The sequence below is a fragment of the Schistocerca gregaria genome, chromosome 1 (genome assembly GCF_023897955.1).
Source record: "Schistocerca gregaria isolate iqSchGreg1 chromosome 1, iqSchGreg1.2, whole genome shotgun sequence".
Classification (NCBI taxonomy): Eukaryota; Metazoa; Arthropoda; class Insecta; order Orthoptera; family Acrididae; genus Schistocerca; species Schistocerca gregaria.
The window spans coordinates 901881718-902025896 of NC_064920.1; the positions used below are offsets into that span (position 1 = coordinate 901881718).

The following is a 144179-nucleotide window of genomic DNA, read 5'->3' on the forward strand; positions in this document are numbered from 1 at the left end:
TCTGATTTACAACGCAACCATACTTCGCACAAATTCTCTCTCTCTCTGTCTCCACCGCACGCGAGCGCGCACGCGCAGACACACACACACACACAAACACACACACACACACACACACACACACACACAAGTGATCGTGCATATAACTACCCCCTCCCCCCCCCCCCCCCCCATACACACACACATACACCAGACGCGCGTTCACGCAAAACGACTACGCTTTATTTGTTGTAAGCTTGTAAGCCGTAATCGGCAGCATAAAGTTTTCTTGTATAGTCAGCAAGTTTTTATCTACATGCAGTACGACCGTAGTTGTGACGCTCTCTCCTTTCATAATTACTAACCGCAACCCAGGTCATTTCTAATTCTACACATTAACTTAATCATATTAAAATTACAAAATTACGTTTCGATCCATTAAATGCTTCACGGACAGAGAACATGAAACAGTTTGGTGGTTGAGCTATCGCCCGTATACGCGAATATTCATTGTCAATAGAAGTAAGTCAAATCAGCCTAATATGACACAGGCCCTATCTCGTACTCATTCTCACACAACTCCAGGCTAGTGCCACGGGTTGCTCCGCTGAAGTTGGTCCAGTGTTCTGAGAGTGCCGTTGCGCTACCGGCTGGACCACTAGCCGCCGATGGCCGCCTCCGGTTCACCACCTGTGCCTGCGGTCAGACGCTCCCGTGCTGCTGGATGTGCGCTCCACGTGAAAAGATTTGATCCAGAGAGGAGCCTCTTGCTACCGCTGTCACCTGGCCCTCGTCTACCTGCGTCGGCAGCACGCTGCAATGGAAATAGGACGAAAAATGAAGAACCGTATCGTTACGGGCGTACAGTTATTTCAGACAGAAATTAACATTATAAAATGAAAGGAATTGTACTTATATAAAATTATTATCGTCATCTTGTAACGTTGCTACTCTCACACATATACCGGGGCGACAAAGATATTCGGAAAGCGTTATGCACATTACAGGTGGCGGTAGTGTCGCGTGCAGAAGGTATAAAAGGTAGGCTGACTGGTGGAGTTGTTATTTTTACCCACGCCATTCATATGAAAAGGTTTCCGACACTATGGCTGCACCATTGAAATTAACAGACTTAGAACTCAGAATGATAGTTGGAGCTAGATGCATGGGACATTCCATTTTGGAAATCAATAAATAATTCAATATTCCGAGATCCACAGTGCCAATAGTGTGCCGAGAACATCACATTTCAGGCACTTAACTCTTACCTAGGACAAGGCAGTTTACGTCGGTCTTCACTAGACGACCAAGTGAAGCGGATTTACGAAGAGTTGTCAATGCTAACAGGCAAGCAACACTGCGTGAAATAACCTCAGAATCAATGTGGAGCATACGTCAAACGTATCCGTTAGGACAGTGCAGCGAAATTTGGCGTTAATGGGCTATGGCAGCAGGCGACCGAAATGAGTGGCTTTGCTAGCACTACAACATTGCCTGTAGCGCCTTTCCTGGGCTCGTGCCCTTACTGATTGGACTATAGACGACTCGAATACCGTGGCCTGGTCAGACGAATTCCGATTTAAGTTGGAAAGAGCTGACAGTAGGGTTCGGGTGCGGCGAAAACCCCACGACGTCATGGGCCCAAGTTGTCAACGAGTCACTGTGCGAACTGGTGATGACTCCATAATGCTCTGGGCTGTGTTTACATGGAATGGACTGGGTCATCTGGATATGTTCGGCTGCCTGGAAACTATTTACAGCTACCCATGGACTTCATGTTTCCGAACAACGACGGAATTTTTATGGATGACAATGTACACTGTCACCGGGTCACAGTTGTTTGCAACTGATATGAAAAACATTCTAAGCTGGCCGGTATGGCCGAGCGGTTCTAGGCGCTTCAGTCTGGATCCGCGCTGCGGCTATGGTCGCAGGTTCGAATCCTGCCTCGAGCATGGATGTGTGTGATGTCCTTCGGTTAGGTAGGTTTTTGAGTAGTTCTAAGTTCTAGGGGACTGATGACCTCAGATGTTAAGTCCCATAGTGCTCAGAGCCAATTTGAAAACATTCTGGACAACTCGAGCTAATGATCTGGCCAAGCAGATCAGAACGAGGTAAATCCCACTGAACATTTATGAGACATAATTGAGAGATCCGTTCGTGCACAAAATCTTCCACGGCAACATTTTCGCAATTACGAACGGCTATAGAGGCAGCGTGATTTAATAGTTCTGGAAGGAACTTCCAACGACAAGTTGAATCCATGCCACTTCGAGCTGCTGCACTACGTCGGGCAAATGGAGGTATCCCAGGTATTCAGTATACTGTGTCCGATCAAAAGTATCCGGACACTCGTGCGTAATGTAGAGTTGACCACTACAAGTCATGAGAAGCAAACTCGTCAGTATGAAAGGACCCAGAGAGTATTGTGGCGTCAGTCGAGAAGCAGTGACAGCACAATGGGTGAGCAGGAGATCTCAGTGACTTCGAATGTGGACTAATCGTTGAGTGTCCCTGAGTAACAAATCGGTCAAGGACATTTCAACTCTTCTAAAGCTTCCAAAGTCGACTGTTGCTGTGGGGAGTCAAAAAGGTGATCGAGCAGTTCCTCATCAGCCAAGCACTTCTATAGTCAGTGGTAAACGACGCTTGCGCCGGCCGGGGTGGCCGAGCGGTTCTAGACGCTTCAGTCCGGACCCCCGCTGCTGCTCCTGCCTCGGGAATGGACGTGTGTAATGTCCTTAGGTTATATAGATTTAAGCAGTTCTAGGTTCTAGAGGACTGATGACCTCAGAAGTTAATTCCCCTAGTGCTCAGAGCCACTTGAACCAATTTTTAAACGACGCTTGAGGAGCAGTAAAGAGCGACGCCACTGGGCAATGAATGATTGCAAACGATTGAGTTGGAGTGACAGGTCGCACTATACCCTGTAGTAATCGGATGGTAGGTCTTGGGTTTGGCAAACTCTGGGGAATGTTACCGGCCAGCATGAGTAGTGCTAACAATGGAGCAGGGAGGCTAAGGTTTTAAGGCATGGGGCTGTTTCTAATGGTTAGTATGTGGTTCTCTTTTGCTCTTAAGGAAACGCTACATACAGAAGGACATGAATACATTTTGTAGGGTAGAACTGTGTACTGCATACAGTAGAGGGACGTTTCGGAGACGATGACTGCTTATACCAGCATGACAAATGCACTCTGTCATATAACAGCATTAGTGAGATAATAACATTCCTGAGATGGACTGGCGTACCCAAGGTCCCGACCTGAAACCACTGGAATACTTTGCGATGAGAAAGCACGACTTCGCCCCAAAACGCGGCGTCCAACACGACTCTTTTTTAAGTCCCCCTCAGAAGGAAAATTTGTATAAAGAAGATCAAGGAGATCAGTAGTCATCCCGGAAAAAGCTACACAAAATAACACGGAAAAGGTAATGTACGGCAAAAAGAGAAACTGATACGCGATCAGACGAAGAAAGAAATACTGTGGCATCCCACAGAACACAGACGCGAAGACACTAAAGGACACAGTATACATCTAGAACCATAAAGTTGAACTGGCCAAGAGAAGCTCAAAAGTGTCTTTACAGTACAATTCAGGACAGTGACAATGAGAGGAGGAGTGTTCCATCACGTTACCGAAGTGAGTCCTGAGATTAGACAGTACTCTCGAAAACTCGATCTTGTATTCCGTTCGGTTTCAGTGGTGCGCTCAATGTCAAGACCTTGGTCATTTGGCAAAACATTGTTATAAACAAGTAGTAATTTGTGGACACTGCGGAAAAGAATGTCATATCAGAAAAGACTGCAATAAAATCAAACTAGCGACAATGTGTACGCCAGGTAAATATAGGGCTAAAGAATGTACTGGGAACAGAAATGAATGTCACACGCATCAAACAATCCTAACAAGATAGATTCTAAGAACGGATTATGGATATGTATCTCATATCACTAAAAAACGACAAGGACTCTAATGACACCATCGAGTGACATCTATGTCAACAACATAAATCACCAATGAGGAGGAGGAGGGCGCGGAAAGGGAGAGGAATTTTTGGCAAAGTGTGAGCATTTAGTGCCTTAGAAAACAAGATGCGACACAGACCGAAGGAGAGCAGGATTTGCATACAAACTCGGCAGTTATATGTAGAAAGCGACAGCACACAAACTGAGGAAAATACTGCCCTGCCTACAGAACTGAAAGAAGATTTGACATTGAAGGATGTATCTGCAACAGAAATAGAAACTGCGAGTCACGTCCTACAGGAAACAAACACCTACACCATGGACTTAGGCAACAAAACACAGACCGGAACAGATCCTCCGCAACAAATTTATAAAAGCACAGAGAACGTTATGCAGCTCCCAAGGCTGGACGAGCCGATGACACTTACTACAGCATTAAGATATCTGGTAAGGAATATGTAATCGAAAGGAAAGTATAATACTTTTCCTGTGCCTGGTTTCGTAGAGAGAATTATCTCAAAGTGAACAATCTGCCAACATAAGCGAAAAACTGCACAAACTACTGAAAGAGATGCCGCAATTTCGAATAAATTTCATAAATTTCGAGCAGTTGCAAGATCGTGACAAACTTCTTCAGACAATGTTAAAAGTAACTATTACAATCCTAGACAGGCAAAACGTCGATCGTAGCATTAACGTTGAAAATATTTGTTTGCTTGAAGCCTTGTGGTAGGAATGCAAGTAAACTTGCGAACGATCGAGTCGTAGACGGTGTGACGTATTGAAGTTTGCGTCGGTGCTGGAAGCGTGCTCGGATAGCCAAAGTGGTTAAGGCGACCATTAGCATCAAACGGGAAATCCGGGTTTCAAGACCCAACACGGTAAAAATTGCGAATAAATTTTGTAACTTTAGTACAACTGCAACATCGTCGCCTATTTCTGTTTCTTCAGATATTGTTAAAAATAATAATTAGGTCTTTACTTGCGTGAACTGTACAACGAATTTCTCCTGAAACGAAGTGTCCTTGCTCAGTGGAATAATGCTGAAATGGCGATAATTAATAAAGGGTAAGAGAAGGATCTGATGGTACCCAAATTCAACAGACCAAATTGTCTGTAGAGCATTCTCAGCCAAATATTTGAAAAACTATTATGCAAGCGATTACAATATCATAGACTGCTACACGGGATAGTCCTCATAACGGCTTAGAAGAGCAAGTCAAGTGAAGATGCAATTAATAAGGCGATGTAGCCCATTCTACGTACACTCTTGGGGAGATTACTGATTCTCCTGGCGCTTTCAGTAACCTATGGTGGCCGTCTTTCTTTGGCACTTCAGGGAGCTGGAGTGTCCAGAGGCGATGCACGACTGCCTGAGAGACTATTACTGCGGGAGCGATGCTTCTATAGAATGCCCAGGAACGAAAATAACGAAGACAACAACAAAAGTATATCCACAGTGATCAGTCTGTAATACAGAGTTTTGGCATGTAGCATTACAGCCCATACTATAGAAGTTACACCACACTGCTAACGTAAGCGAACTGGTAGCATTTGTGGACGAAGTGCTGTTCGTTGTAAGTAATGACATCAGAAGATTTATAGAAGACAAGTGAAATGCAGGGCTTCCTGGACATGAGGAATGGTTCTGAAGTGTCAAACTGTCACTAATATCTCACAAAACTATGTATCTCCTGCTGAAAGGGAACATACCAAGTAAGCCTAACATGAAATTAGATGATGTAACAATTGGAAGCAGCGCATTAACGACATATCTGGGAGAAAGGTACAAAGTTGATTAACAAAACTGTATCCACTGCAAGTAGCCAACTTCGTTTTCCCTTGAAAACAGAGCTCATAGACGGCAGCTTGTGGAGCCAAACTCATTAGTGAGGTGAGTTCAACGAGCAGAGCTACTAAGATTAACGTGCGCCTGCTGCACTACGCCGAATGATGTAATGTTAGTAATACCAGGAATATGCCCATTGGGCATGGAAATCGTGAAAAAGGGAGCCCTTTATTGGTCAATGAAAGGTAATCAAGTGGAAGTACCCAAGTTATAGGTGAAACAGAGCCCAATACGAAAACGTTAGCAAAAGATCGCATATTAGAACTGCGCATAATGAATGGAACACCTCAGGCGCAGGCAGGAGAGCATACAAATTTCTTCCTTACATCAGGGAGAGAATAAAAATGAGAGAGATTTTTTAACGCGTCGAGTGAACTGACATATTAGCTGACTACTCATGGCCCTTAAGCTACGTATCCACACAAAATCTAAACACAAATGGAAGACAGTTGCGCATATAGCATGCAGGCACTAAAGAGTACGTACTGTGGGACTACTGAATGCATTGAGAAGTGAGTCAACCTGGTGCATTTTGCACAATACTACAGCTGCAGTAACCAGGAAGGACCAGGAAGACATCACGAGGCATTCAGCTACAAGCCAGCGTGCTACCATTCCCGCTAGACAACAGTCTCTGAAGATGGTGAGAAGCCAACTGAGGTTGGCGGCCACAGAGTCAAATGGTTTGCATTGCATTGGTGCAAGTGATAACGGAAGTGTGGAGTCTGCGACGTAACAGAAAATCATGGAACTGTGTGTTATAGTAGATCCGCTGCTGATGTGCTAGTCTACTCTGAAGGAATCCAGAAGATAACGGCTGTTGACTGGGGTAGTATCATGGCGGATCCAATAGCAGAAACAACCATCTGCATTTTAAATGCACCAAAATAAATGAACAAAACTTGAACAGATTTTGTAGAGCTAACAGTAGTATTAATAATTGGGTAGTTGGTTAAGGGTTCTATTGCAGTTTCGTAGTAGTTGAAGTAGATGTAGTATTAGCATTTTTGTAGTACTAGTTTTTTAATTAAGTTCCAGGAATAAATAATGTAATGCAATATCACATAATATAAAGGTGATTCAGCTGCCCCTACCCATGGGTTTTATGCAACCGGCAGCACCCTCAAATAACATGAAAAAGATTTCAATACTTTCTCGCTCACTATGTGCAAACTAGTAGTCCTGCGTAAAAAAAAATTAACAGGACCTGTTTGTAAAAAATTGAATGTAGTTAAATTTTGTAGTGGGATGCGTTTTCGATATAGGTTGTAATTTTAGAGTTATTCAAGAAAAACGTACAAAAATGACCTTCAGACGCCTATTTTTATAACTCGAATAACGATAACTCCAGCGAAAAAATATCCTAGTACAAAAAAAAAAATCTGACTCCTGAGGAAGAATGTACTGCCATCCCTTCACAGACATTCAGACGCCATACTGAAAGTGTCCCTAGCAGATTTCAAGCCATCATGAAGGTGTATGGCCGACACAGCTCATATTAATGTCCACCAGTAGGTGTCTGGCTACTTTTGATCAGATAGTGTACTGGGTGCCCAATTTATTTTGGCCGCCCGAAATAAATTTTTGTTAAAAACAAATTACCAAGCAAAATGTTGTTTGGCTACCTGTGGGTCATCAACCATCGTGATTGTCATTTTCATAACTTTGATCCTTGTGAAGGTATGATCATCAGTACATCTTCTTACACAGTACTCGAAGACAGAAAAACGGAACGCAAGGAAGGAATTAATGGAATGGGACGGAAATCAGTGGAGGTGATGTACACGTACTGACAAACTAATGATTATAATTTCAAAAAAGTTGCATGACTGTTCAAGGGAAAATTCTTCACAAATTTAGAAAGTCAGTTACGCGGGGGTCTAATGCTGGCCCTTATGCAAGCAGTTATCCGGCTTGGAATTGATTGCTAGATTTGTTGGACATCCTCCTGAAGGATGCTGGGCCAGATTTGGTCCAGTTGGAGCATTAGATCGTCAAAATCCCGAGCTATTTGGAGGTTCCCTCCCATAACGCTCCAAACGTTTTCAGCTCGAAAGAGCTCAGAGACCTTGCTGGCCAAGGCAGGATTTGGCAAGTACCACGCGGGGTAGCCATGCGGTCTCAAGCGCCTTGTAACGGTCCGCGTGGCTCCCCTCGTCGGAGATTCGAGTCCTCCATCGGGCATGGGTGTGTGTTGTCCTTAGCGTAAGTTAGTGTAAGTTAGATTAAGTAGTGTGAAAACTTAGGGATCGATGACCTTAGCAGTTTGGTCCATTAAGATCTTACCACAAATTCCGTGTGAGGCTGGGTATTATGTTATTGAAATGTAAGCCTACGTTGGCTTGCCATGAAGGGAAATAGAATGGGGTGCAGAATATCGTCGACGTAATTCTATGCTGTAAACGTGAGGCAGATGACGAACAAGGGGTCTCGAGACACATCTTCGGTTGTCATCGCGGCTTAGTTCGCATAAGGACTTATCAGTGATGCCAATTCTACTCCAGTCCATGAAATTCCAGACCAAAAATGTGTCTGGAGATGTCCTGGACAGGGGTAGGATACCAACCTGACTGTCGCCGCCGTACGGTTTGACAACCAGGAGACAGTATCAGTGGTCTGGGGTGCCATTGCTTTTTATAGCAGGACACCTTTGGTTGTAATACGCGGCCACCTTACACCACAGCGATACGTCGATGATGTTCTACGAACCGTTTTGACACCCTTCATCGCAAGCCATCCTGGGCTTACATTTCAACCAGATAATGCCCGCCCTCACTCTACGAGAATTTCTACTGCTTGTCTTCGTGCTTGGCAAATCCTACCTTGGCCAGCAAGGTCGCCGAATGTCTACCGAAGTTAAAACGTTTGGAGAATTATGGGCAGGGCCCTCCAACGAGCTCGGGATTTTGATGATATTACTCGCCAATTAGGCAGCATTTTTCACGATATTCCTCTGGAGGACGTCCAATAACTCTATCAGTGATTGCCAAGCCGAGTAACTGCTTGCGTAAAGGAGAGGTGAGGACCAACACGTTACTGACTTGCTCAATTTGCGAAGTTTTCTCACTTGAATAAATCTAATTTTTCAGAAATTGTAATAATTTGACTGTCTATACATGTATAACACATTTATCAATTTCCGTCACATTACGATAATTCCGTCGGCATGTGTCGTTTTTTCCATTGAAGTGTGTAATTTTTATTACGGTAATCCATTTTCTCTCCTCAAGACCCGTTAAAAACCCGTCCACGAAAACATGAGGTTATTAAAAACGTCCTAAGGAGGACGTCGAACAACTCTATCATTCATTGCCAAGCCGTTATTAAAAACGTCATGTTTTCGTGAATGGTACATTTACATATTTTTAACGAGCTGCACTTCGCGAGTGTCGACGCGTTGGAGGAATACGGAGAAGTCCTCTTTCCACATCGGAGTGAAAAAACATGATTTGGAAGTTCAAATTAACTGGCTACTTGAGAATTGTTCTTGGGTGCTGCAGACGGCCAATTGCGCCACAGATTGTTGATGGAAGTTACTGCTGGGTGCACTGTGCGATCTTCTAGTAAGGCGCGAGCTGTGCCGCGACAGCTGAACATTCCATGGATCACCGTTGGAAAGATCGGTGCGAAAAATTGTGAAATGATATCTCTAGTTTGGAAACAGGCTGTCATGGATGCTGATGGTCGTCACACCGAGCATCGGTTGTAAGCTGGCACGTTAACATGGTATGCAACTAACTAATGCTATCCTCTCATGTGGAAATTAACATGTGTTTTTTCAGTGGTGTATTCGTTATTCCTCTTCCGCACTTCCTTACAAATGTTTCCACTAAATTTTATTGTCCTACGACCACTCGTTTTTCACGAGGCCCTCTCAAGAAGTGACAGTTTAATTACAACCACCCTGTATGCTGATGCCAAGAGAAGTTCCTTAGTTGTAAGTTTTATCGCTCAAGAAGAAAAATGGAAATCTGGAGAACAATTTTCATTTTATTTCCGACTGACGCTGACGAAAGGTCCTATGGCGAACATAAGGCCGTGCAGAAAGGATGATAGGCAACTCTATTTAAAATAAAAATGATAAAAAAATAAGAAGAAATGCTGAGTTGGTAGAGCACTTGCTCGCGAAATGCCAAGGTTCTACGTGTGAGTCTCAGTCCGGCATACAGCTGTAATCTGCCACAAAGTTTCAGATCTATCCATTGCTTCAATATTTAACTGTTTTCACTCATATTCACTGAAATTCAGTGACGTTCCTTCGTGCTAGAATTAGAGGAAGTCGAGTCTAACAAGAATTACTGTGTTTTACGGAGAAACTGCTGGTAATCTGCTCCAGATAAGCATCCAGCAGATGCTAGAATTTGCGTACAGAATCCTTACATCTTGCTTTTCACGTGAGGCACTTTTAGCGAGATATAACAGAAAATGCATGGGAGCACGAGGTGGCAGGTACACCGACAACATTAGTTATTATCATGCTGGTCAGGATGCAATTGGAGCGGAAGGAGAAACACAGTGATTCGACTGCACAATAGGGCTAAAAGCGGGACTTAGTGCTTAGGAGGCGGTTACTTGTGGTGGAATTTTGACGTTTGCTATCCAAGGTGGACTTTTATGGGAGGAGGTGGAGCTCTGTACGCAAGCTTTGTAGAAACACCGTTGCGTAACTTCAGCCGTTAGTGCCTGCAGCTTGAGAAAGATCATCCCACTTTATCCAGCGAGAATCCAAAGATGTAAGAGCCACGGATATTGCGTAAAATTAACGCACGTATTTTTTATTCATCTCGATGAGAAGATCTTATCGACACACCACATACTCTGTACAATAGAAGTTGGCTACTTTGTAGCATAAAGACTAGGTACTCCTTATACCTAAAAGCTGACTAAGAATTTTAATGATGAGTGCACAGAGCCGCCACATCCAAAGACACTTCACCGCGGTCTAGTCACTCTAAGGTGACTACCTCCTATGTTCGAGTCAAAGTGCAATAACCACTCTCAGACGGCAGATGGCAGCCCTAGCAATGGAGGGTTAGAGAGCCTGTATAGGTAGAGAGTGGCCAACCGGACGATACAGCGGCAGGAACATTTAATACAGTGGCTGTAAAAATTATTCATTACTTGCATTTATCTCCTTTAAAGTTTGTTTACTAGACATATTGCAATGAAAGTAACGTAAATAAAAAATATAGTGTATAACATTTGCTTTGTAGCGGAAGTGCATAACGCTAAAGATTTAACGTACCTGTATTACGTCAGATGAATGAAAGTCGTAAGCAGTTGTTTACGTGTGACATGCAAAAAATGTGAGACGTATTAGTACTACTTGTCACGTCTTCAAACTTTTTGCATGTCACAAGTAAAGAACTGCTTACGACATTCTTTCATATAAATACTGAATACCTCTCGTAGATAACAAACGAAAAAGATTACAAAAATCAAGTAATGTTGAATGTAGGCTACTGTAATAACGACCAAATATAATAAGAAAACTACCGTATCCCTTCTACCCCACAGTGAGTAGGCCTATTAAAAACTGCCTTCAAGAGTACCTACAATTATTTACTATAATAAAGTTTCAGCAACCACGACAACTGCGGAAAACGTGTTTACAACTTGCCTGCGTCAACAGTCAGGCAATAATACTGAAACCAAAAGAATGCCTAGTGTTCTGTTTCGGATCGAAATAAAGTTTGACGCTGTAAAGTCGAATGAGCATGGCACAACAATTACAGGAACTTTCCGTTTCCAGCAAAGACTGTCAGATATTGGCTTCAGAAAAGCTTGTTATGCTACCAGTATGCACGAACTGTTAAAGAAATAAGAGCTTAAAAAACCATATACAACTAAATAGAACACGCATGCACAACGTATAACAAGTCACTCAATAATTCAAACACCTTTTAATCGTTTCCAAAAGTCCTCTGAACTTCAATTCAACTCAAAAGCACGGCGAACATAGGAAGGGCGAGAGACGTGCACCACGGACCGTAGTTCACAGGGGTCAACGACGGCTGCAGAGATGCGTACGGAAAATACGTGCAATTGTTGAGCTACTGGCCACCCAGATGAACCAAGTAGCTACCAACAGTTTTTTCTCAACGACCGTTCAGAGAACGTTGTTGCGTATGAGCCTCCGCAGGTGACTGGTTTATGCACCCTTGATGACTGACGTTCATTGGCAATGGAGGCTGGAATTTGCCGGCAAGTGGGCATCGAATGAGTGACAACATGTGACCTCTTCAGATGAATCACGTTTCATGCACCATCGGACAGACGGCCGTTAGCGTGTTCGGCGTTAGGCATCTGAAAGTAAACACCCTGCAACATTCGTCGGAAGCGTCAAAGCTGCAGGGAATCACCTGGGCAACCTCATCCTGACAGACAACACAATGTATCAGCACAAGTGTGCAACTATCTTTAGAGACCATGTCCACCCCTACATGCAGTTTCTATTTCCTGGGCACGATGCCATCTACCAGCAGAACAATGCAATGTGTCACCCAGCTTGTAGTGTGCGTGCGTGGCTGGAAAAGCTCTAAGTGAGTTTACCGTACTCCCCTGGATCCCAACGCCCCTTATTTAAATCCAATCGAGAATCTGTAGGACCACGTCGATCTGGCTGTACGCGCGGTGGATCCTCAGCCGAGAAACCTAGAGCAGCTGACCATGGCAACTGAGTTCGCATCGCCGCAGGTACTTGCTGGTTCGTTCCAGAACCTCACTATCTTCTGCACGTCTCGAAGCGGTCAGCGCTGCAAAATATGGTTAATCTGCATTTTGTCAGGTGGTCACATTAATGTAACTCTACTGTGCATAACTAGATAACTGCTGTAACTGCTATTGCATCATAATGTTCAAGACCTCTTCCACTCATGGTGCACTGAAAACCACCCTGAGTGGAGTCCTATACTTCGACTACGTAAAAAGCAGCCCAGACATAAATGTAAGAGGAGAAAGAAGAACATCTGTAACGCCGGAAATGCATTTCCTCCTATTTCCATCTATTTCAATGCAAATTATTTCCTTATTTTGTTACCTGAAGATATAACATTTCTGGGTCTTCGTATATTGTAATTGTTTTAATATTTGTATATATATCCATTTATGTCGATGTATAATTGGTTTGTTTTGTGAATATTATTTGTATTTATACGCTGGATCTGGCGTAGGAAAAACTATGCTATCGAACGAATACATCGCTAGGTCGTGTGGAGAATCAAAGTGTTTAGGATCTTTGGTAGTGTGAACTCAGCCGCGTGGGGTGAGAGGTAGAGTCTGGCTGGAGGAGGGCGGTGGAGCAAATGTGTTGTGTGACGCTCCCGCGAGTTGCCACGCTTTCGGGGTTCGGCAGCATGTGATTGCGCTCGACTTGCTATGATAGTTTCTGACACGGTGTCGCGGACGGGAAGCATTAGCTGGCGCACACCAAGAGCCCGTTTCGGCTGGAGACCGTGTCGAGAAGAAGGCGTGCCAACATCCAGCTTCCGCAACAGCGACGGCCGACAATGAGTGCCTGTCGCCACCTCCTCGACCAACGACAGCAAACCTTCAATCAACCAACAAGGAAGACTGGAAGCATGTAAAGTTTTACAACTGTATGGCAGACCTCAGCTTTTCAAACTGGTCAATTTGTGTCACTAAATTACAGCAACGTAACATGAACATTTGTTGCTCATTGTCCCAATTGCATTACCAAGCAAGGTCCCTTCCTTTTACGTAATGAACCCTAGTGTCGTTGAAATTCAAACGCCAGTATTAAAGTAATATCATTCCATTGCACTGCTTTAATTTCAAAGTTCAGATAAAGTATTCATAGCTGGCTACAATATTTAGATTACACAAGCACAAATTAAGAGTGTGAGTTTAGTTACCATATTTTAGCTTACCTGTGACTGCAGCTCAGCTTGGTACGAACTAAATTTTACTATTGTTAATTGTTCAGAATCATTTAATTCAAGTTCACAGTTAAATCTCTTATTTCTAAATTGTGTAGATTCAAGTAGCTTTTGAAATGATTGTTGAGGTAGCCCAAGACTAACATTACTTTACTGAATTTCGTAGTGCTTCAGAAACAAAGCTCACTATTAATTTCAGTCACTAAATTAACTTTCAATTTAACTGTTTTATTAATTCATTTGCTAAATTAAGTCAGAGTGTAGCGAAATTTATTACTTCTGACGAACATTCACTTTTCACACTACACGTGTCAACCTTCAGTTGCCACGCTTTTAGTGCTAATTATATGTGCAATAACCTTTATTTTTCAGTTACTATAGTAATTGTCCATAGGACTGGCGACTGTAATTTTCCCAAAATCTCAAATATCTAATTACCGCTAGTTAAGTGTTAACGTAAAGGCCGCACATTTACTTTCTTTATTAACTTTACCCCTTTTCAAAATTAATTTCCACCAGTTTCATTTGCATTTTTTCTTTCATATAGATGTAACCCTTTCCTCCCTCTTTACCGACAGATTAACTTCGGTGACGATTGCTTTTCCCAAATTTCCATTAGGTACACGCGGTTTAATTTTTCACTGTCATTAAGGTCGATAAGTGAGGAGGAGGTTACACGTCTATACCTTCAAGCCACTGGTGCATCTCGCACTAAACCTGCAGTAGGTCCGACTTTCACCCGAATTTCAAGCGCAAGGACAATTTAGCACCTGTAGCAACTATCTCCCGCGCTGCATTTAACAAAGGTTAACAAATTCTCACATATAAATAAGCATCTAATAATATACTTCTGTGAGAGACTGCCCATGCAGGTACTGTAAGTTCTTTTCTACAACTTGGCTAACCTGATGCGGTAACAGGAGCTCCACCACGAGTACCATTCGCTGAAATGTCCACTGACGGCGATGCCGAGCCAGATGAAGAAGCAGATGACAATGATAGTGCACATCACCAGGAGTCCAATGGCCGTCAGAGCCTCTGTGGTAGTCTCGTTTGGTCCGATCCCCACGGGACCCTCCGCTAGCTCCAGAATACCGCGTACGCTAAAGTACACGTACGCTCCGATCACCGGCATAACGCATATCACTGTCAACAGGTCGATCACCAATAATCTGGAAAGGAAACCGTCAATAGATGTGTCACAGGAAGTCACATTTAAACAGTCATGGTGCAACAGTATACATTGTAGCACCTGACGCATCATGAACATTAACTTGAAGAAAGTCACATGGCAGTTTAATTGTGGGAATTTGTTTTGAATTTCCAGCCACCTGCAGCTACCATAAAAGTATTTATGATTCGAGAGCTCACATCTCAATTTCAAATACCATACCAGTTGCTCGAAGTCAAAGAATATGGCGTGGCCTTACAGCAACATTTAATTAGAGAGTCCGAACAACGTACTCAGCGACGCTTGTTTGGGATTAAATTATCTACATTATGAGTCATGACAATCATACATAAATTATGCCAAGTAGCCGAATACATTAAGTAGAGTTAGTGTATTTGACTGCACGACTACCACGAATCGTACAGTTAAAGTAAAAAGATGTTTCAGTTTTCATCTGATATATTTTTATATCATCAATAAATTTAGGAAAGAATTTTCATACTCCAGTGGAATATGTGCTGTTTTAAGACTTCCTGGGAGATTAAAACCGCGAAACAGATTGTGAATCGAAACTGGAACCTTTGCCTTTTGCGAACAAGTGATTTATTAACTGAGCTATCGAAGCAGGAGACGTCCTCAATCTTTTACTTCCGTCTGTACCCCATCTCCGATCTTTCAGATTTCACATAAATTCTTCTACATACCTACCGCGAGAGGTGGGGTAGGAATTAACATAATGCATTCGCATTCTGGAGGATGACGGTGCAAAGCCCTGTCCAACTATTTAGATTTAGGTTTTCTGTGATTTACGTCACTCACTCCATGCAAACGCCGGTATGATTCCTTTGAAAACGGCAGGGCCCATTTCCTTCCCCATCGTTTCGTAATCAGAGCTTGCGCTCCATCTTTAGTTTCCTCGTCGATGAGACGTTAAACACTAATCTTTCTTCTTTACGTTCTTGTCCATTACTTTCGGTACCATTCCTCGTGAAAGAAAGGATATTGCGGAAATGTGACAGGGGATACTCTCGTCAGGTATGCACGAGAACTTTTGTAAAGCGTGGAAGGAGGGAGATGAGACGCTGGTACAATCAAAGCTCGGATGAGGGGCGGGTGGAGGGGGTTGCGAGAGACGTGAGTTGTGATTGGTTGGCTTAGTCGGCAGTGCACTTGCCTAGGCAAGGCAAAGGCTCCATGCTCCTGTTCCGGACTGGCATGCAGTTCTAATCTGCAAGTAAGTCTCAGTAAATTTTGGATTTCGCTAAGTGTTTTGTATGGAAAAGTCTCTGACTGCCTCTCCCACCGGAGGTTCGAGTCCTACCTCGGGCATGGGTGTGTGTATTGTTCTTCGCATAAGTTAGTTTAAGTAGTGTGTAAGTCTAGGGACCGATGACCTCAGTAGTTTTGTCCCTTAGGAATTCACACAAATTTGAACATTTGAAAGTCTCTTTGAGGTCGAATAAAAAACTATCCGGTTGTTTCAGCTGTTATATATCAAGCATGATTTGTTTTGCTAGAGAACAATCTGTACTAGAAAATGTACGATGGAAATGGAGACTACCTAGGGTATTTTATTCTATGTCTGTGGGTAAATTAACGTACTCAAGTGGAAAGGGGGGGGGGGGAGAGGTGGGAGATGGAATAATAACGCCGATCAGTGGGAGGAAGGAAGAATTTAAACTAGGAGAAAAGCCTCTACCATAGGGCACTATTATCTGAGAATAATTGTCGAGACTGGCTAAAAAAGGAAATGGCGATTAAGAATATGCACTCAAGTCAGTAACACAATATTTTTAACAAATCGGTTTTAGTAACAAAATCGTTTCAAGTTACAAAGAGACAGACTTAAAATGCAAATTATTTTGAAACCATATACGAGAGCGCAATTTCTAATTGTACCATTACTATTATTTAAGTGTAAGTCAATAAAATGATATGATTTGTATCATATGTCTAATTTTATATTTATTGTACAGCGTTTGGTTAACACTGTAGCAATTGTATCAGTTCTTTTAATTTCTCTAATTTACATCTAAAAGCAGTTCAAACAGTATCTCAGTATAGTAAAAACAAAATCATCTGCAAGAAGAACAATTTATGATGTTCTGGGAACACAACATGTAGCGGCAGCCGTTGAGCAGAGCAGCAGCAGCACTTGTGTTATAAACTGTAAATTAATTTAATTTCTGTTTTTTGTTCACGTGCTTCTACAAAGAAGTGAACTGTAAGTTTGTATTTTACTGTGTAGACTATTAAAATTAATCCTTGTTTTTGTTCTTGCGTAGCTCTTGTAAATATCCTTGTGTAGGGCGGCTTCCTAGCATAAATTTTCCGTAGAGAATTTTATTTCTGTTTAATAGTTTGCGCACTCGGAGTTCAGTGAGAAATCTGCACACCAACTTTTTTTTAGTTTATTCTCCTTTGGTGTATTTTCAAACTCACTAGCGCGATTTGAGACCGTGTATCTATTTTATACACAATACAATATGGCTAGGGACTGCGCTTGTTGTGAGCCGACACAAGGAGAGTTGGCTGCTGTCATTAAACAGCTGGAAACTGCGTTGTCTACCGGCGACAAGCTTCTAGCTAATGCTAGAATTTACGGTGACGTCGGGGCCCCAGTGACGAGACCTGCGAGACCTTTGGTGCCACTGGGATCCCCTGGTGCCCCGGATGTCGCTGCGGCTTCCGATACGTAACATCTGACCGGTCCGTCTGCACTCCAGAATGGGTGGCAGACAGTGGTGGGTTCGCGTGTCACTGGGCGAAAGGCGAAAGTGGAAGCAGGCCGTGCGGCTGGCTCCTTACGTCTTAGCAACAGGTACGAGGTGCTTCCCAGTGTTGATGAAAACTCTGAGCCAGCACGGGATGCCTCTCCTGTTGGGCCAGCGGTCGATTTTCCTGCCCAGTCCGGATAGGTACAGAGGGTGGGTATGCTAGACATTTGGAGCTCCATTGTTAGGAGGGTGTGGCGCCCCTCAGAGAGATAGACAAGGCGGGAAATAATTCCAGTGTGCATTCGGTATGTTTGTCGGAAGGTCTCATCCGCGACGTGGAAGAGGCCCTGCCGGCAGCTTTCGAGTGCACTGGGTGCAACCGGCTGCATGTAGTGGCACATGTCGGCATGAATGACGCCCGCCTGCCACCTGAGTTCTGATGCCATCCTCGGCTCCTTTCGGCTGCTGGCTGATTTGGTGTAGGCAACTAGCAACGCACGTGAAGTGCAGGCTAAGCTGTCTATTTGTAGCATCGTACCCAAGGTTGATCGCGGTCCTGTGGTTTGCAGCATAGTGGAAGGTCTAAACCAGAGGCTCAGATGGCTCTACGACGGTACAGGATACGAATTTCTCGACCTCCGCTATCGGGTGCACTATTGTAGGATTCCCCTTAACAGGTCAGGCGTGCACTACACACAGGAAGCCGCTACAAGGGTAGCGTAGTACGTGTAGCGTGCACATGGAGCTTTATTAAGTTAGAGGACCCCTCCATTGGCAGTAAATAGGATTTGGCTGTTACATCGGGCACAGTGACCTCAGAGCATCTGGTTCCTGGTTATATATAATATAATTTTAGCGAACTGCAGGAGCATCCAAGGAAAAGTCTCAGAATTAGTATCGCTTATTGAAGATTATAATGCACAGACAATATCGGGAACAGAAAGCTAGTTGAAGCCAGACGTCAATGACAACGAAATTCTAAGTTCAGACCGGAATGTTTATCGTAAGGATAGGTTAGTCGCCAATGGTGACGGGGAGTTTAGAGGAGTAAAAAATTCGATAAAATCTAGCGAGTGTATCACGGATTCCGAATGCGAATTAATCTGGGTGAAGTTGAGTATCAAAGAAGGTCAAAAATGGTGATCGGATGCTTTTATAGACCACTTGGGTCAGGATCTGTAGTTGTAGAGCGCTTCAGACAGAGCTTCCCGAATCTCAATAGTAATTTTCCTGATATGCCGTTGTAATAGGGGGTGGCTTCAACTTGCCAGGTATAGATTGGGAGTGTTATGTCATCAAAACTGGTGCCAGGACAGGGAATCGTGCGGCATTGTTCTGGATGTCTTGTCCGAAAATTACTTAGAGCAGATAGAGAACCAACTCGTGAGAGCAACGTCTTAGACCTCCCGGCAACAAACGGACCTTAATTTATCGACACAGTTAACGTAGAGGAAGGTATCAGTGATCATGAGGCTGTGACAGCATATATGACACGGGTCCTAGAAGGAATGTTAAGAACGGAAGGAACATATATTTGCTCAGCAAGGGTGACAACATACAAAATTCAGAATATCTCAGCAGTCAGCATAAAATATTCTGTGATGAGGACGAAGATGTGGAGAACAAATGGAAAAAATTCAAAGGAATCGTTCAATATGCCCTAGACATGTATGATCCAAGTAAGGTTTTAAGAGTTGGGAAAGACCCACCATGGGACGCCGTGGTGGCCAAGCGGTTAAAGGCGTTACAGTCTGGAACTGCGCGACCGCTACGGTCGCAGGTTCGAATCCTGCCTTGGGCATGAACGTGTGTGATGTCCTTAGGTTAGTTAGGTTTAAGTAGTTCTAAGTTCTAGGGGACTGATGACCTTAGAAGTTAAGTCCCATAGTGCTCAGAGCCATTTGAACCATTAGATCCACCATGGTTTAATAGTCGTATTACGAAAGCGCTGCTGGCCGAGTGGTTCTGGGCACTTCAGTCTGGTACCGCGCGACCGCTACGGTCGCAGATTCGAATCCTGCCTCAGGCATGAATGTGTGTGATGTCCTTAGGTTAGTTAGGTTTAAGTAGTTCTAAGTTCTAGGGGACTGATGACCTCAGATGTTAACTCCCATAGTGCTCAGAGCCATTTGAACTATTTGAAAAGCGCTACGCAAACAAAGAGCACTTCATCTCAGATTCAAAAGAAGTAAAAACCTAGCTGACAAACAGAAGCTGAAAGAAGCGAAAATGAGGGTAAGGAGGGGAATGAGAGAAGCGTTCAATGATTTTGAAAGTAAGACATCGTCAACCGACCTGAGTAAAAACCGTAAGAGATTTTGGTCGTGTGTAAAATCAGTAAATGTGTCAAAATCACACCGGCACCGAAACGGAAAACAACAGAGAGAAGACCGAAATACTGAATTTGGTCTTCCGAAGTTGTTTCACCGCGGAAAATCGTAACACTGTCCCTCTTTTCAATCGTGGTGCGAACGTCGAAATGACAGATATTGTGATAACCGATAGCAGTATTGAAAAGCAGCTAAAAAAGTTTAGTAGTGCAAAGGCTTCAGGACCAGGTGAGATGCATATAAGATTCTATAAAGATTATGCGAAAGAACGTGCTCCCCTTCTAGCAGTAACTTATCGTAGAGCTCTTGAGCAACGAAAGGTACCCAATGACTGCAAAAAAGCGCAGGTCATTCCCGTTTTTACTAAAGGGCGTAAGAGATCCACACAATTATAGACCTATATCGTTGATGTCAATCTGTTGTAGAATTATGGAAATGTTTTATGTTCAAGAATTATGACGTTCTTGGAAAATGAACAACTCCTCTATAAAAATCAACATGGATGCCGCAGACACAGATCATGTGAAACTCAGCTCTCCTGTTTCTCCATGAGTTCCACAGCGCAGGGGACAACGGCGCTCAGCTTGATGCCGTGTTCCTCGATTTCAGTAAGGCATTTGACGCCGTCCCTCATTGCCGTTTAATGAAAAGAATATGAGCTTACAGAATATCAGAGCAGACCTGCTATTGAATTTAAGACTATCTTACAGACAGAACTCAACACGTCGCTCTTAACGGAACTAAATCGACAGATATAAAGGTAATACCCCGAGTAGCACAGGGAAGTGTGATAGGACCGTTGCTGTTCACAATATATACACTCCTGGAAATTGAAATAAGAACACCGTGAATTCATTGTCCCAGGAAGGGGAAACTTTATTGACACATACCTGGGGTCAGATACATCACATGATCACACTGACAGAACCACAGGCACTTAGACACAGGCAACAGAGCATGCACAATGTCGGCACTAGTACAGTGTATATCCACCTTTCGCAGCAATGCAGGCAGCTATTATCTCATGGAGACGGTCGTAGAGATGCAGGATGTAGTCCTGTGGAACGGCTTGCCATGCCATTTCCACCTGGCGCCTCAGTTGGACCAGCGTTCGTGCTGGACGTGCAGACCGCGTGAGACGACGCTTCATCCAGTCCCAAACATGCTCAATGGGGGACAGATCCGGAGACCTTGCTGGCCAGGGTAGTTGACTTACACCTTCTAGAGCACGTTGGGTGGCACGGGATACATGCGGACGTGCATTGTCCTGTTGGAACAGCAAGTTCCCTTGCCGGTCTAGGAATGGTAGAACGATGGGTTCGATGACGGTTTGGATGTACCGTGCACTATTCAGTGTCCCCTCGACGATCACCAGAGGTGTACGGCCAGTGTAGGAGATCGCTCTCCACACCATGATGCCGGGTGTTGGTCCTGTGTGGCTCGGTCGTATGCAGTCCTGATTGTGGCGCTCACCTGCACGGCGCCAAACACGCATACGACCATCATTGGCACCAAGGCAGAAGCGACTCTCATCGCTGAAGACGACACGTCTCCATTCGTCCCTCCATTCACGCCTGTCGCGACACCACTTGAGGCGGGCTGCACGATGATGAGGCGTGAGCGGAAGACGGCCTAACGGTGTGCGGGACCGTAGCCCAGCTTCATGGAGACGGTTGCGAATGGTCCTCGCCGATACCCCAGGAGCAACAGTGTTCCTAATTTGCTGGGAAGTGGCGGTGCGGTCCCCTACGGCACTGCGTAGGATCCTACGGTCTTGGCGTGCATCCGTGCGTCGCTGCGGTCCGGTCCCAGGTCGACGGGCACGTGCACCTTCCGCCGACCACTGGCGACAACATCGATGTACTGTGGAGACCTCACGCCCCACGTGTTGAGCAATTCGGTGGTACGTCCACCCGACCTCCCGCATGCCCACTATACGCCCTCGCTCAAAGTCCGTCAACTGCACATACGGTTCACGTCCATGCTGTCGCGGCATGCTACCAGTGTTAAAGACTGCGATGGAGCTCCGTATGCCACGGCAAAGTGGCTGACACTGACTGCGGCGGTGCACAAATGCTGCGCAGCTAGCGCCATTCGACGGCCAACACCGCGGTTCCTGGTGTGTCCGCTGTGCCGTGCGTGTGATCATTGCTTGTCCAGCCCTCTCGCAGTGTCCGGAGCAAGTATGGTGGGTCTGACACACCGGTGTCAATGTGTTCTTTTTTCCATTTCCAGGAGTGTATAAATGGTCCGATAGAAAGCATCGGATGCTCTTTAAGGCTACTCGCAGATGATGCAGTTGTTTATACCGAAGTAGCAGCGCCAGAAGATAGTAAGAATTTGCAGAACGACCTGCAGAGAATTTATGAATAGTGCAGACTCTGGCAGGTGACCATTAACGTAAATAAATGTAACACATTGCGCATACACAGGAAACGAAATCCATTACTGTACAGCTACACTATTAGTGACAAACAGTTGGAGACAGCGCTACCGTTAAATATCTAGGCGTAATTATCCAGAGCGACCTATAATGGAATGACCATATAAAACAGATACTGGGAAAATCAGACTCCAGACTCAGATTCATCGGAAGAATCTTAAGGAAATGTAACTCATCCACGAAAGAAGCGGCTTATAAGGCGTTTGTTCGCCCGATTCTTGAGTATTGTTCATCTATTTGGGATCCCAATCAAGTAGGACTGATAGAGGAGATAGAGAAGATCCAACGAAGATCGGCGCGTTTCGTGACGGGATCGTTTAGCTGGCGAGAGAGCGTTACGGAGATGCTAAACAAACTCCATTGTCGGAGGTTACAAGAGAGGCGTTGTGCATCACGGAGAGATTCATTATAGAAATTTCTGGACAGCACTTTTCAGGAGGAGTCAGACAACATATTACTTCCCGCAACATACATCTCGCGTATTGACCACGAGGAGAAAATTCGAGAAATTAGAACCAATACGGAGGTTTACCGACAATCATCCTTCCCACGCACTATAGGCGACTGGAAGAGGGTTGAAGGGATCAGATAGTGGTATCGAAAGTACCCTCCGCCACACACCATTAGGTGGCTTGAGGAGTATGTTGTAGATGTAGATGAATGTACACACCAGAGGTAGCCTGTCAGCACGAATATTAAAGCTCAGCCCCTATCCTTGTGAACGTATCTCCGAAGGGATCTCAGCACGCAGACCTTGCTGTCGCATATCACAGACTCCCCAGATCAAGGCTCAGAAGTGACATTTAAACATTTACTATTCCACATGCAAAATTTCTCAATCAGAATACAGAAAGTTAATATATAGAAAAAGAGGGTTTGGGTTGTTTTGGGGACGGAGACCAGACAGCAAGGTCATCGGTCTCATCGTGTTAGGGAAGGATGTGGAAGGATGTCGGCCGCGCCCTTTCAGAGGAACCCTTCCGGCATTTGCCTGGAGTGATTTAGGGAAATCACGGAAAACCTAAATCAGGATGGCCGGAATCGGGATTGAACCGTTGCCCTCCCGAATGCGAGTCCAGTATCTAACCACTGCGCCACCTCGCTCAGTAGAAAAAGATGACCTGACATTTACAATCTCTGACATCAATACTGTAATTGACAACCAGTATAAGTCGAGTGTAGAAAGTTGATTGTAATTGTGATAAATCGAATTTACAGAAGAAAAATGAGATGTGTCAGGTCAGGAATGGACTGGTGCCTCCTAACGAGAGCGAGCTACTGAGTGTAAAAACTGAATGGCAAGACAGAAAGTGGGATTCATCCAACAAAATAATTTAAGACGCCGGCTACAAGTGTTGAAGGGATTGTGTGTTGAGGGAATTGTCACTGATAGGTCCAAACACGATAGGTCCTTTCTTCCACTGCTCACGTATCCACTTCGATCCGTCTTAATGCACTGATTTTTTAGAGCCGACAGGCATGTATCTACCAATTAAGTGGTTCAAATGGCTCTGAGCACTATTGGACTCAACTGCTGTGGTCATCAGTCCCCTAGAACTTAAAACTACTTAAACCTAACTAACCTAAGGACATCACACACACCCATGCCCGAGGCAGGGTTCGAACCTGCGACCATAGCAGCAGCGCGGCTCCGGGCTGGAGCGCCTAGAACCGCACGACTACCGCGGCCGGCCTATCTACCAATTACCTGTCATGACGGAGGGTCACATGATCGGCTGACATCAGTTCTACAGGACGGAGTAAAATTCCGAACTTGGAGGCCGGTATACGATTCCTCATCCAGTTTCAAGACAAAAGTTCATCTAGCAAATGCACATAGAGTGTATTTTGAAACCACATGTATAAAAACGAAGAGGTGGAAACCCTGTCACGTCGTGCAGCGCATCGATATGTCAAGAGCAACGTGTAGCAACCCACACTAACGTACAAGCCGTCGTAGCTGATTGCAAAGACTGTTATGTTAATAACCCTACATCAGCCCTGAAGCTATGGCTCGAATGCCCGTCAGATTTTTTTTACTTTTTATTTTTTAGGCATCTGTTCCCTAGTTCTTGTCGATTATAACCATGACATTTTGGCACATGATAACAGCCTATCACATGACAGTGGGATACATTAAACTGCGTGAATATGCATACTAACCGCGCACTGCACAGACATAACTGATCCTGTTAAGTTGATGTAGGGCGGCTTGCTCGTGGAGTACACACACGATGAATAAGTCGATATGCATCTGGTGCGGGTTTCATCTGATAACCAAGCTGCTCCTGCTGATCGTGCATATGCCGCACGGAACGCTCAAAGGCGCCTTCTCGATAAGACTGTCTTCCGTCGCCTGGAGTGACGCCTTCGGAAAACCTCTAAGACAGAAGTCTTCCAAGGACTAGATGTACTCCACAGAGGTTGCGAATCTTGAAACCGTTCACCAGTCACCTCGCAAAAGTGTCCGTGATACTGCAAGGCCGTTCGGGGTATCTCAAAGATTGGTTGTTGAAGTGTTGCACGTTAAAGAACTTAACACCAGCGGCCAGAAGGATGCATTTGACAAGTACAGTTTGTCAATAGTTGTTGCACAAATTGGAAGAAATGGTTCAAATGGCTCTGAGCACTATGGGACTCAACTGCTGTGCTCATCAGTCCCCTAGAACTACTTAAACCTAACTAACCTAAGGACATCACACACATCCATGCCCGATGCAGGATTCGAACCTGCGACCGTAGATGCAGCAAGGTTCCGGACTGAAGTGCCTAGAACCGCTCGGCCACAGCGGCCGACAAAGTGGAAGATAAAGAAATTTTTTTTAAATAACTTGACTTGGACTGACGAATCTGGCTCCACTCGTGAAAATATTTCCAACCTCCACAACAACCATTACTATTCGGAACACAAACCACATGTCTGGCTTTGACATAAAGATATGAGCTTCAATCGTGGGGGGAGTGGTTTTGGCTCCTTAATCCACTAGATTTTTCTGTTTGCGGACACTTAAAGGGAAACGTCTATAGTATTCCACCGATGGATGTACACGACCTAATAGCTAGCGTACCTGCCACTTCATCACTGGTAGATGCAGGTATGTTGTGTAGGGCTCAACAAAGTATGATCAAGCGAAAAGCGAAGTGTATGCAAGTGCAAGGTGGTCGCTTTGAACATTTTCTGTGAAATGAACGTTAGTGGTACATGTTCGTAAATGCTCTGAGAAGGTATGCCGAACATACAGAGTGAAATTATTGTGCGTAGCAGAATACACACTGTAGTGTAGCCTACCTATTGTGTTTTTTATATCTCATTGGATACAGACGCTGTTACTGTATCTATATTTATTTTCTGTAGCTTTATATGTGCCACGCACGAAACAAAGTGGTCGTTTACGTCTCGTCTGCAAGTTCATGTTATTTCTTTATGTTTAAATTACGGTAACAGTAACACAAAGAAATATACAAGATATCACATTGTGAAGGTCTAAACTGGAAACAATTTGATGCTTTAACTGAGAAAGGCATGAACCATGGACCGTGCCGTTGGTGGGGCAAGAGGGGGGGACGGGGGAGATATTGCGTCCCTCAGCGATACAGACAGCCTTACCGTAGGTGCAAACACAAAGGATGGGTATCTGTTGAGAGACCAGAGAAAAGTATGGTTGCCGAAAAGGAGCAGCAGCCTCTTCAGTGGCTGCAGAGCTAACAGTCTGGATCACTGTTTGATCTGACCATGTACTAGCAACCTCAGCTTTGCTGTGCTGGTTGTCCGAAAGGCTGGAAGCAAAGGGATACTACAGCCGTAATTTTTTTCTGAGGACGTCCGGCTGTACTGTACGGCTAAATGATGATGGCCTCGTCCTGGGTAAAGTATTCCTGAGGTAAAATAGTCCCCCATTCGGATCTCTGGGAGAGGACCATTCAGGAGAATGTTGTTATCAGGAGAAACAAAACTGGCGTTCTACGAATCGGAGCGTGGAATGTCTGACCTCTTAATCGGACAGGTAGGTTAGACCACTTAAAAAGGAAAATAGATAGGTTGAAGTTAGATATAGTGGGAATTACTGAAGTTCGGTGGCAGGAGGAAGAGGACTTCTGATCAGGTGAATACAGGGCTACAAATACGAAATAAAATAGGGTAGATGCAGGAGTGTGTGTAATACTGAATAAGAAAATAGCAGTGCGGATCAGCTACTTTAAACAGCATACAAAACGCGTCGTAGACGCTCACGCCTGCCATTGTAGTACAATTTTCCATACCAACTAGCTCTGCAAATCATTAAGAGGTAGAAGAAATGTATGATGACAAAAGAAATTATTCAGATAGATAAAGGAGACGAAACTTTGATCGTGATTGGGGACTGGAATTCGAGAGTAGGAAAAGGAGGAGAAGGAAGAATAGTGGGTGAGTATGGACTGGGGGAAAGGAAGGGAAGAGGAAGCAGCCGGGTAGAATTTTGCACAGAGCGTAATCTAGTCACCGGTGAAGTTGGTTTAAGAGTCATAAAAGAAAGTTATGTACATGGAAGAGACATGGAGACACCGGAAGGACCCAGATTAATTATATAATGGTCATAAACAGATTTAAGTACCGGATTTTAAATTGTAAGACATTTCCAGGAACAGATATGGACTGTGACCACAATTTATTGGTTATGAACTATACACTAAATCTGAAGAAATTGGGAAAAGGTAGGAATTTTAGCATATGGGACCTGGATAAGTTGAAAGAACCAGAGGTCTTTGAAAGTTTCAGAGGGAACATTAGGCAACGGTTGACTAGAATAGGGCAAAGGAGTAAATTAAAAGACGAATGGATAGCTTTGAGAGATGAAGTAGAGAAGGTAGCGGAGGATCAAGTAAGTGAAAGAACAAGACCTAGCAGAATGTCTTGGATAACTCAAGGGATACTGAATTTAACTGATGAAAGCAGAAAATTTAAAAATGCGGTTGATAAAGCAGGCAACAGGAGAAGACGATATTCCGTCAGAATACTGACAGCCTTGGGAGAGCCAGCCATGGCAAAACTCTGTCATCTGGTGTGCAAGATGCATGAGACAGGCGAAATACCCACCGACTTCAACAAGAATGTAGTAATTCCACTTCCCAGAAAAGCGGTTGCTGACAAGTGTACAAATTACCGAACAATCAGTTTAACAAGTCACGCTTGCAAAATACTAACTCAAACTGTTTACAGAAGAATGGAAAAACTGGTAGAACATGACCTCAGGAAAGATCAGTTTGGATTCCGGAGAAATATAGGAACACACGGAGCAATACTGACCCTACGACACTTCATACGACAGGTTAACGAAAGGTAAACCTACATTTACGACATTTGTAGACTTACAGAAGTATTTTAAAAATGTTGACTGGAATACTCTCTTTGAAATTCTGAAGGTATCACGGGCTAAAATACAGGGAGTGTGAGGCGATTTACAACTTGTTCAAATGGCTCTGAGCACTACGGAACTTAACTTCTGAGGTCATCAATCCCCTAGAACTAAGAACTACTTAAACCTAACTAACGTAAGGACATCACACACATCCGTTCCCGAGGCAGGATTCGAACCTACGACCGTAGCGGTAGCGCGGTTCCAGTCTGCAGCGTCTAGAACCGCTCGGTCACTCCGGCCGGCTTTACAACTTGTACAGAAACCAAACAGCAATTACAAGAGTCAAGGGGCATAAACGGGAAGCAGTGGTTCGAAAGGGACTGAAATAGAACAGCAGCCTGTCCTGGATGTTATTCGGTTTATACATTGAGCAGGCAGTAAAGGAGGACAAAGATAAATTAAAAGTAGTAATTAAATTTTCCCTAGGACGTTGTAATTCTGTCAGACACAGCTAAGGACTTGGAAGAGCAGTTTAACGGAATGGGGCGTATCTTGAAAGGAGGACATAAGATGAACATCAACAAAAGCGAAACAAGGGTAATGGAATGTAGTCGATGAAACCAGGTGACGCTAAGGAAATTAGAGTAACAAACGAGATACTTAAAAATGGCTCTGAGTAGTATGGGGCTTAACATCTGAGGTCACTAGTCCCCTAGAACTTAGAACTACTTAAACCTAACTAACCTAAGGACATCACACACATCCATGCCCGAGGTAGGATTCGAACCTGTGACCGTAGCGGTCGTGCGGTTCCAGACTGAAGCGCCTAGAACCGCTCGGCCACTCGAGCCGGCTAGATACTTAAAAGCAGTAGATGACTTTTGCTATTTGGGCAGCAAAATACCTGATGATGGACGAAGTAGAGAGGTTATAAAATGTAGACTGACAGTGACTAGAAAAGCGTTAGTGGAGAAATTTGTTCATATCGAGTTTAGATTTAAGTGGCAGGAAATCTTTTCTGAATGTATTTTTATGGAGTGTAGCCATGTATAGAAGTGAAACGTGGACGATAAACAATTTAGATAAAAGAGACTAGAAGCTTTCTAAATGTGGTGCTACAGAATAATGCTGAAGATAGGTAAGTCGATCACGTAACTAACAAGGAAGTTTTGAATAGAACTGGGAAATAAAGAAATTTGTGGCACAACCTCACTAGAAGAAGAGATCGGTTGGTAGGACACATTCTGAGACATCAAGGGATCACTGGTTCAGTATTGGAGGGTTGTGTGTGATAAATATAATAGAGGGAGACCAAGAGATGAATACAGTAAACAGATTCAGAAAGATGTAGGTTGCAATAGTTATTAGGAGATGGAGTGAACACATGGAGAGCTGCATCAAACAAGTTTTCAGACTGAAGACCACAATAGCAGAAAAAAATTGTTTGGCATGAACGCGAGTCGAACTTCAGCGAGTATCTACATACATTCCCTATGGTATTGCCCCGTCTCACTCTGTAACATCTGTCTTTTTAATTAATTATATTTTATAGTTTAAATTTTTTGTTAGGGGTCACAACCAACTCCAGGTTGAATAGACATGGTGGGCAGTGCAGCAGCAGTGCACTAGGGAGTCGCATATTTAGCGTTCATATTTGTTTTGTAGTTTGATTCTTAATTTCTTTCCGAGTGTTTGTGCGCTTGCATATTTAATCAATAAAGTCCTTGCGTATTCTCGTATTTGAGAGGAGTTATATTGCTTATTGATAGATGTAAAGTATAAATTCGCAGAGTCGTTAGTCGGTTGTTTGTTTTTGACTGCCAGTGCATTCTGTTTATTTCGTAGAGTCAGTCAGCAGCCGACAGAGGCCATGCAGTTTCATCTGTGCTTGTAGAGTGACGTGTGTGAGCAGTAGTGGCAGAACTAGTAGCATATTCAGTTTTTCGTATTATTTCCGCCGGTTTAAATTTTAATAACGGTAGAGTGTACCATCGCGTATGCGGTTGTCATTTGTACTAAGACAGGGGTAGGATCGCATTGTAATATCTGTACAGTGGCGTAGTCGTGGTCATTTGATTGCTTAGTTCGTAAGTAATTGTTCATATATCGCATCTCCATTTGGCGCTGGTGACGCAATTGCGCATTCGCGTACTGCTGTTTTATTTGTCGCAACTCTATACGTTCAGATATTAGCAGTAGGATGGATAGGGTGTGTGCGGTCGCAGGAGGAACTGGCCGCGGTTCGCCAGCAGCTTAGCGTGCTGATGGCCACGATCAGTCGCCTTCAGGCTGCTGCCTCGAGGTGCAGCGACGGCGGAGGGTCTGGCGCGTCGCTTGAGACACCCCAGGTGTCGCTTTCTGCGTCCGCTGACTGAGCCGCCGAGGCACTTTCTAGTGTATCCGGTGCATTGGGGCCGCCCTTACCTCAGGGCGAGTGGCGGACTGCAACGCGTTCGCGTCGCTCGAGGCGAAGGGTCAATGTGGAGGCTGTCCGGCTGGCCTCGCCCGTTGGTCTTGTCGGTGGGCAGGTGGCCGCTCCTTCAGCAGGGCCACGGGGGCAAAGGCTTGCTGGTTATAGGGAGCTCCAACGTTAGGCGGGTGAAGGAGCCCCTTAGGGAAATAGCGTACAGGGCTGGAAATAAATCCAACGTGCACTCGGTTTGTCTGCCCGGGGACCTCATCCAAGATGTGGAAGCGGCCATTCCAGCGGCTGTCGATCGTATGGGGTGCAGTCGTCTGCATGTAGTTGCTCACGTAGGCACCAACGATGCCTGTGGCTTGGGTTCTGAGGCGATCCTCAGTTCGTACAGGCAGCTGGCGGATTTGGTGAAGACCGCTGGCCTCGCACGCGGGGTGCTAGCAGAGTTCTCTATTTGCAGCGTCGTTCCCAGAGTGGATCGGGGTCCTTTGGTTTGGAGCCGAGTCGAGGGTCTCAATCAGAGGCTTCGTCGACTCTGACGGTCTTGGCTGCAGATTTATAGACTTGCGCTATTGGGTGGGGAATTGTAAGACGCCCCTAGTAGGTCAGGGGTGCACTACACAAAGGAAGCGGCTACTCGGGTAGCAGAGTACTTGTGGCGTGCACATGGGGGTTTTTTACGCTAGGCAGTAGTGCGAGGTGTCCTGATGAACTCACCAGTCGACGTGCAGGCAGAGAAATTAGGACGCACTCAGTGTAAAGACAGTTCAGCTATCAGATATTAACAGTAAATTTTCAGAGTGTTCGAATAAAGTTCCTGAATTTACTGCCGCACAGGAAGCGTGTGGGGCGCAAATTATTCTCGGGGCTGAGACCTAGCTGAACCTTGAGGTAGGAAGTTCTGAAATATTTAGTGAGGGTTGGAACGTGTATCGGAAAGACAGATTAGACACCGTAGGAGGTGGTGTATTCATTGCAGCTGACAAAAATATTGTGTCTACTGAGGTCAAAGGGCCGGCCGGAGTGGCCGTACGGTTGAAGGTGCTACAGTCTGGAACCGAGCGACCGCTACGCTCGTAGGTTCGAATCCTGCCTCGGGCATGGATGTGTGTGATGTCCTTAGGTTAGTTACGTTTAATTAGTTGTAAGTTCTAGGTGACTGATGACCTCAGAAGTTAAGTCGCATAGTGCTAAGAGCCATTCGAACTTTTTTTTTTTTTTTTTTTTTTTTTAGGGCGAAGTAGAGTGTGATTGCGAAGTTATCTGGGCACGTTTAACAGGGCTAGGAGAAATTAAGTTAATTGTTGGGTGTTATTAGCAGCCATCAAGCTCCACCGTGACAGTCCTAGAATCATTCAAAACCCAGATCATGCTATATTAGTCGGAGGAGACTTCAACCTACCTAGTATAGGCTGTGATGTCTAAGGATTCATTACAGGTGGTACAGACAAGCCGTCGTGTGCATTACTTTTGAACACATTATCCGAAAACTGTCTTGAGCAGCTAAATCGACAGCCAACGCGTAATGGAAACCTTTTAGATCTGGTAGCCACGAACAGACCAGACATCATCGACGGTGTCAGTGTTGAGACAGGGATTAGTGATCATGATGTTGTCATTACGACAATGGTTACGAAAGTTAAAAAGTCCGTCAAGAAGGCTAGGAGATTACTCTTACTAGATAGAGCAGATAAGCAGTTGTTAGCATCCCACTTAGTAAATGAATCGACTTCATTTACTTCCGGCACAGTGGACGTGGAAGAATTATAGAAAAATTTTAAACACATTGTAAATCACGCATTGGAGAAGTATGTGCCGAAAAAGTGGGTTACGGACGGAAAAGATCCACCGTGGTTTAACAGCGCAATTCGGAGAATGCTCAGGAAGCAAAGACAGTTGCACTCGCGGTACAAGAAAGATCGGGAGAATGAGGACAGACAAAAGCTAGTAGAGATTCGTGCTTCGGTTCATTGGTAGAATTTTGGGAAGATGTGTTCATCTGTTAAGGAGATCGCTTATAAAACACTAATATGACCTATTCTTGAATACTGCTCGAGCGTTTGGGATCCCTATCAGATCGGATTGAGGGAGGACATAGAAGCAATTTAGAGGCGGGCTGCTAGATTTGTTACTGGTAGGTTTGACCATCACGCGAGTGTTACGGAAATGCTTCAGGAACTCGGGTGGGAGTTGCTGGAGGAAAGGAGGCGTTCTTTTCGTGAATCGCTACTGAGGAAACTTAGAAAACCAGCATTTGAGGCTGACTGCAGTACAATTTTACTGCCGCCAACCTATATTTCGCGGAAAGACCACAAAGATAAGATAACAGAGATTAGGGCTCGTACAGAGGCATATAGGCAGTCATTTTCCCTCGTTCTGTTTGGGAGTGGAACAGAGAGAGAAGATGCTAGTTGTGGTACGAGGCACCCTCCGCCACGTACCGTATGGTGGATTGCGGAGTATGTATGTAGATGTAGATATAGATGAAGATTCCGATCCCGAGGCCTGGCCACGATGCCTCTCCCCTACCATTGCTGTGCTACTCTCATGAAGATCATTTTTATTTTATTTCATTTTATTTTATTTATTTATTTATTACACATTTATACAGTGAAAAACCAAATTAAAACTAGTCCATCTGCAATCATGAAAATGCCACAAGAGACAAAGGATGGTCAGCGGGCCGAATCCAAGATGTAGGAGCGGTATGTTTCATTCCGAACATGGGGGGACGGGGGTGGGGGGTTGGGGGGGATGTGGCATCTGTCATACCCGGAACACGCCAACTTAGTGAGGGCGTGGTAAAAATGATTTTAAGACAAGCGGCAAAACACGGTCTATAATGAGAACAGTGCATGACATCCTTATGTGCAGTCAGCGAGTACTTCCAAATATCAAGGCACCAGTGATGAACATCTCCGTATAGACATGCCAAGGTATAGCCCTTTATGCAGACAATCGTCAGAGACTTTGTGACAGGAAAATATTTCACCAGTGGAACTAAGCTAATGCTACAACTTCGTTACCTGTTCTTGGCCACACTGCACGGCGCATCGTTGTCAGAGCCTTGCTTTCTTTTTATTGAATTTCTGTTAAACCTATTGGCGGGACTAGGTTTTGCTAGATCCACTTTTGTCTTGAACTGGGATGATAAACCGCACGCTGACAGCCAAGTGCGTCGGTTTTCCTTTATCCTATGTACCCCACACATCGCATCAGATCATTCGAAGAGCTCTTCTAGGGGGTGATTATTATCTTGTTCAGCCAGCTTATATTAAATCTGTAGGGTGACATAGCCATGAACTGAAACATTACCCCATTAATCATGGCACGTGAGGGTAACATTAATGGGTCCCAACAGTGTAGCTCTTAGGCTCTGGGAAATATTGACACCGAAAACTGACACGTCTGAAAACAATGTCCCAAGCGAAATCAAACAGGTGCATGAAAGGAATATACGAGGGTAGTCCCAAAAGTAAGGGCTCTTATTTTTTATAAGTATATAGAGCTGTTTATTTCTACAATGGTTTACATAAGTTAGCACCTTGAACATTTAGCTATTTTTCGACATAGTCACCATTTCTCTCGATGCACTTTTGTAGACGCTGTGGCAGTTTTTGTATGCCCATGTCATACCAGATCGCCGCAGCTCCGTGGCTTTGGCGAAAAACGATGCCGCCACTGGCGTGATTGTTGACAGGTCTCAGGTGTAAAGTCCAGAAAGTTGTCCTTTTCGGCTGCAAAGCACTGAAGAAATGCGCGTGAAGCATCAACTCATTGCCACATGTGGTCCTCAGTCAGCATGTGTGGCACCCATCTTGCGCACACTTCCCGGTAGTTCAATGTTTCCGTTAAAATACTGTCTCGGTGCTTCGGGAAACCTCAGGAACCAACGTGCAGAGATCATCCAGGGTAGTCCGCTGAAATTCACGCATACTTTACTCAACCTTCAACACTGTCTCCTCAGAAACTGACGGTCTCCTGCTCCTTTGTTCGTCGTGAATTTCGGTCCGACCAGCTGCAAACTCTCTACACCACTTTCGAACATTTTTGATATCCATGCACGACTGACCATACACTTCCGTCAACTGGCGATGGATGTCAATCGGCAAAGTACCCTTTGCGTTCAAAAACCGAATAACTGCGCGCAATTCGCACTTTGCGGTAACATCCAACGGGAGCTCCATTCTCAACGGCTGCCAAGGCAAGACTGAGGGCCTCAGCGCGGCGTGCGTACGTTTACACACAGCGCGTGAAGCACTCTTCGTAACAGTGACACCTGTTGCCACACAAATAGTTCTGTACTTATAACAAAATAGGAGAGCTTATTTTTTAGATTATCCTCGTATAGATAATCTCGTAGGACGGCAAGAGAGAGAGTTACTTTAGTACTAGGTGGTTGTAATGAAGGTGCAGATACTCAACGAGATCCAGTGTGGGCTGTAATTATCGTATGGCAGCGACATTTGGTAGCTATGCTAATGCGTTAATGTGGAATCAATCTGCATTGGAAAAACATAGTTCCAGTATTGGACACCAGGAGGAAATCTTGCACTACAGCATCTCGTAGATGTCTCTGATGCTCATATTAAGCAGATTGTGTAAGTGGTGGTTAATAATAAGATCAACATTTCGCCTTTTTCACTTGTTTGGCCCTTTGTGCCCACGTCGTGTTCCTGATCCTTTATATACGGAAGCATTTCTATACGTCTTTGTTGCAATCACAGTGCACCTGGTAGCAAAAATTGGAACAAATGTTTTTCCATCATAAATCGGTTTCGTTTTAACGTCTTAGAATATCAAACAAGTTTCACTGCCATACGATAACAATAGCTGATGTTGAACCTCTGGGAGTAAATACACTTTAATTATAACCACCCAGTATATATATATTTTCAACAAACAGTTAGCCTCAATGTTAATCACTCGTTCATTCAGGCACTATCGTTTGTTGGCAGTCTTGTTGTGATAATTCAACATTTTTAAATGGCAGCTATTTGCGGACCGCAGAGAAAGTATCTAGTCGGAAGGAGGCGGTGGGGGGTGGGGGGAGAGATAAGGCGGCCGCACAACGTGCTAAACAGTCAGTTGATCAGTGCACCTGATAATGGCAACGTAGTCCCATATAGAAATGTTGGGCGCACTGGACACTGCCGTCCTGCCGTTCACCTGTAAACCACTTGGCCACGTCCTGTAATATGGAAAACTTACAACAAAGCCCAGAGTAAATGAAATGAATGTAGTAACCTCTTAAGAGAGAGTAGTAGCCACTAGTACTTAAAAAAACTGGCGTTGTTGTTGATGACAGACATAGATGTTTAAGCAAGCAAGTAGCTTGTGCGTCTCGCAGTACATCCACGTTGATTCGACTAAGTTTTGTGTGACTGCTATACATGCTGAAACAACAAGTTCCCACGTAGGTCTCTCCGATGCTCTGGCGCTAACTACAGTGGAATTATCTAGGGCAGCGTGAACTACAAGAACAGCAGCGACAGGGTCCTTCCAGTGTCCCAGCACGGCTTCGTTAGCCGCCGCTGGACGAGAGGGCTGTAACGCAATTAGAGCGCAATTCCGCAGCATATTTGGGACCGAGGTCACGTGGGAGAGCCTGCTGCCGCAGACGCGAAGGGCGAAGGGCGACCGCGCTGGGCAGCAGATAGGGCGCCATGAGCGCACATGAGCGAGCTGCTGGGGCAACGCATGGACGCTTCATCACAACATAAAACATGAAACATAATGCTCCTCTAGTACGTTTGCTTTAGACCTTAGCCTTACTGGGAAACATGTTACAACTCAGTCTAATTCGGCGCCTCGGCAAGGGAGGAATAGAATTTTACCACCCAACACTTTTTGTAAGCAATGGTTTAACTTAGTGCATCAGATATAGAATAATATATACGACGTTTCAGAAGAAATTGGTTACAGAGATACACGGACAGAGACAAGTCTTTAATTCAAGTGTCGGTGCTATTAAACACGTTGATACCAATAATAGAAGAACTGATTGGGGACTAGCAGTGTGTTTCCGCAGAAACAGATCCACATTAGATCACTTATCCACAATAAGACAAGTAACTGAGGAGGTGTGGGAATTCAGTGTAGATGTCCACATATTATTTGTAGATTTTAAAAAGGCCTATTACAGCATACACCGACAGACATTCCTAAATATAATGAAAGAATTTAAAATACAATCAAACTTAATCAGATTAGTTAAAATGTGTATAGATGAAACTTTATGTCGCATAAAGACACCGGTAGGAGAAACTCAAGATTTTAAGGTGTACACTAGACTGAGACAAGAGGACGCTATTTCACCTATTTTTTAAACCTTGTCCTAGAGAAGATTGATAGAGAATTTTCTAAAACCAGTCCACAAGGGATCCAGCTACAGGATGTGAACGTTACAAGACTTGCCTATGCCGATGATGTAGCACTAATAAGTAGCTCCAAAAGAATTAATCAGAATGATGCAAAATTACTACAAAATTTATGAGAAAACAGGATCACATGTTAATGAAGAAAAGACAGAATACCTGCCGATAAGTAAGAAAACCAGAAAAGATGCACCTCTGACTGTAGATGGATTCAATTTCAAGACTGTTGAACACTTCAAGTACCTAGGCAGTCTTTAGTAATAACAACAGAACAGATACAGAAATAGATGCCCGTTTATCAACAGCAAACAAGACACTTTTCACTTTCATCAAAATTCTAAGAAAAAGATCAATGAGCAGTAACTTCAAAATCCGCTTATATCAATCGACCATTATACCTGTGATGCTATATGGGTGTGAAACATTAATATTTAGAAAGAAAGATGGAGAAAAACTGTTAATATTCGAAAGAAAAGAACTAAGGAAAATTTTTGGACCTGTATAAGACGAAAATACCATGGAATGGAGAATAAGAAAAAATGAAGAATTAAGAGGGCTGTACAAACACCGTAACATTGTCGAAGTGCTCAAGAGAAGAAGGTTGAATTAGGCAGGCCAAATAGCAAGAATGACAGAGAATAGACTACCTAGAATGGCATTCCGCAGAACAATAGATGGAGAGGAAGAGGGAGCCCCAGAATTAGATAACGGGATAACATTCGGGAGGACACAACTAGGATGAACAGCAACAGCAACTGGACGAACAGTGCATTGGACATGCAGAAGTGGAAGAGGCTCATAGAACAGACGTATGGTCGATAAGGCGCTTGCCACATGTAAAGTAAAGTAAGTAGGTACTCCAGTTGACACGAATATACTGATCGATTGTCATTTTTGTTTTAATGTTCAAGTTGTGGAGTTGGGATTAAGTTTACTTAATTGAACTTTTCAGCTACAGTTGTGTGTTGTTTTGGGCAATGCTACTGCATCACTGAAGCATGTCACGTTTGTTTACCAATGCTGAGTATGCCGATATGGTATTTACGTACAAGATTTTTATGGTAGATGTTTCCCTAACTACGGACCACCACATTCAACTAGCATCTTCACATCTTTACTAACTTCTATGAGCCTAGTACAGTGCTCAGATTCATAACTGATCTGACAGCGCAAGTGAACAGAGCGTGGATGAAGTACAAGAAATTATACAGCTGGTAAAGTGTAGTCTTTCAACAAGCAAATGGAGAAATTTGACACTAGAATGTGGCAGACATTACATATATATCTTTCTCATTTACAGCGGACTGAACAGCTTTTAGAATGAGATAAAACTGTTGGACGAAGATAAGCTGGTGGCGGCTCCATTATGCTCTGGGGAACATTTATGTGCTCATCCATAGGTCCAAAGGAGCTCTTGCAAGACTCCATGACAGCCAAGGAGTATCGTACACTGGTTGCAAACCACGCCTTCATGACAATCATGTTTCCCAACGGCACTGGAATTTTTCGACAAGATAGTGTAGCACGTCGCAAGGCCAGGAGTGTGAGTGGTACGAGGAACGCAAAAGTGAGTTCCAGTTGATGTGATGGCCCCCCAACTCGTCAGATCTGAACCCGATCGAGCACATCTGGGATGTGAGTGAACGTGGCCTCAGAGCTCATTGCCGCCTAATTCCTCTCCCCGGCACTTACGGGAATTAGGTCACAGCTTGGAGGTGGTTCATTGAACCCTCTGCCAGGGACTTTATTGTGAATAGCAGAGTGATCACGTAGATGTAGACGTAGATGTAGACTTGTGTGTGCAGATGTGGTGCCAATTTCTCCAGCGATGTACCAAGGTGTCATTGCGTCTATGCCACGACACGTCTCAGCAGTTATCTGTACCGAAGGTAGACACACCGGCTACTAGGTAGGAGGTCATAATATTCTATCTGATCGGTGTCTACATGATTAGTCTTAACATTAATTAATACATTATCATCTTTAGTGCTACTCATGTAATAAGGTGTTTTTTTTTTTTTTTTTTTTTTTTTTTTTTTTTTTTTTTTTTTTTTTTTACTGGCTTCTTGTTCGTCAGTGGAATTGATGTAGTAGTCCATTACAAGTGATTTTAAATTGGATTTAAAATTTGTTTTGCTATCTCTTAGACATTCTATGTTATTGGGTAAATGATCAAAAATTTTTGTTGCTGCGTACTGAACTCTTTTCTGATCCACTGACGTCTTAAGCAATGGGTAATAAAGGTCATTTTTCCCCTCTATTGTTGTGGGTATGGACATCATTATTCTTCTCAAATTGTGATTGATTATTTATGACGAATTTCATTAACAAATATATGTATTGTGACGGTATAGTTGAAATGCCTAGTTCCTGTACTTACATGTCGTCGGTGGGTGCATGCAGCACACTATTGTTGCTGCTCGCTTTTTGCGAGCAGACTTTCTTTCTAAGTGGTCAGTAAACCCAGATAATTATTCAGTACGACATTATTAAGTGGAAATGGGCTAAATTTGTCTGGAAGTTGATACAATTTCTTCCCGAAGTTAGAAGTTATACGAAGAGCAAACGTAGCTGCACTTAATTGTTTGAGAAGCTCAGTAATATGCTTCCTGCAGTTCAAGTTTTCATCAACATGTACAGCCGAAAAATTTGTAGCATTCTAGCGTTCAAATGTTGAAATGTGTGTGAATTCCTAAGGGATCAAAGTGCTGAGGTCATCGGTCCCTGGACTTACACACTACTTAAACTAACTTATGCTAAGAACAGCACACAAACACATGCCCGAGGGAGGGCTCGAACCTCAGGCGGGAAGGGCCGCGCAGCATTATAGCGTACTTACTGACTCCTGCTCATGTGTTGTATCAATTGTTGGTGTGACTATTTGTTGTACAGAATGTAGTGGTTTTCTTGTTTTCAAAATATAGGGACAATTTTGAGGCAACTGCTAAATAATTCTTTGTAATATATAATTTACCAACTGTTCTATTGTCCACTCTCTAACGCGATTTATTATAACACTACTATCGTCTGCAAAAAGTACCAATTTAGCTTGCTGAATGTTAAGTGCAAGGTCGTTCACATTTGTGTGAGGAATAGAAGTGAACCAACATTACACTCTGTGGGACTCCTTTTACTTTTTTTTCGAGTCACTAAAATTTTCTACCTTTCCGACAATGTCGGAATTATTCACCATAAACTTCTGCAGTCTGTTTGTGTGTGATCAATACCAGCTGTACGTAAAGCCACCAATTCCATAACACTTGAGTATCATAATCTACACAATCAAACGAAATCGAACGAAAGACACAAAAAATAACAACTTTCGATATATTGCTATTAAGACTTGCACTATTTGATGAGTGAATGTATAAATAGCATTCTCGGACGAGCAATCCTGGTAGAATCCAAACTGTGATATGCTAAGTAAGTTGTTCATATTTAAGTGTGCGATTAGTCTTCAGTATATTACTTTTTCGAATTTGGGCTGCTGTGTTACCATACTACCTACCCAGTTCTGTTATCCACATTAATTTGAAAACGAGATTACAGCATTATAGGAGGCGTTTGTTTCGCCTACATGAATGTATATGTTCCAGCATGGCGGGGTCCCTGCCCATTCTATTTGTCAAGTGACACATAATCTACACCAAACACTCCCCGGAAGATGAATCGCCAGAAATCGTCCCCTTTTTGTCGGCAAGGTGCTCGACCTTACCGCTTTACATTGTTGCCAATGGGGATGATTGAAAGACGACATCTACAATGAAACGATAAACACAAGTAAACTCATCGTTCGGATTATGAATACTGCTGCATTCATAAAACAATGCCAAACGAGATCAAAACAGCCACGCAGGGTGTCGTCAAGAGAATTCCAAAGTTAACTGAAATCAGAGGTAGAATTTATAAAAATCAACTTCAGACATACAAATTTGCCGATTATTAATTTTGTTTGTGATTATCTGTTGGCGTCAAATTTTAACAGCTGTGTCAATGAAAACAATAAAAATTTGGTTACGCTACGTCGGATGGTTCATTCGAATTAGTCACTTCTATCACCTCTTAAAATATTTGGTATACTTCCTGAGTACTTTATTAGCAGAGGTTCGTTAACTGTTTTGATTTGTTATTGAACCTCTTCGTAGTGGAATTCCATTTAGTATAGGACGGTAGACTGTATCGGACAAAACCTGTTCATAAACTACTGCGCAAATGACAATACATGTCCCGCTCTATACCGTGATCTCTGGAAGAACAAGGCCATTCAAGTGCTTTTCAGTCAAAGCAACAATACGTTTCGGAGTGACAACAAGTTATCTGTTAATAGTGAGTGTTTCCGCGCATGAACTAAATATTGGAGTGATTTGTTAGCAACTAAGTATATTATATTTTATTGTAAAGCTATATAATGCGTGGCTCTGAGGGATGAAGTAGTGAAGGCAGCAGAGGATTCAGTAGGTAAAAAGACGAGAGCTAGTAGAAATCCTTGGGTAACTGAAGAAATACTGAGTTTAATTGATGAAAGGAGAAAATATAAAAATGCAGTAAATGAAGCAGGCAAAAAGAAACACAAACGTCTCAAAAATGAGATCGACAGGAAGTGCAAAATGGCTAAGCAGGGATGGCTAGAGGACAAATGTAAGGATGTAGAGGCTTATCTCACTAGGGGCACGACAGATACTGCCTACAGGAAAATTAAAGAAACCTTTGGAGAAAAGAGAGCGACTTGTACGATTTTCAAGAGCTCAGATGGAGACCCAGTTCTAAGCAAAGAAAGGAAAGCAGAAAGGTGGAAGGAGTATATAGAGGGTCTATACAAGGGCGATGAACTCGAGGACAATATTATGGAAATGGAAGAGGATGTAGATGAAGATGAAATGGAAGATACGATACTGCGTGAAGAGTTTGACAGAGCACTGAAAGACCTAAGCCGAAACAAGGCCCCAGGAGTAGACAACATTCCATTAGAACTACTGACGGCCTTGGGAGAGCCAGCCCTGACAAAACTCTACCATCTGGTGAGCAAGATGTACGTGAGAGGCGAAATACCCTCAGACTTCAAGAAGAATATAATAATTCCAATCCTAAAGAAAGCAGGTGTTGACAGATGTAAAAATTACCGAACTATCAGTTTAATAAGTCACTGCTCCAAAATACTAACACGAATTCTTTACAGACGAATGGAAAAACTGGTAGAAGTCGACTTCAGCCAAGATCAGTTTGGATTCCGTAGAAATGCTGGAACACGTAAGGCAATACTGACCTTACGACGTATCTTTGAAGAAAGATTAAGGAAAGGCAAACCTACGTTTCTAGCATTTGTAGACTTAAATAAAGCTTTTGACAATGTTGACTGGAATACTTTCTTTCAAATTCTAAAGGTCGCAGGGGTAAAACACAGGGAGCGAAAGGCTATTTACAATTTGTACAGAAACCAGATGGCAGTTGTAAGAGTCGAGAGGCACGAAAGGGAAGCAGTGGTTCGGTAGGGGGTGAGGCAGGTTTGTAGCCTCTCCCCGATGTTATTCAATCTGTATATTGAGCAAGCAGTAAAGGAAGCAAAAGAAAAATTCGGAGTAGGTATTAAAACCCATGGAGAAGAAATAAAAACTTTGAGGTTCACCGATGACATTGTAATTATGTCAGAGACAGCAAAGGACTTGGAAAAGCAGTGGAACGTAATGGACAATGTCTTGAAAGATGAACATCAGCAAAAGCAAACCGTGGATAATGGAATGTAGTCGGTTAAGTCGGGTGATGTTGAGGGAATTAGATTAGGAAACGAGAGGAAGTTTTTGCCATTTGGGTTCAAATGGTTGAAATGGATCTGAGCACTATGGGACGTAACATCTATGGTCATCAGTACCCTATAACTTAGAACTACTTAAACGTAACTAACCTAAGGACAGCACACAACACCCAGTCATCACGAGGCAGAGAAAATCCCTGACCCCGGGAGGATTCGAACCCGGGACCCCTGCCATTTGGGGAGCAAAATAACTGATGATGGTGGAAGTAGAGAGGATATAAAATGTAGACTGGCAATGGAAAGGAAAGCGTCTCTGAAGAAGAGAAATTTGTTGACCATGAGTATAGATTTAAGTGTCAGGAAATCGTTTCTGTAAGTATTTGTATGGAGTGTAGCCATGTATGGAAGTGAAACATGGACGATAATTTGTTTGAACAAGAAGAGAACAGAAGCTTTCGAAATGTGGTGCTACAGAAAATTCTGCAGGTTAGATGGGTAGATAACATAACTAATGGGGACGTATTGAATAGAATTGAGGAGAGGAGGCGTTTGTGGCAAAACTTGGCAAGAAGAAGGGAACGGTTGGTAGGACATGTTCTGAGGCATCAGAGGGTCACAAATTTAGCATTGGAGGGCAGCGTGGAGTGTAAAAATCGTAGTGGGAGACCAAAAGATGAATACACTAAGCAGATTCAGAAGGATATAGGTTGCAGTAAGTACTGGGAGATGAAGAAGCTTGCACACGATAGAGTAGCGTGGAGAGCTGCATCAAACCAGTCTCTGGACTGAAGTCCTCAACAACAACATATAATACACTGTGATAGTCACTAGCGTTAGTACGCCGCTTCCGGTATTCGGGGAAGCGCGCCGGCCACGGACGGAATACGCTCGGCGGGTCAGCGACGAAGCCCGGCGTGCTTTCCAGCCTCCTGGCGTGGGGTTTTTAGGTAATTTCCCATATCCGACTAAGTGAATACCTGTCGGCTCTTCAAGTCACTTTTCAGTTACACTATTCGCAAACATTTAGAAAACTTTCGCACACTTTCATACGGGATTACACTCGACGCATGCAGTTGGAGTTCAGGAATTCCATACCGGGGAAAGGGACGGCGCCAGGATGGCCATTTCGCCACCCTCTATCGTTCAGAATGCCAAATCCTAAAATTAACGTGCCATGAAGATGCGAAATAAGGCCTGGCGAAAAGAAGAAGAGTGTATTTTTAGATACAGATATTTTTCTCCATATCGCAGGCTGTGCAAATTTCTTGCTCATGTAATAACAATGGAAATATTAAACAGTCACAGTCGTGCGGTACTGTTGTGTTGGGGGAAGCAATTGGGGGTTTTGGCGGACAGATCAATAGCACAAAAACTTACACCTGGCGTTGTCCACTTACATCTATATTCCAATCTTCTGCTCCCACACCCTCTCGCTGACCATCACCACCTCTCCCCTCCCCCTCTGTCCACCTGCTGATCCCCCTCTCTCTCTGTGCATCTGCTCTTCCGCCCCCCTTCCCTCCCTCCCTCCCTCCCTCCCTCCATCTCTCTCTCTCTCTCTCTCTCTCTCTCTCTCCATCTACTCCTCCCCCCTCCCTCTATCCCTCTCCTCCTCTTCCCTCTCTCTTTCCATCTGTTCCTCCTCCCTTGCTCTGTCCATTTACTTCTCCTGCTCCCACTGTACATCAACTCCCACCCACTCCCTCTGTTCATCTGTCCCTTCCCTCTCTGGCCATCTCCTCCTCCTCCTATCTGTTTCCATGTCTTCTTTCCTTTGTCTGTCCACCTCCTCCTCCCCGTTTCCCTTCTCTCTCTATGTCATCACATCCATCCAAACAGGATGGGACCAGTCCTTACCTCCACAGTACTTATTTACGGATACTACGTAATGAGCTCTATTGAAATCGATTGAGGGGCATACGAGGAGCTTTTTATCAGTGGTTTTTATTGTGTACGGACATGAAACATATATTTCACATGTATTAAACTTATTTCGCACATATTTGTATACATATGTCACCAGTATCTCTAGTGAATTTCATCCTGCTGTTTCGTTTTAACTCATCTCAGTATTTATGATGTCACATCTCTGGAACTATGTCTCGTACAGTGATAAAATTTTGGCGGTACATTCAGCGGTTTATGTGCAAAAAATGTGTCGAGATTACACTTATAAGCAAGAAAATAATAAATTAGAACGTCATGTTTCATGATACAGTTTTACAGCATGGAGAAAGGAAATGTACTAATCGATGAACTTTTTCCCTACACAATTTTGTAGGATTTTTCAGAGAGAAAATATTTCGAAAAGATTCTAAATAATGTGTAAAGTTTGTTTCAAGTCACTACGTGTTTTCATTCTGAAATACTGGATTAATAAAGTATGGATATTCATGCGTCCTGGGCTACACTACTTCACCTCACGCCCCACAGCTGATAATAGGTAGGTGGTTCTTACTCCTACAACAGAGATTTCCAGACAGTAAGTGATATGTGTACCATGTTTGGTTGAAATAGGTCCAGTGGTTAAGGAGGAAAGGTGAGCCCAGACACTCAAAATATGTGAACCCTGAAGTTGGAGAATTTACTTCAAATACATACAGACCAACAGCCATACTTTCAGCAATAATTTGTGCACTGGCATCGCATTTAAAGAAGACTGACATGTTCGATATATCCGAATCTTAAATCTTAGCACCAGGACTGCTAAGCCGTGTATGATTACTCAGCCAGTTTCGGTTCACCAAGTGATATGCAGTGGTGGTACAGTTCTTCACGGGGCAGTGGAGCACTAGGCTTCATAGCCAAGTCGATCAAGTTACGATGCAGGATACTTTCCTTTATACTACCAGGGGGTTACTCATGTGTTCCCAGAGACATGGCTAGACCATACTGCCTGCCTCCCTATAAAATCTGTGCCAGAGCTGAGTTTTCGCTTAGTCCGAACACTTCTATGTCAATGTTTCACCGGCACGTATGCAAGTGAATACTGTGTTATTGTCATTTTTTCCTAATTAATTTTGCCAATTCCTTTACTTCTAAATATGAGATACTCTGTGGACTTTCGTACGTGAGCATTAGCGATGAAGCTATATAGAAAATAAATTACAGTAATATTATTCAGAGAATGAAGTATATTAACACTGTGTGTCATAGACCGCACCGTGTAAGAAAATCCGAATTTAAAACACACAGGACTCGATACATTACAGAACTATGTTCCACGATGGCCTGCTGAAAAACGTCCTGCAAAAAGGTAATATACCAGCCACAAAAATGTACTACTTTCAGTCCCATGCTGATGCACATTAAGTGTCATATAGAGAAAATAATATATCTTTTTTAATTTTGTATGAGAGTCCTATACTGACTTTCGATATCGTTTCCTCTGCAAAATATTTTGGATCATGCGAATGTATGATTTCTTGCAGTATGTTCACTTTATGTACTACAGTATTCAGTAGGGCAACCTGGGCTGTATTTATCACTATATTTTAGGTAATTTACATGCAGATGTGCTTCGTTTTCCGATTAATTATTTTTGTGTGTTATTTTTCGTAGCGTTCGATCGCTAACAAACAGGCCCACAAGTGTGCAGGAGGCACCATACACAGAGTGTAACGGGTATCAGTGCAGATATTTCTATTGGAGACTGAGGACGGCGAACTGAACAACATTACATCAACACCACGTCAGTTGCAGACTATAATCGTAGCTCTTACAGTTCGTATGTTATAATGTCGGGTAATACCTTCAGGTACATGTGGAAAGAGTAAGCCATTAGTGCTTATTTTCCCCTGACCCGAAGGTCAGATGTTGAAGTGTGGACGCTGGATGCAAAACGGTTCGTCTATAGTGACAGGTGTAGTCCATTCATTGCTGCAATTACGACCATGCAGGAAACATTAGGTAGTAAATTATGTGTCGTGTTTGCGGAAAGACTGTTGGATGCAGAGAAAAAATAACTGACACACTGGTGTGTGCACATATGGAGGTACGATATATACAAAATATCTGGACTTATATGCGTTACACTGTGTGTAAGTAGAGCAGGTGAAAATATTGCTCTTATCAATAGTAACTGGATAATTACCATGTGGACAGCTGTTCTGAAACTCTAGATTATGCACTCTGACTATATTGTCTGATGACCAACATTTCAGCACATTATGCTGTTGCACTTATGCTTGTTCCTGTCTATGGGAAAAATTTTCCATTACCCCTACTTGTCTGCTCTATACGTTTTCTTCATTTCCATTCCCCCTATTCTTGGTTTCCAACGCTCACCGAGTAAGAAAGTATATATGGCAAATAGCTTTGCACATGATGACGAGACCGAAACAATGTATGACAAGGTAAATGTAGTTGTTCAGATACTTGAAGAAGATGAAAAGTTAATTGCGACGGGTGATTGTAATTCAGTACCAAGAAAAGGAAGGGAATGAAGACTAGTAGAAGAACTTGGATTCTGGGATGGATTGGAAAAGGAAGTTGCTTGGTGATTTTTTTTTACTTTGCATAATTTATTCATAGCTACCACCTGGTTTAAGAATCGTGAAAGAAGGTTCTAAGTGTGGAAGACACTGCTACGTTTCAGATCGATTGTATAATGGTAAGACAGAGACTTCGAAAGCAGATTTTAAACTGTAAGTCTTTTCCTGGGACAGATGTGGACCCTGACCATAATTTATTGGTTAAGAGGTATAAAGTAAAAATGAAGAATTTGCAAAAAGATAGGACATTAAGGACTTGGATAAGTTGACAGATCCAGTCCAGACGTTTTTCAGAGTTTCAAACGGAGCGCTAAGCAACGATTGACTGTAACAGGGGGAAGGAATACAACAGAAAACAAGTGCGTAGCTTTGAGATATGCAATAGGGAAGGCAACAGAGGATCAATGAAGTAAAAAGACAAGGATTAATAGAAATCCTTGGAGGTAATACGAGATGTTGAATTTAAGTGACAACAAGAGAAAATATAAAAATAAAACAAATAACGCAGGTGAAAGGGAATACAGCGTCAAATGAATGAGACTGAGAAAGTGCAACATGGCAAAGCAGAAGTGGCTAGAGAACAAATGTAAGTCTATAGAAGTATCCATAAATACGGGAAAGACAGATACCGCCATATACCAGAAAATGGAAAAGACCTTTGCAGAAAAGAGAAGCAGCAGTATGAATATCAGGACCTCAGATGAAAAACCAGTACTAAGCGAATAAGTAAAAATTGACAGATAGAAGAAGTAAATAAAAGGAACATTATAGGAGATGAACTTCAAGACAATATTAAAGGAAGAGAAGGCATATGAGGATAAGATGGGAGATATACTGCCAGAAGAATTTGACAGACCAGTGAAAGAACTAAGTCGAAACCAGGTCCCTGGAGGAGGAGAGATTCTCTCAGAACTACTAACAGCTTTGTCATGGTTGGCTGTCCCAAGGATATTCCACATGGCGTGCAAGACATATGAGACAGGCGAAATTTCCTACGACTTCCAGAAGAATGTAGTTATTCCAATTCCAAAGTTTTGGAAAAAAACAGTTTATATCCCAGAAGAATGTAAGAACACGAGAGGCAATACTGACCCTACGACGTATCTTAGAAGATAAGATGAAAGGCAAACCTGCTTTTATAGCGTTAGTAAACTTAGAGGAAGTTTTGGCAATGTGTACTGTATTCCACTCTTCGACATTTTCAAGTTATCAGTGATAAAATACAAGGAGCGAAGGCTATTTCTAACTTATGCACAAGTCAGACTGCAGTTATAAGGACCGATGGACATGAAAGGGTAGAGAGAGTTGGGAAGAAAGTGAGGCAGTGTTGTAGACTATTCCCGACGATACTGAATCTGTACATTGAGAAAGTTGTGATGGAGAGTCAGTAGGAATAAAAGGAGAGGATTAACATTGAGGGAGAAGAAATAACTTTGAGGTCCGATGACATTTACTTCTCTCAGAGACGGAAAAGGACTTGTAAGAGAAATGGAAAAGAACGGAGAATATTTTGAAAAGGGATTGTAAGAATAATGTCAAGAAAAGCAAGCCAAGGTTAATGGAATGAAGTCGAAGTAAATTAGGCGATGCTGAATGGATTATATTAGGAAATGAGGGAAGATATAAAATGCAGACTGGAAATAGCAAGAAAAGCTTTTCTGAATAAAAGGGGTTTGTAGACGTCTAACAAAAATTCAAATGTTAAGAAAAAAAGGCTAAAATGGCTCTGAACACTATGGGACTCAACTTCTGAGGTCATCAGTCCCCTAGAACTTAGAACTACTAAAACCTAACTAAGCTAAGGACATCACACACGTCCATGCCCGAGGCAGGATTCGAACATGCGACTGTAGCGGTCGCGCGGTTCCAGACTGTAGCGCCTAGAACAGCTCGGCCACCCCGACCGACTCAAATGTTAAGAAATCTTTTCTAAAAGTATTTGTATGGAGTTAACATTGTTTGACAGTGAAATGCGGACAATAGGCAATTCAAACGAACAGAAGATACATCCTTTTCAAATATGATGCTACAGCAAACTGCTGGAGATTAGATTGAATAACGAAAGAAGAGGTGTAAGTAGGCTGTTTACGTTTTCTTATTGGTAACGCCACGTAGCGCTCTGTATGAAAAATCACTGGCTGTGCTGTGCGCAGTCTGTGGCTAGTTTGCATTGTTGTCTGCCATTGTAGTGTTGGGCAGCGACAGCTGGATGCTAACAGCGTGTAGCGTTGCGCAGTTGGAGGTGAGCCGCCAGCAGTGGTGGACGTGGGGAGAGAGATGGCGGAGTTTTGAAACTTGTAAGAATTGGTGTCACGAACTGATATATATATATTATGACTATTAAGGTAAATACATTGTTTGTTCTGTATTAATCTTTCATTTGCTAACTATGCCTATCAGTAGTTAGTGCCTTCAGTAGTTTGAATCTTTTATTTAGCTGGCAGTAGTGGTGGTCGCTGTATTGCAGTAGCTTGAGTAACGAAGATTTTTGTGAGGTAAGTGATTTGTGAAACGTATAGGTTAATGTTAGTCAGGGCCATTCTTTCGTAGGGATTTTTGAAAGTCAGATTGCGTTGCGCTAAAAAATATTGTGTGTCAGTTTAAGCACATTCGTGTATAATTGTTCAAAGAGGACGTTTCACATAGACCAGTCTTGTATAAATTTTTCTAAGGGGACGTTTCAGAGGTACTGAATCGATTGAGGAAAAAAAGAGATTTATGGCACAACTCGAGTAAAAGATGGGATCCATTAATCCATCACATCCTGAGGCATCAAGGAATAGTCAATGTGGTAACAGAAAGAAGCGTCTAGGGTAAAAATTATAGAGTAAGGCCAAGAACTGAATGCAGTAAGCTGGTACAAATGGATTCGTATTAAGGCAGCTACTGAGAGGTTTGTTCAGGATATACTACCGTAGGGAGTCTTCGGACTGAGGACCTCAACAACAACATACTTCTTTGGATCAAAAATTTCTCCTATGTACTATAGTCATGCAATAACGATCTGAGATGGCTTGCCGCTATAAAAGGCACGTGACGACACTGCACCCTTCACTTAGTTTTTCTTTTTAACGCAGAGAACAGAACACTGGACTCGGAAGGAAATTAGCGGATAACTCATCTCGCTTTTCAAAACACTATTTTGGAACATTGGCAAACTTTACCACCGAGAATAGAGGGACGTTAGTGGCAAGAATAAGTTAGGGCGATAAGCGGGCGCGTGGAAACGGAAGAGTGCAGATAGCATCCAAGCAGTTCGCGGAGCGCCGCTAATTCAGACCCACGCTGACGCCGCCGCACGCTACACTCGCCCCGTGCCGGAGTACCAATAGTTCAGACATTTCCACAGATAGTACAAGTGCAGCCCAGAAAGGATAGTTTATCTTTCCTTACATTCGATGTCACTGTAAATCGCGGTACCTCAAATCCATAGGTGGAAATAGATCAACGAAAAAAATTAGTTTTATACATCAGTTAGGTTTATCATAAAGTATATTTGTCACGACCCGTTTTGGCAGCACACTGACGTCTTCAAAAGGCCGTATATTGTAAGCACAATGAGCTGCGCGGTAAAAGCTCGTACGAAACCCGGTAATTTGTTCTAATGTAGCTGTGTGGCGAAATACATCCACCTCTGTTTCTAAGACAGGTAGAAAAAAGTATATTTCTGGAAAGACGATTTCCAACTTCACATGACTTCCTTATTGTGATGTTATCAGTGAAGCGGATGGATCTAGTTAAATATCATTAAACTACAAAATGATAATCCATGGGCAAATATTTATGTATATAGAAGTATTAATATTACGTCAGACATTATTACAAATTATTTGGTAATAATGTCTGAAACAAAAAGTATGTATTTGAAGAATTTTTGACATATTCTCAGCTATTCTGCTATTGGTTACAATTTTTAACTATTCATGTACAATCGCTTGATAACATTACTTCAATTTGTTTAAAATTCATTTATGGTTGTACGTGAATCACAGCATAATCCACTAAGTCACAATGTATGAGTACATGGAGAAAAAATCTAAAATGTTCTCTTTGTTAAATTATTTGATTTATTAATCGCAGTATTCATTATTAATGTCTTACATAACAAACATATCTGTACAGCTATATTTGTGCTCATAAGATAACGTCTTATAAAGTTAGTTGTGTCTGACTGGTTCGAGCCATTTCAGTTTGAACACCAACATTAAGAAGAAGTGTGAGGTGTTAGTAGTAGAGTGCGTCCAGCTCAGGTTTCTGCCACTGGGCGTAAAGCCATTTCAGTGCTGCAGTCTTCGGTGGTGACAGAAAATTAAAGAATCTAAGATGGCCACTGGCTGCATCCCCCTTATCTATCATGGGACAAGCCGTGTCCTGCTTATTTATAATGTCACCACCACCACCATCATCATGTGACATGCCAAAACCTCACTTGCCCCTTCCCCCAGCCCTCTCACTACTTCACTTACAACATCAGTCCACTATTAAAACTTAACAACCAAACACTGTGTAGTATTTTAGCGGATAGTAAAATGAAACAATTCACAATGTAACACCAGAGAAAACGTCATCGTTGTACTCAAAGGTATCCGAACAATCTTATTTTTGTGCCAAGTTCACATGTATTTATGCAAAAAATTACATAATTGGTTTAACTGCAGAATTACCACATCTAAATTCGTCAGAAACAGACACACACACACACACACACACACACACACACACACACACACATTGTTTATGCAATGCACTTACAAGTTCTGCACCACTGGTTGACGTGCTAAGTTTCATCTTGTACCATACATGGTGCAAGGCACAATGGATTCTCAGATTAAATATTTTCCATTCCTAAATGGTTACATGATCCTTGGCAAGTGTTTCAATGTTAATTCAACATCTAAAATATTTGCAAAGCCACGTCAGCAATTTAGACAATGCAATATTTAAAGTAAGTGTTGGTATGTTGTTTTCTACACACACACACACACACACACACACACACAATAGGGCTATCTGTCAAACTGTTACCTAACAATGATTGTTAATACACATTTTGAGAACCCCAATGCTATTTTCATGCCTTAATAGTTACATAGCCTCATTTAGGTCTAACATGAAATGTGAACTGGCTGTTCTGATATTTGTAACTATTTAGGCATGAAAGTACGACAATAATGTTTTAGGCATCAAGTTGACAGGTGTGCATGTGTTTGTGTGTGTGTGTGTGTGTGTGTGTGTGTGTGTGTGTGTGTAAATTAAAATTTGACACTTAATATAAATATTTCGTTTTCTGTATTGCTGTTATAGGTTTTGCAGACATTTAGATATTGAATTCGATCTTTTCTAGTTCACTAGTGCTGCTTAATCTGTAATTTCATTGCAGAAATATTGTATTTGTGTTCGTGTGTGTGTGTGTGTGTGTGTGTGTGTGTGTGTGTGAGCGAGCGAGAGACAGAGAGAGAGAGAGAGAGAGAGAGAGAGAGAGAGAGAGAGAGAGAGAGAGAGAGAGAGTTTTGCTGATATATTTTAGATGTGGAAATACTTAAGTTCACACCCTTTACATTCCTGATGCCTTACTTCTGAACACTGCAGAAAATTCAACCTGTTTGGATACATTTGAGTACAGCAAATATGGCTGTTTCGGACTTATACTGTCATAGGCTGTATCATTTTAATGACAACTAAAATAGTACTTTGTATGTGGGGCAAAGGGCAATGTGGTGAGACGCGGGGGGGGGGGGGGGGGGGGGGTATCACAAGATGATAATGATGCATTCATAGCTAAAGATTAGATGGCTTGTCATACGACAGATAAAGGGGTGTGACCTGTCCCAACCTTGATTTTTGAGCTTTTCATCACTGCCAGAGACTGCTGCGCCACGAGAGCAGCGTCGACTAGCGGTGGAAATCTGAACTTTGTGCCAAAATCGGTGTAGATATGCTTCTGGAGTTGATTTTATGTTCATTTTCAGTGTGACAGTTACGGTATTTATGCTCTCGTTGAATGTAAAATAGAACAATAATACCTCTTAATAAAGGGGCAATCAAAATGTATGAGCAACCCAGCGCGACTTTCGTACGGGTAAGTAAGCATCCACATTTAGTCAAGGAGTCAGAATGGCCTTCGAACGGAAGCTTTCTCATCGTCCCTTATACAAACAACATTCAGACCGCTATGTATTATGATATAATATCATATTTTAAGAATAGGTAAAGCAATGGTTCACTGCCTACTAAATGGTCTAGTTATCAAAAAATTGTCATTCAGTATATACCACGCAGCATAACGTACCAACAGATGGGAACCTGTAAACTGCACCGTGCTGCCTAAACACAGCGTACTGTTTCAAATTAATGTAAGAAACTTCAGCTGAACACGTGAACTGTTCTGTGACTCATTCATATATCCGAGAACTTGTTGAAAAAGACAGATACCTAATGGTTTCCTTTTGTGCAGTTTTCTGGAATACAGAGTTTGACAAAAAGTAATCGTTGTAGTGACATAATTCGAGTCGAACACTAGCTCTGAATAAAAAATGTGAGATGAATAATAAAAAATAATTCGTTCTGTATTGCACGCAAATAGAACGATTTTAGGTCATATCTGATGTTGTACCAAATTTTCCTCGATTTTATATCTTCAGGTCATACAGCGCAAAAGGATACAAAATTGTACATGTATCAGAGCAGCCGAATGGGTTAGTTAGTTAATGTTATATCTCGTAGGTGTTGGTTAGGAAACTTGGAACGATTTGCGTAAGTAACTGAAGGCTTCGCCGTGGATTCTACGTTATCAACAATTATTCTTATACTTATATACGTTAGACACCAGCTAGGGCGCCACAAAACTCTTGGGGATCGACGCTGTAGATATTGTTGTTATTAGACTTCGCTAAGAAATATTGTAATTAAATCAATTTACGTTTTACCTTGGGCATAGCTGTCCCAGAGTATAGCTTTTACTAATGCAATATGCAATATAACGCGCTCCATAATTTTCACTCAACAATACTACAATAATTCTCAGTATATAAGTTATCATATACTGTACCTTACTTTTCAACTCAACAGCCCTTTTTCTCAACACATTTTAAATGTACAGGGATGAGTGAGGTATCGTTATCAATATTTTTAACCGGCTTTTGACACTGCATTTTGATTTTACTCTAAAACTTACTGTTTGTGGAAAATTTTAACATAAAAGAGACTTTTAACTGTCATGGGCAAACGGGCATCATGCATACCTAGCTTAATACCTATATTTTCCGAAGGTAACTTATTATTCAGCCTTACTTTTCATATTTGCTTATTACAAATACTATTTTATTTGTTTTAAAGTATTTATTAACTGGATAATTTGTATACAGCATTGTCATAGATAGTAACAGTGACCACTGAGGTAGATCATTTTCTCTGTCCGTAGTAGAAGCTGATTTTTTTCAATGAATATAGTTTCCGAAACGACAAACGTATTTGTCATTGTAGCCTTTAACTGTGATTTACCCATTGCTACTACGGACTAAGGTACATACTGTAAGTGAAAATGTTTGATGAGTTGAAGTTATAGATTATGTGTCGTTACTAACAGTCTCTGGTCTCTGCCCATGGTACAAGCCGGAACATAGATTTCGAATGCAAAATATATTTCTGGGCACAAAGAAATATATATACAAGGATGTTTCTCATGGTTATTGTTTCACGTCGTTCGGTTCATTTTTTCTCTTCATTCCCACATTCCAACGACTATACGTAGACCAAATATTGTCATTATTTAAAACTATAAAAGTGCGAAAGTTTCTCATGGATTCCCCGATACGAAGAATAAGGACACAGAGATGAACGAAGAACAGAAAATATTTGCCAATAACAAGAACTATCTTGATCTTCACTTTAGTCGTCTGTGCTTTGGAGATCAAAGACAAATTACAACATTGCCAGACAGGAAGTCGAATCTACGTGCCTACATTTTTGCGAACAAAACTCTTAGCTACACGAGCACATCTTGTATGTTCCTGCTCTCCCGGTAACAGTACACAAACACATTTCATCGTGTTACTATACTCCAACTCTGAAAGGAACCTTATACTCACGTTAAAGGCTGGGCACCAGTCATAAGTAAGCTAACAAATTTGTGATATTTTCGTCACGTAATACGTAATAGTACACTTGCACTTTAACAGATTACTCAAATGTTTAAAACAAAATACATCATGTACTACCACAGTGACTAACTATTAATACTGTAGCAGTTTAGCAGTAACTATGTGCGAAATGTGCGTACACGTGCACATACGTCTTGCCAATGTGGAATTTCTATTATCTGCGCAGTTCATACAGTGTTACATGCATCCAGTACAGCACTGAACATTATAGCGTATCAAATACAGCTTGAATGGAAGTGTACTTTGTAGAATGACCTAAATAACTAGATGACATTAATAAGATAACTTTTAACTGTGTCATTAAAACGTTAAGGGACTTATGCCTCGCAGACTGGCACCACACGTACCTGTGGATGTTCGTGTAACTACCTGTTCCCACTAGGTTGTTCTATTCTTGCTAGATGTGAAGGGAAGATGAGCACAATGAAGCTTTAAGTGTTGCAGTCTTGTGTCTGGATGGCCTATTTGGAACAACCGTGCATTCAAAGGCAGAGGTCTCTTTTCCAAGTCCAATCTCGTAAACCAGTATTAATTTGTCACTGAAGTAGTTGGTGTTAGAACTAAAGCTTTTTTAGATTGGAATCAGCTGATAGGTATTCCTGCTAAAAGAAATTCTCTCAAACAAAGGAATCGTTTTCAAAAAGGTCAGATATTCAAGTAATGAAGGAATTATCATATATCATCAGAATATAAGAGGCACTGGAAATAAAGTTAATGAACTGCTTATAGATGTTGACTCTGACATCATTGGTATATCAGACCAGCACTGAAATAACGCGAAAATTCAGAGGCTTCTTTTACCAGAATACAGATTATCTGGCTGTTCTTGAAGGAGTTCTTTGAGGAATGGGGGTTTGTCCATGTACGCAAAAAACAATATTCCATTTATGTCGTAGATGTGTCAAAGCACTGCACTGAAGAGGTATTTGAATGTTTTGTGGAATTTATTTAGACTAAACTTCTAATTGTTGTTATTTATAGGTCTTCTTTCTTTGATTTTAAAGCATTTGTACTCAAGCTAGAGAGGGTTCTTGGTTCACTTTATTGGAAGTAACAAAAACTAGTTGTGTGTGGTGACTTCAATAATGATTTTGTATGTGATTGTGGAAGAAAAAGGACGTCGGAAGATTTCATAAATTCATATGATCTGATGCAGACCGTATTTTTCCCATCAGAGTGCAGGGGAACAGTAACACAACCGTAGACATTACCTTTATTCATTCTGCAGTACTAGATGGGGATTCTGTTAGTAAAATGTGAATGGCCTTTCAGTCTATGATGCACAGGTTTCAACACTAAAATGTTATTTTACTCAAGCAAATGTTATAAACAGTTACAAACAATGTAAAAAAATTAATCCGTCGGCAATAAAAAGTTTTTTAAACCTCTTTAAGGAACAAGAGTGGCAGGATTTCTATAGTGCTGATAAGATAGATCACAAATATAATGCTTTCCTTAGTAATGTCTCGTGTTGTTTGAAAGTTGTTTTCCATTAGAACGTTCAAGACAGCGTTCTAGCAGTAGAATGCAGCCTGGGTGGCTGGCTAGTGGGATAAGGATATCATGTAGAACAAAGTGGGATTTACCTGTATATCTAAATTTTAGAAGTAGTCTCAATCGAGCTACAGTAGCCCATTACAGACAGTACTGTAAGGTGCTTCAAAATGTTATTAGAAAGGCAAGGAGTATGTGGTATGCAAATTGAATATATAATTCACAAGATAATATTAAAGTCATATGGTCAGTCGTAAAGGAAGTGTTTGTTCGACAGCACAAAGTCGATGATATTAAGTCAGTACGTGGTGAAAATGTTTCTTCTGTTATTGATAAGTCAGATATATGTACAGTTTTTAACACTTACTTTCTGAACATAGCTGGTTAAACAAATAAAAATTTAATTTCTACAGGAAACCATATAATTATCTTGAAAAATGGCTTTCCGAGACAGATATCTGAAATACTCCTCCGTGACACTGAAAAGGGGGAGATTGAGTCAATAATAAAGTCATTGATGACTAAGGACTACCATGGATTTGATGCAGTGTACAGTAGAAAACTGAAATATTGTGCTACACATGTTAACCCTGTACTTAGCCATTTTTGTAACTTTTCCTTTATGAATGATCAGTTTTCTGAACGATTGAAGCACTCAGTAGTAAATCCGGTTTACAAAAAGGGAGAAAGGGATAACATAGATAATTTTAGACGTATTTCTATGCCATCAGTATTTGCTACAGTTATTGAAAAGGTTGTGCACGTAAGAATAATTGATCATTTCATTTACATAATATGCTGTCGAATGTACAGTTTGGTTTAACAACTGAAAATGCTGTATTCTCTTTTTTTTTGTTAGATACTGCATGGATTAAATAAAAGGTTTCAAAAGCTAGACATCATTTTTTTTTTTTTTTACCTAAGGCGTTTGATTGTGTTGATCATAAAATATTGCTCCAGAAGTTGGACCATTATGGAATACGGGGAATAGATCACAATTGATTCATCTCTTACTTTAAGAAAAGGTAGCAAAAGGTCATTCTCCACAGGACTGAGAATGGCTATGACGTGGGGGTCCAAGTGGGGCGCCGTTAAATAACGTGTGCCTTAAGGATAAGTGCCTCTAGTATTACAGATAATTCTAGAATATTTCTGTTTGCTAATCAAACTACCTTAGTAGTAAACGATGTTGCATGCAACGATGACACTGTTTTGAACAGAGTAAATCAAGAGAGAAGTTCATGGCTTGTAGGAAATAAACTAACTCACAGTGTGACTCAGTTTTCACAATTTGTAACACACAATTCAACAAAACCCGACGTTCTAATTACAGAGAATGGCTTATGATTAGCGACAGTGAACAGTACAAATTTCTAGGTGTTCACATAGTAAACTGTCGTGGAAATCCCATGTTCAGGAGCTCGTTCAACGACTTAATACTGCCACTTTTACTGTTAGAAGGGTATCTGAAGTAAGTGGTCATTAGACACGAAAAGTAGTCTACTTGACTTATTTATATTCACTTCCCATCCCGAAAGGGTATTTTTGGCTCAGAAACTGTCAGTTCGAGCAATAAGTGGTGCAAGTCTGAAAACCTGTTGTCGATCCCTGTTCTTCAGTCTCAGTATTCCGACATTGGCCTCTCAATATGTGTATTCATTAATGTCGTTTCTTGTTAACAATATCAGATTTTTCCCAAGAATTAGCACCTTCACTGAGTTAATATTGGGTAGAAATCCTGTCTGCATTTGGATCACACCTTCTTGACTCCTGTAGGCATCGGCCTTGCCGCAGTGAGTACACCGGCTTTCGTCAGACCACCGAAGTTAAGCGCTGTCGGGTGTGGCTGGCACTTGGATGGGTGACCATCCGGGCCACCATGCGCTGTTGCCGTTTTTCGGGGTGTACTCAGCCTCGTGATGCCAATTGAGGAGCTACTCGACCGAATAGTAGCGTCTTCGGCCACAGAAAACGATTGTAACGACCAGGAGAGAGGTGTGCTGACCACACGCCCCTCTTACCCGCATCCTCATCTGAGGATGACACAGCGGTTCGATGGTTCCGATGGGCCCCTTGCGGCCTGAAGACGGAGTGCTTTTCTTGACTCCTGTGCAGAAAGGCGTGCAGCATTCTGCCGCATACATTTTTAAAAAGCTCCCACAGGGATTCAAAAAACTTAACAGTAAACGACGCCCTTTCAAACTCAAACTGAAGAGTTTCCTCATGGGTCATCCATTCTATTCTATTGACGAGTTCCTTGAAAAATTAAGATGATTCCTGTGTTATATTGTTGAATGCGTTTATATATACTTATAGCTTGTCATTTTAGGATTCATAAACACTTTATTTTATGTGTTATCATTTTTCTGTTCTAATTTCATGTACTGACACGTTTCATGATCATAGTGATTTGCTCATCAATTTGGTCCTAAGGAACTAGATGTATAAAATAAAAAAAGTTAGTAAGCATTCCTAATCTCAGTCTAAAGGCGTATAATGTGAGAGAACTATACATCGGACGCTGACAGTTAACACGTGAAGTGCATATGCTGGCGCAGAGACAATTGTAGACACGGAAAGGCTATAGCAGAATTGAGGGCTACAGAATATAACGCTTCCCCATTCTCAGTACAGGACTGCACGATCAACGATCTGGAAATAAATGGACTGCAGGATGCTGCTCTTTTTTCTTTTTTTAGCATGCCTGCAAATTATGTCTATGCTGCACAGCGAACTGATAAGCGGTGTTCACGTCTATTTTTGCGAAGTGGGTAAAAAATGTGCAAAGGTCGCCAACCTCATTCTCATAGTTCCATTCTCTCTTCCTTTCTCTCTCCCTACCCCCGCATGTGCATGAAAATATGGTGGCAGCCTTATAAAATGCAAATGCGAGTCACTGAACTTCGCAGCGTTTGGTAGCCCCGCTACACGTGTGGCCTGCTATCTGGCACCGTGTTGCGCTTTTGTTCCAGAGATAATGCAACACTGGAAGGGCAGTTTGGAATAAACGCTAGTCCTAGCTCCGCACGTGGCTAGAAAATAGAAGAGGGGCGCCAAAATTTCAAATATATGTGTCGCATTTAATTAGTCGACTGTACTCCTCTATTGCAGCACTGAAAAAGCTGCAGAACCTGGTTTTATTCTCTGTTCTCTCTTTATTTACTTACAGTATTTTCGCTTAACAACAACATTCGTTACTGAGATAGCCGAATGCAACATTTAGATCATCAGTGATAGAATAGTATGAAATATTATACAAGGTGGTCAGAACAGCTTGTTGTAGGGTAGGTTGTACTCGGAAATAATTGTTGAGAAAAAGAACTCGGTACGTTGCGCCGTTTCTTCCTTAATTACCATTGAAGTTAGCCAATCACCCCTTCGCGTGCGCTTATTCAGACACAATTAAAGTGTCAGTTTTTTTCATAGTGTAGATGATAGCGAGCGAGACTGCTCACCCTATGGCTCAGGTTATGCGCAGTGGTCTCATTGGCTAACATCAGTTTTAATTAACTCGGAAAGGATGCAACGTACTGTTATGTTTTCTTAACAAATACGTTTGAGCACAACCTAGCCTGCTACAACCTTACAAGTTTCACAGATTGTTTCAGATTTTTTTTCATATCTGCATCTCCATTACTTTTCAAAAGAATGATCCAGAAATAGGAGAATATTTCTTGAACAGTGTTACTCAAGAATTACAGAAGAAGATAAAATTTCACCACCATACTTTTCGAATGAAAGTGTCCAGAACACGTAAACAAAAATGTTATGAAACATAAGATGCACATCTCCAAAAACATTGTAAAAAATCTCTGTAGGTCAGTGCCTATAATACAGACAACAAAATTAATACTCGATATAGTCACTTTGTGAGGGTACTGGTGTGTAGTATCTGTAAGTGGTTGTTCTTTGGAGGGCGACAATGCCCAGTGGCGCAGAGAGTCGCAAGGAGAGGCACTTGTTGAGAGGCTGTGGCAGGTGTATGCTGCGTGAGCCAAAGGCGGTTGCGTAGCTAAGGATTTATCTCTATGTTTAATAGTAGTGGCACACAGTTTCAACAATAGTGTGTTTATGTTCGTGCAGAGTGATAAAGGAAATAAATTAAATTTTGCCAGATCTTAACGCGTCTCCATCAGTTAGTACCACACCATTGCATTTAACAATGAACGAAGGCTTGATATAGACGGTCAACTACAAAAAGAGGATTGTAAGATAACAATCATTAATTATCCCATATAATCTCCAAGGACCGGGGAGCTTATAATTTGCTGCTTTGCAGCGATAATGATTGTTGGGTGTAAGGTCCGCCGGTTAAGGAAAACGCCGTTTTTTTTCCAAGTTCCAAGTTCCCAAACTGTTTCAGAACCCCTGTGCCATTATCAGAAGGTTTCTGCTGTATTTAATCTGTAATGTAATCATCTTTTACTAAATGTTTACAAAATTACAGGAATATTTAGTTCAAACAACAATTTGTTTCTTTTAATTAATACTTTTACGCTAGGTTTGCATGGTTTTTCAGGACCACTTGTGTATTATCTATTACAGGTAGCTTGTCATCTGCAACCAAACGATGTTGATGAAAAATGTAGTTGGGAGTTAACATACCATTTTATGCTTTAAATGCAGTTTAGTTTGTAGTCATATTTCGTGCCTGTATTCGTTTTTACTTACGTTTTTGTGTGGCAAGTCCTCTTTTCTCAGCATCCTGATGAGGTATTTTGAAGTACAAGTAAATGTAACACATATTTTCACAAATGTGTTCGTAAAAGCACTTTGCACTTCACCAAAACATACTGTAATCGTGGTTGTTGTGTGTCCTAGCCCAGTCGTGTTATCTTTGTGTGTGTGTGTGTGAGAGAGAGAGAGAGAGAGAAATATATATATATATATATATATATATATATATATATATATATATAGAGAGAGAGAGAGAGAGAGAGAGAGAGAGAGAGAGAGATAGACAAAACGTAAACAAAATTCACAATTGGCGCCAAACTCACTGGTGAACTAATGAACACTGACTGAGCTGGGACACACAACAACCAATATGAAGTGCAAAGAGCTTTTAAGACCGTATTTGTGAAAATATGTGTTATATTTACGTGTGCTTCACATCACCTCATCAGGATGCATAGAAAAAAGGGCCTGCCACACAAAAACATAAGTAAAAACGAATATAGGCGAGAAATATCGCTACAAACTAAATTACATTTAAAGCATAAAATTGTATGTTAACCGTCAACGAAATTTCTCGTCAACATTGTTTGGATGCAGATGACAAGCTACCTGTAATAAATAATACACAAGTGGTCTTTAGAAACCACGCAAACCGAGTGTAAAGTTATTAACTAGAAAATAAATTGTTGTTTGAATTAAATATTCCCGAAATTTTGTATTCATTTAGTACGAATGTTCACATTATAGATTAAATAAAACAGAAACCCACCGATGATGGCACAGAGGTGCCGAAACATGTTTGGGAACTTGTAAAAAATGATGATTTGCATAACTGGCGGACCTTACATCCAACAACTTTTAACTGCAAACGCGGTAAAAACAAGGAGCTACGAATCCATATGATGAATAGCGATAATGATGCTCGACGTCTCTGGTGTTACGTAAGTTGTGCTTCGGTGTGGAAAAGTCCTTGGTGACTTTTGATGGACTGCAGTTCGCCTTGACTCTATTCTTGACACATAGTTCATAGGATTCAGGACAGGATACGGTGATGGTCAGGTCAAACTATAAATATTTTTATCTTGACAGATTAGATGACAACTTGGTGTCTTCCACAGTGCAACATAGAATACGTCATTCTGCATAGCAGAGGCGCAGATCTCTATTCTGAATACTACAAATGTGTTGTTCCAGCAATTTCCAGTTACGAAAAATCGCTGCATTCCAGACTGGTGCGTGAAGCTCTGCTATACAGTGCAGACATGCACACGCGGAAGGAATTACAAGCAAATATCAAAGCAAAAGGTTAATAAGGCAAGACGGTTGCAGGAAGCTGGAATGGCTACCACTACAAGTAAGCTACACACTCGTAGCTCACAACCCACACAGACAACGACAATGTGGCCCTAGTCAAGCAGGATCACAAGTGAAATGTGCACCTTCTGGAGAATGTCAGGCGTCAAACCGAGATGGTCGTGGAGATCCGCCGGAGGGTATTTCCTAGAAGTATGTAAGTGATGCGTATGTACATGGAGGACATGGTTCGTTGGGGCGAAATGGTACTGAAGCGGAGACCTGTAAGGCGAAGAGGTGTGGATGAAGACGCCTGGTTCTGTGCCAGATGTGCTCATCACATTCTGACCGCCTCACTGTTCATTGAAATGGTAAAAGAGTGCGCACTGGTAAAATGTGGTTCAGACGGTTTCCGTGTCACGCGGGTAGGATCTGAAATGGAATGCTAAATGTTGAAACATCTGTATACTTCTCCACGCCATCGGGTACAGATTGGGTAGTCCCATAAACACTGTAATTTGATATGATGATATTAGCTAATAACTGTCACACGTTCGTAACAGTCATAAATATAGACAACGCAACATAGACCATTTAATTATAGTAATGTAGGTTACAGCTTATCTCGTAATTCTAACTTAAATATGACATTCAAACAAACTATCATTTTATCGTACGGCACTTGGTTGTAGGGTATTATCATATAAACGTAACACTGTTATCTTCAACTTGCTGTGCGCAGTGCAAACGTACAAACAGTTTAAAAAGATGTAATAACAGATGTAACGTGACCTATAATTCATGAGTAACAAGTTAGAAGTAAATACCACCTAATAAACGAAAACAAAAATCTATCTTCGAGAAATTCGCTCATCAGATTAGTTGAATATAGACAGGAGTAAAGGTTTTAAAAGAATGAGTCAGCGCCAATTGCACCTGTGAAAATTTGCAGTATCTCATTTCAGAGTCTGTTGGTGGTTACGGCATTAATCCGATGACCAACAAAAGTGTGCAGATCGGTATGAATTTCATCAGCAGCAAGGTTATCGCTTCCACTGATATTCCCTTCGTTTTCATTGACTGCGACTTTCCCTCTAGGAGAATTTTCGACGACAAGCACTCTGAAAACTGTAACGTGATTTATTTGTATGCAGTTGTGAAGATCTGTACTCTGCCTGAAATATGTAGGACATCCTACTCGCGTCGTACTTTGCGTTTAAATACATTTATTCAGTCACTTGTGGATGTCCTTATCACTTTGAATGTTACTGCTATTGACACGTGGCACTCCAAATAAAAATCTTTTTTCCATAATTTGTGCTGACAATAATGTCAAGTTACTGATGAACCTGATGTAAAAGAGAAAATTAAACCAAACTTGTAACTGAAAATACTCTATCATTTTTTGTGTAGTCCAAATTTAATGAAGTAACATTTAACTTGTCAGTTTAATTTTATTCTCTAAATTCAGAAAAGAAGCAGTTTTAGGGAACTTTCTCGCAAGCCATTCTCAGTCGATCAACGTTGTACCAAAAAGATGGTTACAAGGCAGTTACCATCACCGGCAGAGTAATTTTGTTACCGCAAGCTGAGAGCAATATAATATCTATTTAGTGTGGCATGATGGCGGTGTGAAAAGCAGTAGGCGGCATAGAGCAATTCATGAGAACGGTAGTGTAAAATTTTCGCAGCTACGCTGGAGCCACAACATTCTATAAACAAAGTACTTAAATACTTAGAGTGTCAACTTTGCATCCTTATAAATCTCACACTAATCACTCTCTTTTAGACTTGAAAAAGGTCGACTGAGGAAAATCCCTGACTTCTGAACTAACATAGATATATCATTTCTTATTCGATGTGTATATTAGAACATTTGCTTGTATTGCCGTCTTAGTGGACTCAGGAACACATGCCATTGAGTTCATGAGTGCTGGAATACTGAAATGTTGTTACAATTAAATTTCCTGTCTAACGAACGATTTTTAATGACTGACAATAGGACCTATTGCCTTAAGACTGAGTATTCAATCCTCCGTACCCATATCTAGGAAGCCATCATCCCGGATTTGGCTGAGCAACTAATGCAAATCAAGTAGATTTCGTGTGTGTTTTGAATACAGTCAGAGAGAGTCCCTTTTGTCAGCCATAATGCCAGTAGTGTCAGCGTCGCCCTAACCGCCGTCTGCTTCACATCTGCTGTGCAGCGAGCTACCTTAATTTAAGTATTAACTGTATTTTTCTTACTTGTCACTTCTTCTTCCGTGTGTTTTCGCTTTTAGGAAGCTTTAATTGTCGAGTGCTACTAATAGTGTTCCATGGGTTTCGTGTTTGTTTTGAATACAGTCAGAGAGAGTCCCTTTAGTCAACCATAGTGCCAGTAGTGCTAGTGTTTTTCAACACAGGTCAGAGACAGGTAGTGCTATTTTCATTGTTTTCTTCAAGAAGTGGCTAGCAATCACAGTTTAGTCAATAATCAGCCGCCTTTAGTGAATTAGCAGTCTAGTTAAAAGTTGATTAAGTCTCTTCAGTAAATTGATTCCTTAGGATGGATAGGATGTGTGGCTGCTGTGTACGGACGCAGGAGGAGCTGGCCACTCTTCGCGAACAGCTGAGAATGTTGATGGCCGCGGTCAGCCGTCTTCAGGCTGCTGCCTCGGAGTGTAGCGGCAGTGGGGAGTCTGGTGCGTCGCAAGGTACACCCCAAGTGTTACATGCTTCACCCACTGTCCCTGCTGTCGAGACATCTTCGCGGGTACCGGGCGCGGTTGGGCCATCCTCTCCCCAAGGGGTGTGGCGGGTTTAGCGGCGTTCGCGGCGCAAGAGGCCGAGGGTCAATGTGGAGGCTGGCCGTGTGGCATCGCCCGCTCTGCCTGTGAGTTGACATGTGGCTGCTCCTTTAGCAAGATCCGAGCAGGCACACGGGGGAGGGGTTTATTAGTTATTGGGAGCTCTAACGTTAGGCGGGTTATGGAGCCCCTTAGGGAAATAGCGGAAAGGCCGGAGAAGAAGGCCAGTGTTCACTCTGTCTGCTTGCCGGGGGGTCTCATCCGAGATGTGGAGGACGCCCTCCCGCCGCGATAGAGAGCACTGGGTGCACCCGACTGCAAATTGTTGCTCATGTCGGCACCAGTGACTCCTGCATGTCTGGGTTCAGAGGTCATCCTCAGTTTGTACAAGCGGTTGGCGGAATTGGTGAAGGCGGAAAGCCTCGCTCGCGGGGTGGAATCAGAGCTTACTATTTGTAGTATCGTTCCCAAAACCGATCGTGGTCCTCTGGTTTAGAGCCGAGTTTAAGGCTTAAATCAAAGGCTCAGACGATTCAGCGGAGAGCTAGGGTGCAAATTTCTCGACCTCCGCTATCGGGTGGGGAGATGTAGGGTCCCTCTGAATAGGTCAGGCGTGCACTACACGCCGGAAGCGGCTACAAGGGTAGCGGAGTACGTGTGGAGTGCACATGGAGGTTTTTTAGGTTAGAGAATTCCCTCCCTAGGCCCGACAAGACGTCTCCTAAGACGCGGCAAGGTAGGAGTAGGCAAAATGCAACAGGGAATAACAATATTAATGTGCTAATAATAAACTGCAGAGGCGTCTATAGAAAGGTCCCAGAAATGCTCTCATTAATAAACGGTCACAACGCCCATATAGTACAAGGGACATAAAGTTGGCTGAAACCAGACGTAAACAGTAATGAAATCCTAAACTCAGATTGGAATGTATACCGCTGAGACAGGTTGGACAGGGAAGGGGGAGGCGTGTTTATAGCGATAAGAAGTGCAATAGTATAGAAGGAAATTGACGGAGATCTGAAATGTGAAATGATTTGGGTGAAGGTCACGGTTAAAACAGGCTCAGACATGGTAATTGGATGTCTCTATAGGCCCCCGGGCTCAGCAGCTGTTGTGGCTGAGCACCTGAAGAATAACTTGGAAAATATTTCGAGTAGATTTCCCCACCATTTTAATATGCCGGATATATACTGGGAGACTCAAACGTTCATAATGGGTGGCAGGGACAAAGAATCCAGTGAAGTGCTTTATCTGAAAACTACCTTGAGCAGTTAAACAGAGAACCGACTCATGGCGATAACATATTAGACCTTCTGGTGACAAACAGACCCGAACTATTTGAAACAGTTAATGCAGAACAGGGAATCAGCGATCATAAAGCGGTTACTGCATGGATGATTTCAGCCGTAAATAGAAATATTAAAAAAGGTAGGAAGATTTTTCTGTTTAGCAAAAGTGACAAAAAGAAGATTTCAGAGTACCTGACCGATCAACACAAAAGCTTTGTCTCAAGTACAGATAGTGTTGAGGATCAGCGGACAAAGTTCAAAACCATCGTACAATATGCGTTAGATGAGTATGTGCCAAGCAAGATCGTAAGAGATGGAAAAGAGCCACCGTGGTACAACAACCGAGTTAGAAAACTGCTGCGGAAGCAAGGGGAACTTCACAGCAAACATAAACACAGCCAAAACCTTGCAGACAAACAAAAATTACGCGAAGCGAAATGTAGTGTGAGCAGGGCTATGCGAGAGGCTTTCAATGAATTCAAAAGTAAAGTTCTATGTACTGACTTGGCAGAAAATCCTAAGAAATTTTGTTCTTATGTCAAAGCAGTTGGTGGATCAAAGCAAAATGTCCAGACACTCTGTGACCAATATGGTACTGAAACAGAGGATGACAGACTAAAGGCCGAAATACTAAATGTCTTCTTCCAAAGCTGTTTCACAGAGGAAGACTGCACTGTAGTTCCTTCTCTAGATTGTCGCACAGATGACAAAATGGTAGATATCGAAATAGACGACAGAGGGATAAATAAACAATTAAAATCGCTCAAAAGAGGAAAGGCCGTTGAACCTGATGGGATACCAGTTCGATTTTACACAGAGTACGCGAAGGAACTTGCCCCCCTTCTTGCAGCGGTGTACCGTAGGCCTAAGGATTGGAAAAGGGCACAGGTCATCCCCGTTTTCAAGAAGGGACGTCGAACAGATGTGCAGAACTATAGACCTATATCTCTAACGTCGATCAGTTGTAGAATTTTGGAACACGTATTATGTTCGAGTATAATGACTTTTCTGGAAACTAGAAATCTAGTCTGTAGGAATCAGCATGGATTTCGAAAAAGACGGTCGTGTGAAACCCAGCTCGCGCTATTCGTCCACGAGACTCAGAGGGCAATAGACACCGGTTCACAGGTAGATGCCGTGTTTCTTGACTTCCGCAAGGCGTTCGATACAGTTCCCCACAGTCGTTTAATGAACAAAGTAAGAGCATATGGACTGCCAGACCAATTGTGTGATTGGATTGAGGAGTTCCTAGATAACAGAACGCAGCATGTCATTCTCAATGGAGAGAAGTCGTCCGAAGTAAGAGTGATTCCAGGTGTGCCGCAGGGGGGTGTCATAGGACCGTTGCTATTCACAATATACATAAATGACCTGGTGGACGACATCGAAAGTTCACTGAGGCTTTTTGCAGATAATGCTGTGGTATACCTATAGGTTGCAACAATGGAAAATTGTACTGAAATGCAGGAGGATCTGCAGCGAGTTGACGCATGGTGCAGGGAATGGCAAGTGAATCTCAATGTAGAAAAGTGTAATGTGCTGCGAATACATAGAAAGATAGATCCCTTACCATTTAGCTACAAAATAGCAGGTCAGCAACTGGAAGCAGTTAATTCCATAAATTATCTGGGAGTACGCATTAGGAGTGACTTAAAATGGAATGATCATATAAAGTTGATCGTCGGTAAAGCAGATGCCAGACTGAGATTCATTGGAAGAATCCTAAGGAAATGCAATCCGAAAACAAAGGAAGTAGGTTACAGTACGCTTGTTCGCCCACTGCTCGATTACTGCTCAGCAGTGTGGGATCCGTACCAGATACGGTTGATAGAAGAGATAGAGAAGATCCAACGGAGAGCAGCGCGCTTCGTTACCGGTCATTTAGTAATCGCGAAAGCGTGACGGAGATGATAGATGATCTCCAGTGGAAGACTGCAGGAGAGACGCTCAGTTGCTCGGTACGGGCTTTTGTTAAAGTTTCGAGAACATACCTTCACCGAAGAGTCAAGCAGTATATTGCTCCCTCCTACGTATATCTCGCGAAGAGACCATGAGGACAAAACCAGAGAGATTAGAGCCCACACAGAAGCATACCGACAATCCTTCTTTCCACGAACAACACGAGACTGGAATAGAAGGGAGAACCGATAGAGTTACTCAGGGTACCCTCCGCCACACACCGTCAGGTGGCTTGCGGAGTATGGATATGGATGTAGATGTAGATGTAGTATGGTACAAGTGCTTAAAAACTAACTCCTCTGATACGCACGCCGTACAAACGACAACGCTGGATGGTACTGTGTGAACCTACAGCCACGATTTAGATGATGAGTTCGTCTTTTCTCTATATATACAGTATAATGCAGAGTTCTTGGAGGTATGTTCCGTCTTTGTAATTAAGTGGAGGCATTTTGTTTATTGCCATACGTGTTTCGCTTCTTTTATTTGGTAAGCATCTTCAGTGGCCCATAATACATGTTTCTTATTATACATACAATAAACGTATTATGTGGTAGGTATAACTCGTGCTCTGTTACAGTTTGTTGTATTTTGCTCTTCTTTTTAGGTTAGAATCCACTTTTGTAGCACAATGTCGTAATGTGAACTTATCGTTCGGTGTTACTTACGATTTCCGGCTCTGTTAACTAATGCATGTGGTCCTGGAGATGTATTCGTTAATTTCATGCGGCCGAATTCTGCCGTTCTTTCGCCCAGATTTGACACATCGCATACATCACTTGCGCTTTCCGAAATGGTTCAAATGGCTCTGAGCACTATGGGACTTAACTTCTGAGGTCATCAGTCCCCTATAACTTAGAACCACTTAAATCTTGAAAGGTAGGTGCTGAGATTCGATCAGGATAGAGCCAGTGAAAAATGTCGATAGTTCCCAACCGCAAGGCTGGGCGAGTAGTACATCTTCGAGTAGTAAGATCTTTGACAGCTAACAGAGCTAAGTGCACGCGGTAAAAGTTTGAGCAGTGGTGAGAAGATGCGCAGAGACAGGAGACGTGTTTTGAGTCGGAGCTAGATGTCTGCAGGAGGCAGCCGGGTCGTGACAGCATCAAAGTAAGAATTGGCGCTACGCACATAATAAACAATATATTGAGCGATACTCTGCACATACCTGGGAAAACCAGAAAGAATAATTAATAAAATAGGTTTTCTTTGGTTAAATAATGACTAAAAGCTAGATAGAAATCCCATTGTTGCGTTTTGTGAAACTTTCTCGTAAATCCATGCTATAGAAGTTTTTCACATGTTCCTTAAAAGTTTGAACAATAAATATTTTTTAGATAAAATTAGAGTTTCATCTCACACTTTACGTCGTTCTCCGCATCCTGTGCTTGCATTGAACCAAAAGGTACATTAAAGTAAAATTCCCATGAGTAAAGCTAATAATTTCATGTATCAGAGTAAAATAATCTATATGCCATTGCACAGTTGGCAAATTATTCAGATCAGGGCAGAATTTTTATTAAGTAACAAACAGGGTCAAAATGAGTAAAGTTACCTAGAATGACAATTTTATGCCATTGCACTACGGCTGAGTTGAATATATGTTTTATTATCGGCTAAACGGGAAGGAGTGCACGAGCTAAGTCCACAGACGCAGTCAGATGCAGGATGGTGACTTTCATTTATTTTTACCACTAAACGTTCATGCAGTCAGATGTGTATATTGAGTATTAATTTTCCAACAATATTTTCATGCAGTCAGATAAAATTCAGTTCAGTTAAATACGCAGTCAGATGCAAGTTATATTAAAGACTAAAGCAGTCACATGCAGTTCAGTCTAGTTTAAATAGAGAATTTTTTATTAACAACACCTTCAACCTAACTAACCTCAGGACATCACACACACCCATGCCTGGGGCAGGATTCGAACCTGCGACCGTAGTGGTCACGCAGTTCCAGACTGTACCGCACAGAACCGCTCGGCCACCCCAGCCGGCTGCACTTCCCGTTTTGTCCTCAACATATGTGTGTTTTCGGTGTGCAGTGTTGCCAACTGTTGTGTGTTTGTCTGCGTGTGTGTACTACGCTGTTAAGCTAAGTGTAAAAACAAAAAGAATGATACATTCACTAACAGTGAAATACAGACACACACACACACACACACACAAGACGACAGACAAACTCAGAAAACTAACGAATACATCTCCAGGACCACATGCATGAGTTAACAGACCAGGAAATCGTACGTAAGTTGATTCTAATCTAAAAAACAACAAGAGCACAATACGAAAAAATGTAATACAGCAGTACATTGTATCTATCACTTAATACGTTTATTGTTTGCATAAAAAGAAACATTTATTACAGGTTTCTGAAGATGCTTCCCAAATAAAAAAAGCGAAACGCGTATAGCAATAAACAAACTGCTTGCATTGATTCTTCAGCTTCTCCCGGCGTATTTCTGGTATATGCCGGCCTTCCAGATTCCGTGTCAATGTGGAAAGACTTACACTGGACAGACAGTGTGCACCGTCGAAGATGGTTGCCGAGAACATCAGAGTCACACTCGACTTGGGTAACCCAGCAAGTCGGGGGTCGCAGAGCACTGCTTGTCCGAAAATCACGAATTGGACTACCAACATACCAGGATCTTGGCACAGACTTCTAAATACTGGCACACCGTCGTTAGAGAGGCTGTCGAAATTCGTACCACAGACGGACTCATCAACCGAGATTGCGGCTACAACCTCAGCAGGGTTATCGGAACCAGCATTGAGTCCAATTAAAAAGACACTCAGCAAAGGAAATGAACCGGCGACTATTAAAGACGAGGCAATTACACTGACGCCACTACAGACGCCGACGCCAGCGTCTCAGCGACCGCTGACATGCGGGCGCGGACCACGTAGAAAACGTGCGGCGAGGGGAGGGGATTTTAAAACGGCCACCCGCCCTCAGGAACTCAGTTCGTCAGTGCACCTGCCGATGGCGACATGTCTGATCGCTGAAATATTGTGCTGTTAGACACTATTGACCGGCAGTACACCCGTGGACTGTTCGAGCAAACTGCCTCCAATTAGTTGCATAGACGGAACATACCTCCACAAATTTGAAGCAACTAAAAGATTGGAGACAAAAAAAATGACAAAGCAGAAAGTATGTGTGTATAAGTGGGATCTCCACTCAGACTGCTGGATCGATTCATATAGGCTTTGCAAGTATTATCAGTGTGGGGTTTATAATCTCCTATCTCCAATAGGAGCGGATATGCAGACAAAAAGGTGTTTTCGCCAGCCTCTGGCGGATGGACTGTCCTACACAGCAGACAGATATTGTATTAGACGGTCTTACAATATTGTTTTGCGTTTAAGCCTGACAGAGAGAAGGGAAGGAATTGAGGGAGGGGGAAGAGAAGATTGACCAGGAGAAGGGGAAGAAGGAGATGGACTGTGATGGGGAGAAGAGGGGATAGGCAGAGAGAGGGGAACTAAGGAGTTTATCAGAGAGAGCGAAGGTAGTGTTGGACATTTAGGGTGTGGAGAGAAGGAGATGGACAGTGAGAGGGAGGAGGAGGAGGATCGTTTCTGCAGGCGCTATATGTGCAGGTGGGTATGTGGGCGTTGCTGGGAGGTGATTTAATTAGATGGAGAAGGAGATGGATAGAAAGAGAGGTAGCAGGATAGTATGAAGAGAGACAGGAGGACAGCAGGAGATGAATAGGGTGTGGGGAGAAGGAGAGGGTAGACACAGGGAAGGGGAGAAAATGGATAGGGAGTGGGAAGAGGACAGAGTGATACAGGAGGCAGGTTGAAAATATCGTGGCATAGCAGACAGGTGGAAAAAGAAGAAGGGGGGAGGAGACGAACAGGGAGAGGGAGGGAATATAGGCCCAAGGGGGGGGGGGGGCATTAATGTATGCGGATAGAGACGATGGGAGAGACGAACAAGTGGAAAGGGTGGAGGACATGAAGAGAGAGATACGGGGGGGGGGGGGGGGGGAGAAAGTGATGGACAGATATAGCAGGGAAAAATGAGACGTCTCTCCAGAAGGAATGAATCAAGCAAACAAAATGGGCTGCCGCATTGCTGACATGAAACGCACCGAGCATCTTTGAGATCAGATGACATACGCAGTGTTCCGTGGAGGCAGTCCTCTTCCCACACTGGATGACCCGAGTAGCGCCGCCGTCACTGAGTGGCAAGGATTGAGCATCATCGTCTCTAATACAAATGACACACCAGACGTAACGATGCTACAATGCAGATGGCGGGGCAACATGGCACTGAATGTTACCCAGCAACACATTTTGATTTCTTAAATATGTGAAGATGAACTCTTTTGAACAGATTGTCTTCATTTTTGTTAGTGTGTTCTCATCTTACAATAACAATTATTAGTTTGTACAGGCTTATTGTGTCATTCCCTAATCCCTCTGAATTTGAGCCCACACACATCTGCAAATATGCATGTGCTGAAAAAACTTTTTATGAGCAGTTCATTTCACTTGTTGTGCGTTATCCCGCCTCGACATGTGGCAGTTCACTCAGTATTATGATTATATAACTATGTCTCTCGATTTAATTAGATTTCAGTTTATTTTATTCAATTAAGTTTATGAAGTAAGCAATGCAAACCATGTCGGACGAATGAGATTACTAAAACAGGTGACAAAATACAAGTAATTAGAACTAAGAATCAAAATCGTTCATAATATCTTAACAGCTCTCTCCGAAATTCTATGAGAGCTTATTTATGAATGGTCCGAATATTGATAATTCCCTTACCATCCTAAAAGCGTTCAAAGTAATCATAAGGACATTTTCTGGTTCCACGTTATGTTTGCGAATATTTGTGCCAACGCTGCATAGCCGTTTCTCACTACATTAAAGTTTTCTTCGTTTCTCCCTTATAGCACGACAAGAATGTCCACGGCTACTACGTTCGCCTCACGGTATCATAATCTAATTCAGATTAGTTACGCGAGGGGTTTTCTTTAAAATTGGGACTACACTCCCTCTGCTTTGGTGAGATTTGGTGCGACCCCCACCCCTCAAGTAATGTTTACCCCGTAATCGAATAAAAACACGTAAAATGAGTTTGTTTGTTTTCAACACTGATTAAATCCAGTTAATTAAACCATATTTAAATTATAGAATGTGTTAAAAAGTGCCCTAAGACTTTAAGTATGCCAATCCTGGGTAGTATTAGGACGGGCAGAGACAGACAGACGAACGAAAAGGCTCCAAGAAACTAGTATTAACCGTTTTTAAGTATCCCTAAAAAACCTTTATTGGTATATAATATATACATTAAATATCATTGAACCTTCCCTTACTTCGCACCAATATTGTTTATACCTCCCTCTGAACTGTACGATTATGCAGCATTACGATTTCTTTGTTTATATGATCGCTAAGAGAATTGTTGTCGTGAACTGCGGCTAAGATTCCATCAACAAATTATTAATTTCTTGTTCGCTTATGACTTTTGACTTGTCAGCATACAAATTCATGCTGAACACATCAACATCGGCTTTATGTACATCCCAGAATTTCCTGACTGACTCACTGACTGAGATGCAGTGATGTCGACCAGCACGGCAGAGAACTTCCCTAATGAAACCTGACATGTTGTAAGGTGCCAGGCAAATCCAACACCTTCCATGAAAACACTGACATGATAAGCACATCCGGCAGTATGCCACATAGCAACGAATAAATCCTGACATTAAATTAACCAATGTAATACTATCAACAAGTGAGCAAATGGAATACCACAGACTACACAAGAATGCCTAAATACATGTCATACCTTCCCACCGTGGAACAGATGCAGTTCCGAGGGAAATGAGAACAGAAGCCGAGAGCAGAACCATGTTAAGCTAGAAGGCCCTACGATAAGGGACTGACACCCACGTCGCCAGCCAACCAGCAGGACCACTCCCAGCCCATGTTAAAAGATAGAGCCCTCCAGAATAACAGTATAGATCTTACAATAACAATAAAAGGGCCACACCAGCTACAAGTTTTAGCGTGAGACTTTTTCGCGTCTCTGTTACGTTGCAAACTTTAAAAGCATTGCCCCACCACGAAAAGTATAACGTTTCTCATTGGATAGACAGAATTTTTGTAGGCGGAGCTTAAGGTTAACAATGAGACCCTGATTGGTCAAATGAAAATACAGCCAGATAGCTTTTTTTAAACCAACTTCGGTAAATTGTAGTAATACTAGTGTCAATCGTCAATTGAAGCTCATGGTATTCACATTTGCTATGTAAGTTAAAATGTGAAGTGTGATGATTTTTCTATTACATGATTATTGAGAAGCCACATCAGCCACTGAAATTTACGACAAGTTAGATAAGTAATTAAAGATAATTGAGGGTCACTGTAGACCATTTTGATAGTTTTCTCTTTTGTGAAACTTAATTTAAACCTAGATTATAGATGTGATATGGCATAGGTCATCATTTGATCCATTGTAGAACTTGGAAACCCACTCAGTGAATATTCGTTCCCTTTTTTGTTGAACGAAGTTGGTTTTTATCATCCTGTATTAAAATATTTCCTTTTATCAATAGTGCAATTTTTAAACTATGTTGTGAGTAGAATAAAAACTCCAATCGTAAACTTAACTGCTTTCTCGACGTTATTTTACGAGCTAACTAAAAATAGGAAAGCCTTGAAGTGGAGTGCAGTGGAGCTGACGCTGAAATCATTAAGTATTTGGTTATATCATCGCTAGTCTCACTGAACTCTTCTCCACTCTACCTGTGATGTGTGGTCTTGGCGTCTCCTTCCCAGCAACAGGTCCCAGGTTCAAACTAGTCAATTCCCTAAAAAACACGCTCAGAGTGTCGTTGCGCAAAAGTAGTAGGGAGACATGACTTAGAACGAACAGTCACCACACAGAAGGTTAGAGAATGGCGACCATGCCAGGATGGTAAAATACCATGATTGAAGGTCGACCACATGCCTAACTAGGTCAGAAAAATATCTTGTTGAAAAATTTTTGTAATAATTTTTTTCCTAAAGTTATAAATAGTCGAAAACAGTAGCTGCAGCTATAGATAGTAAGAAAGTATTCAATAGAACGTGAGACATTCTAGCAGAGACAATAGCATAGTTAAGTTATGAATTTTAATATTGATAGAATTAAGTTTTCTCTCCAATGCAAGCGCACAGGTGGCGGATACATCGTTGACAAGTTGGTTCTGACCCAACAAGTAAGTGAATGGATTGTCAAGTCGTGTGTGCAAAAAGTGTGAGATCGTATGAGTGCATGTTGACGCGAAGTAGGGCGCGTGAATTGCTTTTAAAACAGAAAATAAGGGATTCGGAAAGATTAACAATGGCAGATCGAGACCTTGACCGAATTGAGGTAGAGACCCAGCATGAAGATGGACAGAGAATAGAGGACAGTACAACAGACGATGCAGTATCAGGAGAAATAGGACAGATAACGCACCATAACGAGGATAATGTACGTCAAGGCACAGAAAACGTAAGTCAGCATACGACAGAGGAGCAGGAAAGTAGAGACACAGTCGATGAGGATTCTAACTTCCGTCTTGAATATGTAGAACCCATAGTACAAGTAATCAAAGCTCCCTCACCACAGAGTACAAGGAATGCGAGCAGAAACGTGTCACCGCACAGTTGAATGCAATCGGTTGCGAACCAACACTTGGGCGAAAACACAGAGCTTAGGACGTCGGAAGAAAACGCAATAGGTCCCACCAATCTGGCAGAAATATTACGACAAATTACGGAAACCATGACAAGGCAAAATAAAGAAATAGCGAACCAAATTCAAATTCAGAATGCAGAAACCACGAGACAAATGCGTGAGATTAAAGAACAAAACAAAAAAATCTGTTACACCTAAGTTATATTGAAGACGAGGCCAAATAATCTCTAGAAGGGATAGGAAAATTAATAAGAGGTCACAATCAATTGAGAACAGACATTGACAAGGTACAAGCGGACGTACAAACATTGCCTAATGACACTCAGGACGAGATCAAAACATTACGTAACAACACCCACGGAGAAGTCAGGAAAATAGAGAAACAGATAAACGTATTACTAGAGAAGCAGCAGGTACAGCGCGTGAAATTGTTGAAAACAGTGTGTTACACAAAAGTATCACAAAAGCAGCGCTGAAAAGATATGATAACCGCACAGTCAAAATAGAAGAGCAAATGAAGCAACAATTTCATAAATTGCGAACAGTGTTGTTGCAAACCATTGAAGAGCACTGAGTCTGCAACCACATCCGTATCTGTAACAGCACAGGAAAAACAAGCAATTAACGAAGACATCATGCATTTTCGATTCCAATCACAGGCGGAAAATAACATACGTAAATCAGACAGCCTGCACCGCAAAAAGCTCGTTTCGAAATTCTTGATGAACAAACGGCACCACAAACAAATACAGAACCACAAATGTATGTTTCAAGACAGTTTGGATCGTGCAAAGGAAGCGGCAAGGCTAGGCAGACACGATACCGAACCAATACGTGACAATGGAGAGCCAGGTCGCGAAGAGTACAGTGCAATGCATTCAGCTACACGTTCACAACCGATGGAAGAAAATTATTGCGTACCACTCCAAAGATACTATGCAAGGGTAGGAGAAAGTTACAGTGGACAATATCCAATGGATCTACCACAACTGGAAAGAACGACGGGAGAAATGATCAGAAACAAGAGTGGCGAAGAATCGCGAATTTCATATGGAACTATAACGAAGTACGACAACAATCATTTCCTCACAGTCAGAAAATTTCTACACTTTCGAGAAGGAAACTCATTACATCCACGAACTTTTATTGATCAATTCCGAGTAGGATTACCAGAACACTGGACGCTAGCACACAAATTAGACTTTATATGTGCACACATGTCAGGAACAGTCGCAGAAACCATGCAGAATGTTGCAGCGACATGCCGATCGTACGAACATTTCAGAGAGAAGTTTCTCTCACGATACTGGTCCAGCGAAGCACAGAACAGAGTGAAGTAAGAATTATGACAGAACCCATATTTTGAAAATTCAGGAGAGAAGAGTCCCTTCACAACAGCAACACACACTTGCAAAGCCAACAAGGAATGACGAACAAAGCTGTACATCAAATACTTGCCCACATCCATCTCGCTCAATTCCATCATCTTCATGCAAAAACATTCGCCAACCTCATGACTAAACATTCATAGGATTGTGTGAATGTGTGAAATCAAATTATGTGATGTAGGAATTGTGCAAAAGAAACATGTGAGAAACTAAATAACTTAAGCACACCAGACAGCTAATAAACTACAAAATAACAGTAATTGACTATGGACCTAAGTAAAAAATAGACTATCGATAAAAATAAGTCATTAGTTCTGAAATGGACAGTATATAAAGAACAAAAGTAAGGCATAATAAACGATAAAACTATATGCAACTTATTTTCTTGGCATAAAAATAAGAGAATAACTATATTTTACTTATTTCCTCCTTATAAAAACAAAGAATAAAAAATTATCTTGTTGGATGTTTTCCCTTTTTTTATCATTTGTACCATTTGTTAGGATAATATCTCAATACTTATGTATGTATATTTCTTTGTCAAAGCAATTTTTGGAAATAATTGTTATTTGTTAGTGTAACAATGTTGACATGAGTGTATAGGAACAAAAACATTTTAATTGTACATGATATTTAGAAAATGTGTTAGGAATAGATTTTACTTAATTACTACATTTATAAAAAAAATATTTCTAAGAAAATCGATGTGAAAGACTCCTCACTTTCGATAGCAAAATTCTTAAAAAACGAACTTCACGCTCAAATAAAGAAAGAAAATAATTAAAAATAATAATTATAATAGCATTAAAATATTCTTCTCTTGTCAATATAAACAAATTTTTGAGAATAATGTGGAAGAATATAAAAATATAAATTAGTAATACAAACTAGCATAGAACCAGGATAACGTGGCTGAACAGTTGGCAAAAAAATTAGATAAAGGAATAATTTTTGACTGACTTAGACAATGATACAATCATTGCCTAACTTCATTGCAAAAATTAAGTACGAAGGTTGGTGATATGTTAGGTGTCAGGCAAATCCAGCTCCTTCCTTGAAAACCCTGACATGTTAAGCAAATCCAGTAGCATGTCACATAGCTACGAATAAATCGTGACATTAAATTAACAAAGTAATACGATCAATGAGTCAGCAAATGGAATACCATTGACTAACACAAGAACGCCTAAATGCATGTCATACCTTCCCACCATGAAACAGACGCAGTTCCGAGGGAAGAAACGAGAACAGAAGCCGTGAGCGGAACTGTCTTAAGCTAGAAGGACCTATGATAAGGAACGGACACCCACGTTGCCAGCCAACCACCAGGACCACCCCCCAGTCCACGTTTAACAGATAGAGCCCTCGGGAAGAACAGTATAGATCTTACGATAACACTAAAAGGGCCACACCAGCTACAAGTTTTAGCGTGAGGCTTTTTCGCGCCTCTGTTACGTTGCAAACGTTAAAAACATTGCCCCACCACGAAAAGTATAACGTTTCTCATTGGATAGACAGAATTTTTGTAGGCGGAGCTTAAGGTTAACATTGAGACCCTGATTGGTCAGATGAAAACACAGCCAGATAGCTTTTTTTAAACCAACTTCGGTAAATTGTAATAAGGAGAAGTTAGGAGGGAGTTGCTTCCGAGGCGTCGAGGTGCATGGAACTGTGCCGCCCGGCGCCCCCTGACGATGACCGACAAGGTAATGGACGCACGCGATGTCGCATTTTTGAGTACATAAGGCTTCTCTCAGAACTGCAGAAGTCTCATCTGTTACATCCCCTTTTTACGTAATACTAGTGTCGATCGTCAATTGAAGCTCATGGTATTCACATTAGCTATATAAGTTAAAATCTGAAATGCGATGATTTTCCTGTTACATGATTATTGAGAAGCCACATCAGCCACTGTAATTTACGACAAGTTAGATAAGTGATTAAAGATAATTGAGGGTCACTGTAGACCATTTTAATAGTTTTCTCTTTTGTGAAACTTAATTTAAACCTAGATTATAGATGTGATATGGCATAGGTCATCATTTGATCCATTGTAGAACTTGGAAACCCACTCAGGGAATATTCGTTCACATTTTTGTTGAACGCAGTTGGTTTTTGTCATCCTGTATTAAAATATTTCCTTTTATCAATAGTGCAATTTATAAACTATGTTGTGAGTAGAATAAAAATTCCAATCGTAAACTTAACTGCTTTTCGACGTTATTTTACCAGCTAACTAAAAATAGGAAAGCCTTGAACCCCTTCCACTAAATTTAGTTAGTATTACGATTATTTTACAGGGAGTGCAGTGGAGCTGACGCTGAAATCATTAAGTATTTTGTTATATCATCGCTAGTCTCACTGAACACTTCTGAACTCTACATGGCATGTGTGGTCTGACGTCTCCTTACCATCAAAAGGTCCCAGGTTCAAACTAGTCAATTCTCTAAAAAAACACGCGCAGAGCGTCGTTGCGCGAAAGTGGTAGGGAGAAACGTCTTAGAACAAACAGACACCACGCAGAATGTTAGAACTTAAGCCGGATTTCTTTCAAATAGGGGCATCCCAGACATGCACACATGAAAAGCATTCAGTTCAGTTCAGATTGGCAATAAAGATGTTAAGTCCCATAGTGCTCAGAGCCATTTGATTTAGCCGGATTTCTCCCTCCCCCTCCATTTTGAGCTCAGTGTACCATAAGCTAAGTGACACTTGTCAATATGTCTCTCTATGCTCAAAATTATACACACAGGTTGCTACTTACGAAGCTTTCAGGCTTCGCCTTCTACAGAATCTAAAAAAATTACAACGAATGTTACTTAGGTGTACGGGAAAAAGCAAATGTGGGGCATAATTCTGCTGTGGAAACTTCAGTAACTGAGGGAATAAAGCTCAGACAAATCCTTATCAACTCGGAACTCACTCCTTCCGGAGCTGTAAGGCGTGGCTAACGACGCGAAAATCTGCTGCCAGACAGCAGAGGAAACCTCGTCCTTATTCCCTGGTGGCGCCCCAGACGGCGCTCTTGAAAGCGGCGGGAAATCGTCCGCTCACTGTCCCCGCAGCGGCGCGGAGAGCTGCGGAGGTGGCTGGGAGGCAGTTTAGACGGCACGTGGGCGGCAATATCGCGGGGGCGGTCGTTAAGCCCCTCTGGCAGTTAAGGTGGCGGCTGCAACGGCGGCAGCGGTGGCTGCGGCTCAGGAGGCGGCAGTGTGAGGGGGCGTTGTTGGGGACGGCCGTCCGCTACGCTGCGCCGTCGCTCTGCTTCTACGCGTATAAACACTGCCGCTAGTTCCAGACTGTACGAGCTCCGGGAGACCGTCGGCGTAATGGATCATGCCGGCCTTGACTCTCAAAACTAGCGGACGCAGCAGTCGCCTTAATCACGACATTGTCATACAGCTGTGCACGCGTTGCCCTAAGACTCGTGAAGGGAAACAGCGTGACAGTTCCTAAATTACTAGCAGACCACTGAAGGGTGCTGGTAAGAAGCTCTGTCAGTCCCTACCCATTGTTTGTCACCAAGCGAGGTGGCGCGGTATTAAGACAGCGAGTACAAAGGGCAAGGAAGATCCACCAGATAAGGAGGCAGTGGTCACCTCCGTATTTATTAGTTACTAATCGAGGACTTTATCGAATGTGGGACCGTGATGTTATCCGTGCACCTGGGTACGATTACCCACTAATACGGTCGCATCGGGGAGACATATAATGTACGAAAAGCGAACGAAGGATCGCGGTTTCATGAGCAGAGGGGGAAAAAGTGCCAAGGGAAAAAAAACTCTGCGATAATCTCGTCGCGTGATAAGTGCAGTAACGGATTTCTCGCTATTTGCGACAGAGAGTCCAAAGGTGAGGTGGTTGTTACTTTCGGGTATCGTGTGAAATTCGGTATCGTTATCATAGCTTAGTTCGTCGTAAAGAGTGTGAGTCCTATCGTGGAGGGGTAGTGCTGGGCCAGCAACAGTATCTGTACCTGTAACAACAACGTTATTGATTGGTCGATTGGTCATAAATCGATTGCACCTGTAATGGTTTGTATGAGTTTAGTTTCCAGCACTGCTTCCCTGCGTTGCCGATTAGTCACCGAGTTTACAACCGGCGATGCCAGTTAGCTTTGTTGTGCTGCAGGGGTTCACCAGTATTTGCCATGCCCGTGTGTTGGTGCTACTCGTACGTGGTTAATTTTCCCCAACTGGAAGTCTTCTTGGATGGTTGTGTTTCCACCTATGGTGGTGATAAAAAGAAGTCTATAGACCTGACCTAGTAAAACAGATCGTCGTGTATCCGGAAGGCAAGCGAAAGGTCGACTTCGTTTTACTGAGAGAATGCTGGGAATGTGTATCTCGTCTGTAAAGGAGACATTTGTGCGACCCCATCTTGAGTACCACTCGAGTATTTGGGGTCCCCACTAGGTCGGTTAAAAGGAAGCTATCGAAGCAGCTGAAACGCTTGTTACTGGTAGGTTGATGAACACGTAAGTGTTGAAGAAATGCTCCTCGAATTCAAATGGGAATCCGAGGAGGGGATGAAACGTCCTTCTCGGGAAACACAATTGAGAGAGTTGGGAAAATTGTAATTTGCGATGGGCCGTAGAACGAAGTTACTGGCACGAACATCAACCTCGCAAAATCACCACGAAGACAAGGTAAGAGAAATCACGGCTCCTACGGAAGCATATACGCAGTCGTTTTTCCCTCGTTTCGTTTGCGAGTGAAGCAAGGTAAGGAATGATTTGCAATGGTACGAGGTATCCTCTACCACGCACCACATGATGGCTTGCGGTGTATGTTTGTAAATGTAGATGGTACACAACCTCACTATAGGAGCTTCTAAGGAAACAGTGATTACTACACAACGGGTTGATGGAAAAGCATAGGGGTAAAGACAAATTGGTGCAAAATGAAACGCGTATGGCTGCCAAAATGACAATACGTATGTCTCCAACGACTACTGTAGCGCAATCCTATAAAGACTTTTCTCACAAAACAGATAAACATTCTTGTCATATACAGAGTTCTGAATGGTTCAAAAGTTAGTTCCAGACGCTTACGAATGACGCAGAAACTGGACTTCATGGTAGGAAAGCAAAAGCAGAAATCCTGAAACTCTCAATCAAATATTTCTACACAAAGGAAGATACAGAAGAACTGCCCCAATTTAACTCTAGCGTTACTGAAAAAACTGGTGATACAGAAATTTTTGTCAGTGACGCTTATAAAAATCTCAAATCGTCAAAATTAAACAAAGGTACGGACCAATGGAATTTATTCAGAATATTCGCGTGTTTATCGCGTCTTTTAACCATAATATTCAACAGATCCCTTGAACGTTAATCTCATATCCAATAACAATCTGCATTTAGATAGATACTCAGCATGCCACTGTACAGTAAATGGTGAATGGTACATCGTACCAATATTATCAGTTTTCTTTCCTATTCGATTCGAGTACTGAACGAGGAAAACATTACAAACTGCATCAGTACACGCCCTAACCTCACGTATTTTTTTCTCTTCGTCCCTACGCGACATTTACACCACAGAAAAAAAAATCAGTACACACTTTTAGATGTTTTCAATTCATACAAGATTTAGTGTTGCAACAGTTCATATGAGTACATGAAATGATTACATTTACAGATCAATAACACAAGCTGTTGTGAGCCACCACATATCGGACCATGCTGAAACTTACATATTACTACGTGGTGTAGCCTTCACGGGCAGCAATATAAAAGCTCACTGCCATCCAGAGTCGATCGTACAGATGGTGAATACTGTCCTGGTATACGTTATGTCACGCCTGCTCGACCTGCAGTTCTATAAGAGTTGTTGGTTGGTGAGTCGCACGAATCACTTTTCGTCCTATCATACCCCACACGTGCTCGACTGGTGACAAGTCAGGTGACCGTGCTGCCGAGGGCAGCTGTTGCACGACTTGCAGAGCGCGTTGAATTTCAAGGCACTGTGTGGGCGAGCGTTATCCTGTTGGAACAGCACGTCACCTTGTTGCAAGAACGGCAGAATAACTGATCAAACAACATTTTGTGCCGGCCGTTGTGGCCGAGCAGTTCAAGGCGCTTCAGTCTGGAACCGCGTGAACGCTACTGTCGCAGGTTCGAATCCTGCCTCGGGCATGGATGTGTGTGATGTCCTTAGGTTAGTTAGGTTTAAGTATTTCTACGTTCTAGAAGACTGATGACCTCAGATGTTAAGTCCCATAGTGCTCAGAGCCATTTGAATCATTTGAAACAACACTCTGTACTTTCCGAGCACTGGTTAGCGTCCCCTATAGAAACATCTAAGATGAACGAGAATTGTAGCTCATCGCATCCTAGACCATACGGCCATGGTTGGGACCAGTGTTTCTTGGACGAACACACCCTACGAGACAGCAATCACCAGGTGTACGTCGCGCGTGCCAACGACTTCCACTCGCGTGCAGGAAGAATCTGCTTTCATCGCTAAATCGCACGGAGCGCTATTTCATATTCCAAGTAATCCTCTGACGGCACCAGGCGCGACGTGAAAATCGACGCTGTGGCGTGATTAGAAGACGGGCTGGAGGTGTGCATGACAGTGGTTCCACTAGTAATAACCGGTTTGCAACAGTTCGTGTTGAAACATCTGGGCTCACAAGCCCTCTTATCTGTGCTATGGTAGCTCTGCGACCTACCACTATTGCCATTACAATACGCCGATTCTGGCGGGCGTCTTTGGTGCGTGGACGTCTGAAACCTCGTCTACAGGTATGAGAATGTTCACTTGACCACTGATGCCAGCATCGTTGCACAACTGACGCAGCTCGTTCATATTCTGTGGCAATTTTCCGAAAGGACCATCCCGCTACTCGGAAGGCCGCAATTTGACACCTTTCAAACATTCTCAGCTGGCTGCAGAAAGCGTCTTCGTAACGTGGTTGCCTGCTTGCCTTACACGTTTGCACCACACTGAGCCTTCTGGCTTTGAGCGCTCTCTGTTAAACGGTAGACACAGATGGCGCTTTAGTAGCTTTGCCTCCGCTCTGCCTGTTGGCAGACGACAATGAAACCAATTTTTTATTTATTTATTCATTTTTTTTAATTACCGGCAGTGCACTTGGTGATAGCATAATGGTCGCACAGCTGTCGTCGAATACAGATTCTCTCAGTTTACCCAACAGGGTTCCTCGAGATCGAAGCTGTCTTTCTTCCACAGATCCCCTTTATCTCTTCCGAGCATCAGTGTTACCGCAAGGCTATATCGATCTATTATGATCCTAGAAATGCATCTCTCAATACGTTCGACGTCTCTTGTATTGGCTATGTGTTAAAGGCTCCAAACACTGGAAAAATAAAAAATAAAAATAAAAAAAATAAAAATAAAAAACTTGGCACATTAGAGTTTCGATTGTGATTTCCTTTGCAGTTGCTCCGCGCTTTCCCATAACGTGCCCAACGTATCCAAATCTTCCTCTCGGCGTCCCTAAAAGTGATTGTGTGTGATCGTCCCATCTCATACCGCTTCTTCGTACTAAGCCTAAACATTTATACAACGTTACGTTCTCAAGATGTTTATCACTCATCCCGTCGTCAGCTGCTATACGGCTCTTTTTCTGTGCTGTAGGCATTATCTTATATTTCCTCACATACGAGAGCTGCCATTCATTAGACCAAATATAAATTTTGTCCAATTCATTCCACAGTTCCTTAATAACGTCAAACGGCGGTACTTTCCTGTACACAATACACCGTAAGTGAACAACATTATGTTACACGTTCCTAGCTGTGTGTGTGTGTGGTGTGTGTGTGTGTGTGTGTGTGTGTGTGTGTGTGTGTGTGTGTGTGTCTGAATTCTTTCGATGTCAGTTGAGAAGTAGTCTGATAAATCGTTTAATGGTCAGTCCACGGATTTTTATCTCCAATTGATCACTTCTTCCACATCTGGCATTGTTTGTTGATGCGAAAAACGCACAGTTGGACCATGTTTCAAAGTCGAAGTTACACTGTAGATACTTCTACACTTGACTGGGTAATTACGAGGCGTGTTCAGTGTAAAATCTAACTGGAATTCCGTCGGAGACTGGTGCCCTAATCGCTTTAAGCAATTTTAATTGTTTTTCAGTACGAGGGGTGCTAATATCGATATCAGTCATTTGTGAGTCAATGCGGCAGTCAGACATTTTTGCGGCTGTATTCTCTATCACGAAAACATTTCTAAATGCGGAATGTATAATTCCTGTTTTCTGTATGCTGCCTTTAAGCCCCCCAGGTTAGCCGAGAGCGCTAATGCGCTGGCTGCCTGTTGAACTCGGATAGGTGCGCCGGCCCCGGATCGAATCCGCACGGGGGATTAACGACGAGGGGCTGTGCGCCGGCCAGCCTGGATGTGGTTTTTAGGCAGTTTTCCAGATCCCGCTAGGTGAATACATGGCTGGACCCCATGTCCCGCCTCAGTTACACGACACTCAGACATTTGAACACGTTCGCACTCTTCCATGGCTTACACTGGACGCAGACAGCTGGGGTAAACTACATCCTTCCCAGCGGGTACAGGGTGGCGACAGGAAGGGCATCCGGTTACCCACTGACACTAACATTGCCAAATCCGTAGTAACAGGACTGACCCCGAGTTGAAGTGGGACAAAGGCCCAGAAAATGATGTGTATTCTGGCTTTAGTTTCGACACCAGACGGATCTATGACGGTTAATGGAAGGTTTAGATCTATTCACTGACTTTATGTGTGACCAGAACTTTCTAGGATTTTCTGATAAACGTTTTGCCAAGGTTTGACAGTACAAATTATTGTTGGCTTCATGTGTGTCCCTTCTTATAGAAGCACATGTTGCTGTTGATTCTTCCATATCAGTGTCACCGCAATCTCTCTTGTAGCGACAGTGCACATACACCCAGCAGCAAAAATCAGACCATGTCGTAAAGAATAAAACACAGATCCTATACCAGTAGTTATAATCTAATACTGCTATCACCGTTTGGCGTTAGGAGCCATCAAATGAAAATGTAATGGATAATAATTTAGTTTAATGTAAACTACAAACAATGTGAAATACTCTAATAACGAAACGATGTAAGCCTAAATCCACGTAGTGCTTCGTCCTGATAAATAAATCTGTGGCGTTGATTATTACACAATAAATCTCTAAATAAATAAAAGGTGGAACTACTGACATAGATAAAAATTACATGTAATTTGCCATGCAACAGAAAAATAAATCGACAAGAAAAGATAACGTATTTCACGAATTAGTTATTTAAATAAAGTACATCTACGTGATTACTCTGCTATTCACAATAAAATGCCTGGCAGAGGGTTCAATGAACCACCTTCAAGCTGTCTCTCTACCGTTCCACTCTCGACTGGCGTGGGGAAAAACGAGCACTTAAATTTATCTGTGCTAGCCCTGATTTCTCTTATTTTATCGTGATGATCATTTCTTCATATGTAGATAGGTGCCAACAGAATGTTTGCGCAATCGGAGGAGAAGACTGGTGATTGAAATTTCATGAGAAGATCCCGTCGCAACGAAAAACGCCTTTGTTTTAATGATTGGTACTACAATTCACTTATTATGTCTGTGGCACTACCTCCCCTATTTCCTGATAATACAAGAAGATATTGTGAATAGATTTCTTAATAACGAAGAACATATAAAATTCCAAAACCATCTACTAAAGAGGGGTCGCAAAAGCTTTTCAGTTTAAATGAGGAAGTAAGTTTACCCTATATACCTCCTTTGGTAAAGCTTAAAAAGATATGGAGTAAAATTAGGTCTTTCAAGAAACATCCGTGAAATGAGCAAATATGACGGCTCACAGACAGATACAAAAAGAAGGCCCTCCATAATGCTTGCGAAGTATATGAACAGTGCAACGGGCAAAATACGCAGACAACATTCTCAAATGGCTTGTAAACTACCACGAAGCACGGTAGGAGCACACAGTTCGTAGCTAAGTTCATAAACTAGGACACAATGTCGTCTCTACAGGTTATCATTGGTATCACCAAGAAATAATTTCACGGAAAGTCTTCGGAGAAGTTATAGTATAATGCCAGTCACGTAATTTGTGGAAATACTGAGATCCGGTAAAGTAGAAGTAATGGCACAATATCTCAGAGCATCAACAGTAAGAGGACAGTTACTTTCCAATCAGCATACAAGGACAAATTCCCATCTCTAATTAGGTTAACAGAAAAAGATGTACAAGTAACTTATACTTACCGGTGATAACACTAAGTAAAGTAGATTAAGAACCTCGGCCGCAGTTCAAAATGCACGACTCACGGCCTTACCCGAACTTCCACATGTCGTCCACGCCTATGGTCGTGAATCGTGCATGGATAGTCAAATGGTAAGACGACTGCTCGCGATACGAAAGACATCCGGGTTCGAGTCCCGGTCTGGCACAAATTTTCATTGTCATTCCATTCTACAGCTGATGGTTGTCCTCATTCGCAATTGCGAATACATTTAATCTGTTTCATTACAGCAGTAGTCGCCGCAATGGCTCTGAGCACTATGGTACTTAACATCTATGGTCATCAGTCCCCTGGAACTTAGAACTACTTAAACCTAACTAACCTAAGGACATCACACAACACCCAGCCATCACGAGGCAGAGGAAATCCCTGACGCAGCCGGGAATCGAACCCGGGAACCCGGGCGTGGGTAGCGAGAACGCTACCGCACGGCCACGAGATGCGGGCTAGTCGCCGCAATGCCCGCTCCTTTGGACACGTATGCATTTCCAAAGGAACTCCAGAATAGCACAGCCGCAGAAATCGAATGTTACTCAATAGTCTGTCTAAGCTCGAATCTCTTAGTCACGCAGAGTAGCAAGCCATTTCATCCGACGGTGCTTCATTCATATCCCAAGCGTTACCTTTCACTGTGCTAGGACAACTACTTGGATTAAAAAAGCCAAATCAGCGTAATTTAAGGAACTTCGTTACTTTCCAGATGCGCCAAGAACCATCTGCAACTTCCAAGCGGACTGCACTTTAAATACAACAAATGAGGCCAGTACTATAGACACAATGATATTTGCTGGCCAAAGGATATTGTAAACTAAGAAATGTAATTAATTATTAAAATCGTCCCCAACTGTACGCACTAAGTTATGTTGCAGTTAAGCATTAATCTGTTCTCTGGAACCCATATGCTTATGATACGAACTGCCTTATTACCTAGATCATTTACATTATATTGCACGTTTTTCGTAACAACGCTAGTGTATAAAGGGCGATCAAAAAGTTTCTGTTTGAGGGCGGATATGCAACGCATCGTGACGCAGATGCTGGTATGAAAGCACTGTCGTGTACACTGAGGTGACGCAAGACATGGGATAGCGATATGCACATGAACATATTTCGGTAGTAGCGCCTAAACAAGGAACGGGGGGGCAGTGCATTGGCCGAACCTTCATTTTACTGAGGTGATTCATGTGAAAATGTTTCCGACGTGATTACGGCCGCACGACGGGGATTAACAGACTTTGAACGCTGAATGGTGGTTGGAACTTGAAGCTTGGACATTCCACTTAGGGAATCGTTAGGGAATTCAATATTCCATGGTCCACAGTGTCAGGAGTCAACTGAGAATACCAAATTTCAGGTATCAATCAACTCACACCACGGACAGCACAACGGCCGACGGCCTCCATTTAACGACAGGGAGCAGAGTTGTCAATACTAACAGACAAGCAACACTGTATGAAATAACTGCAGACACAATACTGGATTTAAGACGAACGAATGTGAAGAAATATTGCGACGGAATTTGGCGTTAATGGGCTGTATCAGCAGACGACCGACGCGAGTGCCTCTGCAAACAGTGCCTGAAACGCCTCTCTTGGGCTTGTTTTAATAACGGCTGGACCATAGACGACTGGGAAACCGTGGCCTGGTCAGATGAGTCCGATTTCAGTTGGTAAGGTTCTAGTGTGGCCAAGACCTTACGAAGTCATTGACCCAGTTGTCAATAAGATACTGTTCAAGTTGGTGGTGGCCCCATAATGATGTGGACTCAGTCCTCGGGTCAGATGGAACAGTTCATTGACTGGAAATACACTCCTGGAAATTGAAATAAGAACACCGTGAATTCATTGTCCCAGGAAAGGGAAACTTTATTGACACATTCCTGGGGTCAGATACATCACATGATCACACTGACAGAACCACAGGCACATAGACACAGGCAACAGAGCATGCACAATGTCGGCACTAGTACAGTGTATATCCACCTTTCGCAGCAATGCAGGCTGCTATTTTCCCATGGAGTGGAACGGCTTGCCATGCCATTTCCACCTGGCGCCTCAGTTGGACGAGCGTTCGTGCTGGACGCGCAGACCGCGTGAGACGACGCTTCATCCAGTCCCAAACATGCTCAATGGGGGACAGATCCGGAGATCTTGCTGGCCAGGGTAGTTGACTTACACCTTCTAGAGCACGTTGGGTGGCACGGGATACATGCGGACGTGCATTGTCCTGTTGGAGCAGCAAGTTCCCTTGCCGGTCTAGGAATGGTAGAACGATGGGTTCGATGACGGTTTGGATGTACCGTGCACTATTCAGTGTCCCCTCGACGATCACCAGAGGTGTACGGCCAGTGTAGGAGATCGCTCCCCACACCATGATGCCGGGTGTTGGCCCTGTGTGCCTCGGTCGTATGCAGTCCTGATCGTGGCGCTCACCTACACGGCGCCAAACACGCATACGACCATCATTGGCACCAAGGCAGAAGCGACTCTCATCGCTGAAGACGACACGTCTCCATTCGTCCCTCCACTGGAGGCGGCCTGCACGATGTTGGGGCGTGAGCGTAAGACGGCCTAACGGTGTGCGTGACCGTAGCCCAGCTTCATGGAGACGGTTGCGAATGGTCCTCGCCGATACCCCAGGAGCAACAGTGTCCCTAATTTGCTGGGAAGTGGCGGTGCGGTCCCCTACGGCACTGCGTAGGATCCTACGGTCTTGGCGAGCATCCGTGCGTCGCTGCGGTCCGGTCCCAGGTCGACGGGCACGTGCACCTTCCGCCGACCACTGGCGACAACATCGATGTACTGTGGAGACCTCACGCCTCACGTGTTGAGCAATTCGGCGATACGTCCACCCGGCCTCCCGCATGCCCACTATACGCCCTCGCTCAAAGTCCGTCAACTGCACATACGGTTCACGTCCACGCTGTCGCGGCATGCTACCAGTGTTAAAGACTGCGATGGAGCTCCGTATGCCACGGCAAACTGGCTGACACTGACGGCGGCGGTGCACAAATGCTGCGCAGCTAGCGCCATTCGACGGCCAACACCGCGGTTCCTGGTGTGTCCGCTGTGCCGTGCGTGTGATCATTGCTTGTACAGCCCTCTCGCAGTGTCCGGAGCAAGTATGGTGGGTCTGACACACCGGTGTCAATGTGTTCTTTTTTCCATTTCCAGGAGTGTAGTTATGTTAGGCTACTTGGAGACTATTTGTTGCCATTCGTGGACTTCATGGTCCCAAAAAACTATGACACTTCTATGAATAGAGAAGCGCTATGTCACTGGGTCACAATTGTTCGCGATTTGTTTGAAGAACATTCTGGACAGTTCGAGCAAATAATTTGGTCACACGTATGACCCGTTATGAATCCCATAGAAGATTTATTGGACATAATCGAGAGGCTAGTTTGTGCACAAATGCACAATACTGCACCAGCAGCACTCTCCAATTATGGACGGCTGTAGAGACCGCATGGCTGTTTCTGCTAGGGACTACCAGTTCAGCCGATGCCACGTCGAGCTGCTGGACTAAGCCGGGCAAAAGGAGGTCCGACACGATATTAGGAGGTATCCCATGGCCTTGTCATCTCAGTGTAAGCGAGGGATTAGTGTGGCATTCACGTCCTTCCGACGTGCTTGCGATAAATGTGGAAACGTGAACCATTACGACGTTATTAACAAAAGCGCGTAAACAGGAGCAATTTGTTGTTATTCTTTTCTTGTTTGCCGAAGGATAAACACTGCTAGACATTCATCAGAGAAGGAAGAATGCGTACGAGGCAGCAGGTCTGCCGAAAACCACTGTTGTAAAATGGAGTGTGGCATGGCGTGGTGCCCTTCATAACGCACGACCCCATAACGCAGAAGACACTCGAGCACCCACCTTATGATTTTGATCTTTCACCATGCGATTCTCACGCCTTAATCCCATAAAAAGTACTTGAACGGTCCATGATTCCTGTTGGACGAACATTTTCAGCAGGCAGATCAAAATGTCTGAGCACTATGGGACTCAACTTCTGAGGTCATTAGTCCCCTAGAACTTAGAACTAGTTAAACCTAACTAACCTAAGGACATCACACACATCCACGTCCGAGGCAGGATTAGAACCTGCGACTGTAGCGGACTCGCGGTTCCAAGCAGGCAGGTACGGACTTCTTCACGCAGCAGGACATGCTATTTTACCAGACGGCTAACTTCAACCTGGTGCGTCGGTGGGATGATTGCCTCAATAGTCACGGGGATTTTGCTTGATTGGAAAACCCATTCCGGACTTTACGGCCGTGGAACGGAAACTTTTTGACAGCCCCTTATGCGAAAAGAAAAACAAATTGAATCGTCTACTCTGGGTGGTGCCAGATCACTGATCTACAGGGCGTCTCACGAGGAATGTTTAATTTTCAGGGTTATGATCGGAACGCTCATTCTAAACAAAAGGTCAACTAAATATAGGCTCTAAAATGTACATCTTAAGTGTTATGAACACTTCTTCATCTTCGATACCATGAAACACTTCTCTTTTACAGTAACCCCTTTGCTTCCCAAAACAAGAAAAAAAAGTCTAGCTAACATAAGCTATAAGATACTTACCTTTAGAACTATGAGCCCTTGTTCAATAGATGAAATGTGTTTCACAGTGACGAATATGAAGAAGTGCTAAATTCAGAGCTCATATTTGCCAGACTTTTTTGCTGCAAATGATTCTTCCTGCCACATGACTAGATACTAACCATTCCTCCTGGGATACCCTGTGTACAAAGAAAAGCAATGAAAGCAAAGGATCCAGAACAGGGCCCTGACGTACAATCCACATTACATGACACCATTCGGATTAAAATCTTTCCCCTGTTTGTTGACACTGGAGGACCATATTCTGCTTCCTGCTTTCGTGATAAGAAATGCACCACGGCTAAAATTCCTCCCTAATCCTATAATGTTTCAACTTACGCAAAGGTTCACACAATTAAATGCTTACAAAATTGAATTACTTACTACTTCGACCTATCACTTAGCCCTGCTACTGCCTCACAATAAATTGCAGTTTCTGTGGCTACTCCTTTCGTGAAGCCAGAATCTTGTTGTTGCTGTTGTTGTTGTTGTTGTCTTCACTCCTGAGACTTGTTTGATGCAGCTCACCATGCTACTCTATCCTGTGCAAGCTTATTCATCTCCCAGTACCTACTGCAACCTACATCCTTCTGAATCTGCTTAGTGTACTCATCTCTCGGTCTCCCTCTACGATTTTTACCCTCCACGCTGCCCTCCAACGCTAAATTTGTGATCCCTTGATGCCTCAAAACATGTCCTACCAACCTATCCCTTCCACTAGTCAAGTTGTGCAACAAACTCCTCTTCTTCCCAATTCTGTTCAATACCTCCTCATTAGTTATGTGATCTACCCATCTAATCTTCAGCATTCTTCTGTAGCAACACATTTCGAAAATTAATATTCTCTTCTTGTCCAAACTAGCTATCGTCCATGTTTCACTACCAAACATGGCTACACTCCATACAAATATTTTCAGAAACGACTTTCTGACACTTCAATCTATACTCGATGTTAACAAATTTCTCTTCTTCAGAAACGCTTTCCTTGCCTTTGCCAGTCTACATTTTATACCCTCTCTACTTCGACCACCATCAGTTATTTTGCTCCCCAAATAGCAAAACTATTTTACTACTTTAAGTGCCTCATTTCCTAATCTAATTCCCTCAGCATCACCCGACTTCATTCGACTACATTCCATTATCCTCTTTTTGCTTTTGTTGATGTTCATCTTATATCCTTCTCTCAAGACCCTGTCCGCTCCATTCAACTGCTCTTCCAAGTCCTTTGCTGTCTCTGACAGAATTACAATGTCATCGGCGAACCTCAAAGTTTTTATTTCTTCTCCATGGATTGTAATGCCTACTCCGAATTTTACTTTTGTTTCCCCTACTGCTTGTTCAATACACAGATTGAATAACATCTGGGAGAAGCTACAACCCTGTCTCACTCCCTTCCCAACCACTGCTTCCGTTCCATGTCCCTCGACTCTTATAACTGCCATCTGGTTTCTGTACAAATTGTAAATAGCCTTTCGCTCCCTGTATTTTACCCCTGCCACCTTCAGAATTTAAAAAAATGGTTCAAATGGCTCTGAGCACTATGGGACTTAACATCTGTGGTCATCAGTCCCCTAGAACTTAGAACTACTTAAACCTAACTAACCTAAGGACATCACACACGCCCGAGGCAGGATTCGAACCTGCGACTGTAGCAGTCGCGCGATTCCGGACTGAGCGCCTAGAACCGCTAGACCACCGCGGCCGGCCTTTCAGAATTTGAAAGAGAGTATTCCAGTCAACATTGTCAAAAGCTTTCTCCATGTCTACAAATCCTAGAAGCGTAGGTTTGCCTTTCCTTAATATTTCTTCTAAGATAAGTCGTAAGGTCAGTATTGCCTCACGTGTTCCAACATTTCTACGGAATCCAAACTGATCTTCCCCGAGGCCGGCTTCTACCAATTTTTGCCATTCGTCTGTATAGAATTCTTGTTAGTGTTTTGCACCCGTGACTTATTAAACTGATAGTTCTGTAATTTTCACATCTGTCAACACCTGCTTTCTTTGGGATTGGAATTATTATACTATTCTTGAAGCTCTTAGACAACAAATAACGTGTACTGACATGAGCCACTTAGGCTATGAGTCCGGCAGTGCATACCAACCACGTGGGAAGCAAGGCTTACCTCTTGTCAGCTTGCTCACGGATCCAGACACTGACAGACGGCAGCACGGAGTAGCGCCTGGTGAGCTGCACTCGGTAGCTGAAGCCGCAGAGCTCGCAGCGCGTCTTCTGCGCCGCGTCGAGCCACCTCTCGAGGCAGCGCAGGTGCGTGCAGCCCATGGAGCCCTTGCAGTGGCACAGAGACAGCAGTTTGCCCGCCTTCTCGCCCTCGTAGCAGATGCGGCACAGCGGCAGCTCCAGGCCGTCGTCTTCGTCGTCGCCGTCCGGTCCGCCCTGTCCTGGTGCAGACAAACGACCCCTCGTCTTTTCGCCGCCAGTTGAGTCTCTCGCTACTGGACAGCAACAGATGGCGTGCATTACGTGTGCGTACCTACAACAAATGCTCTTATCTCGCTCGCCAAGAGCTGCCATTGTTATTACTGCTTGTAACAGACAATATCGTCTGTTCTTAACCACTGCTGAGAACTAATACACGTATCTCGAAGAAAATTACTTTGCTATTGACAGACGTTAGTGTGTTCACGGAGTAGCTGATTAGACGTGCCATTCTGTCGATATAAACCACACTGTGTTTGGTACTTCCTTTCCCTTCCACCTCTTATAAATACCGTCCCCTGGCTAGACTCTGCATGTAGCGGGTGGTTATAATTAAAATGCAGCTATTTAGAGAGGCAACGGCCTTGCTGCAGTGGATACACCGGTTCCCGTGAGATCACCGAAGTTAAGGGCTGTCGGGCGTGGTCGGCACTTGGATGGGTGACCATCCAGGCCGCCATGCGCTGTTGCCATTTTTCGGGGTGCACTCAGCCTCGTGATGCCAATTGTGGAGCTACTCGACCGAATAGTAGTGGCTTCGGTCCAGAATACCATCATAACGACTGGGAGAGCGGTGTGCTGAACCCACGCCCCTCCTATCCGCATCATCCACTGAGGATGACACGGCGGCCGGACGGCCCCGGTAGACCACTCGTGGCCTGAAGACGGAGTGCTATTTACTGAGGCCCAGTGTGGGCTATAATTATCGTATGGCAGCGAAACTTAGTAGATATGCTAATGCATTAATAAAGAACCAGTCTGCTTTGGAAAACCATAGTTCTAGTTTTGGCCACCAGGTGGACATCTGGCATTGTACAGCGTGTATTGGGTGTCCCTAGTGCTCATATTGAACAAATTGTGTACGTGGTGGTCAATAATAAAATCAACATTATGCCTTTGTCACTTGTTTGGCCTGTTCTGCTCAAGTCCTGTTCCCAATCCATTACATATAGAAACATTTCTGTATGTGTATGTTGCATTCACAGTGCCATATATGCATCTCATAGCAAAAATTAAAACTAATTATTTTCCACCATAAATTGCTTTCGCTTTAACACCTTAAAATATCCAACAAGTTTCACTACCATACAATAGTTACTGCTCACACTGGGTCTCTGCCATTAATTACATTGTAATTATAACCACCCATATATATATTAGTCATAACACATACGAAAATTAGCCTCCTAATCAATCGTTCATTCAGGCACTGTCGTTTGTTGGTAGTCTCGTTGTGATTCCAATTTTGGCTCCCAGGTGCAAACCTGACGCTGTAATAGTAAGAAAACGTGCTGAAATGTTTCCATATGTAACAGATTAGAACAGAATATTGGCAGTTAAGGTCAAAGAAGGGAAAGAGGCGTAATGTTGATGTTATTCCTAACAGCCTCTTACACAATTTTTTTCAATACCAGCGTCGGAGACGTTGAAGAGATCCTGTACAGTGCCAGATTTGCACCTGGTGGTCAAAATGGGAACGCATTAGAATATACTGTATTTGTATTTATGCTTCCACATGATAATTTAAGCCTACACTGGTACTCTGTGGGTAGTTGCACTTCAGCTATAACCATAATACTGCAATACACATGCACATCCAAAGGAATAGGCACTGCGGCGGTTACAGCTGTTATGACACACATTAAATGTATTGGCAGTTACAAATACGAACAACCCTCAACTGTATGTGGGACCGACGACAGTGAAAATTTCCCGCTATAAGAGGGCGCTCGCCTTAACGGTTTGGCCATCCATGCACGACACACAAGTCTGTTCCCTGGTCTACCGTTAACATACAATGACAAGCAAAAAAGTGAAACACTTAGAAGTGAAGAAGGAAACGAAATAAACCTTCACTGATTTTGAGGGCGTTTGTGATTTTATTTCAGTGGTAAAAAAAATCGAAACAGCCTTACAAGAAACTTGGCAGCTACCTCTCCCCTAGATGAAAACCCCGATTCGATTGGGAAGAGTGTCATAAAGTCGTTGTATCCTGTGATGAGACAAGTTGGTCTACAGCTGTTGTAACTGGGTGCTGATATCCTGGATACTGTCACTGAGATGGAGCTGACGCACTAGCTAGTCCCACACAGGTTCTACAGGGGACAGATCTCTTGATGTTGCTGGACTCGGGAGTACCACAACATCACGCAGAGACATGTGCTAAGTGTGGACTGACCTACTGAAAAATGGCAACATGATACTGTAGCCTGATATGTATCGCATAAGGGCGCAGGCTGTCTGTGACGTACCAATTTCCCATCAGACTTCCCTCAATCACTACCAGCTGTGCCCCAACACTTATGTCTACTATCTATTTATGCTGTCGGCTTGTAATTACCACTATGTGCTTTAAAAACAATTAACAGAATTTGTACAGGTTGTGACATACCCGCAGAAAGCCTCCACCGACGGGGAAAGGCTTCATCTCCTCAATGTGACCGTGGCAATGAACGTAATACCACCAAACAGAACGTAACAAGCTGCATAATACTAGCCTAACCTAAAAATCTAGAAGATTTCTTTGAAGTGGCAGAGACAACTCTTGAATAGATTGGAAAGTTACACATTAATTTGTAGCTTTAGTCTAAAGAAAGCGTCTTTGACTAGTAATCAAAACGTACTCTGTCCCTGGCTCGAATCCCACCACTGCTTACATTTTAAACTAAAGTCATCAGCATTCGTGGCTGAAGACTTCCGGCATGAGGTGTTACCCTCATTCTGCCAAAGGCATTGAAAAAGGGGATGGAGAAGCGGACAGAGGTTCAGAGCACTCTTTTGTCCTAGGCTGGGAAACTGCCCGAGAGGCGGAAGAATCAGCAATGATCAAAGACATGAGGATGCAAATGAAAATGGAAACCACTGCATTACAGACACATAATGTGTATCCATAGGACATGCAGCCTGTATTTGAAAAAGTGTCATGATGATCTCTCCATTGGCAAAAGATTCCGCTCTAGTCCTCATTGGGACACTGGGAGTGGAGTGCCTAGGGGGAGGTGACCATGATAAAAGATCGAATAACGAACGAGAGGATAATATTCTACGCGACAGGGCGAGGGATGTCGGAATTTTGAATGTGCTAGGGAAGCTAGAAAATCTGAGAAGGGAAATGATAGTGCTCAGTCTAGATATAATGGGGGTAACTAAATTGAAATATAAAGAAGAAAAGAATTTTTGGTCTGAGTAGTGTAGGGAAATATCAATGTTGTTGTTGTTGTTGTTGTTGTTGTGGTCTTCAGTCCTGAGACTGGTTTGATGCAGCTCTCCATGCTAATCTATCATGTGCAAGCTTCTTCATCTCCCAGTACCTACTGCAGCCTACATCCTTCTGAATCTGCTTGGTGTATTCATCTCTTGGTCTCCCTCTACGATTTTTACCCTCCACGCTGCCCTCCAATACTAAATTGGTGATCCCCTGATGCCTCAGAACATGTCCTACCAACCGATCCCTTCTTCTAGTCAAGTTGTGCCACAAACTCCTCTTCTCCCCGATTCTATTCAATACCTCCTCATTAGCTATGTGATCTACCCATCTAATCTTCAGCATTCTTCTGTAGCACCACATTTCGAAAGCTTCTATTCTCTTCTTGTCTAAACTATTTATCGTCCATGTTTCACTTCCATACATGGCTACACTCCATACAAATACTTTCAGAAATGACTCTCGGAAATATCAAAAACAGCAGAAATTGGTGTAACTGGAATAGGATTCATTATGAATAGGAAAGTAGGATAGAGAAAGTGTTATTGTGAACAGTTTAGTGATAAGTGTTGTTCTCATGAGAGTCAACAACAAACCAATGCCGCCAACGATGCTGCAGGTACAAAAGCTAAGTTGCAAACAGAAAATGAAGAGTTTTGTAAAAAGTATATGAGGGTAATGGAAGAGTAATTCAGTACGTAAAGAGAGCTGAAGATCTAATAGTTATGAGGATTTGCAGTGCGGTTATAGGGAAGGAGTAGAAGAAAGGGTCACGGGAGAATGTGGGCTTGGTAGTAGAAATGAGAAATAAGAAAGACAAACTGGATTATCCAACAAGTTTCATCTAGTAATAGCAATCTTTTCAAGAGTCACACGAGGAGGAGATATGCTTGGAAAAAGCCGGAAGATAAGGGAAGATTCCAGTTAGATTTCGTCATGTCCAGAAAGAGATTTCGAATCAGATATTGGATTGTAAGACACATCCAGGATCAGATATAGACCTAGGTCTCAATTCAATAATGATGAAGAGTGGATGAATCTGAAAAAGTTAGCCAGGAGGAATCAATGGGCAAAGAAGCGAGATACGGAAACAAACTTGAACAAAAAAAGCGCAGCACCACGAAGGAGTGTTTGGAACCTCACGGAAATCGATAGATGTGATGTAAATATACAAACAAATGATTACAGTTCCAGAAAATCGTAAGATTTTCTCAGGAGAAAGAGTTTAACAAACTGAGCAAGTCAATAACGCGTAGGTCCACCTCTAGCCATTATGCAAGCAGTAACTCGGCTTGGCACTGATTGACAGACTTGTTGGATGTCCTCGTGAAGGATATCGTGCCATGTCTGTCGAATTGGAGCATTAAATAATCAAAACCCCGTTATGATTGGGGGTCCCAGCCAATAATGATCCAAACGCTCTCAATTGGGGCGATCTGGTGACCTTGCTGACTAATGTATGGTTTGGTAAGTATGAAGACAAGTGCGGGCGGACATTAGCTTGCTGAAATGTAAGACCTGGATAGTTCTTCGTGAAGGGAAAAGAACGGGCCATAGAATGTCGTCGGCGTACCGCTGTGTTGCAAAGATGCCACGGATGACAACCAAAGGAGTCCTGCTACGAAAATAAATGGTGCCCCAGACCATCAGTCTTGATTGTCGGACACTATGGCGAGCGACTATCAAATTTGTATCCTGCCACTGTCCAACTCGTCTTCAGAAAGTCCTTCGCTGATTAGCGACACTCATAGATGAAGACAACATCACCCCATTCAATGACAGTGCAGGACGAAGGCGTGTCTGGAGACATAGCAGACAGTGTTGGGATGCCAGGGTGGTGGACTTCCTCTATACGGCCTAACAACCAAGAATGAAGGAATGGAGACATAGCAGACAGTGTTGGGATACCAGCGTGGTGGACTTCCTCTATACGGCCTAACAACCAAGAATGAAGGAATGAAATCATTTGGTTGAAACTTGTTGGCAGGTTAAAACTGTACGCCGGACGAGACTCGAATTCGAAGCCATGCCTTTCTCTGGAAAGTGCTCTACTCGAGTTCGCGTCCCGGTCCGACATACAGTTTTAATCTACCAGGAAGTTTCTTATCAGCGCACACAACGTTATAGAGTGAAAATTTCATTCTGGAATCCTTTGGCTGTCATCCGCAGCGTCTTGCAGCACAACGATACGTCGATGATATTCTACGCCCCGTTTTGTTGCCCCTCTTGGTGAGTCATGATGGGCTTACATTTCAGAAAGATAAGCCACATTGCACGCTTGTCTTCGTGCATTTCAAAACGTACTTTGACCACCAAGGTCGCCGGATCTCTCCTCAATTGAGAACGTTTGGAGCATTATGAACTGGGCCTTCAGCCACCTCGGGATTTTGACGATCTAAAGCGCCAATTGGACACAGTTTGGTACGATAACCGTCAGGAGGATATCCAGCAAATCTGTCAAGCAAAGTCAAGCTGATTTACTTCTTACACAAAAGGCAGAGGTAGACCGACGTGTTATTTACATGCTTAATTAGTGAAGCTCTTTCTCTAAAATGTTCATTGAAATTTTCTGTAATTGTAATCATTTGTTTGTCTACACATGTACAACACATCTACCGATTTCCGCCCCTTGTTTTTTTTTAGAATTTGTCTCGAAATTCTCTAAGGATATAGATACTGCGGTAATGAGTAGCTCAGTAGCCAGTTCAGTTGAAGAGGCAGTGGACATAGGTCTGTTCAAAAATTTCAGAACAGTCGTAATTTCGCACCAGTGGTGTGTTGGAGTGAAATTCAGTTGGTGTCCCTGCACAGTCCTGTGTTTAATGCGTAACTGCTCGAAGTTTCATTGGTGTATGTCTTTTAGTTATTGTCCATTGATATATTGTGTAGACCGTTGTGTCACACAGTTGTCTGCAGCTCGTGGTCGTGTGGTAGCGTTCTCGCTTCCCGCGCCTGGGTTTCCGGGTTCGATTCCCGGCGAGGTCAGGGATTTTCTCTGCCTCATGATGACTGGGTGTTGTGTGACGTCCTTAGGTTAGTTAGGTTTACGTAGTTCTACGTTCTAGGGGACTGATGACCTTAGACGTTAAGTCCCATACTACTCAGAGCCATTTGAACCATTTTTTGTCGCACAGTTAGCGAATTTCCAGATGCCAGAGAAGAGGAGCAATGTGTCTGCATTAAATCTTGCATGAAACTCGAGGAAACCTTCACAGAGACCCACCAAATGAGACAAGAGCTGCACGGTGACGAGTGCTTAAGCCGCACTCTATGTTACGAATGGCTCACACGGTTTAAAAATGACCTCACGGAAGTTAAGGATGATCCTCGTTCGGGACGCCCATCGGCGTCTACCGACGACGCTCATGTCGGGAACGTCGACGAAATTGTACGTGGCAGTCGAAGACTGACTGTTCCATAAATTGCAGAAGAATGTAACATGTCAGTTGGATCATGTCAAGAAATCCTTACACAGCATTCTGTAATGGATAGTGTTAACATCAAATTGATCCCACGGCTCGTGAGTCAAGACCAGAATGTCATTCGCCTTTGGATCGCGCAAATGAGGACGTAATGTTCCTTAAGAAAATCATAATCGGTGATGAGACGTGAGTCTATGTTTATGATGTTGAGACCAGGGTTCAGTCTTCACAATGGCTCGGGAAAGTTTCTCCAAGATCAAAAATAACAAGCCAGGTCAAATGTCAAAGCCACGCTAATAGTTTTCTTTGACTTCGAAGGATTAGTTCATCTTGAATTCATGCCACAGGAACAAACTGTTAATCGATGGTATTATCGGGACATGTTTCGACGCCTGCGAGAAAATGTGAGAAGAAAACGGCTTGAAATGTGGTGAGACAATTTATGGCTCTTACATCACAGTAACTCACCCGCACATTCATCCCTGTTGGTGCGCGACTACTGTACAAAAAACGAAATCGCAGTTCTGTCTCGTCTTCCGTACCCTTCAGACCTGGCCCCTGGGGGCTTTTTTTATTTCCATAGTTGAAAACCCCGTTAAAAGGACGAGTATTTACAACGATAGACGAGATAAAAGAAAAAAGAAAATTGGCAGGCGGCGCTCCGCGCGATGCAGCAAGACTGCTTCCGGCATAAGAAACGGCGTTGGGAGTGGTGATCAAATGCAGAGGAGAATATTTCGAAGGAGATCCCGCACAGTAAATAAAAGGTCAACGTAGAAAAATATTGTGCACAAAGTTCTGGAATTTTTTGAACAGACCTGGTATCTAAAAGAACAATCACAGAGAGAAAATAGGTAACTACGAAGAAACCATTGGTAACAAAAGACATACTTCAGTTGGTTGACGAAGGAAAGAAATAAAAAGAAAAGGTTCAGGTCGATTCAGGAACTCCGAAACGCAAATCACATACGAATGAAATTAATAGGAAATTCAGGGAAACTAATGGGAAATGATTGTATGAAACATGTTAAGGAATCGAAAAATAAAAATTGTCGAAATGACTCTGACAACACTTAGAAAAGGCAAAACAAACTACGGGGAAATTAAAAGCAAGGGCTTTAACATTTAGTGAGCAATAGTAATTCCACTGTTAAATGCAGAGGAGAGAGCAGATGGGTGGAAAGAGTACACTGAAGGCCTCTGTGAGGAGGAGGATTTATCTAACGACGTGACAGAAGAAAACACAGGAATCGATAGAGAACAGATAGCGGATCCAATGTTACTCGTATAATCGAAGTTAAAAGAGAAGACAGAAGGGATGGATCACATTCAATGGGAATTTCTAAAATCATTACGGGAAGTGGCAACAAAATGATATTCTCGTTGGTCTGTAGAGACTAGCGATGTGTCATCAGACTTTTGGAAAAACATCTTCTATCTATAAAACTCCTAAAATAGCAAGAGCCGACAAATGCGAGTGTTATCACACCATCAGCTTAAGGTTAATGCATCCAAGATGCTGACAAGAATAATATATTGAAGAAGATAAAAGAAAGTTATGATCTATAAGGTAACGATCAGCTTGGCCTTAAGAAAGGTAAGGGCACAAGAGAGGTTGTTTTGACATTGGGCTTGATAATGGGAGCAAGATTGAAGAAAAATCAGGATATGTTAGTAGGATTTGTCAACTGGGGAAAAGTGTACGACCGTGCTAAATAGCATAAGATGTTCGAAATGATAAGAAAAGTAGGATAAGCTACAGAGAAAGACGTGTAATATACAATATGTACAAGAACAAAGAGGAAACGGTAAGAGGGGGAGACAAAAAACGAAGGGCTCGGATTAAAAAGGGTGTCTGACAGGGATGTCGTCTTTCGCCTCTACTGTTTAATCTGTACATCGCAGAAGCAATGACGGAAGTAAAAGAAACGTTCAAGAGTTGGATTAAAATTCAAAATGAAAGGATGTCAACGATAAGATCCGCTGATGACATGACTATCCTCAGTGTGAGAGAAGAAGTAATTCAGAATATACTGAATGGGATGAAAAGTCTATTGAGTACAGAATATATAGTAATCGAATAAAGACGAAAATCATTGGAATTACCAGAAATGAGAACATCGAGAAACTTACCATCACGAAGTACATGCATTTAATGAATTCTGTTACCTAGGCCACCTGGTTAAGAGAAGTCTAATATCATCGAAAGTAGGCCTTAATTTGAGGAGGAAATTTCTGGGGATTTGCGTTTGAGTACAGCATTGTATGGTAGGGAAACATGCACTTCTTGAAAACCGGAAAAGAAGAGAATCGAAATATTTTAGGTGTGGTGCTACAATAGATGTTGAAAATTAAGATGATTGGTAAGGTAAGGAGCAAGAAGGTTCTCCGCGGAATCGGCGTGGAAGGGAGTTTATGGAAATCACTGACAAGAAGGAGGGGCTGGATGACAGCACACCTGTTAACGCATCATGGTGTAACATTCATAGAGGGAGCTACAGTGGCTCAAAACTGTAGAGGAAGACAGAGATTGGAATACATCCAACAATTAACTGAAGACGGAGCTTTCAACTGCTACTCTGAGATGGAAAGTTTGGTACAGGGAAGGAATTGCAGCAGATCACATCAAACAAGTTAGAAGACTGATGCCACAAATAAATTTTTAGTCGTTTAGTTCAGTTTGCTCTGTAAAATTATGCAGTTGATGTATGTAAGCTGTTGTTCAGTTTGCATTGCCACACGCCAAATAAGTAATGTGATTTGAAGTAACTTAACAAAGATCTGTCCTTTTACGTTGTGCATGTACTACATTGCAACATTAGTAAGTGGTTCACGCTTAGGGACCGTAGTATTGAAATGAGTGGAAAAGGTGGAGCGAAGAGTGTGCAATTTACCTCTGAAGAGTATATGTCTAGAGTGCTCAATGACGCAAAGGGTTTCTGGAAAAGTGAATTAAGTATGACTCGGGTGTGAATTGTTATTAGCCATTGTAGTATGGAAGTTATTGAACTTCTCTGGGATTTACATTTCTGACGCCAAAAACTGTATTCAGAGCACATTACTTCACGAGCTACGACTGCTTCATGCGGCATTGTTCAGAAGATCATTTCCGCATCTATCATCTGGCAAAGTAATGTTTAGTTTTGTATGTACTTGCACAGACCAGTGTTGGCCGAAATTTTCGCATTATAAGTGCTTAATCTTAAGTGTGTGTCTCGAACCATGGTCTATCCTAAGTCTCTCGCCTTAATAGAATCCTACTCCTGTTACAAGAATACTGCGATTTTTAAAACAACAAATAAGTGTCTAGCTAAGCATTTGCGATAACTGGAAGAAGTGTTAAGTTGCGTGGAACTATAGTATCTGATTTCGCAATTAGTCTTCTCTGTGTTCCAAGTGGTACTGAAACTCATAAGTTCAAAGTATAGTAAAAGAAGATTCAATAGAAATTTCTATATGAAGTGATAACTGTCAAAGTATTATTATTCAAACTATTTCAAAGAGTGTAAAATTTCTAGTGAAAATAGTGATTACAGAATAGGTCCAAGGTCATAAAAGATTAAAGTCTACATCATTTCTACTTGTATAACAGGTTCGTAAGAGTTCATTGGTGTATTTATCTTTATAAGTCTTTGCTGTTATAATTTAATATTTGGAATGTTAGTCAGATTGCTTGCAGTAAGACTGAACAATTTTAGGGTTCCCACATGCTGCAGTTTATGAGTAAAATAACAGTTAAGGGATGGGTACAGCTTAATTAGTTATTCTCGGTATATTTGTGCTCTTTAAATCATGAATTGCTGCAACTGATTTAAGCTATAACAGATTCAGGAGCCCCTTACACAATTCATGATCTGTTCAATGCAGAGGCTCATAAACAGTCAGTCGGCCGGACATTAGAGAACAGTATAGGAACAGGTGCAGACCAGCACTCGCAGATTAGTTATTAGTGACGTGTGTCAAACTTGCAGGAACATTGCATACAGCCAAGGACTCTGAATTATATTACATGTCGTCCATCGTTTGCGACAACATTTTGTACATTCAAGTTAAGTATTGTTAAATCTGCTTTACAGAAATAGAACTACTAAAATTATTTGCTTGAATTGTTCTATAGCATTCCGAGAATGCAGCAACCCTTAGGCACACTATACGAGTGGGAAAGACCCAACAAAACATTGTTGAAATTCTCGATTACTGGGACGGGTGAACTACCAACAAACATAATTAAGTTTGTACGGAAACCTCACAGTGCGACTCCTACACGAACTCGTTTTCTTTTCTTTTTCTTTTTTCTGCCCATTTGGCTTAAAATGCTTTGCGCTATATTTTGCACAAATACATACTTGCACTCCGTGATAACAGATCGTTGGTTTGATACCTGTCCAAATAGTTTTTCGTCCTTCCAACACCTCAGGCAGCAAATAAGATGAAGGTCAGTTACCTTTCCCATTAGTACATGATTATAGGCATCTAATGTCCTGGTAAAAGGTTAGCATTACTATTAGTATTCCCCTGTTGTGTTACACATGGTAAGCATGATAGTACTAGTGTCATACATGGTTTCTGCATGACTGGAGCTTCTTAAGCTTCTACTTTAATTACATACGTGTCGTCGCATGACTTGTCACCGTTGGATAAACACTTACAGAAGTAAAACACTGGCAGAAGTAAAGCTGTGAGTACCGGCCGTGAGTCGTGCTTCGGTAGCTAAGATGGTAGAGCACTTGCCCGCGAAAGGCAAAGGTCCCGATTTCGAGTCTCGGTCGGGCACACAGTTTTAATCTGCCAGGAAGTTTCACTTACTAGTACTGATTGTCCACTGTCATGAACGTACAATAATTTTGGAAAGAAGATCATAAGTAAAAATCAAGGGAGTTTTGGTAAGTTAATTTCGGTCCATCTTTTATAAGGTAGTGGATGCTAGAGCATTAGCAGATCGTAACGAGCAGAATGTGGAAGTACGTGGTCTGAAAATGAATGTAATGCAGGCTGCTTGTCGTTACCGAGATGAATACACAGATGACGCCACCATTTGTGAACGAACGTATTCAAATGGTGAGCACACCACAACTAAAACAAGATTCAACACAAGAAGTAAATGGTGATCCTTACGAGGAATGCAATAAGTACACAAATGATTGTATTGAAATGATGACCTCATCACAAATCAAACGAGAACGGAAGAAGAAACTGGTGCAAAATCACATCATGAGGAAGCGTTAGAACACTTCAACGAGAAATCGTTGTATATTAATGAAGTATTAAAATTTTTGAAAATACAAAGTAATCAATTTACTGGAATTATTAGAAGCCTTTAAAACCAGATTAAGGGATAAGCTAGTAATGTTGATAGCCAACTTAAATCCCAAACAAATCTCACTATTAATCGCTTTGATACTCAACTTAAGGCACAAGATGGTGTCATTAAAGCACAGGGTGCTAAAATTAGCCAAATTATTGACACTACAGATAAAAAAGTAGGTGCTTTGAATACTAAGATAGAGGATACGAAGGTAGAAATAGACAACACGACCACCAATATTGCAATGTGCAAGAAAAATTTAATGATATTAATGAAAGATTTGCCGGCCGATGTGGCCGAGCGGTTCTAGGCGCTTCGGTCTGGAAACGCACGACCGCTACGGTCGCAGGTTCGAATCCTGCATCGGACATGGATGTTTGTGATGTCCTCAGGTTAGTTAGGTTTAAGTAGTTCTAAGTTCTAGGGGGCTGATGACCTCAGATGTTAAGTCCCATAGTGCTCAGAGGCATTTGAACCATTTAACGAAAGATTTGATTCTAAAATCTTAAAAATCCAGGAACAGGTAACATCTATAAATTAAAGTAGGTATTCAAAAAGGAACTTCGGAAGTGACCTTAAAAGTTTTCCATCATTCTTGGAAAGAGTAGAAGATGAAGACCACTGAAAAGGAAGACAGGATTACTGTCAGGCAAATAGCAACAGGAACAATACCAACGATAATGCACAGAATAATAATGGAAGATATCGCGTCAATTTGATGCGAAGAGGAAGAGGTAGGGGATAATTTAGTTTCATCACACATGATGTGGACAAAATGACATGTACTATATTAAAATGTCTATTCTTATAAATATTGTCCTTTTGACTGAGTTCTGTGTTTTTATGATTAATTACTGTTATAACTATGCTAATAAGTAACTATAAGTATCAGATTACCAAAAAATTACCTCTGAATGTTAACAAAAGGACGTTCTATAAAATTGAATGGAACAGTGACAAAGGAAACAGATTACTATAAGCATTGCAATGAATAATGATCTGCAGTCTAATGATGGAAACAGAGACTGAATAATGGACTTCCAAAGTTAACAATAGGTATGAAGTTGTTCTAGCAAGTAAGTGAATATGGCTTGCAAAAGAAAGTGCTTGTTATGGACTGCTTGTACTGGATGGGGCAGCAAAGATTTTTGTACTTTTAACTGTAAATAGTGTGTATCATAATGTTTGATTTTCCTTAGACTAAAAACTTGTCAGCTGTAAAGTAACAATTTTACTGAGGTGTCTCAAACAGGAAATAATACCTTTTATTAGCATTTCTAAAATTCAGATAAACATAAAAATTAAATTCTTCCTATAAGGCAAAGTAAATGAACTGATTAAATTTGCAAGTGACATTTCTATATAATGAAAGCATTCTGTAGATAATATCTTATGAAATATTCTGTTAAAGGTGTGTATCTTGGATAAATTTTACATTATTTTCATCTGTGTAAAAATTTTCTATATATTTCTTACCACTCGTTAGCAGAAAACCTACGTGCTTCAAAAACATTGCTCTATGGTAATATGTTTATGCTACTCGTAAGTGTCAGTAATGGTATGGATACATACCTTGTGACAAATTTAACTGTTTCGTGTTTAGTGGACGTACCACTGCATGGAATAAAAAGATATATGAAGTCCCTCCATAAAAAGAAGGCTTATGCACGAATATAAAACTTGGATAGGCGTGAGTTAGCATGCAAAGTCTTTGTATATACCTCTCAGATGGAAGCCTGCAGCTGACTGCCTCTTACTGCCCTGCTCCTTCACAACTCCCCATTTAAAAAAAATTCTATCTTAAGGGGACGACACTATGCTGTTGCCAATCTGGCAGATGAGAATTGCTGCTAAATTAATGAAAAATCAGGAGAAAGCACATGTGACTTCCCCATTTAGGGTACAAGATGTACATTTATAAAAATGATGTTGGTACTCGTCCGAAGCAAAGTCTTTGTGGTGTCACCGCCAGACACCACACTTGCTAGGTGGTAGCCTTTAAATCGGCCGCGGTCCGGTAGTATACGTCGGACCCGCGTGTCGTCACTATCAGTGATTGCAGACCGAGCGCCGCCACACGGCATGTCTAGAGAGACTTCCTAGCACTCGCCCCAGTTGTACTGCCGACTTTGCTAGCGATCGTTCACTGACTTCTAAGCTCTCATTTGCCGAGACGATAGTTTGCATAGCCTTCAGCTACGTTATTTGCTACGACCTAGCAAGGCGCCAGTATCGGTACTATTGATATTGTGAATCATGTACCATAAAAAGCGACGTTCTCCATTAATGGATTAAAGTTAAGTATTCCAACAGCTACGTCCGTTTTCCCAATTCTAATTCCCTTGTCATGTTCCAGACCTCGCGCCAGCCTGCGTGAGCTGAGACGCGTGCATTTCGGCCTCCTTTAGAAAAACACGGTTGGCTCTCCTGCCAACCACAACAGTCTTCACGATTGGTCAGCCTTACACGCCTACAGCATTGTCCGGAGCGACGCCATTCTGTTGCCTAAAACAAATTTTTAGACCGGAAGTCTGTGAGTCTCCGATGCAGGTCGAATGGTGCCACGATGTCTTGATCTTTGATGTTCACGCGGTGAGGTAAAAATGTCGTAATCAGTTATTCTCTGGGAACTGCAGGGCGGCTGCGCAGTCCACGACCACAGGGGCTGTTGGTGCCAGACAGGCTATCAGAAGCCACTGAGGGGATCGCTACGCGACTTCCATGAAAATTCCCTGTACCCACAAGGGAGATGCCCTTCAGCTAAGGAAACTGGCATGCTGCCTTTTGCCGACCGAAGAGATCACAGAGACATTTCCGGCGACAATCCAAGCGTGGAAGGTGTAAAGCTATCTCTCCGTGTACACAGTTCCTTATTATCACTAAAATTACCACAAATTAACTGTAGAAAATGAATTAACATTGCACAGCGATTTGTGACAGTAACGTCACGCCGTTATATGAAAGATCTTTACGTAGATATTCTGAAATTCAGGTACATTATTTACCCAAGTGAATGGTTGTTACTCGTCAGTAGAATGACGACCTTCACAATTTTCAGTTTTTTTTAGATTTATAGGAATTTAACTACTGTCAATTTCTCATTTTTTTCACGTTAATCACAATATTTATAATGATGCAAGATGCTTTATAAACTCATAAATTAAGAAAGTGCAGTTGTACGGACGAGAAATTCAGCATTCAGGAAATTCTTCGCATTTAAAGCGAGTGGTATACAGAAGATGGTACGTGAAAGATCGTCTCTATAATGACCTGGAGGCAGAGTACAAGACCTGGAATGATGTTTGACCTATATTTATTGCTGTGGCATATCTCTCTTAGACTGAGTCCCAAAAGCGAGCGAGAAAATATCGCGTCTGAAGTTTTATATTTTTCTCAAACACTTGTCACAGTTATATGATTAGTCATCAGTGTCTCTCACACATTAGATTTATCCAGAATTGCTGAAGTGATGTGATTAAGGTCTTCTTCTTCGATTCCAATTTATAACGGTAGATATTTGTACACACGGTGTTTCAAGCAGTTACGTAAACTTTATCAAATGGACCTTGACGTGACAGGATGCATAATTCCAGTTTCTATATGGACATCATTCCTAAAGAAGCGATATCATTTCTTTATTATTGCCATTTCCACTGAGTGTTTCGCGTATAAAGGTCAGTATTAATGAGGAAATAAATCCTGGAATCCAAATGAAGACAAGTTATTCAGTGTGTTATAGAGGATTCCAGTTCAATCAGGATTTATTGTATCAACGGTGCATGTTAAGTACTTGAAATGACTACATTCACTGACCAATAGTACAAGCGCTTCTGATAACCAGGTATCGACCCATGACGAAACACCCATATCAGTATGTGCTGTAGCCTCAACAGGTTGCAATGCAGGGGCTGAATCTGGCATCCATTCGATCGTACAAAAGTGCTGGGGTACATTAGTCCACACCTGCTCGACCCACTCAAGTAGTTCTGTAAAAGTTATTGGTTAACGAGTAACACGAGTCACTTCTCATCCCTCAATGCCCCACGTGTGATAGATTGGAGACTGATCTGGAGATCGTGCTGGCCAGCAGAGTTGCTGCACGTCTGGCAAAGCACATTGAGTTCCATGGCTAGTGTGTCGGCGAGAGAACACATCACCTGCCTGTTGCAGGAACAGCAAAAGAACTGGTCCAACATTCTGAATGTACCGAGGGTTGGGGCTTATCGCATCCCAGACACAAGGCCTATAGTGGACGAACACATTCTACGAGACAGTTCTTGCCGGCTCTACACTGTACGCGCAAACGACCGTCACCTGAGTGCATGCAGAACCTGCTTTTATCGCTGAAGACCATGGAGCGCCATTGCAACTTCAAAGTGGTCCTCTGATGGCACCAGTCGAGCCGTAGACATCGATGCTGTGCCGTTAGTGGAAGGGGGGTATGCTTGCTCGTAGCCCACTGCTAATAACCGCTTCACAACAGTTCGTGTTGACGCATCTGGGCTCACAAGCCCTTTTACCTGTGTTCTAAGATCTGCCACTGCTGCCCTTCCAATACGATGATTCTGGCGTGCGTCTCTGCTGCTTGGACGTCTAGGACCTCGTCTACAACTCTGAGAATATTCACGTGACCACTGACACCAGCTTCGTTTCATGACTGACGCAGCACGTCTAGCTTGTCTGGTAATTCCCTGGAAGTTCCAACGCGCCACTTAGAAGGCAAAAATTTGACCCCTTTCAAACTCGCTCAATTCGCTTTAGTAACCACGAATGTGGCATGGTTGCCCGCAAGCTTCATACGTTTGCACCACACTGAGCGTTCTGAACATGAGTTTTCTCTGCTAAAGGGTAGACACGGATGGCTCTCTGGTAGCTATGCCTCTCCGCTATCTGTTGGTGGACGATGATGAAAGCATTGTCAGTACGTCTACTATCCCCCAGAGGGCATATGTCATATCAGATCGAAATCGACGTTGACTTTCAGGCAGTTTATTATTGTAATACCACGTACAAGTTCGGAACGGGCAGCCACTTACACCTATATCAAAATAAAGTATATCTGCTGCCACACACTTAACAGTCACCTGCATGCTACAGGTTTACGAGTGTTTTCTAATAATTCCTTTGTCTAAGTGCTCACCAGTAAACGGCTTAAAGTAGTCTAGGACAGAGATGGCTTCTTCAGCAATGCTTTCACAGATCATTAGCCACTGTTTTCATAATGAGCACTGTGTTCTTCCACATATCACAATTCCTATGCTGCACGAGCAGCAGAGAGGGCGAAAAGCTATTTACACGATCTGCCTCCAAATGTTGAATGCATACCGTATTCCTTAACTATCGACTGCGGAATATCGACGTGCGCCCTGTGATTTACAATTGTAGTAACAGTAGCGATGACTAGACACAGTCGCCAGCTGCGTTGGAATTTGGCCGCCTCCGTGGATCGATAGCGCGACCTTTCTTTCGGCCGTAACTGCCAGCGGAGCCGCAAAATCGGGTTACGGCTTTGGGGGGGAGGGGGGGAGGGGGAGGTGGAGGAGGGAGAGGGGACAGGCCCTCCCGAGTTCCTGCCTAGTGGGTGAACAGGCGGTGGAGTCGTTAAAATTGGAACAACGCCGGCACCACTTGTGCTGCACGTGTCAGAGGTGACAAGTCTGCCATTACGCGGACCGCGTCGTCCACTTCTAGTGTCATGAGGCACAGACAGCTTTGTCTGCAAAGCAGCAGGCGGTCACTCCAGAAACAGGCAGTATTTAAAGATGGTACAGTACCAACTTGTCGCAGGACAACCAGGAAAGCCCTCAGCGTGGCACAGAGGAGCTGTCTTTATTAATTACATTTTCTTTTTATTATAATCATACAAATCGTGCATGTACAATACAACGTGGCACCTTTCCAAGAATAGAGGAGTCCGTGTAAGTCGAATGATTTCCTACAATGCAGAATTTTTTCGCTAGTTCCCTATCTTTAAATTGTAATCAATAAAGCGCACCATAGCAAATAACACCGCAGCAGGCATAGTGGATGCAATGTCGATACCAGCTTGCTGGTTGCCCTGCCGTAAGGAAGCGGGAATTTTTCCTCCCACACCCGTCCTCCCACCCTCAGCAATCGGTGTCCGATGCGCCGATCGCGTAATTTCGTCGCCACCATCCCTCGCACAAACTGCGTAGCTATACTGCGCACATACTAGTAAAGCAGGTGATCTACATGATGTTTGGAAATTCTTTTACAAACTCCTAGGATTTGTAGAGGGGATTGAGTATGTAATATTTTGAGTAGGAACCGATGTCCGTAAACATTCCATTTCTGTTCTACGATGGTTTCAGTTTAGATGTGTAACATGTCCATTCTACTGAGGGAAAGAGAAAAGTACAATGTCTTGTTCGGGTACACAATAGGCTAGAAAGAATGGCGTGTACTACGTCGTACTCAAAGTTCAGTTTACGAGACTCCTATAGTTGCTGAGGAAGATCTTCTGGCACAGTTTCTGGCCGCTGCACTAGAAAATGAAGAGACACCGGGTGGAATGTAGAGTGTGTGTGTGCCAGAACGTGCAACGTACGTACAATGTCTGTAACAACGTTGGTAGTCGCCACATTGAGTCGCTGTTGTAAAGCGTCGGTATTGTTTTGTACGTACAGTATGCTGTGTTCTTTTCTGTTTCGTTTGCAACGTACGTACAATGTCTGTAACAACGTTGGTAGTCGCCACATTGAGTCGCTGTTGTAAAGCGTCGGTATTGTTTTGTACGTACAGTATGCTGTGTTCTTTTCTGTGTCGTTACGTTTCCTTTCGAACTGTTACCTAATAATTGTACTGCATCATGCCTAATTCAGTTCCTCAAACAGAAATGGAGGCCTGTGGGATCCTATTCAAAACAATATGTACTTACTCCCCTCTACAAGTCCTAGAAGTTTGTATCGGGAATTTCCGAACACCATGTACAAAACAGTTTTGTTTGCATGACGTTTTAATTCAATCGTATATGAGCATCATTCATCTAAATGGACATTCTGGAAGACCGTTCCATCATCATACTCTCAATTAGGTCGACCTGTTGCCAACGAAATTACTCAAAAGTTCGTGACGGTTCATGAGTTGTCTGCTCCTACACTGAGAGCAGTTGAAAGGTATGTCGGTAGCTTGATGAATAAATCCAGACCACAAATTCAAAGATCTTCGGTTGATCCCCAGTCGCTCATTTATTGCTTGATTACCTTTGCGGGATTATATGGTAATGAGAGGAACGGCGACTGGTGACGTCGTATTGAGTCCAAGTTAAAATGTAGGTTTGCCTATAATTGGCAGGGTTAGTCGCGCAAATACCACGACCAACAGGAATATTCCTCGTACAGCACTGCTGCATTCAAATCAATCTTCGAGGCTGCGTAGAGCCGCACGTAAGCAAATTAACAGCTGAAAACCTTAAGCATATCAGAAGAAACTCTGCAGGAACAATTTACGTGAATAATGAACCATGACAGAACTTAACGAGAAACGGGTGCTAGATTTGTTGGGTACTGACAATGACCAAACATTCTTGGTCAATTTTGATCTCAACAGCTGATTCTTGTTACTATCGATAACAAACCACCACAGCTGTAGTGATAGACATTTATTATGCCACTACTGCTTTCGTTGGACAGAACATCATCGGCTCACTGCCAACAGTCTTCATAACCCAGCGCTACAAGTTTTGTCAACATCTACAATAATGATTAATTAAATTTTGTGACATAGCCAGGCCTTGAACCCAGGTCTTCTTGTTTACTAGGCAGGAGTGCTAGCCTTTACACCCACAACAGCATTATGCGCGGACTACCCTAGTCCAATGCCCTCCCCAACACAAACTTCAATTCACATCTTCAGCTTATTTTCCCTTCCTAGATCGTCACTAATGCCGAGGCTCTCCGGTACTGGAATAGTACTGAGCGTAGAATGTAATGGGTAAATCCTGTCTGTACCACATGCATAGGTGATCTATAGATGTGATATAATTAAATTTACCTCGAAACATTTGAGTCCCATCATACTGTGTCAGTATCAGGACTTAAGTGGAGACTAGACCTCAAAAATGTAGCTGTTGTTCTACTTTTCCGATTTCAGCGGAATTTTGAAGTCATATCTATGTAGCAATATCGAAGCTTTGAAGATGAGACCTTGATTAGCTTCTAAGTTTCGAAATTGTGATATGATTTCAATGACACTTTGTTGTTGTTGTGGTCTTCAGTCTTGAGACTGGATTTATGCAGCTCTCCATGCTAATCTATCCTGTGCTAGCTCCTTCATCACCTACATACGGCAACCTACATCCTTCTGAATCTGCTTAGTGTATTCATCTCTTGGTCTCCCTCTACGATTTTTACCCTCCACGCTGCCCTCCAATGCTAAATTTGTGATCCCTTGATGCCTCTGGACATGTCCTACCAACCGATCCCTTCTTCTAGTCAACTTGTGCCACAAACTTCTCTTCTCCCCAATCCTATTCAATACCTCCTCATTAGTTACGTGACATTACCCACCTAATCTTCAACATCTTTCTGTAGCACCATATTTCGAAAGCTTCTATTCTCTTCTTGTTTAAACTATTTATAGTCCATGTTTCATTTCCATACATGGCCACACTCCATACAAATACTTTCAGAAACGACTTCCTGAGACTTAAATCTATACTCGAAGTTAACAAATTTCTCTTCTTCGGAAACACTTTCATTGCCATTGCCAGTCTACATTTTATATCCTCTCTACTTCGACCATCATCAGTTATTTTGCTCCCCAAATAGCAAAACTCCTTTACTACTTTAAGTGTCTCATTTCCTAATCTAATTCCCTCAGCATCACCCGACTTAATTGGACTACATTCTTTTATCTTCGATTTGCTTTTGATGATGTTCATCTTATATCCTTCCTTCAAGACACTGTCCATTCCGTTCAACTGCTCTTCCAAGCCCTTTGCTGTCTCTGACAATTGCAGTGTCTTCGGCGAACCTTAAACTTGTTATTTCTTCTCCCTGGATTTTAATACCAACTCCAAATTTTTCTTTTGTTTCTTTTACTGCTTGCTCAATATACAGATTGAATAACATCGAGGAGATGCTACAAACCTGTCTCACTCCATTCCCAACCGCTGCTTCCCTTTCGTGCCCCTCAACAATTATAACTGCCATCTGGTTTCTGTACAATTTGTAAATAGTCTTTCGCTCCCTGTATTTTATTCCTGCCACCTTTAGAATTTGAAAGAGAGTATTCCAGTCAACATTTTCAAAAGCTTTCTCTAAGTCTACAAATGCTAGACACGTAGGTTTCCCTTTCCTTAATCTTTCTTCTCAGTTAAGTCCTAAGGTCAGTATTGCCTCACGTATTCCAACATTTCTACGGTATCCAAACTGATCTTCCCAGAGATGGGCTTCTACCAGTTTTTCCATTCGTCTGTAAATAATTCGCGTTAGTATATTGCAGCTGTGACTTATTAAACTGATGGTTCGGTCATTTTCGCATTTGTCAACACCTGTTTTCTTTGGGATTGGAATTATTATATTCTTCTTGAAGTCTGAGGGTATTTCGCCTGTTTCATACATCTTGCTCACCAGATGGTAGGGTTTCATCAGGACTGGCTCTCCCAAGGTCGTCAGTAGTTCCAATTGAATGTTGTCTACTCCGGGGCCCTTGTTTCGACTCAGGTCTTTCAGTGCTCGGTCAAATTCTTCACACAGTATTATATCTCCCAATTTATCTTCATCTACATCCTCTTCCATTTCCATAACATGGTCCTCAAGTACATCACCCTTGTATAGACCCTCTATATACTCCTTCCACCTTTCTGGTATCCCCTCTTTGCTTAGAACTGGGTTTCCATCTGAGCTCTTGATCTTCATACAAGTGGCTCTCTTTTCTCCAGAGGTCCCTTAGGTTTCCTGTAGGCTGTATCTCTCTTACCCCTAGTGAGATAAGCCTCTACATCCTTAGCCATTTTGCACTTCCTGTCGATCTCATTTTTGAGACGTTTGTATTCCTTTTTGCCTGCTTCATTTACTGCATTTTTATATTTTCTCCTTTCATCAATTAAACTCAATATTTCTTCTGTTACCCAAGGATTTCTACTAGCTCTCGTCTTTTTACCTACTGAAAGCTACCCATTCTTCTTCTACGGTATTTCTGTCCCTAATTCCTGTCAATTGTTCCCTTATGCTCTCCCTGAAACTCTGTACAACCTCTGGTTTAGTCAGTTTATCCAGGTCCCATCTCCTTAAATTCCCACCTTTTTGCAATTTCTTCAGTTTTAATCTACAGTTCATCTACAGTAGATTGTAGTCAGAGCCCACATCTGCCCCTGGAAGTGTCCTACAATTTAAAACCTGCTTCCTAAATCTCTGTCTTACCATTATATAATCTATCTGATACCGTTTAGTATTTCCAGGATTCTTCCTTGTATACAACCTTCTTTTATGATTCTTGAACCAAGTGTTAGCTACGATTAAATTACGCTCTTTGCAAAATTCTGCAAGCCGGCTTCCTCTTTCATTTCTTAGCCCCAATCAATATTCACCTACTATGTTTCCCTCTCTCCTATTCCCTACTGTCGAATTCCAGTCACCCATGACTATTACATTTTCGTCTCCCTTCACTACCTGAATAATTTCTTTTATCTCATCATACATTTCTTCAATTTCTTCATCATCTGCATAGGTAGTTGGCATATAAACTTGTACTACTGTAGTAAGCATGGGCTTTCTGTCTATCTTGGCCACTATAATACGTTCACTATGCGGTTTGTAGTAGCTTTAGAAAACTAAATTATGGTACTAAGACAATTTACATATTCCATATTTATAGATACATTCTCAAGACACTGTTTAACAGTTTTATGCATTTATTTCAAGAAAAATGGAATTAATTTACTTTCAGTATTTTTTTCATGCTTCAAGTTTATTTTTTCTTTAACTACCGGTACACAAATGTCATAATAAAAGAAACTACATTTTCAGTAATGTTAATGCAGAGAAGTACGCATCTACCACAAGATTACTTTCTGCAAAAGTTTCATGGAGATTGGTTTGTATTTCGACAAAAAAAGTTGTCATTGAAATTCGAAAAAGAAACTTATGGGAAAATAGACTTCAGAATTTTATTACAAAATGAATGCTAGTACGATACATACGACCATTAAAATTCCCCAGCGCTACATATTTTCCCTTCCTACTTCTCTGCTGCTTCTTCTCGTTGTTAATTTTAAGACAAGGGTAGCCTTTTTCTTAAATTTTTCCTTCTCCAGGCAGCATCTTGTCGACTGCTTGATCCATCGTTAATTTCTTGTTAAAGACCAAATGACACAATACAAAGTTTCATTTCCATTTTTTGTCTTGCTTTCAATATATTTCGCCAGTAGTGAACCAGATGAAAGTCTCTGATGGGCAGAAAATATCTTTACTACAATCGCCTCCGTCAGCGTGCCACACTTTCTCGCATAGTCCATATTTCACATATATCTTACAAGTACTTGTAATTTGAATACAGCGAGATTGTTTCCTAGTCCAAGAATAAACGCACCGAAGATGTGAAATAGCCATTGTATGTTTTTTTATTTTTTTTTATTTTTTTAATGATGCATTAGGCTGGGTTTCCCTCTAGAAGTTTAGTTATCTTACGTAACCTCAAAGGCAAATTCTGGAACATCAAAATGATCGAACACCTGACACAATCAAGGCGAAAAGTAAGTGCTAGCAGCTTGTCATACTTAGTACACTAGACTGTTTATATAATCGTCATTGTCCAGGATTTACCCTTAATGTTGCGTAGGGCAATTACACTTCTTAAGTTATGACACTGGCACAACTGTGGGGATTTGTTATGGAGACTTTTGGCAGTAACCTGATAATTCTCTGTCGGACGGAACCAGCCATGACGTAATAAATCTATCTCAGTACAGCGGTGGTGGTTTCTTATTAATACTGCTGACTCAAAGCACTTGAGAAAAAGTATTTCTAATTACATTTTGGTCGTAAGAAGAAATCCAACTGCTTTTATCTCACATTTGTTACTGTGGAAGAGACGTGGAAACAAGCATCAGAAACGAAATTACAACAAAACAGTGAGTACAAGACAGTGGCTATGAGCCAAAAGAGGTGATGTCTATTTCATAGTCAAAGTTTCCAGGGTTTAAAAAATGGTTCTTGTCGTTTGTGAGCATTTAAAGGGTAAAATAGTGACTACCGAGTTTTACCGAAGCTTTATGGACAAATAGGCCATTCCTGGAAAGCAAAACGAAATCATCTTTGAACACGACAATGAAATTACCTGCAATCGTGCTTTGACAGTGGGAAAACATGGGATATTGAATACGAGCTGTAGGAACAGCCATACTGTCAACATAAAGACGTTTTGAATCCAATGACGAAGTTATTTTAATCATAGTTTCGTATTTTGTAGACAGCGTATTTGAGCACTTCCTTGATGGGATCTACGAGCCACAAAAATATTGGACTAAGTGCACCGGTCCACAGCCGTTGTGAATGTGTGTGAAAAATCTGGTAGCTTGATTTTTTAGGAGGTATAAAGATGAAATAAGACGTGGGTTGTGACAGCAAAGGCGACAGGAGTACAACAAATATCTGTTTTAGGTGTTTCCAAACTTCAAAGTTCCCAAAATAAAATATTTCCTTTATTAAAGTGGAGTAGAAATGTATAGCTTAAGCTCTGAATAATTTTGATTCAAAAGGAACACAGAAGCGATCGAGGTGAAAATCATAAATTTTCATGTTGGTTTACTTAACTTCATCGTAATTTTTGTAGTTTTTTTCCTTCCATTTGTGTCTGTTTGTTTTCCTGTTACGTAATCTACATCTCCATCTACATCTATACTCTGCAAACCATGAGAAGAGTATGGCACAGGGTAAGTCGCAATGTATGGAGCACGGAAATAATGATTGTTTATATCTCCGTACATGCTATAATTAATCCAATCTTATCCTCACAATCCCTACGGCTGCGGTACGTAAGGGGTTGTAGTATATTCCTAGAGTTGCAATTTAAAGCCGGTTCTTAAAACTCTGTAAGAAGGCTTTTTCAGGATAGTTTATGTCTGTCTTCAACAGTCTGTCATTTCAGTTTCTTTACCAGATCAGTGACACTCTCCCACGGATTAAACAAACTTATGACCATTCGTGGTGCCATTGTTGGTCCTGCTTGTTGTGGATACCACACAAGTGAGCAATGTTCGAGGATGGATCGCACGAGTGATTCGTAAGTAGTCTTTTCGTAGACTAATTGTATTTCCCTAGTATTCAACCAACAAACTGAAGTCTACCACGTACTTTACTTGCGAATAAGCTTATGTCGTTGTTCCATTTCTTATCCCTACAGAATGTTACACCGAAGTATTTGTATGAGCTAATGGGTTCCAACTTTGACTCACTGATATTATTGTGACAGGATATTACTTTTTCTCGTTTTGTGTAGCACACAATTTTACATTTATGAACATTAAGCAAGCTGCCAATCTTTGCTCCACTTTGAAATCTTAGCAAGATCCGACTGAATATTTCTGCAGCTTCTTTCATACAGTACAAAAAAATGGTTCAAAAGGCTCTGAGCGCCATGGGACTTAACAGCTGAGGTCATCAGTCCCCTAGAACTTAGAACTACTTAAACCTAATTGACCTAAGGACATCACACACATCCATGCCCGAGGCAGGATTCGAACCTGCGACCGTAGCGATCGCGATGTTCCAGGCTGAAGCGCCTTGAACGCTCGGCCACACCAGCCGGTTCATACATTACAGATAACTGCTTCATCTGTAAAATGTGTGAGGTTACTATTAATATTACCCGCATGGTCATTAATACACAAACCTCAAAATCGCAGGATTTCTCGAGCAATTAATTCAAGAGCGGATCAACGGAATCCTCTGGAAATAACACTCAGTGGGCTGTGTTATTAATACTGTACTCTTAGGGAACACTAATGCGTATATGAGAGAGGCGTCCCTAAGACAACGTTGAAGGCATACAAGATTTCAGCTTGGGTGAGAACTGGAATCCTACAACTAGCATAGTAACCATTTACTCCCACGTCTTGCAACAAATGCGCTCATCAAACAACAGTATTGTTTCTGTGTTTTTTCGTTGTTTTAAGCCTCGTTTTGTGAGTAAAATTGCTGAAAACTCATTTTTGATTTCTATCTTCGGCTACTCTCGTATCTCGCGATACCATTTATTGAGAATGGTCATACACAGGATTTATTACAAATAATTTCTATCTAGCATCACGGTTGCTTCTGGTTCTGGTACAGAATACACTGAAGTTTAATGTTTTAATTCTGTTCACCTAGAGATTCTAAGTTCTTTCGAAATACTGTACTAAAGATTTTGAAGCTACATCTGCATACAACTGAATGAGTTCAAATTATTTTTTGCTATATATGATGGTAAAGTGAGTACGGATTTTGAGTTCTGTGCTGAATTGTGTCTATTGTGGTGGACATGTAACAACTTCAGCAGAAGAAGAGAGAGCACACATGCGTACTAACGTGAGCACCCAGTAAGTTGTGAAATAATATGAAGAAACAACGTCGCAGAATTGTGTATAACATAGAAATAAAGTACTGTAATTTTAGAAATTCAGGTCTAAAGACTACAAAATCAATAATGACTGAAGAACCAATACCGTGTAACAGAGAATTATGTCCGTCATATTCAGAGGAGTCATGAATGTGGCATTGTTTGACAAGTAGCTCAACTTCAAACAATATATATTACCTTACGCAGAGTCGTATTTCCTAAAATAGATACTGTTCTGTTCCTCATACGCCATCGAATTTCGAATATGTAATTTTAATAAAGTGATTAAAACACAGCGAAATTGAAACGTATGCATACTGAACAATACGTGGACGTGTAACAATTTCTGTCTATCCACAGTACAGTAAGACAATGTCGCAAGTCACAATGATCACATTATCCAGACTATTGCCACGAGTTGTTCCAATCTTCTGCCAATCATAGGCGATCACTTCGAATAATCCACCGACCTGTTTTGACCTGTTTTCCTTAAATAAAGAGGGCTTCTTCTAGCAATGAAACAGGTCATTGTCAACCAGCAACAAGGATGAATTAATTTCTCTTCCTGCCTTAGTAGGATTTCTTATTGTACTTTCGCTGTCCATCGTAACTTGACAAGATGTTCTGTTCTGTAACCGTCGTTTTTTTTTCAACTATAGTTAAGATATCTGAGAATGATGTAAGGGAAATTCCAGTTGGCCGAATGTTCCGTACATTCATTTAATTCTTCAGTTTAAAATTTTTGGCTTTGAAAATTTCCAGCTTCTGTTGTGAACAGTCTTTTTCCTCAAGAGTATACGCTTAACTTTCCCAGAGTTGGCCCATCGTGAAAGCTGGAAGTAAGACATTCGACATGAGAGGATTTTGAGGGAGTTATCCAATCTGTCACTTCCGCAATCGACGGACACAGCTTAGCGTCATTATGGAGCCATTCTTGAGGACATCCGTTACCAGCATGCCTGTCCTCATACGAGGTGCAACAGTAAAGTAATGAGACTGATTTTCTTTGCAAGATGTGGCAATCCTGCAGGATTGCGTAGGCACAATATGTTTGACCTTGGTCTATCAGCTGCTTCCAGTCCAAGTGGCACATCGATGCAACTGCTCAATCGGGAGTTGTGCTGTAATGAAATAACACGTGATTGTGTCTCTTGTCATGGAAATGGAACCGCATAATATTGAGCAACGATATGCCATTTCTTTCTGCGTTAAATTGGGTGAAAATGCGACAGCAACTTACGGTAAGCTTCAGAAGGCTTTTGGAGATGAGGTTATGTCAAGAGCTCAAGTTTTTCATTGGCAAAAATGGCAGAACGAATGCTGAAGATGAAGACCACAGTGAACGGTCATCAACCTCACGGACGGATGTCAACTTGGCCAGGGTGCGTGAACTCGTACGATCTGATCCGTGAAAATGATTGCAAAAGAGCTGAACATCAATTAAGAAACAGTTCGTCTAATAATAACTGAAGATTTTGGTATGAGAAAGATTTGTGCAAACCTGGTCCCCAGAAATCTCACACCACAACAGCGAGAAAGACGGAAAAATGTAGCAGCCGATCTATTAGAGCGAACGGAAATCAATCCAAAACTGTGGAGCCGTATTGTCACTGGTGATAAAAGTTGGTTTTTCCAGTACGATCCAGAGAAAAAAATGCCAAAGTTCGCAATGGTGTTCAAAGGGATCACCCAGACCAAACAAAAGTTCGCATGTCAAAATCAAAAGTGAAATACATGCTTGTGTGCTTCTTTGATTCCAAGGGAATTCTTCGAAAAGATTGGGTGCCTCCTGAATAAACAGTTAACCAATATTGCTACAAAGAAATCTTAGAAAGATTTCGTAAAAGAGTTCTCCGTGTCCGCGCCAACATTGCTGATAATTGGATTCTGCATCACGATAATGTGCCGTCCCATACTGCTCTGTCAGTGCAGCAGTTTTTAACCTCAAAACAAATTTCAGTACTACCACAGCCACCTTATTCACCAGATATCGCTTTATGCGACTTTCTTCTATTTATAAGAGTCAAAATGGTGGTCTAGGGACACCATTTTCAAACACCGCAAGATGTCCAAAAATCTGTGACGAGAGTGTTGGAGGATATTACAGAAGATGAGTTCCAGAAATGTTACTATCAACGGCTGAACCGCTGGAAAAAGTGTGTGCATCAGAAGGGAACTACTTTGAAGGAGACAACACAAAACTTGACTAAAACGGTAAGCAACATTTTTTTCACACCAGTCTCATTACTTTATTGTCGCACCTCGTATTTCAGGAGTTGCGACTCTCTCCGAGTAGTTGCACTAGTTCCTTTAAAATGTTTAACGGGATATAGCTTTTTCTGCGATCACATCGCAGTCTCTGAAATCATGTGATACTAGCTGCCCCAAAATAACAGCAAGACTATATGAATTATATGAATGCATAGTGTCCCCCCTCCTCCTCCTTCAATTTACATAATATGTATCATAGCTGCGGATTCCAAGTAAGACATCACGCATTCATATATATTGATACGCGTCGATTGGCAATGAATCCGCCACATTCAGTGCGGAGGCACGGTTACGTCCGACCTGCTGCAGGAATCTCTGAGTAGTGAGTGTGGAGGACATGGACAGGACTGCAGACAGGTGGTGCTAGATGGGAATGTGGGTAGGTCGAGAGGCGTACCAGATAGTCCGCGCAGTTACGATAAACACTGTGTCCGGCTGGTACAGTGGTTAAGCAGGCCATCCCGGGTTCGAATTCCGGTCCGACATGCATTTTCACTCATCGCCTTTGATCTCGCACAATGTCGTGAAGTAGCTGATATCAATTATCACCTTTCCTTTCCTTTCTCCCCCTTCATCTTTCAATTTACATAATATATAACTATAATACTACAACTAAAACGAGAAACATAAAGATGTGTCATGCAGCTGTGTATTCCCGTCACGCTACTATCGCCAAGGTCAATGTCTGAGTAGTGACATCTCCAAACGATGCTAACAAGATCTTTCATTCACTTCCGGTAAGCAACGCTAAGATACTTAAAGATATTCATCCTCGGAAGACACTTCTAAGTTCAGAGAAAAATGTTAGATTGTCTACTCAGTATACTGTTACACAATATTTTAAGACTAGGAAAAGTAATAAAATTAACATCTTGCACCTAAAATTTGGTTTAGAAATATCAATGCCTACGTTAAATCAAGTAACATACCTCTGTTTATGTTAATCGATAAATACTGAACAGGATCGCTTAGCTGTTCGTGTATCTGTGTCTCAGGACCCCACTTTCTCAAGAACTGGTAATGTATCAAGTTAAAATTTAAGTCATATGCTGTCTACGTTCCCTTGGAGTCGTGTGAAAGTTATTTTGATGGTAATCAGTTTCGACCAACTTTTACCATCCCCAGACCCTCATACCATGATGGTAGGTGGTGGTGGCTGATGTTCGTGAATTTACTACTTCAGCCAGTGTTGAGGCATTGTTCAATGGTCAGCACAGAAACCTGACGTGTAGAAGGTCTTGGATTAGAATCTCCTCAAACGTAAACAACTTTCTTTATTTCTAAATCTAATCAATAGAAGTTGATTATTACTTTTAGTCTGTATCATCTATGTATGTGGTCCTGCATCATTTACTAAGGAGGGACGTCAGACGACTGAAATATTAGTTATGTACTGATGTAAAGCAGAATGCTTACCTTCCACCAGTGGGCGAGTATCGACTTTATACATAATTCCTTTATTTCTGATACTTTACCACGTGATTTTCATCATCGTACTGACTTCTTTATTTGCTATTATTCTTTTTTCGTCTGGAATTTGTCTGTGTCGCTTTATAATCTGTAGACAAGTTCCAACGAGGACTGCTCATCCGTTGGTAACGTGGGAGCTCGTGTAGCCAGTAAGAAGATCAGGTTAGTTCTAACGACAGTTAGAAATTACAGTTCGCTTTTAACGCTGAAAATGAATTATTTCTGTCTCTAGCATGCCCGTAGAGGTTAGCCTTATGCGCATTGAACAGTGAGACCGAGATTTCAGTCATGCCACAGCCTGGTGACCGCCGTGTTCTCGGATATAGTACACACGCGGGTTTGTTGTTAGCTTAGGACGTGAGTTAAATTCTTGGCTACAAAAGTCTTCGTCGGCAGCAGCTTAGCCATTGGCGATTTAAAATCAGATGTCTACAGAGCACTCGCATTTTCGACATATCTCGCTGTGGTCACTTCCAACATTGCACCATGTTACACATTAACAGCATTTGTGAAGTGACCCGCCGTAATTGTGTGTCACCTATAACCGAGGGGTAGCAAATGGCCTTGCCGTAATGGTAAGACCGGTTCTCGTCAGATCACCGAAGTTAAACACTGTCGGGCCTGGCTAACACTCGAATAGGTGAATGTCCATATTTGGTGACCACTGTTGGAAAGCTCTGGTGAGGACAGTCATTGAGGAGCTACTTGACTGGGAAATAGCAGCCCCGATCACGAAAGCTGTCCTCGCATACCTGCATACAGTGACCCCTATTGGCTGGGATAATACAGCGGTCGGTTTGTACCGTTGGCCCTATTCTGACGGAGGATTATAGCGAAGTGAAAACCGGCAGGCAATGTGGCAACATTGTAGCGGCTAGTGACAGACGTCAGCTAACAAGTTATTTTAATCTGACTAGCGACTGAGCGGCGCCCAGCATTCTTCCGTCTTTATGCCGTAAACACATTTCTTCCACCTTCCAGTAGCTCAACTGAACTTGTAGACAGCTCAGTGAATTGTACCCGGAGCTTGGCTCTCAAGGTTACACTCCCTACGTTTCCTTCCCATTTTCGTCCCCTTATCCCTTCCTGCCGCCTCAGTTGCGTTGGCAGCATTATTGGCGACGCGTGACAGCGGCAGCTAATGGTTCCGGAGCTGCAGTGAACGTCGCTATGCAATGCCATCCTTTCTGGTGGCTCGTGGTGGCACTTGCGTATATCCACCCATTCAAACTCATGCATTTGCTTCAACCGCTCATTGAAGAGAGGATAGACATTTTGCTCGAAGTTGAAATCTAGTAGTACAAATAAAAATGTTGAATCATTCAACGCTGTCTTGTACCCAAAGAAAAGTTCACCTAGTTCCACTTTTTTTTTTCATCCGCATTTCGAAGCCAGAGGTTGCGAACCATTTTAATGAATGTTCGTGGAGCATTAATTCTGATAGGTTTCTTCTTCCCCACTGCTTGCTTGTGTTCTCGTATCAAATGTTGAGGATGACTGCTATAGGTGCTTACGCATTGCAATATTGTGCTTCTGTTCGTATGGGTGAATATGAAATAGTAATGGAAGGAAGAGGGTGCCATCGCTTTTAAAGACCCCCGTAGATGGGTGAATCAATGTGTCTTAACGATCCCTTTCATGACGGATATCTCAAATATACACCATAAAAAAAAAAAAGATGAAAGGCTTGTCGGAAAGATGAAACATTATTCTAATCTTATGTGGCACATTTTTGTGAGTTTCTTATTGAACAATTCGAATTCCGAAACTTGAGGAGACATTCAGGAAAAGTTTGTACATGCCTCAGGACACTATAGCGTATCCTGCGGAGTAGAGGTTGAACACTAACGACTTTTCTCGACCCAGTCGCATGGCTGGTAAAAGATCCATTTAGGAATGACTGACCATTCGATTCGTGTTTATTTTGTATCCACACAGCATGAACGAAATATGTTTGTTAAATGTTTCTATAAATGCATTCCTTCGCTTCATGCATGAATACTATTAGCCGAGCGATCTAAGGCACTGCAGTCATGGACTGTGCGGCTGGTCCCGGCGGAGGTTCGAGTCCTCCCTCGGGCATGGGTGTGTGTGTTTGTCCTTGGTATAATTTAGGTTAAGTAGTGTGTAAGCTTAGGTATTGATGACCTTAGCAGTTTAGTCCCATAAGATTTCACACACATTTGAACATTTTTTTATGGATACTATATATTGGCACTGAAGGAGATGACACGCAGAAATATTTACAAGGAACAGTCCGTTTTCAGATATGTTTGGAAAGTCTGAAAATCGACAAATCACTACCGACACCTGCTCGTATTTTTGCCCACAGTGTGTGTATCAATAGTGTTTGAATTTGTGCCCTTGTCCATTTACCCGCTGATTTCCTTGTTTTTCGGCAAATCATTTATTATAATAATGCCAAATGCAAGATCGTCTTTGCTGTCGGAACTGTGAAGCACAATCTAATCTAAAATTTGAACATTTAGCGAAAGCAAAAGATATACTGGTTGATTACAAACAGCCGCATTTATGAGTAATGAATTTTGAAACGGTTTCCTTGCTGTGAGCAATGTACGCGTTGCTTCCGTCGATAGTAGCTATCATAGCGCTGCATCTGTTGTAGGTCGAAAAATGCAAGTATTCCACCAGCGAAGCATGGCAACTGTGTTACAGCGGTTCATGCAGTCACGCGGAGTTCTACAGCAGTCACACTACATTTTTATGTAATATTTAAACCACAATTTACATTTGAAATGTAATTTATGTAAAAGATTATTGTTCGTGTAATTTGTTTACACGTTTACATAACACATTTGATAACTAACATTTCTACTGGTTGTAGTTTCCAGTATTATCGAAACTAAAAGGCTTTTTAGAACCAGATCCACACACTTCATGAGCTTTAGTATTGTCTATGAAAACTCACAAATGAGTTTATTCTTATGTATCTATCGATACCCACAGACACCAGCTCGGTGGCATGTGAATTCGAGCAAGTAGTATAGGGTACATCAATTAGTCCCAAACGACGTTTATTGCATATCTAAATTTCGGTCATTCATAATGTGGACATCTTCAGTGGTAAAAGCATTTGAAGAACCATTTTCAGTAAGATAACGTGTACGAAATACAGTAGCGTAAGCTTTAAATGTAAGTCTGCCATAAAATACGTAACAGTAAATTTAAGCTAAACGATTAAAAACACTTACACATATGCATAGTGCCAACTGGACTGTTCATGTCAGAGGATGAGTGCACACTGTGGCTGCTGTTTACAATTACAAGATAGCTGGTTGGCTTCAGTGGACGTTATATCAATCTACAGCGCCATCCTTACAAGTATGACGCACTGATGAAATGTATTAAATTAATTTTACAGTTCGTATGTTCTATCATTTTGTTTATTATTTTATATTTTTTGAAAACTTACGTACTTAAAATAATAAACAAAATGAGGTGGCTGTAATTAAAACCAGTGACTAATGGTTTACAGTTGTACACGTTGGTAAATGTGTGATCTAGCCAGTGACGTGCGTTACTGTTGCAAATTTTATAATAAACTAATATACTATCAACTAAATCGTGAAATAATGTGGGAAATATATTACATTTGTCTTCAGAAACTTTGTACTCATAGGAGATCTAGGAGGAGTGTAATAATAATTAGGTATTATTGTCAGATCAGTGTGTGTGTTGTGATCGGCGCACACTAGCTGAATCCCAATGATTTTTAAACACTTCCGAAATCTGGGTGCCTTTTGTAGCCAGCTGCTCATTAATCAGTGTCACTCGAGACGATGCCTGATGACAGAGGATTTCAAACTCCTCCAAGAGGACCATTTTTAAGAACAAAATGTTGATTAAAGAAATCTTTTCCATAGGTCAAGTGTCTATAGACTCGAATGTCGCGACTGCAGTGCTTGCTATGTTGGACAAACTGGTAGACGGCTGGAAGCATTGTCCACCGAAGTTGTCGCATTAGATCGTAAAAACGAAGCAGGATTTAAAATCTTGTGTCATGAGGCGTCACGTAGTGTGACACTGTTTAATGAGTATCTGGACACAAAAAGTGCCTATAGCTGGGAACTGTTTAAAAACCACTGGGCTTCGACTAATATATGCTGAACCCAACATACGCACTGATCTCGCAATAATGGCCTGCTTATGATTACACTCTTCCCAGATTTCATATGAGTACAAAGTTTATAGAGACAAATATATTGCATTTCCCATATTATTATATGATGTTGTTGACAAATTATTAATTTTGACTGTGTAAATGATAATGGCTTTGTGTACTAAACTTACAAGAGAGAACCTGCCGTTGTGACCCTTTGGTTCTAGGCGCTTCAGTCCGGAACCGCGCTGCTACTAAGGTCGCAGGTTCGAATCCCGCCTCGGGCATGGATGTGGGTGATGTCCTTAGGTTAGTTAGGTTTACGTAGTTCTAAGTTCTAGGGGACTGATGACCTCAACATCCCATAGTGCTCAGAGCCATTTGAACCATTGAACATTGCAAAATACACCTCTAGCTATTGAGATAATTCTGTTTAGATTCCGTGAGCCAAAGTTGAAGTGATGCTAGTGTACCAGGGAACGATAGGCTGTATAAGGATGGTGCCAACAGTGAAGTTACATTTGACAGACACATTTTAGAGGATCATCAAGGCTTTGGATGCTTGCTAAGAAAACAGTTGCCTACTGTGTACTGCCACGATCAAATTCCTAAGAGTATGTGCCAGTTTAGATACTGATAACGGCACTGTCCTGAACGCATTTGATTCAAAAGAAACCAATGGCAATCGGCACCTGTATAATGCTACGATAGAAGCATGATAAGTTTGTACTTCAATATCTGCATGAGCACTTGGTACCATGACCAAATGCCATTTTGTTTAACGGTTTTTGGAAGTTGAAGTACTGGAGTACTCAAATGTTAAAGCGAACAGACACTTAGGGAAACAGCTTTGGCTCAGGGCTTCTCTATACTGAAAGTAAGGTTGAATCTAAATCCGTCTCTTAGAGAATCCTTGTTTCCTAATAGAGAGTTCTAAGAGTAACCAGAAAATTATGGCCCAAAATTCTCCCGTGAAAGTTTGGAACTCAACCAATAAGGAGCCTTTGACGTAATGGGGCGATAACTGCTGTACAATTTAATCAGACGACGATCGTGTTCAGTATCTAACTTTACAGATTTTGTTCCAGAATTATATTACACGGTATCATAAACAGGATAAACCCTATCGACACACTCAAACCGGATCATTTGCAGCCACAGCATCGAAAGGATCTGCTGCTGGTGTTGGTCATCAGCTACCAGAGAAGCTGCAGCTGGTTGCCTGCTGTCTCTACAACGTTTCCGAGCAAAGTGCTACAAACTTGCCAACCGGACTAATAACAGCCAATCTAGAAAATGATGGCGATTCCTTTGCAAGGATCACTTACCAATTAAGTTTTCTTTCTTAAAAATCTTCTCTCCGGTTGGAAAGTAGGATTTTCGTTGTTGGTAGTAAAGCCACGCAAGTTTGATAAATAGAAAAATATTGTACTTTTGAAATGAATAAGGGTAAGGTTTAGCGTGTTAACAACAAGAGCTTAGAAATTGAGCACAGGCTCTAAATGGGAAAAGATTAAAGCAGTCGTGTAGCTTTCAAAGGAACTATTCCAGCTTTCGCCTTATCTGATTTAGGGAAACCACGTGAAACTTAAATCTTCGTTTTTGCCTATCCGTTTGAATGACCGCACAAAAGATAAAAAATTCCTTTTTGTCGTACTTATTACGTAACTTCAGATACAGAGTTTAACTACAGCTTAATATTAGATAGGGGCATAAGACTACAAATCAATGTCGATATATCATTTCGCACCTTGACATGGTTCAGTTTTGAAAGTTTCTTTTTCTTGCCTTAAATGGCATAAGGTGAACGCAACAAAATTAAGAATATTAGTAAAAGACAAAAAACTTTCTTGGTTCGAATTATTTCAGATTTTTCAGTACTTTTACAATATCTTTGTCTATATTCCGTCTCGCCACGTTGCTAAGTTGGTTAAAAAACATGTACTCAGCCTATAGGACTCGTATAGCCTAAACGTTGTTTAGTAATTATTGCCATTTAAATGTGTCAATACTGAGTTACTGCGGCAGACATTACAACCAGACGGAACTTAAGTAAAAGAGTGCGAAAAACTGTTTAAACACGTAATTACTAGTGTCTCATGCTCCAGAGACAAAGCGTACAGAAATACCACTTTCAATAATTATTTCCGCAAGAAGCAGATCACTCATTCTTATAGCGCTATAGGATGTTTGCAAACATTCACATTTTAGTGGTAACCTTAAAATGATCTTACTCGTCCCATTTTCTGGAAACAAATACTCTGAAGAAACGTAAGCTACATGCAAAACGTGAATTGGATTTTACATGAAATTGTTGACATTACGTGTTTATTTCCAGACCGTCAACACTGTGTTGCAGGTCTTTAGCACGACTCATTGTCAGGTTCTGCCAATACAGTTGTTAGTGTAATGTTTAATTAATGACTTTAATATGTATACATATTCTTTTTCAATACCGGCATACCACTGGGAAGTTTCCATCCATGGAATTAAAAAACTATAGCAAATAAAAATACTAAAACCATACATTACTGCATACAAACACTAATTTTCATTAAACTCTAAACAGTTTATGTCGATAGGACCAGAGAAGAGCAATGTGATTCACCAGAAATTGAATTGGATCGCTATCTAGGAGATTATTTTTCTGAAGCATAATGCTATCACCCTGTTTCATGTTTTATGTATTTTTCGTAAACCATATCAAGGAGAAACAATTGTGGTACTGTCAATGAAGCTGGAGACATCCATTCAAAATACACACCTCGTATGACCCTGCTACTACTTCTGATGTAATAATCATTCAACCTTGACTTACACATGCTGGAGTCCACAACACTGTCATCTTTCTTATCTCTTCCACAAACACCGAAATTACACATGACAGTGGAGTAATGCATTCATTGACTAATGAGATTTTTCTTAACTGCAGGTTTCATTAATGGCTAGCACACATCAACGTGCAGAAGTGAAGGTACCTGAGCAACGATTAGCAAACAAATATACGGGGGGACATACTGTCGCAGTGGCCTCCACATGGTAAAATGTGTGTGGTATGTAGACTGGAATCACTGAAGCCAATGAAAAATATGGACACATACAAAATTGTTTTACATTTATAGTGCATAAAATACTGTGCAATAGCTTATAAATGTTGTTGTGGACTACCAACCACAAAATCACGATTTTTCTGAGTAGCAGAACCATTCCTTTGTCTCTTACTGAATAGTGTGAAAGACGTAGTAAAAAAGGGTATTTAAAATTCGACATAGATCGCCAAAATTAATACTGTCTGTTTAGTTATAAACGCTTATCACTGACCGTACCAAGTCAGTATTGTGCTCTTTAAACGTCAAAGCAGTCCACTACAAACTAAACCATTATCAACAACAGCATTCACAACACAAAATAAAAAACGCACCTATGTTGACGTGAAACTGTGAGGGCGGTGAAGTTCCCTTCTGCGTCTCCTCCGTTTGCGGTGCCTGAGCCACACACTCCGGCGACGTATTCATCGCGCGTACGGTGTACTTCAGGCACGAGGCACCCCCACAAACCACGGCGAGCACCCGCCATCGCACAGAGTAACTGCACCATGCATGTTAATACTCCCTCCGTCGAACAATTTTAATCTTTGGTCAAAGAATATACTAACTACGAGTTACGCCACAGTCTGTTACGCTTCTTCGATCCTCTGTGCAATCACAGATATTCGTCTTGTCATACATACCGTGCATAAAGATATGCATAAATAACTTAATCCTTCCTATCGTAACGTTTAATACGAGTGCATTTAGGGCTAATGGATCTATTGTAGAGATATACACCACCAGAACGTCAAAATAGGAAACGTGCAACTGCATAGTTCTAATTTTAATATTAAAGTAGAATATTGTAATGGATTTCCACTGTTTCATGTATCAGGTTGCACTTAAGTCTTCGTCTGATCTATGTTTAACTATGGAAGAACGTCTGTTAACGACGTAGAATGGCAAAATGCGCCCTCGTCTACTCATAAATCGTGAGATAATTGAAGACAAGCACAGCATTTAGAGCTGCGTGGACTCATCTCCAGACGCTTTATTTCACTTTAGTATCACTACTTTCTTGTTACATCTCTTGTTTACATAATATGTAGGGTGATCAAAGTTAAGTTGGCCCGGAAAACGATTGTATGTCTGGCACTGATTAAGCTAACTGAGTTAATAAATGAAAGAACTAGCCTTCAAATACGATTCTGAAAATAAAACCTTTTCTTGTCGGTGCTAAATGTGTTTGCAGTTTAACTTACGTTTCCCCGAAGTTCTTCTTTTCGACCCAGTTTCCTTTTGGGTACGCTGTAAAAGTACGTTAAGTACGCAGCGATAGGATTTGCACAAAACTCATATGTGTTGTGCAAGTCTGATACTGGTTGTTGCAGTGGTTACCCTTACTAGAAAACAAAATAACGCTTGAAGAAACTTCTTTCAGCTAATTATACCTTCTTGTCACGGGTGTTATACATCTACTGATAACTCCGTCCTAGCATTGTCTCGAGCACTTTACAATGACCTCACAGTCCTCTAAAAGTATTAAATACGTCCAGTAAATTCACAATTTATAACTTACAGTGGAGATTTATTCCATGTTTGATCCACGTTACACACTCACTTTCAGATTGAGAGCTAAAACTAATTAAACTAAAAATTTTCGTCTTTTATGGTAGATAGCCAGACACCAATACTCTTCCTTCCTTTGAACCCATATGTACTACAACGGATGTTCCTGCTTCAGTCATCCAATCTTTAGGTGTTCTAATACCTATTGCTTGGATCACTGCATACTTTTGAAAACTGCATTTTTTAAAATCTTGTCTCCACGTTCTTCTACTTTTCAGACTTTTATGTCCAGAGGATACAACAAACCAGCGAGCCCGTAAGTAACTTTATTGCTCACTTTTTTCACTCGTACAGTTATTATACCCTTCGGAAAATAATCATAATAATGTTTTGTCAATGTGCAGAGTTTGTGATAATTATCAGTTTCAACAAACGCATCGTTAATGCCTGAAAATGTACTGTTGTCCTAAGCATATTGCAACAAACGGTGTATTTCTATCGCTGCTCGTTTAGTTTGTATTGCCGTTTCAAATATACCGGTCATTTTTGAAACACCCTGTATAATGGTCATATAATATTCAAAATATACGACGTTCGTATTGGACGTAGTAGGGATAAATTCAGTAGTTTACTGTTAACAGATTCAGTGACGTAACGGTGAGAGAACCCTGAAATCTGTAGTGTTATGAGATTATTGAAATAGAGCGCAGAGCTCTTCATCGTACTGGACAACTCAGTCTAAAAACGGCAACTCTAGTATTAACTAGAGCGACAGTCTTAATTACGTCAAGTGCAAATTATGTGAACCAAGCACAGTAGTTTTCAATTATCAATCTAGGCATCAGGCCGTGCAGCTATCAGTACCCAAAAGGGAACAATCGTGAGGTTTACGAGGAACAAATGTGAATCAATGGGTTGCTTCCAAAACGTACTGCGATCAGCAGGGTGAGTCAGAGTCCGAAACCCTCTCGACCAAATATATGACATTATGTCTCCCTGAGCATTAAATGACGATATTGACCAGAGAACTTGTCATGATAATCCCACCACCTGAGATTCAGAATCGCTCAGGTCTAAGTTGAGATTGCGATGAAATCTGCCAAGGATTATCACTGTAAATGTATCTCGCCAAGTTCTTACGACCTTACCATAGGTACGTATATGGGAGGCCATACTACTGAGTACGAACTACTGAATGTTACATTTCCGTTCCCGGGTGAAACACTATTGGGAGTGGTGAACTGCGGGTATCGTCATTACACTATGTGAGGATATTAACATGATTATAAGCTGAATACCTATACCTAGAGGCATTTAGACTCAAATGTTGTACACTGTGAGTCAGCTGTTAAGTCGAAATTGCATGTAGATTATGGTTAAAGACCCTGTCAACCGTGAGGTCATTTACAGATGAACTGCAAGCGTGAACGGGAAAATGAAGGGAAAATCTCGTGTGTTATTTTAATGGAGCCAAGCAGACATTCGCCTTAGATGATTACATGCAGCTAGGGAAAACCCAAATCCGGACAGCTGGACAGTGATGTGGACCCCATTGCTCTCAACTGAGAATTCAGTGCTTTGAATGCTGCGCCAGCAAGCATTGGTTGTGCAGTACTAGAAACATCTACTGTCGGGTTCAAGTCTACTTTCTATCACATCCTAAAGTTGTTTATTACGTTCAGATCGAGACTCAGGGCAGACCAGGCCATTTCTGGAATGTTTATTTCCTGCAAATCCTTGCCTCATAGATGCTATTGACAGGGTTCATTGCCATGTTGATACAATCAATAATGACTCCAAAATACTCCTCCATTACACTCTGTACAGAATTCTATAAATTGTGTTTACTTCCTTCAGCGTTTACCGTGAATCATCACTCCTAATCACTCTTTTTCTAGTCTTGCACTTTGAAATGGCGTCGTTCACCACATCACCTCAAGTGTTGACTACAGAGATATGTGACTAATGAGGAGCTGCTAGGCGATTGCATCCTATGCTTTTTAACTTCTTACGCACAGTAATTATTCTAGTTGGACTACTGATAGCAATCTGGAACTCACAAGTGATTTCTTCTGCTGATTTCCCTCGATATTGTACAGCCAGTCTTCGCAATGCTTGCCAGTCCGTGTTCCTCAGTAGACAAGGCCTGCCTGGTCTCGATTTTACCATGGTTCTTCCTTCATGTTACCAGTTCAGAATCATATCACCAACAGTCGACCTGGACAGCTTTGGAAAGGTTGAAATGACGCTGATGGGTTTTTTAATCAGTTGACATCCAATGACTAGTTAACGTTCGATGTCACTGACAAGGGAACATATCCAGATGTCAGTAACCGATGTTCATGAAACTTGACGGGTGTGTCTAGAGGGGGCAAAATAGAGCAATACGTATTTTTTTGTTCTTTGCCCAATTCCACTTTTGAGGGCTAAAACACGCCCCAAAAGGTAATCTGGCATTTTAGGTTTAGAGTGACTACCTTTAAAACGTTGAAATATATAAAAAAAATCATGAAAAAGTTCATACGTAATTAATGTTCTTGAAAAGAAAGAAAGAGGAAGGAAAGGCAAACCTACGTTTCTAGCATTTGTAGACTTAGAGAGAGCTTTTGACAGTGTTGGCGGGAATACTCTTTTTCAAATTCTAAAGGTCGCAGGGGTAAATTACAGGGAGAGAAAGTCTGTTCACAATTTGTACAGAAAGTAGATGACAGTTATAAGGGTCGATGGACGTGAAAGGGAAGTAGTAGTTGGGAAGGGAGTGAGACGGGGTTGTAGCCTCTTCCCGATGCTATTCAATCTGTATATTGGGCAAGCAGGAAAGTAAACAATAGAAAAGTTCAGAGTAGGTATTAAAATCCATGGAGAAGAAATAAAAACTTCGGGGTTCGCCAATGACATTGTAATTCTGTCAGAGACAGCAAAGGACTTGGAAGAGCAGTTGAAAGGAATGGACAGTGTCTTGAAAGGAGGGTATAAGATGAACATCAACAAAAGCAAAACGAGGATAATGGAATGTAGTCGAATTAAGTCGGGTGATGCTGAGGGAATTGGATTAGGAAATGAGGCACTTAAAGTAGTAAAGGAGTTTTGCTATTTGGGGAGCAAAATAACTAATGGTGGTCGAAGTAGAGAGGGTATAAAATGTAGACTGGCAAAGGCAAGGAAAGCGTTTCTGAAGAAGCGAAATTTGTTAACATCGAGTATAGATTTAAATGTCAGTAAGTCGTTTCTGAAAGTATTTGTATGGAGTGTAGCCATGTACAGAAGTGAAACATGGACGATAAATAGTAAGGACAGGAAGAGAATAGACGCTTTCGAAATGTGGTGCTACAGAAGAATGCTGAAGATTAGATGGGTAGATCACATAACTAAGAGGAGGTACAGAATAGAATTGGGGAGAAGAGAAAATTGTGGCACAACTTGACCAGAAGAAGGGATCGGTTGGTAGTACATGTTCTGAGGCATCAAGGGATCACCAATTTAGTATTGGAGGGCAGCGTGGAGTGTAAAAATTGTAGAGGGTGACCAGGAGATAAATATACTAAATAGATTCAGAAGAATGTAGGTTGCAGTCGTTACTGGGAGATGAAGAAGCTTGCACAGGATAGAGTAACATGGAGAGCTGCATCAAATCAGTCTAAGGACTGAAGCCATAACAAAAACAAAGCTCTTGAAAACTGATAATAAACTTTCGTAATAATCTGAAATTTTGCGAAATACTCACCACTGTTAATTAATATTAAAAACTGAAAGCTTTTTTAACAACATGAAATAAACTTTCAAGCCACGTACGCCCTGTGCAATAAAACTGTTCTCTGAATTACCATTTTTTTGAAAATAAGCTGTATACAATGAGTATTTTTAACATGCTTAAAAGGAACATCTAAACATTCCCCCTCCTTCCTCCACTGAGCTGGTCGCTGGCCCATATGACTGTGTGTGGAGGTACTGCGACTGCTTCGTGCACCGTAACTGCTCCCAGCCACGTGGCAGCTTTCGCCATGCCAAAAGAGAAGTGAAAAGAGCGGAATATGGGAGGGCAGGTAGCCGTCGGGAGTAGCACGTGGGAATGCGCTGGTGGAGCCGACACACTCGCACCGCGGATCAGACAGCTAGTAAATCGCCCACATAAAGGTAAACGCGTCGGCGATACCCGCTCGGTAGAAGGGCGGATGTTGGCTGTCTGGTCGGCCGGTGAATGGGCTACTTAATCCCGCTCGATCTAATGAGATTCAGCGACCGTCTTTCTGCCAACTTAGGAGGCTATAGAGACGCTTCCTGTGGCACACTAACCATCATGTCGAGCTCAGGTCTGCCCTCTAAAACACACTGCTCCTTTATATTCACTAGATATCCGTTAAATAGCCATAGGAGACTGATATAGTATCACCTAATACTATGTGACAGTGATGCCACATTGTCAGAGTAACATCACAATAGTGATATCATGCCATGACAGTGCATGTAGAGGTTTCCGCAAGGAATACATACCAGGTTGCAATGAGGAGACTAACAGTTTAAGAGAAGAGTTTCATGAAAACAGCAGCAAAGAGAAAGCATCTGAACTGTTACAATCTCTGAACGACGCTAGGAGAGACAGGTGGATAAATACTGTTGAAAATTTAAACATCAGTCATTCGAGCCGGAAGGCCTGGTCACTGATACAGAAACTAGGTGCTGCTTCCATACCATCGAAGAAGACCATACCTGTCAATGTCAATGCGGTAGCTAAACATCTTTTTGATACCTCTAGAACTCCAAACGATAAGAAGTCCAGCAAACAAGTAAAATCCAAACTCAGGCAAGCCAAGCAGAGAACTCAACCTCGCGACGTATATTCACGACCTTTCTCCACACAAGAAGTTGAACAAGGTTTACACTCCCTTCAGAATGGAAAATCAGCTGGATTAGACGGGATTTATCCGGAACTAATAAAGAACTGCGGCCCGGCTACCAAGCAATGGTTGGCTTTGTTTTTAGTAGCAAATTGGAATCAGGGAAGTTACCCGCAATATTCAAGAAGACCAAAATCATTGCTATCTTTAAGCCACGAAAAGATCCAAACTTACCTCAAAGCTGTCGACCAATATCCTAGCTTTCTGTCCCGTACAAGCTTTTGAAAAGGCTGATATTGAATAGAATAGCAACCTAAGAGTTAATTCCAGTTGAACAAGCTGGATTCTGCCCCGGTCGTGATTGCAGTGATCAAGTCCTTTCACTGACCGCTTTTGTGGAAGCTGGTTTTGAGAAGAAGTAGAAAAGCGTCTCTGTCCTCCTTGATCTCACGGAAGCTTACGACACCATTTGGAAGGAAGGTCTTTTATTAAAACTGATCAAGGTGGTCCCCTGTGTGAAGATATCAACTTTAATCGAAAATATGTTAAGTAACAGACTAATTCCAAGTTTACTCAGAAAACAGCAGAAGCCGATTCCGCAAATTGAGTAATGGGCTACCACAAGGTTCAGTCCTCTCTCCAGTACTTTTTAATTTATACACTCGTGTTCTGCCTAACACACTCTCCCGCAAATTCATATATGCGGATGATATCAACTTCACTGTTCAACGCACTAATTTTGCAGAAGCTGAGAATGTCCTCAACGAAGACCTTGTACTCCTGGGTGAATACTTTAAGAAATGGCGTTTGAAACCGAACCCTCACAAAAATGAGGTATCTACTTCTCACCTAAACAACAGGCTCTCAAATTACAAACCAAGAGTCAATTTTAGAGGGTAAGCATTACGGTTTAATGACACGCCTACATATCTGGGTATGACTTTGGAAATGACCCTAACATATAAAGCCCAATTACGTAAATCTGCTTCAAAACTGAAGAGCCGTAATAACCTTCTTCAGTGGCTAGCTGGTACATCATTGCGAGCTGACACCAACATATTGAGAACAGAACATCTGCTCTAGCATTCGTCTATTCCTCAGCAGAATACTGCTCTTCACTATGGCTTGATAGCTGCCATATTCACCTTGTGGACATTCACCACACTATGCGTATCATATCTGGAATATTACTTGCTACTCCAGTCCAATGGCTGCCGGTGTTGTATAACATACCACCTCCTCACATCAGAAGACAAAAACATCTTGGTCATCTGTGGTCAAGAATACTGAAGAACTCGTCACTCCAAAGTCACGAAGATGTGAAACAGCTAGAATCATCCAGGTTGAATTCCCGTAAACCGGCATGTAAAACGGTCATGGATTTGTTAAGCAACCATTTCGATCCCAAAGACAGCTGGCGGAAAGAATGGACATCTTCTACTCCACAGGGCATCTCGGAAGTTGAGGATCCAACAGTAAGGCTCAATGGTTTCAGCTGACCAAGATACACTTGGAGCAAGCTTAACCGTTTCAGATGTGGTGTGGGAAGAAGTGCTTCGATTCTTCATAAATGGGGTTGGGTGGACATCCCATACTGTGACTGTGGTGACTGTGCTGACGTTCCACAAACAATGAAGCATATAGCAGTGGACAGCCCCCTCCGTGCCTTCCCTGGAAATCTAGTGGATTCGAACCTGGTTATTTCCGAAGTGTTGGGTTGGATCAATGGCTTAGATATAAAGCTCTAAACCGCATTTTAATGTGTCTGTGGTACTGTATTTTATTTGTTATTGTGATTGTTACGTATCATACGCTAACACCTTAAGACACCTTAAGAAGACCTGTGGGGTTCAGATGAAAATTTAGATGTGTTACCTTCGTTCTTCATGTGGACATGTCATTTCAGAACTACACTCTAATACAAAAAATCAACTCGCCATGAAGGAATCTACCGATAATTACTTCGTAGTGCGTTTTTTTTATCTTAGATTGTTTTTGTGGCAGTATTATTAGGTAATTCATCCTGCATGTTCTTTGATTAATGGAGGAAACCACCCATCACTGTGATTCAGACTGCATCTTGAACTGTAGCCCCTTCTCTACTTAAATGCATTATGTGGTTCTCAAGTCGGGGTTAAGTCAATAGAGTGCTGGGAGATTCAGAAAGACTCATCCATTTATTTACTATATGGATAAAGTTAAAAACTGGGGTTAGATTAAACTTATGGTTCTAAACTAAAAGCCTTGACGTAAGTTGCCAGTTCCGGTGGTTGCTGGTACGTGTCTCTCTCGTGCAGGCAGCTCACTCACCTAGTACTTCATTACTCATCACACGCTGAATTGAGATGGCGGCAACGAAAGAAGGAAGGAAGGATAATTTCTGTCTAACGTCCCTTGGACAGTATGGTCATTACAAAGGGAACGCAAGGTCTTATTATGAGAGGAGCTGGAAGGAAATTGGACATGGCCTTTCCAATGGAACCTTCTCAGCATTTTCATAGCGCGATTTAGGAAAATCACGGAAAACCTAAGTCAGAATGTGCAGACGGGAATTTGTAAGATCATCTTTCAGAATGCGAATTCACTGAACTAAACAATGCGAATTCACTGAACTAAACAATGCAGCACCCCGCTCACTGGTGACGATGCAGCAACAAGAGCAGTTTTGCGTTTCTACATCTACATCCATACTCCGCAAGCCACCTGACGGTGTGTGGCGGAGAGTACCTCGAGTACCTCTATCGGTTCTCCCTCCTATTCCAGTCTCGTATTGTTCGTGGAAAGGAGGATTGTCGGTATGCCTCTGTATGGGCTCTAATCTCTCTGATTTTATCCTCATCGTCTCTTCGCGAGATATACGTAGGAGGGAGTAATATACTGCTTGACTCCTCGAGGATTCTCGAAACTTCAACAAAAGCCCGTACCGGGCTACTGAGCGTCTCTCCTGCAGAATCTTCCACTGGAGTTTATCTATCATTTCCGTAACGCTTTCGCGATTAGTAAATGATCCTGTAACGAAGCGCGCTGCTCTCCGTTGGATCTTCTCTATCTCTTGTATCGACCCTATCTGGTACGGACCCCACATTGCTGAGCAGTATTCAAGCAGTGGGCGAACAAGCGTACTGTAACCTACTTCCTTTGTTTTCGGATTGCATTTCCTTAGGATTCTTCCAATGAATCTCAGTCTGGCATCTGTTTTACCGACGTTCCACTTTATATGATCATTCCATTTTAAATCACTCCTAATGCGTATTCCCAGATGGGAATTAACTGCTTCCAGTTGCTGACCTGCTATATTGTAGCTAAATGATAAGGGATCTTTCTTTCTATGTATTCGCAGCACATAACACTTGTCTACATTGAGCTTCAATTGCCATTCCCTGCACCATGTGTCAATTCGCTGCAGATCCTCCTGCATTTCAGTACAATTTTCCATTGTTACAACCTCTCGATATACCACAGCATCATCCGCAAAAAGCCTCCATTCAATAGGTGTAACCCGACCTGTCGACAGAGTAACTTCTACCTCAGAGATGTTTCCAAAGTCGAATCTGAAGGGTCTGACCCCACAACAGGTCTCTCCTCAGGTCGCAACGCTCGTTAATGCATTAACAAATGAATTTTTGCATAACGCGACCTAGTGTTAACGGAGCTAATCAGTGTATCTTGAGTGTGCTCTCTTTAACTCTTCTCTAACTCTTTATTATGACAGAAGAGGATCTAACAGCTATGAAGTTAAACTCATCCGTGACATTAGACAGAATGTCTTATATTAATAACTTTACAGTTTACTATGGTTAACGATTTTAGGATATCAATTACTAGGCAAAAGTTCACATAAGTACTAACCATAACGTGTAGATAACGTGTGACGACGAGTAGGAATATTAAGGAGGATGCGCTGAGATCTACCATCCAGAGGTATACAGAGTTGTATCGTAGAAGAGTAGTGATTGCACGGCGTTGAATTGACGGTGAACGAACGTAATGTTATTGCTCGGGCAGAACGACCATTAGAGAAGCTGCCGCTTCGCAGCGAACTAACGTATTATTTCACCTGTCTACCCCTTGCATAACGTTGGCACATTCCGTTTTTACGTGAGCTGCGTCTTCCGACGAGATCTCGTCATGGCCCTCCATCGCTGATGTCACGTATATTTCCTACTGATCAGCATTCTTTCCACCAGAGTGTTATTCTCACCTACTCGCTTTTTCCATTTCAGTGATATTGCTACTGCTCATCCCCGTGTCCACGGGTGGCGCCTATCCTAGCTCTCTAATAGATTCGCGAATCCCTAAACTCCGAGTCCGGACTGATTGCCTTCCGTGTCCACCGGCTGCTCTGTTCCCAGCTTTTCGCTCCTCTTCCAACTTCTGTCCAATCACCCGCTTTGCCGCCAGCATTTGTCGGTTGTATACACTTCCTCCTTGCTTCAGCTCCGAACTGATGCCTCGTCCAGTTCACTCCTTCAGCGTGTTTCCCTCTCATAAACTGCGACATAAGACCTACATCGCCGCCCATTCCCCAGTGACAAGATGTTTTCTTCCCGCAAACGCAATTTCGCCACTGTGGGAATACAAAAGGGAAAAAAAACTCTGTTCTTTTAGCGTGGGCTGGTAGAGCCACCCACACAGTATCCCAGCTCGCAGTGTTATTTGGTCAGCTTTTTTCTAAGATGTTCTCTCTCCTTGTTGCCCTTGCCCATATTCCTTTATGGTGGAAGAACATATCTCCGGATTTCTGCACGCCACTGGCGTGTTCTTTCTCGTTCACCTGCAGATGCCTATGTTATCTGCGGTCAGTGCTTGAGGAAAGGGAAGGGGTGGTTCGTATTTTTAGCACCGTAGCACCGTAGAGACACTCAAGATACACTGATTAGCTCCGTTAACACTAGGTCGCGTTGTGCTCCAGACCAGTCGCCCACACAAAGTAAGCCCGGCCGCTTACTCGTCGCTGTGTTACACGACCGTACTCTGAAAGACAGCGCTGCAGGGGTCCTGAGGAAGCGAATATTACATCAGCATCACTCAGACTTGTACTCGTCTACCCCAACCACCCAGTGTCCATCTTCTTACACCTCCATATTCAGACTCCCAGTACATAGAGAGCATGCAAAGATGATTAGTGCTCTCTGTTATCTCCAAGCTTATGATTTTACGTGTATTTGATACATACCGTCTACGATTAGCGACTACTTCCTTCCTATGATTATTCAAGGGTGAGGTATGGCTATCCAGTCAAATTAGCCACCTTTCAACTACATATATGAACACATCAATAGCTACTTCAAATATGCATCAGGCGTAAGGTGCTTATGAACCTCACATTCCACCATTGACCTCCAAGGTCGCCTGATCTCAGGTCATGTGAATCATTCTGTGTGGAGCGAGGGGCGGGGTGTTGAGGAGTTGTAAAAAAAATAATCTGAGCCTCCTCTTACAACTCTGGCTGACATGCTACGCCGTAGAGCAGTAGCAGTGAATACAGTAACTAGAATCATGGTAGCAGATATGTGGGATGAAGTTTGCTATCATGTGTCCCATGAAGGATTCAGTGACCACTTGCGACAGGTAAAAGGAAACTTTGTTGCTAAACGTAACTGTAATAAGTGAATGTTT

General features: G+C 42.2%; 1 protein-coding gene across 1 annotated transcript; it reads right to left on the reverse strand.

Moving 5' to 3' along the window:
• Positions 1–637: 637 nt before the first annotated feature.
• Positions 638–94814, reverse strand: LOC126280985 (E3 ubiquitin-protein ligase MARCHF3-like). Its single transcript, XM_049979810.1, has 3 exons — positions 94459–94814; positions 14658–14868; positions 638–793 (listed from the first exon to the last, which is right to left on the reverse strand). The coding sequence occupies exons 1-3, from the start codon at positions 94812–94814 to the stop codon at positions 638–640; spliced, it is 723 nt and encodes a 240-aa protein (XP_049835767.1).
• Positions 94815–144179: the final 49365 nt, after the last annotated feature.

What these genes read in the sequence shown, in the direction of transcription:
- LOC126280985 (XM_049979810.1), bottom strand. Translation starts at nt 94,814, where the DNA reads ATGCACGCCATCTGTTGCTGTCCAGTAGCGAGAGACTCAACTGGCGGC. An exon ending in CGTGAGCAAGCTGACAAGAG is followed by an intron (nt 14,869 to 94,458) that starts GTAAGCCTTGCT and finishes TTTCCTTTCCAG; the next exon opens with ATTATTGGTGATCGACCTGT. An exon ending in TCATCTGGCTCGGCATCGCC is followed by an intron (nt 794 to 14,657) that starts GTCAGTGGACAT and finishes TTTCCATTGCAG; the next exon opens with CGTGCTGCCGACGCAGGTAG.